Genomic DNA, 122,748 nt, shown 5'->3' on the forward strand with positions numbered 1-122,748 from the left:
TACCTTGTGTCTTTTTTCATACAGTAACCCCTACCTGAGGGGTTTCAAATTCCATCTCCTAGTTTCCGTGAGAGTTCCTTAATCACTGTCTATAAGCTAACTGCTGGGAAGTGAAAGGACATCCAAGGCTTTCCTGCAGCATCTGTTCCAGTCTGGTTCATAGCTCTACAGGAAAGGAGATGAAACAAAGTTCAGTCTTGCACTAGGCTATGAGTTGCTTGAGAGAGGACAACACCCAGTTCCCCTGCTAGCTGACAGGTTTCTTGTTATACATTTTATCTATACTAACAGGCAAAGTAAAAAGTCATACTCTGCATATGTATATCTTTCTCTGAACTTAGGGAATCTTGACTTCTTTGCTGGCATAACTTTGCCAGCAGGTTTTCCCTTGTGCTTAAAAAGCTATACACAGCTGGATGATTCAGATACTCTGCTGGGAAGCTGCAGATAAGAGTCAAATGCTGTAGGGCAATTGATGAAATTCAGCTTGGGTTTTCCCCATCTGGGAGGAAGCTCAAAAGCTTTAAGGTGCAGAACTGAAAGAATAAGGAGCAGAACTAACAAAATCTGTTTTGGTTTTGTTGTGGTTTAAACCCAGCCAGTAACTCAGTACCATGCAGTCACTTGCTCCACCCTCCCTTAGAATTGGAAGGATGTAAAAGCTGTAGGTTGAAAAAAGAATAGTTTAATAACTAAATAAAATAAAATATAGTTATAATAGAAATAATACCAACAATAACAATAATGTTAATAATAGGGAACAAGAAGAGAAGAAATGAAAGCTCAGAAAACACATGAGCAATAAAATTGCTCACCACCCACCAACCAATACCCAGCCCCACTTTAGCAGCAATTGGTCACTTCCGGGTGACTCCCTCTTATTTATATACTGGGGATGATGTGCTGTGGTATGGAATACCCCTTTGGCTAGTTTGGGTCAGATGTCCTGGCTCTGCTTCCTCCCAGCTTCCTGTGCCCCTCCTCACTGGCAGAGCATGAGAAACTGAAAAGTCCTTGACTGGGGTAAGCATTACTTAGTAACAACTAAAACATGGGTATGTTATCAGAATTATTCATAGACTAAAGCTAAAACACCAGCATTGCACCAGCTACTAAGAAGAAAAATAACTGTTACAGCTGAAACCAGGACAGCTATGTAAAGCTACACCTACAGCTCATCACTACAGTCATTTCAGCTCTTCCCACTCTCTGTTCTGTTGCCTTTCATAGCATTTCTGGACTTTTTTGATACATGCAAATGACCTCCTTTACTTTGAGACATGAAGTGGAAAAAATTTAGTGGGATAAGAGGACCAGGACTATCCAAATCAGATCAGAACAAGTACTATTTCTTTTTCTGTTTTAGAAGATGAGTCACCTTTTTCATTGGATGATCAAGTTCAGTTGTAAAACCCTGGCTCATGTTAGAGAAAACTGACTTGAGGACAGCCTTTTTCCTCATCAAAACTGGGGCTCAGGTACCACACAGGAAAATAACATTTAAAAGTGTTTAGCAGCTGGTGAATAAATAAATCAGAACAATCAGGTCTGTAAACGTATTTAAAAACTTGGAAAAGATAATCTCTTCTTAATTACAGATAGTGAAGCTCACTTCTTTGTGATTGTAAATAAAGGTGACATTCGACCTTAAGTCTGAAGGAATATGGCATTGGTAGAAAGCATGTTAGTAATTTATTTTTCTTATTTATTTTTCTTCACTTTTGCTATGACTAGTAAATCAGATCTGCTTTATTCTTGGGCGTGGTTCCTGTTCTTCTATTTTTTTACCAAGTTTTTACTATCTTTGCCAGCCCCTACAAACTTCCTTAGAGACAATTATGAGTTGCAATAAACATAATTTTAGAATTGAAATATAAGTGTGTGTATGCACATAATATGTCTCAGTTTATAATTTTGAATCTCACTTTAATATTTCCTGACTAAGACCAGGCCATTTGTTGGCACTGTAGTAGCAAAGTAGCGAGAATTGTGCAAGCCAAGAGAAGCTTCGTATACTGTAATTTATTCATGCAGTAAGGCTGTCATTAACCACTTTCAGAAGATTTCATTTCAAGAGTTGTTATTGTTGTGTTTCAGGAAAACTTTGGGATGGGGAAATTATTATGGTTTTGCACTCAGTTGTTGAAAGGAATTTGGTCTGCTAATAGCCAAAGAACTAAAAATTAGTATCACAGGAAATGAATTGGATATGATTACTAATCTGTCAGGCAACAGAAGAAATCCATCTCCCATTGATTCTGGTGCATCTATAAATGGACTTTTGCTATTCTAAGTAATGCTGAACAATAACCATTTCAATTGCTCGCTGTGTTGATTACCAGACTAATATATGACTCTGCCAGGCTGGAAGGATCCTACGCCACAACGCTATAATTCAAAAAAGTATTCCAGAAATTGGAGGAAGACTCAAGATGAAAAGAGAATCCCAGGTGCAGGAAAACAGGAAAAATGGTAAAAAGTGGTATCAAAGACATCTCCTGTAACTTAAGAAAAGCAACTGAGAGAACTGTATTTTGTTTTTTAGAATACTGAACAAAACATCCTTTACATTGTAAATAAAACACCAGGCAGTTTATTTTAACAGCTAGAGCAATCAAGAATACAGGCACCCACCTTCATTCAAAGAAAGAGATGACCAAATACTTAAATACGAGGTCATAAGAGTGGGAAGACCAGTGAAAGCTAGGGAAAGAACAGAAGGAAGGACTACATGTGTTCCTAGGGAATCTCAAGATCAATAAAATGTCTGTTATTATTTTCCAAACCTCATTAAAGGGGAGTTTCCCAATGCACTAACAGAGACCATATCTTTCAACAGGCAGTGCCTTATCTTAGATTTAAGCTACATTGCTGTATATTGATTTGTTGACTTTAATCAGGATGTTCTTCTAAGCAATTAAATCTTGTCTGAATATGTAGGAGTTGCTGCTGCCTCTACTAATCTTTAGATTTCAATCATTATTGACATACAAGATTCAACCAGTACTAGACAGAATGTGCGGTGCCTGTTTTAATGGACACTCTGCCCATTTTAAGACATATCCACTCCCACATAAACTCATATCTTTTAGTGTAGTCTCCTCTCTTGAATCATGCCCTGGAGGAACCTATCCTCCTTCTGCTGACTGCAGGAGGAACCTGCACTGACTAGCTTCTGATTCTAGCCCTCAGTTTGATGTTAGTCATGCCGCTTCTTTTCATCCTTAATCAGATTACCCAGAACAAGTCCACATGGACAGTGATGAGGGGGAATCTTTTGTTTCCTTGTCTTCTGTAGATGGAGGAATTGTTATCATTTGCGTCTCCAAGACACCAACAAATCACGAGTACCTTCCCTGGCCAGAGGAGTGAGAGGGAGAAACTGTGACTCACATGCATCTGAGTCACAGTCCTCACAGCAAATATCAGGGTGGTGCTGCTTTCACCATGCTCTTCTCTCAGATATGCACTCGCACTCGCAGCTTCGCTTGCGCCCTGTGTGCGTGAGACTGTTCTCATCAGTGACTGAGGTACCTGCCCTTGTGTACCTGATTCAAAAATTCGGACAACATTCTCTGAGCCTTGGTATAAATGCATAATTATTTATTTTAAAGAGAAAAAATACCCAATAAAGTACCCAATAAGTCCTTCTAAAAGGAAAGTCTGGCTAGGCTCAAGGCACTAAACAAATATTTTTGCATGATAGATATTCTTCTTTCAAATGAGAAAGAGAATGCCAAAGAGGTATTTTATGTAAAAATTGACAGAAAAACCAAGAACAACATAGAGCTGGATATTTCCCAAACTGTTCTTCCCCTTTCTAAGAAGGGAAGCAGGAACGACATAGTGACAGTCTTAGACACCAAATAAAGACCAAACAGATGTTCAGTATAAAGGCAGTGGTCATTTTCGCACTTTCTGCAGTGGCTTGTACTACAGCTAACACAGTTTTCATAATAACTAGAACTCTTGTAATTACCCATAGGACATTATTTTCTTTTCAGGTTGAGGAATTTTAAAAGTAATTTAAAAGCTAGAGGTCGGGCATGAAGCACACTTACACTGCCTTAAAAATTACACTGTTTCTGCAGTAATGTTATAAGCAAAGCTGGGAAGGACTCAGTCTTTGACCAGACCCATTAAGGAGAGAATCATATTTAATGCAGGAGGATGTTCCCATTTGCCACACATCTCAAGGCATTCACACCCTTATGCAGAAACATTTACTTCTAGCTTCTCTAGAGCCAAAGTAACCCTAAGACCTAGGCATGAATCTGGGCTTTGTATGAAGGTTTGGAAGTATGATAAAAGTAATAATTATTAGAGGATCTGCTGCAATTCAAAAGAATGGGAGTGGTTCTGACGAAGTTTGAGTTACTGCTATAGGACATGGATTTATTTCTGCCTCAGAAGACTTATATCTGCATTCTAAGATCTGAGAAGAAAAAAGAAAACGCTTTCATGCAAGCATCTTTGGCAGGAATTTTCTCTGTTTTCATTGAAATTTCAGAATTTACATGAACCTTCCTAACTGGTCAGCCATTACCACCTAGCTTTTATTCTCTCACATTTTGAAATAATCCTGAACCAACATGAACAAGAGGAAGTAAATTTAAAATAATCTGCTAAAATACCAGAGGTTATGTATGATATGTGAAAAAAATGCTGAGTTGAAATGAAATTCTTCATTTCATCAAACAATTTTTTAAATTCCTATATTGTTTCTGATACTATTTAAAAGAAAAAAAAGGAGAAGAAAGCTCAGGTTTACAAGAATTAGTCTTTTACATTATCATATTAACCTTTATTATGCTTGCCTTTTCATCTATACAGTGCAACCATATTTATAGTTAGGTCATCCCTGAAATGTGTATTTATTCAGCTGTGCCTCTCTTTTTGAGCAGTATCAGTTCACGTAAATAAGAATGTGTATTCTGAAAAAGATGTAAAACCGGAATGGATCCATGTGTGGACCATTAGACCCAATAAAAAGTGTATTGAAAACAGGACTGCCAACATGCTGGATTTCCAGAGTCAACTGCAGACAATTCTGTTCTTAAAAAATATCACCTGAGGGATGACGTAAAATGTTCATCTTACTGAAAGCGAATGCAACATCAGCCACTTTCAAAGCCTTGCTGGTGCACAGGAGGTTCTCAGAAATACTAGTGTTGGCTCTGAGTGTGCTGCCTTGTGAAGATGTCACCATGCGCCACTGGGACAGGAGGCTAGCTTAGCCGTGCGGGCAGTGCACCAGCAACCACGAAGCACAGTGCCATACTCGTGGCACTCATCTCACCATGGGGTTTATTGTAGCAGGGTGCTGCCCTGCTGACACAGCTAGCTTGCTCCAGCTCTGGATGCCCATTAGTCAGAGTTGGTTTAGGGTTTTCTGCAGGAGGTGGAGACGAGCCCCTGGTGCTGCACAGGATTGTCACTGATGTGTGCCACCAGAAACATCAGTTTAGGCCATATAAGGATTAGGCTTGGGACAACTATTTGAAAAGCAGGACCTTTGTCAAGCAACTAGTGAGCCAAGATTCAAGACAATCCATATGAGAGGGGAGAGGAAGTTGGCCAGGCCTAGGAAGTCTGTATCAGATCACATTTGTATCCCTCCTAGTTCAATGTCCTATTTCTGACTTCAGGCAGTGCCAGTTATTTCAAAAGAAATTCAGCTGTGAACTATTGCAATTTATCCCCAGGGAAAGACCAGTTTTATATTTATGGCTTGTGTCTTGAGCAGAAGATTTATATCTATTTGAAAAAAAACCTTGATAAACATTTTGGTTTTTTGGACAAGACACTCTCCAGTCCCTGAGGAGAAGCATTTTGAAAAGTCCTGGAAGTGGTAACGGGGTGGGGGGGGGGTGGGGGGGGGGTGCTGCTCAGACAAACTCATTAAGACTTAAGCCTCAGGAGTATGGGAGGAGCTTATGCAAGAGTAAAGTCATGTTAGGCTTTTCAGGCTTAGGCTAGAGAAAGGGTGATTTCCAGGGAGATGTGAAATTCCCATCGCCATGTTAAAGGCAAGTTTCTTTTTCAGACTGCATTACTCTGAATGCTAAGGACTGACAACCACCTCAGTTCCCACTGGTGTGAGATGCTCTGCACTACCCAGTGAACGCCTAGCAGCTTTCAATAAGCTGGTTCACCAGTTCATTTCTCTCTGCCCTGCCGAACCCCATCTGTCCCTGTAAAGCAGCAGACCCATCTATTCCACAGCTGGATGAATGGTGATAACACCTCAGATTAATCCTCTAAACCTGCTTCCTCCTTCAGTAGCACTCAGCGAACTAAAGATTTACTGGACTGTCAGGGGAAAACAAGGCATTCTGGAGACCCTCCTGATCCCATCCTCAACCTCATTAACTTTCTGCTTTCCCAAGTGCTCTGGTGGCTGCATGTTAACGAAGAGCTGTAATTGGTAAATGAAATTGATTACACAACTGTTTGAATGAGGCAAATTGTCCATCTCTAGAGAAAAGGTATAATTTTCTACTGTGCATAAATCAAATTCAGGTCTCTTAAAAGCACTAGGTAAGTAGGGAGAATTTCAAATTGGCTATAAAGTGCTGGACAAAGCACTTGGCAGAAGGAAGGGCATGGACAAAAATGACCTTAGGAGCTCTTTTCTATCTCCAGTTTCTGTGATTCTATGAATTTTAATTCTGTGCTGCACAATTTAATTACCACTTGAAAAAGCTGCAGAAAATTGGATAGCCATTTTTGACTGCAAGCAGGTTTTTTTTCTGTCATCTATTAGCTGTGAAGGTGCTTAATTATTCCTACAGAAATGTGGACATAAAATTGATTCGTGTCCATCTAAAGGACTCTCTACATTAGGGCATATCAGCTAGAAAAAGCCGCCAGAGGTAGTCCTAAAAAAACCCCAAACCTTGCTTCAGTAAAACAATCTGAATCCCACTACTTTGTAAGACTACTCAGTATCTTGTCATTTAATCATCCTAATATCTTCATATGTCTGGTTTTGAATTGCTGCAAAGTAAAAAAATCAAAGGGGAATCAATTCCTTTACCCACTTACTTCATTTTATAATAGCCATTTTCCTAATGCTTAGCTTTGCATTTTCCTTCTTAGAGAATTGTGTTTCTAGGCTATTTTTGGAAATAGGGAATAATTCCTTTTCCTCATGAGATGCCCTTGCAGCAGCATTAATGTCACACCTTCCACTCTCTATTATCCTTAAAGAGATCCTTCAAACCTGCTGTCATTTCTGTTCTGAATATTCTTCATATTATGCAGTTGTTCCTGTAGCTATAGTGACAGTATAGAGACAAAAAGGTCTTGGTGTCTAGGCATATATATTCCTGTATTATTAGCCTGTGTATTCGTAAGTTCATACAGTTTACACTTTATTGCTTGTGCACCCCTTAACATTTCTGTTTGCTGCATCAGAATTTTCTGATTTTTTTGTCATTTTGAATTGGTTTCAGAATTTCAGATATTGCTCCTTGCAGATGCATATGTGGTCAATGTTTGCCTTGTCCATTCCAGTACTTCAAACTTGTTGCGTTCTAGCATGCAAGCCTGAAGTCCACCAACAGAGCTTTCATTCCCAAACCAGCCAACATTTGTGGTATAAGTAACAATTTTCATGATTTAATATTTATTGTGCATAAACATGCATCCTATTCTCATGCTACATCTGGGCAGCTTCCTCCCACAGATTCTCTGTTATTGCAGAAATTAAGGAACTGGTGGTATCTTTGATCTTTCTATGGCAAGAGTTTGAGGGTTTAGTCTGTGCATGTTGTAAGGTAACTGTGTGCTCCATGATATGTAATGAGTACTGCTTAGTGATGGATGTTTAGGGTGCTGTGTTTTTCCATTCTTGCTAAACTAAAAGCCTATCCCTCGTGACAGCTGTGAGATAGGTTTTACAGCCCAGATGATACCCCCAATTATTATCTGTTTTTTTCCAAGTGGAGCTGTTACTCTTTAATGATTAACCTGTGCTGAGTAACAGCTTCTTATATTGTACTTCTGTTGATCATTTTTTCTCTTGTTTACATTGCAGTGATTTATTTATGTAGTGTTTGATATGTTATAAAACCTAAAAGGATCCTAGGCATAAAGTCCCTTCATCTTTCAAGATTCCTAAAAATGCCTAAGGATCGCAGGTGTCTAAGATTTTCATCAGCATTAGTTTAACTCCATTTGACAATTCTAACAGAAATTATTAATTCAGCACGGTTCATTAGTCCACAAAGACCCCACCATTCATTGTAACATGATTTTAGACAAGAGGATTAGAACCTTAAGTAGCTTATATTAGCTCACAGGAAGATAGAGTGAGCAGTTTTTGCAATGAGGCAAAAAATAATAATTTGTGTTCAAATGCTCTTACTTCTGTTGGCCTGATTTATTCCAGCTCCTTGCACGCCAAAGGAAAGCACAATGTTCTGTGAAAGTGCTGAATAATGAATTCTCCCTAAAAACCTGGTGTAACAGACAAACAAACACTTTAACCATGGGAAGGCACAAGCAGAAAACTGTTCAGACTTGCCTAAAACCACACAGGGTGTTAGTGTCAGAGACCAGATTAGGATTTTGCAAGTCACTCACCAGCAATCTCACTTGACTTGGTATCTGGGAGTTACAAAGAAACTTGGCAAGCTTACTGGTGCTCTTATCATTGGCACTGAGGTGGGATCTGTGGACAAGTACATGTCGGATAAAGATACTGCCACAGCTTCCTTTCCCTGCAGTGTGCAGGCGAAGACAAAAAGGATCTGTCAGAAATGTGCAAAAAGACCTTTAGACTGAAGCTGTAACACGCATTGAGACTGTGAAGTTGCGATGGGTGGAGACTGGTTTGCTGAAAAATCACTGTGAGCAGGGAGGTGGCCCTGCAGCATATTACCCCCCCACACACACTCTTGTTTTGTTTCAGGTTTTTGTACAGCAAATGGATCTCCAGGATCTATCTGAAAAGGCAAAGCTTGCCAAGTATCAGCTGCTCTTTTCGCTTTAGGGCAGGGTCCTGAATCCTATTGGTCTAACAAGTTGCCTGGAGCTAACTAATGACCATCATATAAGACTTATCCATACACCTCTTACTCCTGATACCACTCCTGTATTTGGGACATCTTGTCTTAGTTGCCCTTCAGGAAGACACACTGACCTAGGCCTGCTGAACTTCTTACTCAGATAATTAACCCTAACAGGGCAGAACCATGTGAATTGACTCTGTTTTTTTGCAGATGCTTTCCTTAAGGATCATGTGTCAGATAAAATAGTGAAGCAAAGTGTTTCTTAAATAGAGGATCATGCCCTATACCACTAATTCCCGTCCTTTTCTAGTTGCATGCTTCATAAAATCTCTCTCATGTCTGGACTCTGTCTTCTGTCTTGTGTATTTTCCAATCTAAGTCTAAATATGGCATATTAATTTGAATTTTGCCATGCTAACATTTTTAGTAATACTTTTAAATTTAATTTTTATCTTTTTACACCCCTCAGTTCTGGAATGTCCCTTGGAACTATTTCTTTGGAAAGGACTCCTGGAACGAGCTGTTCTCTCACATCACAAGCCTCTAGCAGATATAGCTACTCCATAAATCAATAAAAAAACCCTAACAAGATTAAAGAGGTTTCCCTATCAAAACTGTTAATTAGCATGATTTACCTATTTTTATGGTCTATAGTTGTAATTTGTGATGACTTATATGCATTCCTATATATATTCAAGACAGGAACATTTGTGAGTTTCTGCTATTTTGTACTATTTAATAAAAAGACATCATTTCATAAAATTCCATATGTCAAATACTAAAATATCATGTTAAAAAAATACACTTTTATGGTTTTTACCAGAAGTATATCTTTGAAAAATAAAACCGTTTTAATTGTCCAATATGTTCTTCTATAATTAGCCCTAGAGGTAATAGGAATATTAAAAGGAAGGCATTAAATCTAACTCAATTTCTGTAGCTTGCTGCAGAAACATATATGTTATATTCACAGAATCAAGATTAATCTAAACTCTTTCAGTTAATTATGAGGTAGAATTATTCAGCATCGTCAGTCATAACTGTGAACCATTTCTACATCGGTGCTCAGATACCGTTTGGTGTGCACCACCGGAGGAAGTAGCCTTACATTTTTCTTGGAGGCATAAGGTGGAGGGGAGAGATGAATGGAAAGGGGAAAGATGAATGGCATTTGGTAAGCCACAGTGGAGATAGACTAGAGAGCATCAGAGATAGCAAGTCCTTCAAAGAAGAAATAACAGGTAAGAAGGGAGGGTTTGTCTGGCCCAGTAAAACAGAGATAGTTATATTTACCGGAACTACAAAAGGAGCTAGGCCTGGCATACACATCTACAAAACAGGCATGCTCTTCACTTTGTCCAGTTACCAGAACCACAGACAAAAAGACCCTGTGTCATGGGGCGTCCTCTCCAGCGGCTGGCACTTAGGCCTCCACGCACGTGTGCACACAGAGTAGAGAGCCTCCTACTCACGAAAATAGTCCAGAACAGATTTCACTAATAAGAGGGGGCAGAGTTTGGTGACAACGAATGGGGCACAGCGAGTCAAGTTTACTGAGCAGCAACCTTTTTACATGTGACAGCTGGTTTTATAATCTTTTCTATTGGTTTCCCTAGTTACCAAAGATCCCAAAACACCTTGGTTCCTTTGGTTCCCAGACCTTAGTTTCTCCCCATCCCAAAAATGCTCTTCCTGGCATCTCATAGTATGTCCCATTGCCCTTTAATCCCCTCAGACTGTAAAGTGACCCAGAAGAATATCTCCCATCTACTTATGTGGTCGTACATCCAAACGGTGGGGCTGTTTGTTCCCTTGCGACAGCTCAGGTTTGGGTACTCCCCACACATCATTTTTCCTCTGTGGCCTACATACCTGTGCCTTTCTGTCTCTGTGCACCTGCTTCTCCTTTCTGCCCCTTTCCTTCAAACACAAATCTTTCAAAACAAAGATTAAATCTTAACCATATTTTTCAGAGAACCAGAGATCTCAAAGATGCCAAATCCTGAAATATTTTGTAAAAATGAGCTTGATAACAGAAAGAGACCCTATTAGCCCTTCACTCAGGAAGGATGGAGCATGTGTCCGGCCTTTGTGAGCTGCAAGAAAAACCACACCAGAGATCAAGCGTAAGATATAAACCTATGAGAAAGAAGAATGTGTTAACTTCACTATAAATAGAATCTGAGCAACAGTTAGAGGCTCCTTGATAGGCTGGAACATTTCATGTTGAATGTATGAAGTTAGGAGCTCCAGAGCCAATATTGCTACAGTAAGAATCTTTTTTCCTTGCAACAGGAAATAAGAAACATGAACATTGATAAAGTGGTAAATAGCACATCAACTGGGAACCTCACTACTTGGGAAGCTTGTGGTTACAGAAAGAAAATCACAGGAGCTGCAACTGTAAATGGAATAAAATAAATTTGTGTATGTGTAATACTACTAAAGTAAACCTAGATAAATCTAAGAAAAATATTGAGCACTGAAAAGTAAATTAGCAACTTTGTCTGATAAGATGTTTCATGTGGACTTCAATGTCACATGACAACAGACCAAATAGCATGTCTCTTACTTTATTTGAATCCACCTGAAGCAATTATTGTTTTTAAAACTTTCTGAAATTCTGAAATAGTCACCCTAATACTTCAGAGTTTCCTTTTCAGCTGGTGTAAAATTATGTTTGCGTGTATTTCTGTATTCATTGACATACTGGTTTAATTTATGTATTTTCATTTAATCTATGTATTTTCTCATTTGTTCCATTCACACTCTTTGGAAAGATTGAAGGAAATAATAGAGCATGGAGGGACACTGGGTTCTTGATATGCTATGGTTTTCTCTATAGAAGCAAGTTTTGCCACAGCAAGCAGGATTTCGGTAATGGAGGCATTAAGAATTGAATGCAGGAAGGGTGTGTACAGGTATGCTTTTATGAATTTGATGTCCATGGGACAAGTTCATGTGCAGGATTACACTGGATTCAAAGTATATGGATACTTGCATATCATGGTAATTCATTGCTTCAAAACCCCCACAGATCATTTCCTACCACACAGCTCTGATAAAAACAGCCAAACACGAGTGGAATGTAACAGATGAGTTGTTTTTTAAAGGCTGCTTGCTATAGGTTAAGTTGGAGAACAGCAGTTTCTCATTTACTCCTTTGCAGTGAAGAATTCTTGGGAAAGATATAGATTTAGCAACAGATGAAGTGGTTGGGACGTCTTGGTTTAATGATATTTTGCATGATTTTCTTTTTTTTTTTAATGGGGGAGTTTATTCCAGATCCTTATCCAAACATTTATTTGTTTAAGCAGTTTCCACAGTAATTGGCTGTTGCAAACACCCAGAGTATTATAGGGCTGGCATAATGGGCCAGCTCTTAATTTATAAACATAAATCACAACTTAGATGTCACTTTGCAGTTTCATGTAGGGAACAGTTAGCCAGCTGGAGAATGTTAACAATATGGTAGTTTACTTCATACAGTGGCAATGAAAGTTGTTTTCAAGCTTGACCAAAACCCCAAGACAACATAACAGCAACAAGACTGGTTAAAACAAGCCAATGCTTTTGGTCTTCATTGTTTCCAGTATGAAAAATGGCCTTTGGTGAACTGTACATGACGGAGCTCTCCAAGTTACATACAAACATACACAGATGCTATATAGTTGGCTGTCTTTCCAATGTAAGGTTATTCCCTGCTGTTAATTTTCTGAAGCTGTATGAACATCTTTCCCAAAACTGGCAACAGGCACCAGCTAGAGTTGACTGGAAGACAACAATTTCCATTTTTATTAACATCTTAGAGGCTTCAGCATTTGTTTTATCATGCTGTTTTTGGAAGAAAAAGCACACTGGAATAAGAATTACACTGGAACAAAATCTTCCCCTCTCAGGAAACATGAGAAAGATCAGCCCTACCATTGCAATACATATGGAGAGACAGACAACGCAACTGTGACATTGAGGGAGACTAAGGTCCAGACCCCTGCTTTGTCTCCTTTGGCTACTTGGACGACTGCTGTGAACTCTGGGCTACAAAATCAGCCAGTTGTCCTCTTCAATGGACTTTAAATTATTTATATACTAGCAAAACCAATGTCAACCAAATCAAACAGCCTTTGTGAAAATATTAATTTCCAAACCTATTGAAATATCTTACCTCTACCACCAGAATAATTACAAGTTGCTCACAGGAGAACCATAGAACCCTAGAGAATCCATGAACCCTATATTTGTGCATGTAAAACAAGACGAGCTTTATCCAATGCACTAAAAGCTAGTTAAAAAACCCCTTTTGCACCAGGATGAAGGGCTGTTTTCAAAAACAGATAAACGTTTGCCCAAAGAAGTGGTAAATGCTCTGTTCCTGGCAGTGTTCAAGGCCAGGTTGCAGAGAGCCTTGGGCAACATGTTCTAAAGTGAGCTGTCCCTGCCAGTGGCAGGGGGGTTAGGACTGGATGATCTTAAGGTCCTTTCCAACCCAAACCATTCTGTGATTCTGTGATTCTATGATTCTATGATAGGAACATCCATTATTGACAGAACATTTTTCCCTAAATAATAGTTATATTTCTGAGCTGACAGGTGATTTTGCAGGCAAGCACATATTTAAAATGTTCATCTGGAAAAATGATGTTTGTTATTCTGTTAGATACTAAAATACAGTGACCTGATACAGATACTGGTTTTATAACTCATTATAATCTTGTTACTCACATGTTGATCTCTCCCTATGCAACTTACATAGCAAAATAACCCCCTCCTCCAAAAAACTTTACTTCTTTCATCTCAATTCAACTAAATTATCAGTCTACATGGAATAATTTTAAGATATGTTAAGCAGTACATTAAGTTTCCTATTTTGACAGACCCAACTGTATGATTTCTTTTTCAGTAGCTTGTTACTCTTTTCAACTATGCCTACTGGACTAAGGAGGTACTGTATTTCCCTACTATTGCTTCTGCTTCTCCTCAGAGTATTAGTCACAGCATTCCTACTAAGAAGTTCTATTCTTCAAATTTCATGTCAATTTCTGATTGTTAGCAACCAAGTCAAAATCTAGTATTCGAAGCAGATTATGCTTGTACCACCCTCCTGAACGGGTTTTGCAAAGCTTTTCCTTCATTGTTCGTAGTTGCTGTCATAATTGAGATACCAGAAAATGCCACGTAACCTGTCTTCCATGTAATTCTTATGTGTCTAGCTAACTAAAACGGTCAAAAAAAATCAAATTAAAGCCATCTGTCATTCTGCTGCTGCTCCAAAGTTGTTGTTCTCAGCTGTCTCTCGTCCTCCTACTGCATGTTACATGCTGTTGCTCAAAAGACACCCAGTCAACACCCTATTTTGACACTTAGAGACAAAGGGACATCTGCAAAGCAGACTGGAAATAATAGGTCTGTGGATTTTAGAGAGGTGAATGAAAAGGGATGCACTGGAAAGGACTGGCATAAGGAACACAAATAACGTAGCTTTGTTTATTTTGACCTATAATTCAGGAGCAGAGGGGAAGCAGTAGAGTTAAAAGTCAGTAATTTTAAAACTGATGTTTCAGCCAAAGTCCAATTGAGCAGCCTTTTCTTTGTATCTATTCTGCACAGTTAAAAAGAGTAAAAATCAGTAACAGAGTACTACATTCTTTTCATATTAGAAAATATAACTGAATATACCTCAGAAGTAGCTATCTTGAATAAACATATATTAGACTTGTAAAGCTACTTTAAGGCTTACTAAAGCTTACTAGTCCAGTTATTAATAGAATTGTTCCATTTTTAAAATACTAATGAATATGTATTAAAAAAAAAGTATGTATTGCACATTTTATAGTTGTTGTAACAGAACTCTATATTTAATGGAACTTTAAAAATTACTTGATTCTGGTCCAGAATAATGAACAGTGAGGGTAATGGTCAAGATAATAATGGTTTGCATGCACTGATGTATATGCATGTGTGAATACTGTGTGTGAGGAAACAGAGGATTAGGAACTATTCACTTTTAAAATCTTTTAAAAGATTAAAAATTATGTTAAACAATGGTAAAAAAGTCACTTGATCTCTAGTGTAATTGAGATAAAACAGTCAGCTGCCATAGACTTTAAGCGGTCATCCAGTCCGTTCTTCTACCCTAGGCAGGGTTACGTATAAGCAAACTTCAGCCTCATAACTCACCTGTCAGGTGTTTGTCTAAACTACCCTGTAAGTCTCCAGTGAAAGACTCCACAGCTTCCTGAAGCAAGCTAATCCTTACTTCACTATCTTGCCATTAAAAAGCTTTTTTTGTTTTTTTTCTAATACCCACCCCAATTCTTCTGAGGCAATTCAAACACTTCATGTCTTGTCCTGTTGATAGTGGCTATTATCATGTCTTTCCACATTCTTCCTTTCCCTAGACTAAACAAAGACGACTCTTTCAATCTTTTCTCACAAGTCATGTTTTCTGGACCTCTAATAATTCTTCTTGTTCACCTCTGGGTTCTTGCCAATTGTGTACAGACATTTCTCAAACTTTTATCTGCCCTTGGCTGGATACAGTATCCAAGATGAGGCTTTATTCATATGGTGAAGAAGTATTACTTCCCATACCTTATATAGCACACTCCCATTTACACTGCCTGTACAATGATACCTTTTTTGCATCAGAATAAATCTGCTGACTCACATTCAAATTTCCTTTTGTAGATCTGTCGCCTACTCAGTTGTTTCACACCTTGTATTTGTCCCCTTGACTGTTCCTATTAAGGCACAGAACTTACTTAACTATTCCTCATATCTTTCTTCTCATTAGGGCATTTCTTTGAACTCTGGAATTAAAATAAAAGAGCAATTTCTGAGTTCAAAAGATGAGATGCTACAGTCCAAAAGGGGAATTGTTCATAGGTTTACAATGATGGAAAGATGAGGAAAAAAAATAAATGTTGCCATGTAAATTAGGTGCAGTTTCTCTACTCCACAGTAATCATTAGCAGAGTCTCTAATCTGTTATTATAATGATGACAGTAACATGACCTCTGGTGCAGATTGCTTCATTCTGCCAACATTTGAATTTTGACTTGATAAAAGGAATTAATATCTTCTGACTTATCATTCATAAATAAAAAGGAAAAGGTGTATGATCATTAAGCAAATGAATTAATAGAAGCACTTCAGAGAAAAGTGATTGCATGTATTGGATTTCCAGCCTTCTCTAGAAAATTCAGGAAAAGAATTGTATTTTCTAAATGTCTTGTTAAGTTCTAGAGTAAAAGTTTTTATCCTTTTTAAGTGAAAGAATGTGAATAAATCTGTACGTACAATGAAATATTTCAGTCACAAGTCATCTTCTTTCCTAGGAACGTGAATAGTTCCATGAATAGCAGAGCACCTGAAGCCTGATTTCCTGGAGCTCAAGGTTTTGTGGTTGAGCTCTCCACTGAATAACAAATTCTGACCAAAGCTTCTTTCATGGCTACAGCACTAACATTGCCCTGCTGCTCTGTTCCTGCTCTCACTTCTGATACTGTACTTGAGCATCTGCTCCAAGTTTTTTCTCAAAAAAGACTGCTTTGGATCTCCTTCTGTCCCAGCCACCAATTTATTGAAATTTGCAATTTAGTGTCTCTGAAAACTGAAGTTATCTGTCATATCTAGCTGAAACTGAAAAAGTGTTTTAAGATTCTGAATAGAGAGGACAACAATAAACATCAAAACTGTTTGTTAACATCAGTCTTATTTCCCTAGGAAATCAAACTAGAAAGCCTGCTGCTGTCTATGCACTATCACGTCTTCCCAGAAAATACAAACTGTTCTGTTCAGGCTTTCCAAATAAATGGGGCCAGAAACAAGGTCTTGCTATAAAAGAAACTTTTTGAGGATTTGGGTGTGAGAGAAAACCAAGTACAAGGCTCAGACTGGGTAGAAAGAGTTTGGGTAAAATTCATAGGAACACTAAGTCAAGGGGTAAAATAAAACCTGAAATTTCATAATTAATTGAAACTGGCATCGGTGAAATCCCCTCTTATTATGCAGCAAAAAATTTATAATGTCACTGTCATTTAAATATCAGTGATGATACTGCAGAAGAACAAGCACATTAGTATTCGAGCTAGCCAAAGCTTTCAGATTATCCATTTATATAATTTACATATTTCTGTTACTTTCCTCTCTTCATTTAGAGCTGCTGGGAACTCTCAGGTGTCAAAAGCAAGCTGGAAAAACTGTAGAAAACACATTGAAAATTCATGAGATCTCAGCCTAGATGTTTTCTATAGTCATGTATTTGAAAAGGGAAGCAATACCCTGCTTGGCAATTTTCGGTTCCAATGTATTTTCTTTCTCAAAGCAAACAAAGTCCAGTCCTCTTCTCCTTCCTTACAAACAAAAGAACTGAGATGGTCATAATTATATATATTTCCACTTAAACATTATTTCTGAGGAAAAGGATTTTTTAAAAGAGATAGGAAATATCTCTGATCTGTTTTGAACTTGATCATTAAATTGATAATTTTTCCTACCTTCTTGCTTTTCCAAGGTCCCCTCTGTCTTTCCTTCGGAAATTCCTTGCATTGTTTCAACAGCAGTTCCTAGTTCATTAATTCAGGCTTAGGCATCCAGTTCTTTTAAAACGGGGTTCCCTCAATCATTTTCTGGTCATGCAAGTAACCTTCTCAAACAGCATTTTTTTTTCTCTCAAAAGCAAATCCACCAGTATTATATTTCCCTATCAGAGAACAAATACATGAATTACAAATTCTTCCTTCTCCCCTCATCCCCAACAGCCCATTGATTTCATGCACACTTTCCCAGAAAATCCAGCAGCTTCACATTCTCCCTGCCCCCAAATCCATCAGGTTTCCCATTCCCACAGTCTACTCCTGCCCCTCTGAATACACCATGCTTCTTATTCCCAAGGACTCAATAAACACCCCAGAAGCGAGGTGTCTTCTCTGGCAGCTCTTCCGTGTAACAGCACCAGCATGACAGTGGCAGCAGATGCGATGCCTTGCAAGCCTCTGCTGACAGCAGGATATGTCAAACCAGTCTTTCTGTGGGGCTCTAATTTTTGGCTGGTTAGCAGGCTAGGAAGTGGGAGAATCCGACCTCCTTCTGTAGACAGGAAACAAAAGCCTTCCCCTCCCTTACTCTCTTCAGAGAGAGACAGGCTTAAGACCTTCACATTGTGCAGACAATGTAGGCTGCCCTATCCTCCTTTACTGAGCTGGGGAAAGTAAATGCTTCCTGCTGCTAAATCACCTGCCTTCCCATGGCATGCTGGAAAGATGATTCCTGTGACATACGCTTACCTCTCTTCCTTCCAAACCACAGAAAAGGGACAATTTGGTCTTCGCTTGAAGTGATGAGCAAAGTATAGTGTGTATGTGTGTGTGTGTGTCTGTGTGTGTGAGTGTGTGGTAAAGCTCCTCATACCTTTCAGAGACACTCTGTTTGAAAATATTAGTAATTTCTAATGAGTAATGTTTTGACCATAATTACTGGACTTCCAAGTATTCTATTTATTAAATTGTTTGCTTGCTGGATTTGTGAGGTTCAGCCCCCTAAACATTTATAAATGTTTTTATGTTACTAATGTTATTATATGGAAATCAGTTCAGGCAAGTTCATTCAAGTCAAAGAAAAGAGGTATTAGGAAATTTAACTGCAAAAATCAAGGTTATTGTAATGAAAGGAAAGGTCTTTCATTTACTTGCATGGCAGAAACAAAATGAAGATCATAACTTGCAGTGTTACTTTGGGGAACAACTCTCAGAAGCTGTCTGTTAATACTCCTTCGAAGTAATTAAACTACTTATTATTTGATCATCTAAATGTGGCATATGGGACTCCACAATAAACCCACAGTTCTGTATTCTGTTAATAAACATAACTCAGTTAATATTTTCATCACAGTAACACAAAATGTTTACAACACACAAAATTATTTTACTTAGAGTAGTATTTCAAAATTAAAAAAAAAAAAAAAGATTGCTTATAATAGCTGATCTATTACAAATACCAATCTGCTCTCATCTTTCTCTGCTTTGGAGACACACTCCAGTTCTGATAAACTGACAGACCATAAAATAGTTACAAGGTAATTCTTGCAGACTGAAAACTCCCAAGATTTGGTGTTCCCCTCCCCCTGGCAAGAATTAGAGACTCCCTCTTTCACACAGCAAATCTTTTCCCATGTGTTTGCTGTCAGAGCTGTGTTTTACTAGGCCTTTTACCTTACGAATCCAAATTCTTTCAGTCTATTTTGTTGGAGTCAAATCTATAAGTACAAGCAACAGGAGTAGTAAGAATACACGCTTTTCCTCCTCCTGTCCTCCTCTTTCAAGGCACCTCTGGCCCTTCAATGTCCACAGGTAATTGGTTCATTTCCTTGCCTGCAGTACCATATAGAATAAACAGCCTTATGTTTATAAATTCATATATACCTTGCATATGTATACGAAAAATGCTGTAATTACTGTCTAATCTCTCATCCACGTCACCTCTTCCTCCATGAACCATTTATCTCTATTGCTTCCTTTCTGCTGTCCCAAGGTACAACAAACAGCAAAGAGGTGGGCTGTAGAGGCAATGCAGATGTAGAAAAATGTGTGGTGGGGGGTGTTCTGCCTCAATGGAGGAAGTACAGGACCACCAGCGTTATCCTTAGTTTTACCTTACTTCATAGCTAGAAAACCTTGGGGCTCCTCAGTTGACACCTCCTTGCATCAGTGAGGCTTGAAACTGTACCAGTCCACCTTCTTCATGAGATCCATTTCTTCATGGACATAGCTCAACAGTTTACTTATAGTGATTCCCATATTTTTGCTCTGGAAGAGTACACTCATGTGTTACCACTCCACTGCACATTCATAATTCTCCAACTGCAATCTTAAAGAATCTGATTGTGTACAGATCTATATACCTGCATTATATGTCAATCAAAATCACAGTGTTTGAAATGGGTTTGAAAAGTATCTGTCAAATTAGTCCTGATTAGTCTGATAAAATTAGTCAAATTATCCTGATTTTTTAATGGTGTTAAATGCACAGTAATTATTTGTTCCATTATTTATCTTTGGTATCTTTGGTGAGGCGAAGGTTGAAAACAGCTTCTTCTGCAGCTAATCTAAAGAGAGAGAAAGAAGAGTCCTTCCAAAGAGACTTTCTGAATAAGAGTCAGTAGAGATGTCAAAAGGGGGTATCAAAGGTGACACCTCAGGTAGGAGTTTTACCCTAGTTGATTCTATACTACTCCTAATGTGGAACCAGCCTTCCCTTGAGGCTTCTTTCCATGCTGCTAGCCACCTCTTCAGTAATACTTTCGAAGCAGCCTGACCTGGTGTTGAGACCACATTTCTTTCAGACTGGGTTGCCATGTCAAAGTTGACAGTGGATTTTGCTGTAAGAAACTGCCTTATGTCCCACTTTCTGTATTAAGACCCTTAGAGACAGCAGCTTTAGAGCATCTCATACTTCCATATGACTGTTCTGACACTACAGATCTGCTCTGTGGATGTGTCCTGCTATGTGCAAAACATGCTTTATGAACTGTGAGTGAGCATACTTGCTGTGATGTGAAGATGTTGTCAGGGAAAATCTTCAGTTGCTCTTTTTAAATCTGTGCCAGAGCAGGAGCCTTAAAATGGACCACACAGTTTAATCTGTCTTTGAAATGTTTGCTTTTAGCCCAGTTGTTTCTTATTTGAAAGCACTTTCATTTCTTCTTGTCATTCATCAGCACTTTTGTTTGAACACAGTGTTTAATAGTGCACTATGGCCATCAAACTATGGCATCAGCTTTTTTTCTATTAAAAAAAACCCAGACCTTCTGTGCTGAAACAAATGGTATGATGTATCAACCCTGAGGACACATTTTTAACAGGAGCATTTTGTTTTATGTATTTTTATGTGCTAAAAACGCATGCACTCTGATTTACAACATACATATTTATACATTTATGTAAGTAAATAAACTCAAGTACTAACTTAAAGACCTCTACCGTGAGTGTTTAACGTTAAGTGAACTCCCTACCATATAGACATGGAGTCAGGTCATGGCACTTGGCTTGTGAGAAGAGTCTGGGGCAGTAGTCTGGGACTGTTTTATGATGAGATAAAATCTACATCCTATGCAAAGTGCCTTATTTCTGCTATAAAATATAACATTGAAATAGGTGACTTTGATTAAAGGACCCATTTAAAACATATAATTTATTCATCCTTTCTCTATTCTTCTGGCAAATTGTACACTAGAAAGGAGCAAGAAATCATGAAAATATAATTTTTTTAATTTTTGGGTGAACAGCTTGCAAGGGAAAACCTTACTAGCATTAAAAACAGAAAACAGAAAGGTGGTGGGGGGAGGGGTGTTAAAATATTCTTATTAAAAAAAAAAAAAAAAAAAGACCAAAACTGGTCAGCTAAAAGTTATTCAATTATTATTTTTTTCCACTTAAAAATTCCCTTAATAAAAGTCTGTTTGTGCAAATTGTAGTTAGGGACAGATTCTCCCCTGGTAATTATTGATAAAGTTTTCCCCATTAATTTTTTACTCTAGCTATTCCAATATTAACAGAATCAAAGACTATGCAACTAATGTTCCACTGGCTACATTTTCCCTCTGCTCACTTTCAGAGATTTTTTTTGCAGTGTTATTAATCTCCTGCATTTTGGGACAATGTGGGCTGATTTCTGCTCTGATTTACACACTGCACAACATGGAGTCCATTGGTACTGGTCAGGTTGCATGAGACTGCATGAAGCAGAATTTAGAAGCAGTATATTATTGTATCTTATATATCAATCTGCTTAATGTCCAAAGAATGCTATTTTTGCTCTAAAGCAGTTTTACCTGCCTTCTGCTGACTGGTCCATAGTGCAACAGATCACTGACTCTATCACCATGCCCTCTCTCTTTTTCCGATAATTATTCATAGAGGAATAAACAAAATAGTGCATGTACTCCTCAGTCTTACTACTTTGACTTTTATATAGGCTACCTGTTTTGTGGGATCTCCTCACTCATTACAGATATGCATGAAAATCTGCAAACTGCTTGGCTTTTGCTGTCCTCCACCATTTCCCTATGTCCTGCTTCACATTTGTGGCACAGGTCTTCCATTTACTGCTTTGTTGGCATTATGCTTTCTCAACTGTATCTCCCAAGCATGAATTTCACATAATAGATCCTTAAAGGTGCTTGATCAGATAATGTATATCCATTGTGTTGCTCTCCAAGCCACATATATCTTCACTAAAACACATCTCAGAAGTGAGCCAAGAACCTTACAGAAATAGGCCTGAATACAACTGTTAATAATTGTAAGAACTTCTGTGGATGAGGATCAGGCCACGTTTGCAAACCAGTGCATAGATTGAGAAAATAATAATCTAAAGATATAATTCAGAAAAGATTTAAACCTGTGCTTCATTTTACACGTGTAAGTGGTCTCAAAGAAATCAATGGGATTATTCATGTGCATACAGTTAAATGCATCCATAAATCTTTGTGAAGCTCTGACCCAAGAGTCCAGGCTTACATTTATCTTCAATATGGATTTTAGTACTAGAGGCAATTTCATCAATGACTTAAATATGCTCATACATAGTAGTGTCTCATATTCATGGCTGCATGTATGTGGTTGATCAGGTCCTTAGATAATAAGTGGAGTGACAGAAAAGAGATATTTTTTTTTAGTCTGATCAACTTTAGTATTGTAACCGCCCAACAAGCTTTAAATATGTATCTTTTCTTTCTTTTTAACTCTGAAAAGACAGAAAATACTCCTTAATGCCAAGCTAATCTGTTCCTTCATTCTTCATCCAGCCTGCTGATTCTACCACCCAAGGTGCTTGATTTTATTTTATAATTAGATTACTAATGATAGATTAGTCTCCCCCTTACCCATGTTTGGACTAGATCAGATTTGATTCTTTTATTATGGCTGGTTTAGTATTCCTTTTCCTGTAGGAATTTCCTTCCCTTTACCTTAGCAAATATAATCGACCCTCATGTAACCACTTTATTTTTGACCCTTTGACAATCTTTGATGTATATTCAAGCATCTTCAATTAAATATAACTGGGCTAAAGAGAGGGTTGACATCATATTTTTACAGCTGTATCACAAATTATTCTTCCCCAGGATTTCAAACTGCATTTACTATTCATCACCTCTCATTAAAGATACATCAGAATTTAATTTTTTTTTAATGTTTATTGTGGGTATCCTGAAATTCACACTCATCTGCCCTAAAATTCTAACACTTCCACTGTTTTTATTAACTCTACCTATCTTCAAAGAATTGGATTAGAATGGGTTCTAATCATCTTCCCTTGAAGGACCATTACCTGAATGTTTTGTCTTTCACACTGTGATTCTGTAAGCCAAAAATATAACTTTTCTAATGAGCTTCTTCATTAATACTGATTCTTCATTCTGCCATTGAGTCTTAGCACAGTTTAGCTTTACAGACTTCAGTAAAATTGTGCAGATATGGAAACATTGTGAAGATAGAAAAAAGACTACATCAGATTAAATCATATGGTTTGGAACCATGCTTCTGGATTTCCTTCACAAGTTCCACGAAAAATGGCATGTATTAACTAACAGCATTAGAATTATATTGGTCCAATACCTCTATAAGATCAGAATCAATCCTTATATAATATGGTCAGATAGAAGGAAACGGGAAAAATGCAATCATTCAAATTTACAATTATCTGCCAATTATTGCGTATTCTTTGAGAAAAAGGTAGTAGCTGTAATCTGCATTTAACTAGTTAATAGACTCTTACATGTGTTTGGGCATATACTCTCCACAAAGCTCTAATACCATGACATATTCTTTATTAAGTTTGACATTGGTAGCATTACTTACCACTTTTAGCTGATCCTTCCATCCACCAGTCACATTCTGGGTTTACCCTAGCAAGGAAGCTGCTAGCTATTCTGTCCATGAAGGCTGTGCTTAAACTGCATATGATGTATTGCAGCAGCTTGGGGTTGTTTCAGTTTAAGGTTGATTTAATGTGTTCTAAAATCAGCCCACAGGCTTGCACTTTCCTGATGCCTCCTATCTACATGCACATGACCTACCCAGAAATGGTTTCCTGAGGCACAGACTCCAGTATAAAACAAAACTCTGGATGGTCTGCTGCGTTCCTTGCTGCTTGTTTTGGCTTGCCTGGGACTCAGCCAAGGGTCCCTGTCATGCCCACTCTATTTCAGCGTTTCAACATTCATTTCAGCTACTACACAATCCACATCATTCAGGAGAAGCCATAATAAAAAGGTTGTTGAAGCGCAAGTTTGGATGACAAGCATCCAGAAGAAACAGGCTGGAGACAACTTAGAGAAAGGCTAAGTGGTAGTGGTCCTAGACAGAACAGTGTCATGGTAATGGGATGGTTCAATGCAGATGTGCTGCTTCTGGACCATAAATTGAAACGTTTAAGATGAATATGCCACATGGAGATACACCCATCCTGGTATTAGACTTCTCGAGACCAAGCATATCTGGTACTACTGGCCGTAATCAGACTATGAGAGGGAAAAAGCAGGTGAGCCTAGAAATTGGAAAATGCTTGTCTTCCTACTGAACGTCTCAGATGCCCAAAGTTTTGTTAGTTGTGTTGTAGCATTTCTTTCTGGAAAAAACAAACAAATAAACACATCAAAGAAGAAAGAGAGAGAGAAGTTGATCAAAGTGATAGTGACAAAAGCCTCAAACCTTTATAAATGCACAGTTAAGTCCATCTGCAGTTCAAATCACACTCTTCATCAACACTTTAGCCCACAATACCTAGAAATAAAGTCTGATCACACCCAATTGCAATTCTGCTGTTCCCAATCTCTTACATTGCGCAAATGCATATATTCTCCCTCAGCTGACCACAAAGAAGGGACCTAGTATGCAGCAGCTTCATCATGAAAGCAAAACTATTGTCTGAAAGAAATGCAATGACCTGCATTTGCTGTGCACTGTGAGCACATGCCTAAATAAGAGCTCCTTGCCTATTCTATTTTAGAACACTTTCATGCAGGTTCCCATCTTTACTTGCTCACATCTGACAATACCACTGATAAAACAAAAAACCAAAAAGGCATAACTAACGAAATAGACACCAACATAGCATCCAAATGCAGTAAGCTGAACCTCTTGAAGTACTCATGCACCTGTGACTTTTCATTCAAGAGCAGTGAAGGGTGCTAGATATGACCTCAAATAACCTTCCCTCACAATCCAAGCACTGTCAAGGCTTTGCAGCTAATGCCTACCTTTGCTGTCTGTCCCTTTACGCTCAGCTCAGTGAATGAAACTGGGTTGCATGTGAGTAGTTTTTAGTAGTAATCCATGGCTTCTAGCTTGGAAGAACACATTTATGGTTCATGGAATAGTTCATTAATATAATATTGCACTCCTATGTTTTTAGAAACGTAACTGAATTACTCTAGCTGTTAAGTCCTAAAATTGGTAGTAAAGGAAGGAGGGAAGGAATTTATTAACTTCTTAGGGGAAAAAACTTCCTGGATGAAAGAAAGATTCTGGAAGAGACACTAGAATTTAGAAGACACACTGATTTAGAAGGTACCTTAATGCTTGGTTCTGCTGCAGGTTTTTTTTAGTAGTTTCCATCATTTACTTTCATTGAATCACCCAGAGCATTTACCTTAATTGAATCACCCAGAGCTTCAGGATCACCACAACCAATTTTTTGCCTGTTTGTTACACCTGCTGCTGGTGTGAAAATACAATTTCCATTGCTAACAATCAGCCCATGGTTCAAACTCTGAGAAGTTTTAATCTGTTGAAACAAAATCTCTGAAAACTGTCAAGTAAGACACAATCCAGTTCTTCACTTGGTTAATGCCAAATGCTTGTTTCTGAGAGTAACCAGTAGAATCATGTTAAGAACTGCATTCATCTCACATAACTTCAGACATGTAGGTATGGCATTTAGAGCACCCTGGCTGAAGACTTGCTCTGCATCTGATGGAGATGATACATAAGCAGGCAGCTTATCCCATTTTCCTGAGATGAATAAATTCATTCCTGGAGGTGCTGCTTCTTTAACCACAAGGCGTGCCTAAATATCTAGCATTGACTGGGCTCCTGTAAGACAGCAATGCAAAATAATGTACTATTTATAGCTAGAGAACTTAAAAACCTTGTGAAATGAATCATAACTAGAAAATCAACCCCCAAAATTTTGATGTTCTGTAAAGGAACAGGAAAATTTAGAGGGTTTTTTTCTAGATTTGAAATGCCATGGACATGCTGATCGCTTTGAAAGATAAATGCTGCATCTTCTTCAGTCAGGCTTCTAGAAAACGGTTTGATGACATTTTTTGGCCGATTCTAGTTATAACCATGGGTGCTGGTTGGACAAAAGTCTCCGGTCTTTTCACACTCAGCATTTGAAGACTGCTTAGTCCCAGAAGGATTATTGTTTAGCAAGGTTTGTAGAGTACTCAAGTCAGCCAGACAATGATAACTAGATCTCAAGCTGTGGATTTAGGAATTTTTTCAGTTCCACGAGAACAAGGTTTACAGCATGCAGAAGCTTGCAAGCACTGAAGAAACCACTTCCTATTCTCTGTACAGATTCTATTATGTGATTTTATGATTTTTTTTTTTACTGAGAAAATGTTACATACTGAACTTCTTAAGCTCTTAAGGATACAAATTTTTATATCCATATTATTTTCAACTACTCTTTTTCTCCAAGTGTCTAATAATATTTAGTGTTCCACAGTGGGATGAAAATTTTACTTTTTAATTTGCCAATAAATTTCAGATTGTGACTTTCATTTGTCATAAAAAATTTCTATAGCTTTGAAATACTCCTGAAGTTTCATGTCATTGCTTCTGTAAGCAATTTTCAGATGCTGTAATGAGGCAGATTCCTAAAAATTTTGGACAAAAGCTCACATTGTGAAAACTTTTCTGACTGTCTTATTAGGCTGTAGCTGAAGTTTAATATGATCTGCTTCTCTTTCTAATGCTAGCTGTATCACTGTTTTAAACAACTATTTCATAAAACTATTTACTGCCAATGTGCTATGAATCATTAAGAATGTTGTTTGGAAGATGATTTTCATCTTCTTCATGTTTTGCTGTAGTAAATTTCCACTTTAATACAAGCACTTTAATACAAGCTGACTACATCCTTAAGTGGAAATTCATTACTCTTAATTTGAGTGGAGATATATGCAATCAGCGCTCAGCTTTTACACTTGTTAACTACTAACATTTAATAGGTTCTGGCAACATGTTCAGCCAAGTTCAAGACAGAGCTGAAGGCAGCCGTTTGACTCTTAATGATTAAAAAAAGAGTGGCAGTAGCAGCATGTCACTTCAGACAGCTAGGGACAGAACCTGGAGTTACAGGTACCTGTTGACTTTATTCAGATACTGATTCTGTATGTGACAGGATCCTTCCAGAAGCGTAGACAGATCACTACTTTTGTGGATACTTTTCTAAAGCTCCAAACTGTGAGCAATAGTGTGACTAAATCTCTTTGATGGCATAAAGAAGGAAATCTGGGATAGGGGCACAACAAGAACAGAGAAGTCCATGGCCATATAGGAAGTGATCCACTGAGTTGCTGGTTCTGAATTGTTGGCCACATTCATGTTTTATGGATGCTTGGGCTACCAGCCATGATTGATGTCTACACACAGACCACACGTAGAGTAAGCTGTGACTGCGGGCTTTTAATTTAAAACTTTGACGGCTGAAGTCACAGCCATCATAGATAGCTGCCTTTGTGTTATGGTCTACATTGTTTGGTCTGCCTTTTGCCTGAATGATACCATCCTTTCATTTTACCGTACTGACTGGATTGTAACAGAACACTCATCTTCAACAAGCCCAATAAAGGCTGAGTGCTCCCATTCTTAACCTTAAAGAAAGAGCCTGAATATTGAAGAGGCGGTGAGAAGAGAAATTGGATATGGCAAGTAAGGGCAGTTAAGTTGAGGCCACAGAAACTCTATATTTTTGTAATGTTACCATGTCTTAACAGGGAACAAAGGATAACATAATGGCAAGTAGCTTAAAGCAATAGTGGAGATTTGCATGATTTTTCCAGGCATTTCTGCAATTTCAAAAATAAAATATGAAATATAAGCAAATCTGCAATGGTTAAAAATAGTTTCATGTTTTTATTTGGTTTGGTTTTTTTTTCAACTTGAAAAATCAGTGAAAATTTAGATATTTTGAAACATTTTACCAGTTTTCAGGAGTAGTCTTATCACTGTTATTATTTGTATTGCAACACTAGATATGAGTTCAAATAATGTACCAGACCACACTAGCCCTACTCTAGTCTTACTGTTTCTGTATAATACAAGAGATAACATCACCCAGGAAAAACAGGATACCATAAGGAAGCAATACAGCAATGCTGATCAGTGTGGCGGACAGATCAGTGTTAGCCACTAACTTCCCTGTATCATAGCAAACTAGGGTCTAAAAGCGGAATGTGAAGAAGCAATGTTTTGCTAGAGGTAACTCCAACAACAGGCAGGAAAGTTAGAGGGAAGGGTTAGAGACAACTGACACACAAATTTGATTAATGATTTTTGGAAACTGGCATAAAGTAGAGATGGAAGTGTCAGCACCTACAAGAAAATAAGAGAAGAAAGTCTAAATGAGAATAAGGCACAAAATGTACTGAAAAAAACCCAAAATCAACACCTTACTTAGAAAAACAGGACATGAAAACAAAGAATCAGCCTTCTAAGAACATCTTCCAGGGACTGAGAAGCTCCAAAAAAAAAAAAAAAAACCAAAGCCAAGCTTTCCTGAAACTCGTTCTCCAGAGAAAACCAAGCAGCTTATTACTGCAAGACAATGGGTAAATAAATGACTCAGCAGAGTATGGGCATTATTGGTTGGTACAACACAAAGGCCTGTTTTGCCTTACTAAATGGATTTACAGAGGGGCGCAACTGTCACTTTTGAAAGAAGTTCTGGGAGAGGCATGTGATGGCAACCATTTCTTTAAGTTGTATAGCATCTTCCAGGTGCCCCTAGCAGAAGCAGGCATATGACTGTACAGTCTCTCTAAATGCAGGCTGTGAGATATTTTTTTGATGTCAGGGGGAAAAAAGGAGCACTGGCAACATAACACTACTGAGCTCAGTTTTGCTAAGTGGGCCAACAGGGGGACAGACAACATCAGGGAAAGCTTTACACACAAACATGCATGCAGTTAACTGATACCTTGATGAGTCAAAGAGGTACTTACTAAGCTAAAAGCTGATAAATGTTTTTAAGAAAAATGTGTGATACTACTTAATATTAATTGAAACATCATGATAGCAAGAGAGATGAAGAAATACCTGAAACTTTTCAGATCATAAGTTATTTTCATTCATTCATTTGTTCATCTTTTCTTTAACATAGTCCTCCTGGTTTTGATTATCACTTGATTTAAAGGCCACAAAATCAAAATAGTCTGCAGCTGAAGGTTACTGTGTTTATTAGCTAAGTTTAGACGGAACTTTGTATGAAATTTGTCATGAAACAAAAATGAGTACTATTCAAATGTTTTTAGGAATCACCAGATATATTCAACAAGGTAACTCATCATATTAACTCATTGATACATACACTATAAATAAAATACAAACTATAGGAAAAAAGAAAAGATTAACTTATTAGATAGTAAAACCTAATAACCTTTTCTTTTTTTTAATCTACAGAGACCCAACATGGACATTTCTTCTAACTTTTCGGAAACCAGCCTCATTGCCATAAAAGTTTACGTGAAAATGTGTGTGAGAAAAGGAAGTTCTGTTTCCCTGTGAAGATGGATGGGTCCAGGACAGTGACAAAATGGGGACTGAGGAGGTGCATAGTGTGCAGCAGCAAGAAAAGAGCCTGGATTCCCAGCATAACGTGGGATGGTGTCCTTGGCCTCCAGGCATCTTGACTGACCTCAGCAGATTGCAGACTACAAATAGGACCATTGTACTGTTAGGTTGAATGTTTTCCTATGATATATTGAGATTAAAATGTTACCTTGACTATAAAACATGCATTAATTTGCACAATTGCCAGATTAAATCTCTTCAGTTACAAACTCTTGGTTTCAGGTTTTCATTTCTTCCTGGGGGGGTGTCTGTTTAGGATTAACACTTCTTGGAAAATCTCAATGTGCAGTTTAAGTGTAACCAGTTTTGAGTTCATTGTGTGAAAAAAAAATTTGGCAGCAATATAGCCTGACAACTTTTTATTCTGATACCTACAAGAACACTGAATGTGGAAAAATGGAACTAAGCTTGCTTATATTTCTTAGACGGGTGGTATCTTTTTGTAACCAAACTGGGAAAAATCACTGCCTGAGGGTTATAAAGTTTTGACTGAGAGCTACGTACCTGGTAGTTACAAGAGGAAATGTTATTAAGTTTGAGAGTTTACATAGGAAAGGCCACTAACAAGAGGCATTTCCATTCAGTTGAGTGAAAGATGTGGAGGGTGGTCTGAGGAGAACCTTCTTTGGGTTTGCATGTGTGAGGATCTAGGAGCTGAAAAAGAATTTTCGAACCAGAGTGTTTATTCAGTGAATTAAACATTATAGTCATGCAGTAGCACACATGTTTTATCCAACAAGAAACTTCCTTCTCATGGCAAAATAATCTGCCCATTCTAATAAGTAAAGGAGGGCAGAGAAGGAGATGGGAGGAATCCAGTTGCTCAAACACAGATTCCATAGAAAAGCGTTTCAATAACCTGAAATACTGCAGTGCTTCAGAAATCACCCAAAGCACCAGAAAAAGAGAAAAATGTTTCTTGATCCACTGTAGGAAATGAAACTGGTCATTCAACAAAGGACCAGGCCTAACGTGCCAGAGCTTTGAGATAAAGGACATAATGCTTCAAAGTACCAACTGTAAATAGCAGCTGGCATAATCCACAACAGATCAGTCTATCCTTTCTTGTCTGGAATGGCTGGAAGTGCTTGGTGTTTCCTCCAGCTGCTCCAATTTTTGTTTGTGCTCAGAATGACCCTTAGGACAAGCCAGTCAGCTGGAGACAGTACTTCCACGAACCAGTACTCTTAGTAGCTACAACCTTTGCTCACTTCTCACATCCAGCTGTCAGTGAATAAGCCAGGGTGAAACAGGTAATTATGCACCACAAATGTATAAAGTTTAACAGCATCATATCACCTCTGAATTTGGAACTGCTTAGTGATGCTAGCAGCACTTTTCCATATTCCCTAGGCATGGTGATGTTGGAGTAGCTTTTTAAAGTTTTAAGTAAATGTTTTCTTTCTTTTGTTGGTCAATATAAAAACAGGGCAAGAGTGCAGCCGAAGCTAACAACAAGGTCTTTGTGAGCTCAGCTTACCCTGTACTTGCTTTTCACAACTGAGAAGAGCTGTAAACCTTACCTAGAAAGCTTGCCTAAGAAGAAAGATTTTTAAGAACAGTGTTACTTCATGCTTCCTCAGACAAGGCTGGCTGCAGTTTTCTCTGTGGGATGTAAAATAAGTTTAGTGATTCCCAAACAGATAGGACTACAGTGCTGTGCATTGCATTGTGTGTCTAGTAAGATTTCTCTAAAGTTCAGAGGCTTTATCCTGATGCAGAAGTCAGTGGAAAAATACCACTGATGTTCACAAATGCGAGCACATTCTACCCAAGGAGAAAATGAGTTGCTCTAGTTGTATGTGAAAAATTCCAGCCAGCAGCAAAATGAATACACTCCAAGGACAGTAGCAGCAAATATCAATTCAGTGATTTAAAACTGTAAGGAAACTTGTGTGTCAATCACAACAAATACAAATACATCAGCAATAAAAGGGCAATTGGATAACCACAATTCTGCTAGTTAGAGGTGACAATGATGCACATGAAGTTTCAAGTAATAATATGCTTTAATCACTTCTCTGATTTATTACATTCAGTTTGGATTGTGTGTGTAAGTTAAGTTACAAATATTAACAGCTTTATAAACTCACTTGATGTATATGACCGTAACCTTACTAACTTACTAATTTCCAAGCAGCAAAGTTGATTTACATGAACCTTGGTGCTGATTTAGACTTTTTTAATGAGTTCATATAGCTTTATTCCTGCATTTCTCTGTTTTTTGGCTGCCTGACCACGTTGCGTATACAATAGCTTTCAAGTCCCAATTAAAGGTTTATTGAGAGTACCATGGAAAGGTTTATTAACTTGGAGCTTGATTTTGAAAATGCTAACCACAGGCTACCCAAACTAAATCAGTAGAACTACATCAATTTGAAGCAGTGAAAGATCTGACAAGCAGTGACCCCTTTCTAAAAACTGATCCAATTTTTTTTCCATCGATAGGTCCCTTTGGTTTCTGTTTCTACTTCTTCCTCTAAATATAAATTCTCTGAGGACTGCACAGTAAAGAACTCTGTTGTGTTACAGAGGTTGAACTTCTTTTTATTTTCTTCTTTTTTAATTCAAAGTAGAAAGGATGAAGTCCTAAACTTTATGAGGCCTATAATACATCCTTGCCCTGAAAAATAGCAAGGAATAAAAATAATTAATAATCATCTAATACCAAGCACTTATGTCATGCCTTTCATCTGAGGAAGTCAAACCTCTTTTATAAACAGCAATGAATTAATAGTGGAATGTTTTGCCACAGGCAAAAAAGCAAAACAAGGAACAGTCCCTCTAATTCCCTGCCGCCTCTTCAACTCCACAAAGGCAATAATTCTGTGTGTGAAAATTCCACCACTTTTTAGTGTTTATTTCTTAGCACGTCTGGAAACTTGGATCATGCTGTCCCTCTATGCAAAGTCAGCGTGCAAGGAGCCACGTGGCAGGACCAGTTCAAACAAATGTCAAGCCTCTGTAATTTTCTTTCTCTAGTTTTTCTGCTGTGCCATGGGATAATGGGGAAGGAGATACAAATCACCGATGCATTGATTCATTATGAGTTTACTTCCTTTTTACTTTTAGTTGCACATGTGTGAAACTAACCATTTCATTCTCATGAAAGAATGAGGGGCAATTGAAGGATGTCCAGAGTAGAGCAGTTACTAAAACCGGATGCCTTAAAGATATGACCTGTGAGGAAAGATCAGAAGAGCTGGTAGTATTCATGCTCCTGAGGAGTAAGGGCAATCACTGCAGCAGTCTCCAAGTGTAAAAAGGTTACTGCAAAGAAGAAAGACATAGCCTGTTCTCCCTGGGCATCATAACTAGGAGGAAAAATAATGGACAAATACAGCAAAGGCAAAACACTATCAAAACAATGATGATCTGTACAGCAGCTAAGCCGTGGGATAGACTGCATCTACTGTGAATTCTTCAATATGGGAAGTTCTTCATATAAGACAAACACTTCTTATGTGGTGCTGCTGGCACTGCTCTGAACATACTGTGGTACCCTTGCAAAGACAAATGAGTCAAACCTAGGGAGATGTACTGAACTCCTAATGATGCTTCCTTCTTGTATAGTCACAAAAACAAATCCATCAATTTCATGGAAGTGTGACTGTATTGCTCTTAGCTCAGTGAAAACCAAGTGAGTTTTGCTTACTTACGTCTTCCACATATAATGAGGGAGCTTTAAGAGAATAGGAAAAGCACATTCCTGACATTGCTTATAACCTAAATAGTGCCCCTTTCTGAGCTTGTATGGGTTTGCATATGTTATGCTGAGGCAGACTTTGGAGACAAGTCTTTGCTTCCTGGGTCAATGAGATACTCACTCATCCATAAAAAGCACTGCCTTTGGCTGTCCACATTTTGAGAAGGAAACATGCACTCCTGTCAGTGTTCGGAAATGTCGGGTGGAGGATCCAGACTACAAGTTAACTGGACCTTAGTAGTGCTATTATGGGGTTGCAAGTTTAGGCTGTGGTAGCTCCAGCTTCATGCAGATCGGCTATATATGTTGGGGGTGTTTAGGAGATTCACAGAATTTGGTATCTGGACAGCTGCACCCTAAGCTTAGGGTAACCGTGTTTCATAACAGCCAGATGAAGTTAGACAAACACACAAAGGTATCCCTTGCTGATACCACATTTGTAAGCATGGAATATTTCAGTGGCATTTTCTAGCAGCTTTATTCCTCCTTCTGGCCCTATGCCCAAAACCACTCCTCATGCCATAGAAAGATTTCATTCTGCATCAATAAAATGTGCTTGTTTTTTTTTATTTTCTTCCAAGAGTACCAAAGCCTACTAATCAGTAAGCTTAGTTCATCTATCCTTCAAGCAGTGTACTGAGGTCAGATTTAAAGTACAATATGTCGGGTACAAGACAGCTGTCATTGAAAGCCTTAACATCACCCAGACAACCAGGATCTTGAACTGACTAAAGATAAAAAGACATTTTACCTCTCCTCCAAATCCTCTTTAAGGCTCTTACTCAGCAAAGCATTGAAGCATGCCAGCAAACTTAGGGCTGCATCTGATCCCATTGACTTCACTGAGATTATTCAGGTGTTTAAGACTATGCGCATGGTTGAGTACTTTGCTGACACTTAATTCCTCTTAAGTATTTAAAAATCTTGCAAAATGATGTTCTGACCTGGTGAGAAATGCAGTGTACAAATATCTTTTTTTCCATGACAACAGAACTAAAACCTTCAGAGATAAAGAAATCATGGTGTCGCTGAATATTTTCTCCAAGTTAGTTTCATGGGAGATGGATGGTCCTGTATAAGTAGCTGACTTCCTGGTTTTGTGTTGAAAGAAAAAAAAAAATAAATAAAAAATTAGATTAGTTTTCCTTAATCTCAAATGATATTTTAAATTTTCTGCCTTCTTCCTAAGAGCATTGAAACTTGTTTACTTTAGTTAACCTAAGCTGCTCTGTTAAGCCTGAAGTAAATTATTTGGCTTCTAGTTTGAATATATAACCATTTTAAACACTCAATCAAATTCAATTTTGAATGAACAAGCCTCTCAAAAAGCCAAAATATTTTTTATTTAAAAAAAGTCTCAGCAAAAAACATTTAAAAAAAAATGTATTCAATTTTCTTCACTGGAAACTTCTTATTATGTATTATATTATTTTTGTGTTACTATGTACTATATTTTAAGGAAAAGAATCCCTTGTTTCCCCTATTTTTGTTTGTAATCCTCATTTTAAAATCTAGTAATTTCTTTAATGTTATTTAAATTCTGTATAAACAACTTTTTTTTCCATACATGTAGATATTTACAAAAACAAAGGCTGTCTTTCTATGATTTTCCTTTCGTCAGCATTTGGATGACTTAGAAATAAAACTTTTTTTTTTTTTTTTTTTGTAATTATTATGAGAGTATTACCTGTCACTCATGGACATTCAGATTAAAATTATATTCTTATGACTTTACAATGGCATTTTTCAAACAGTAGAACTACTCAGTCTGCAAAATGCCATTAGTGCTACAGTAGTGCTACAGATACAGGACATGTTTTATCAGTGTTTTGCTCACTTGAATGATCTCATTGAAGTTAGAAGGAACTGCTCATGCAAATAGAATTTCACAGCACTTGGCTTTTATGTGTAAGGCACATATAAAATGCAAAGAACTGGGGAGGTTATTTGAGAAGGAAGGGGAGGACTAGTAGTAACGCTGATACAGTAGAGGTTTTAGGCAATTCCTAAGCATGCAATAGTGAGCATGGCTTTTGTAGTTTTCCTCTAGTGACAATGAATTAGGTAGATAATTTCAGTGTAGATTAACAGATACAGGATTTCTTATGCAGCTTCTTTGACAGGAGAAGGGGTTAACCGAGGTCTAAAAACTAAAGAATTTTTCAATTTTTTGTCCATGCTTGTCAGACTTTTTAAAACCATTGGCTTTCATTTAAAATTGAACAAATATTAGCACATGCTTTAGGAAGTCCAGTTTGTGAGGTGTAGAAGTACATTTTTATCCTTGATCTTTAAAATGCAGTTTTCTATGACATATAAAAAAAAAAAAACTTTTGAAAATTTCTTTAAATTTTGGTAAGCTTTGCTTTTCGATTTTTCATATTCTGATGAAAAGAAAGTTGTGAAAAAATTGATTCATGGAACTATGGAATCATTTGTGTTAGAGGGGACTTAGTTCCAACCTCCTCTCCCACGGGCAGGGACATCTTTAGCTATATCACGTTGTTCAAATCCCCAACCAACCTGATGTTGAAGACTTCCAATGATGGGGCATCCACAGCTTCTCTGGGCAACCTGTTCTGGTGTTTCACCACCCTCATCATAAAAAATCCTTATGTCCAATTTAAATGTACCTTGTTTCAATTTAAAACTATTGTCCCTTGTCCCATCTTTCTTACAAGAACTCTTTAAGTACCAAAAAGCTGCAATGAGGTCTCTCTGGAGTCTTCTTTCTTCCAGGCTGAATAACTGCAACTCTCTCAGACACTCTTTGTAAGACAGGTGTTCCATCCCACTGATCATTTTTGTGGCCCTCCTCTGGAACCTCTTCAAGAGGTCCATATCTTTCCTGTGCTGAGAGGTCCAGAGATGGGCGGGGTGCTTCAGGTAGGGTCTCACGAGAGTGGAGTAGACCAGAATAATCACCTCCCTCAACCTGCTGGACATGCTTCTTTGGGTGCAGTCCAGGGTTAGATTGTCTTTCTGGGCTGCAAGCACACATTCGCAGCTCATGATGAATTTTTCATCCACTAGTATCCCCAAGTCCTTCTCCATAGGGCTGTTCTTAATCCTTTCATCCTCCAACCTGTATTGACATTGGGAATTGCCCCGACCAATGTGAAGGATGTTGCACTTGGCCTTGTTGAACTTTATGATGTTCACATGAGCCCACTCCTCAAGCCTGGTATGGTCCTTCTTGATGACATCCCTCCCCTCACGTGTATCAACTGTACAATTCAGCTACTGCGTATATCTTGCTCTGTCTCATGTGCATGCATACATACACATACATGCACTCAGATACAATACCCAAGGGAATATGTAGAGGTATGAATAGAGACTCATTCTATTTGTCAGTTGGTTTTTAGATTTTGCATCAGGTCCTGTAGATGCACTGCATGCTTCAACTGCATGTAATGTCTTACAGACTTTTTATAGCTTCATGAAATAATCAAGAAACTTCCTCTGGGTACAGGAAGTTACCAGCAGAGTCACTAGCAGCTCTGCTGTGGAGTAAGTTCACAAATGATCCAGAAATGAGAAGGTTAACTGGGAGAAATGTTCAAATGAAATTTTGATAAATGCAAAATAATGTACATGAGAAAAAATGTATTCAGGATTCATAAATCAAGGTAGGGTTTTACTCAATGCGACCATTATTGCAGGCTCCCCACCCCAGGTAGGATACCTGGGTGACTTTGATGCATCAGAGAGCACTTTGTTATGCCACTGTGTATGCATCTGATATACGGTGCACAGTTCAGGTTTCTGCAACTCAGGAATTCCACCGAGAACTAGGACATATCTGGAGAAAGGTGGTTAAAGAAATAAAAGACTGAAAAGACTACAACCAGCTTGGAGAATAGATGTCAGAAAGGAGCTAGGATTGAGATCTACAAAGTAATAAATTATCTGAATAATGTGACTGCGGAATGATCAGTCATTATTTCTTATAGAACAAGACATGGGAATACCAGAGGCAGGACTCAAATGAGAGAAATTCTTGGGGGCTAGACAGATACAAAATAATCTTAGCGATACAGCCTCCAGATCTGGAAGTTTTTGTTTAGATTTGCAAAATAATACAGCACCTCAGAGTACATATTAATGTACACATCCCTGCACTTAAACTGTTTCCCTGCATATTAGACTAGACGGCTCTTTGGTTTCTCCTAGCACATCATATCCCATGTTTCATTAATAATCTAATGTCTATTATCCAAAACACAACTTCTGGACTTAACTGATGCTAGAAGACTGATTAACTAGTTTTAGAGAGAATATATTTTATTTGTTCAGAAATACTCTACATCCTTTTATATATCCAATTTATTTAATCTTTCAAAAATGCCATGAAACCTTGTATGAAAATATCTTATCAGGTAAATCCTCCTTCCTGATTGTATATCTGTCATTGGAGGATTTTTAGAGTAGGTAAAATCATCATTCAATAGAAGGACCAGTAATATATTTTTATGTCAAGATAAAGTTGTGATTCAGAAAATTGTTTTCTCAAAAGATGAAGTTACTATTAACAGTGATACACCAGAAATGAAGTCTACCATTTTGTGGGCTATACATCTGACAGTTAGCAAAAGAAAATTCATTACCATGGCAAACGATTAAGAAAAACAAAAAAAGCCAGGAATATCTCAAACAATTGGACTGAAAACTGAGATACATGAAATCAGTTCAGAAGAAATTGCCTAATATATTACCTGGAAAAAAAACAGCCTCAAAATAATCATGTTCCAGACTGAACCAGAACTGTTTTCTGTGTGATTGTACTTTGATAAGTGACGTGGCTGATGCTCAGGTTACATTCTTTTAAAAGACCTCAGACAAATGTAAAAGTAACATCTAGTAAGAGCAGGAGCGTGGCAAACAGAGCGGGTCAAGGCAGTTTGTGTGGCAGTTCGCACGGGCAACCGAGTGGAATGACGAGCACCCGTCGTATGACCAGAGCCCGGTCTGGGAGCTCTGCTCTGGCTGCCCCGGCGGTGGCCAGCGTAGTCACCCAGACAGAGCAGATGACTAAGGAGGCCATTACCCTGGGAAGCTGGGAATTAGTGACCAAAAAAAAAAAAAAAAAAAAATAACAAAAGAAGGAGGAAAAGGACAACTAAAAGCAAGGGGCTTCCTCCTAAATCTGTTGTCCCCACACAGAACCACTTTGCTGTCCTGCAGGAGGCTAATGAGGAAACGCACTTGCACCAGAGACAGCTGGCTGATGCACAAGTAAAGATCTTTACTGGTGCTGCCACGAAAAAGTGGCAGGTCGTCGTAGTAGGGGACTCTGAAAGGGACAGAAGCATTCGTCTGTTGGCCTGACCTGGTCTCCAGGGGCATGGATCAGGGATGTTACAGAGAGGCTGCCTGCTCTAGTAAGTCCCATGGACTATTACTCACTCCTAGTGATCCATGTGGGTGCTAAGGATATAGATAGTAGTAGACTGGGGAACATAAAGAAAGACTACAGAGCCCTGGGGGAGGTGGTTAGGGGCTCTGTAGCTCAGATTGTCTTTTCGTCAATTCTCCAGGACACAGGGAAGGACCAAAAAAAAGCTAGGAGGATTGGCCAGGTTAATAAATGGTTAAAAGGGTGGTGTCATAGGAGTGTTGCATCCCAAGGGAGGTGCTCAGGAGTGTTGCATCCCAACTAGAAGGACAGAGCAGCAGGAGGGTCAGGAGACCTCCTTGGATGGACAAGGAGCTGCTGAGGAAAATTCAAAGGAAAAAAGAGTCTTATAAAAGTGGAAGCAAGAACAGGTGGCTTGGGAAGAGTACAGGGATGTTGTCCGGAAGCTAGGGACCAGGTTAGGAAGGCTAAGGCCCAGTTAGAATTAAACCTGGCTTGGGATGTTAAGGATAACAGGAAGGGATTCTACAGGTATGTAGTGAATAAAAAACAGACTAGGGAAAACATAGGCCCCCTGAGGAAGCTCTCGAGAGAACTGGCTACACAGGATTTGGAGAAGGCTGAGGTTCTGAATGACTTCTTTGCCTCTGTCTTCACTGTCAAAGGCTCTGACTGCACCACCCAAGTCTTGGAAGGCAGACGCAGTGGCTGTGAGAATGAAGACCTTGGGCCCACTGTAGGAGAGGATCTGGTTCGAGACCATCTTAAAAATCTGATCGTGCACAAGTCCATGGGACCTCATGAAATCCATTCACAGGTCCTGAAGGAGCTGGCGAATGAAGCTGCTAAGCCACTGGCCATCGTATTTGAAAAATCATGGCAGTCAGGTGAAGTTCCCGATGACTGAAAAAAGGGAAATATAACCCCCATTTTCAAGAAGGGGAAAATGGAAGACCCGGGGAATTACAGACCAGTCAGTCTCACCTCTGTGCCTGGTAAAATCTTGCAGTACATTCCCCTGTAAGGCATGCTAAGGCACATGAAAAACAACAAGGTGCTTGGTGACAACCAGCATGGCTTCACTAAGGGGAAATCCTGCCTGACCAATTTGGTGGCCTTCTATGATGGGGCTACAGAACTGATGGACAGGGGCAGAGTAGTTGATGTCATCTGCCTGGACTTGTGCAAAGCGTTTGACACTGTCCCACACAACATCCTTGTCTCTAAATTGGAGAGACATCAATTTGATGGATGGACCACTCGGTGGATAAAGAACTGGCTGGATGGCCACACAAAAACAGTTGTGGTCAATGGCTCAATGTCTGGCTGGAGACCAGTAACGAGTGGTGTCCTTCAGGGATTGGTGTTGGGACCGGTCTTGTTCAACATCTTCATCGCTGACATGGACAGTGGGATTTAGTGTGCCCTCAGCAAGTTTGCCGATGACACCAAGCTGTGTGGTTCAGTTGATACGCTGGAGGGAAGGGATGCCATCCAGAGGGACCTTGACAAGCTTGTGAGGTGGGCTGATGCCAACCTTATGAAGTTCAACCACGACAAGTGCAAGGTCCTACACCTGGGTCGGAGCAATCCCAGGCACAGCTACAGATTGGGCAAAGAAGAGATTCAGAGCAGCCCTGCAGAGAAGGACTTGGGGGTGCTGGTCAATGAGAAAATGAACATGAGCCGGCTCCAGTGTGCGCTCGCAGCCCAGAAAGCCAACCGTATCCTGGGCTGCATCAAAAGGAACATGACCAACAGGTCGAAAGAGGTGATCCTGCCCCTCTACTCTGCTCTTGTGAGACCTCACCTGCAGTATTGTGTGCAGTTCTGGTGTCCTCAACATAAAAAGGACATGGAACTGTTGGAACGAGTCCAAAGGAGGGCCACGAGGATGATCAGGGGACTGGAGCACCTCCCGTATGAAGACAGGCTGAGAAAGTTGGGGCTGTTCAGCCTGGAGAAAAGAAGGCTGCGTGGAGATCTCATAGCAGCCTTCCAGTATGTGAAGGGGGCCTATAGGGATGCTGGGGAGGGACTCTTCGTCAGGGATTGTAGTGACAGGACAAGGGGTAATGGGTTGAAACTTACACAGGGGAATTTTAGATTGGATATAAGGAAGAAGTTCTTTCCTGTTAGGGTGGTGAGGCACTGGAATGGGTTGCCCAAGAAGGTTGTGAGTGCCCCATCCCTGGCAGTGTTCAAAGCAAGGCTGGATGAAGCCTTGGGTGGGACAATTTAGTGTGAGGTGTCTCTGCCCATGGCGGGGGGGTTGGAACTAGATGATCTTGAGGTCCTTTCCAACTCTAACTATTCTGTGATTCTATGATTCTATTGCAGTTTCTGACCTAGAGGTATATGATCTGGTATTTTCAACATCTTCCTACACAAATGGGGCAAACACACAATTTAAGATTGTGTCCAGGAAAACAGCCTTGGCTTGCCTAATGAAACCAGAACAAGATCTCTAGACAAATTGGGATCCAAGGAAGATCATTATGTGCCTGCAAAAATGCTGTTCTAAACAGTTGCAGGCACAAAACTGTGTGTGCAAAAATGGAAGGAAAATTAAGAAGCCTTTGAAAATAAAAAGAAAGATGCTGAGAGTGGCTCAGGCCATTTGATGCTCCTGGCATTGTACAGATTGATTTGAACATGACCCATATTAGTACTGGGAATCTTTGTTGGTGTAAAACCAGCATCTTGCAGCTATGCTAGAAAGAAAAGAGATCTTAAAGAGAGGACAGACATGGGAAGAGATTGGTTGTATGTCACATTCTAGGTTATATGACATGGTTTGGCAGCAATTCCCCAGATGACCTATAAAGTCAGGGTGAGTTACAGCTGACCAAATGAGTTAGGAATAAGAAATAAAGCAACAGAAGAAGCTTATGTAAAAACTGATTCAGATTTCAAGCCAAACCAAGCCCCTTTGTAAAGTGCTTAAAATGTAACTGGAAGTCACAAGAAAATAAAAACACAGCAAGAAGCAATATAAAAATAAAAAGGAATTTGACACTTTTTAATTATATGCATATAATTAGTGTCATAAAGCATTTCCCATGCTCTGGTAATTGTCCAGGGTGTGTCATGGGCATTAACAATTATTCCTTTAGCTTGTGAGAGACATATCAAAATGTAATGTGTCAAATCTAGCAGATATGCCCATTTCACACGTGCAAAATGTACAAAGCCTTGTAAGCACTTGCACAATGATTTATCTTTCCTCATACAAGTAATCTTAAGGAGTTTGAAGGAGTTACTTTAGGGAGTAAAGTTTGGCCTTGTGTGTTTGGATGGGAGAGGAAAGTTTTAAACATCCTGCACATAAGGTAAGATACCAGTGATTGTAGCAATCCTTAGGAAAATAAGTAATTTCAATCTCTTTTCTTAATGTTTTCCAGCTGCACAGCACTAAGACATCGTTACAAAGCTGCACTTGGGTTCCTTTGTTGGTTACTGGAACCTCGGTATACAAATGTACTGGAGACAAACTGGATAAAGTTCAAAGGAAAAAAAAAAAACACAATGTTGATCAAGGGGCTGGAGAAACTGACACATAGTGAAGAGATAAATAGCTTAAGTAAAGTTGACTCAAGCAGAGAGAATGGCTGCCTGAAAACACAAACCTTACCAAACAGAATTAAGCATAATTCAGGATGCTAGAATGGAGGCGAGCATTTCACAGAAACACAATTGAGTTGGGTTTTATATTGCTCAGACTGTGCAATCCAGATATATAAGGTCTTCCAGAGATACACTTTGGGTAAATACCCGTTTCTTTGTAATTATTGAAAAATCTATTCTAACAGCTGACTTTCCAGTAATTTTTTCTCTCTGTTTTACATTTTCCCACTGGCAACATGTTAGCGAAAGAGGACCAAAGTTCTACCTGTACCATATTCCACACCATGTCCAATATCTGAGATGTGATCTAGTAGGTCAGCTGGATCTATTTTTCTTCCCATACTACATTGCACAGCAAGCAATAAGGAAAGAGTAAAATACAAGAAGACTGTAGTCATCACATTCAGTGGATGTCTGATGCTGATATGTGACTTGGTTTATGCAGATCAGTGCTGCATTTGCTCCTGACCATCATCAGAAGCTGCAACACCAGCAAGCAGAGTGACTCCAACTGCTACAGGAAACCACGATTTGATTCTGTTTTGAGGTAAAGGCCTGTAAGATCAATTCACTGCTAAGGATTTTTGAAAACCATCTGCTCCCTGGAGACCTTTGGCCCAGTAATAACTCAGATAGCAGCATGCAACAAAATTAAAGGCAGAAAAGGCAAATCAGGTCTAAAAACCCAAAATATTTTATTAACAGAGGTGTCTGCCTTTTGCATAGGGCGGGTATTGTCAGGCAGTAATTTTACTGTTTTGAAGCACATAAAGCCACTTCTTTAAAATGCAATTAATAAGGAGTAACCCAATGTATCTCCAATACAATATTCTCAACTTCTATTGCCCCATAACCACAATCTTTATCATGGTTAAATGGATCTTTACAGCTCCAGATGAAGTTTGGCTGTTATGTGATAGGTGATAAGGTTAACAGAAAAATCAAAGCCTGAAATGCACCCAGAGAGCACAGGAGTGACACTGGCCAAAATGTTCTTACAGGCACAGACAAGCGATTCAAGCCAATAGGAATTCTTCCCTATGGCTGAATGTCAGGATCGAACTCTTCCCTGGGTAGCAACTTACATAAGTCACTAGCTCAATGGTATGGCAGTTTCATTACAGGCTTTACAGCATTTAGAGTACTTAAGTACTTTCCTACACCCTGCCCCTGTTTTAAGATTTGTTTAATCATTTGTGTCTGTATTTCTAATGGGGATTTCAGTTTCAAAATGGGCTTGAAGCCAGAGATGTAAATGGAGGACACAATATATTGCTTCCTGAAAGATGACATGGGGTAGAAGGGAGCAAAAAGGAAGAGCTCAGAAGAAGAAAGAAGGAGGGGTAACACAAAGAAAAAATGTGTTCTTAAGATTCAGGCTAATTGAACACACCAAAAGAAGAAGATAGATGATCCTCCTGGGCAATTAGCAGACTAAGCAATATTAATAAAAATGTCTCTAAGAGGAGAACTTCAAAGAGATAAAATGGTTCAGGTGGAGGAGCTGAAAATAAGAGCTCTGGAGAGTGATGTGGGAGGGAAGTGAGATGCACAGAGCTGCCATTAAATCCAAATAGCTAGATTTGCAGCATTAGAGCTAAGTAAAGAGAAAAGCGATGCTTGACAGACAGGGTGTCCCTTCTGAATATTACAAGGATGCAATTCAGGAGGTCTTAGCCTTCCTAGAGATGAGCTGTTTCCAACATACTGGGCCAAGTTACAACAACAATGGTAGACTCAGAGACAACACTGGGTCTCCTTGGTACACAGTTGTGCCAGTAGCATTTATGCCTGCCTGCCCACTGACTGCTGGCACAAATGACTCATCGTACAAGAAAAGAAAGGTCAGAGATTCACAGCTAAATTCTGGACTAGTTTTTGTCTGGCCTTTTATTTCTTTCTTTATTTTTCATTTTGAATTCCCTTTGTTTAGAACCATTGGATAGAGGACTGAAAGGAATTTGCCAGGGTCACTAATTCCTAGCTACTGCAGTCCCAGGCTGCATCATAAAATCTTGGTAACAAACCCATAGAACTCTGCCTTAAAAGCAGCTTAGATTACTTTCTCACTTCCCCCTTGGTCTAGCTGAAAGCTGTTGCAAGAATCTCTGTCCTTGAAAACTGAGGAATGCTTATCAAATTTTCACTCTAGATGTATTCCTGTCTAGGTTATACCCATTTGTTCTTGTGCCAATGTTTTCCTTTAGTTTAATCATTCTTCTCCCTCCCTGGTATTTACTTAATTGCTTTTATCTGCTTGATTTAAGAGCTTGTTATGAAGTCGTTTTAACTGTCTTTTAGTTTGTTTCTAACTAGACTGTACAATGCCCCAAGGGGTTTGGCAGGGGCTTTCTGTTGTCATAATTCTCAGATTATTCTTAGTCCCATGAGCCATTCCTCTGTCAGGGATGGTTTCAAGGTAATTAGAAACAGAACTGTCACAGTGTTACTGCTCGGACCAGGATGCTAAACCAAGAATATTCTGTTAACCAAAACCCAGTCCCATTTACATCTGTGAAAAGTCAGAATGCAGGCTCGTTGGGGCCTATGGGGTCCCATCGAAATGATGTGAAGACATTTTTCAATTTAGAGCAACTGAACACCTTCTTGGTCCAAGGAATAACTGGATACTTTTCAAATGGCTAGGGATATTATTAAAATATAACTGGAGTCTAAGTAAAGTGTTAACTTTCAACAGATACTCTCAGAAATAAAATTGATATTATTGATAAATTCCCGCAACTGTTTAAACATTTATACAAATGAACATACACTTAGACCTCTTAGTGTATACAAGAAACCTCCTCTCTCCAATATATTGCCCTTTCTTTACCGACTAGATATTGAACCTGAAAATAAATACCGCCTCTCCTGTTCACATTTTGAAATGTAATTCTTATAGGTAGATGGAGATGAGTATGTCTTCTACACTGTGAGTACCCAAATCAGCAGCAGTTCAATGAAAGTGTTCTGCATGTGGAAAGCATCACACTGATAACGTGTCTGTAAAACTGGTGCTTTGCGTTGAGATGTAAGAGCAGTTCCCTGCACAGTAAGTCCTTGCCTGCCTTCTCTTTGCTGGTACCCTGAAGCCTGCCTTTGCTCAGCTAGGCAGTATAAGCAGGAGAGAGATAGCTGTAAGCTTTCCCATGTACCTGTTTTGCTGTTTCTGAGCCAGCAGACAGCGTATGCGCTTGATTTATTTGATGAATGGAAGTTTAATTATAAAGCAGAGGAAATCACCAAAGCATAAATTTATGGGCTCCCTGAGATCACCCCATATGTTAACAGGAATTAGTGGTAAGAGTTAATGTTGTGGCAGCAGCAAAGATATAATGAAGAAGGTGCATACCTGCAGGCTTTCCATGACTGTTGTGAGGTGGGGGGATAAGGCAGAGGATGTGCCAGCAACCAAAGAAGCTCAATTGGCAATTGCTTGCAAGCAAGTGCCTCCTTGAGTCCAGGATGTTATGACAAGTGAAATATGAAGACTTGGGTAAAAAGTCCAGCATGTTCTGACAGCAGCCTGTCTCACTGTTTGGATATAACATGAAAAACTGAGTCATAAAGGACTGAAGCTATACAGTGCAACTTTGTGCCCATTTTTGGCTACATCTTGAATTACAAAAATTACAATGACTTCTTAGAAAGGAAAGCCTTGCCTTTCTACTAATACGCTGTAATAGTCCTGGAAGGGAGCCAATATGTCAATTTAAGTATCCTCTCAAAGTGCAAGGGACTGTGATATTTCCAAGCCACAATGCCAGTTCGGGCCTTTCTGGAATGTGTGCCAAAGTCTTTCCACCAAGAAGAATGCCTCGCATTAAGCGTGTCATCCCTGGGTTGGCCCTGAGCTCCCTCCCCAGCCCTGGAGTCTCAGCTTTAACCTTCATTCCTGTATCCCATTTCTCAGTCCCACGGATAAAAATGCCGTGGAAACACCCACCATCCTCCTCTTACATGTTAACGTGAAATGAAAAATTCTCATGGTTGGATGTTGACAAAGAATAAGGTAATCCTGGTGGGGAATTTTAATGCCACATTTTTCTCATAAGTGGGATGCTGCTAAGTGTATGCGGATTTTACTCATCACTACATCTTTTAATTTACCGTTATCTAAGGACCTAGCCCTGCAGAGGTGTTCACAACTATTAAAAGGTCCAGATTTGAGGTGCCTTCGTGGAAAGCAGCAGAAGTTTTGTCAGGGTACAACTTGTTTCAGAAAGACTTTCTGAGACAGGTTGCCTCTGTCCACAAGAACGTCTCCAGACATATGTTACTTTCATTAGGTATTTAGATACATCAGGTATTTAGAAATCCAGCTAACCAGCAAGCATTTGCAGTTTAATGGAAATAACAGGGCAGCCAGTTTCTAAGTGCTGATTTCCAGATTTCAGTTTCCCTGAAATTCTGGGTGTCTGTTCTAGTAAGAAGACAAATTTCTGAATGTCTTCATTCACAATTAATTTTAAGTAACTTTCTATAGTACTAGAGTGGGGAAATAAACAAAGCAGTCTAATGATGTAAAAGACAATGACTAAAACAAATAGACTTAAAAAAAAATATGTTTTAATTCATTTTACAATTTAAGGAGGAAGATTTTGAATGTTTTTCATTGAAATTGCTGCAAGATCAGTGATTACAGAAGAGAAGAAAACCTTAATAACTTTTTACCTAGATCTTTCTTTTTAAAACAGACACGGGCAGGAAACTTTTTCATCCTTACATATTAGTGTAAAAGAATAACAAAACAAACAAAAAAAAACAAAAACAAAAACACAAAAAAACCAAAAGCAAACAAACAAAAAAAAAATCCCAAAACAAAAAAAATAAAACCTGACCTCATATTAGGGGAGAAATTCAGATTTTTTCTTGATTAAGGTCAGCCGCATTATTCACTAACTTCAATTTAGGATAATCACCTGAAAAACAGGAGACCTCCATCTGAACTCTTTGCATCTCTCTCACTCCAGAAGGACCTTTTAACTAATGGGCTATGGTTTGTGTTACATATTTTGATTGTTTTGATTGCATTCCTGTTATAGCTGTAGACATAATCACCAGTAAATTTTTTTTAATATAGAAATTGAAGTATTCATTGTATCTCACCATTCTAGGCTTTGGTAATGGTACTGGAAAGAACTGTTTGAAAGTAGAGCATACAGTTCTAGGATCAAAGTTTCTAGCATACTTAGAGAAATAATATCTGTTTCATAAGGCAGTTTCAACAGTCTTGCTGCCAGAACATCACAGATTTGAAAAAACATACAGGATATCACAGGTTAATAGTCATGGGAACTTCACGTTGGTGTGAAATTACTTGATAGTTAGAAGTCTTTTAGGAAAACAGGCCTAATAATCCTAATCTTGTAAAAAGTAGCAGTTTAATGACCCATTTTCCCCTTGGGAAGCACACATACACACTGTGACATACAGTGCTTATTTTCAGCTTAAGTGTACATGTCCTGAAAGTCTGAAAGGTGAGACCCACCACAGTCAACATTGTGATATTTAACCCCATACTTGGCCATCATTTTAGCATAATTCCCACGGGATTATTAGATATGCCTTGTTCTTGAATGGCTTGGGTTTTTTGCTTTGGCTTTAAAAAAATTTTGGAGAGAGGAAGAATTAAGTACTGTGGAGCTCTTATACCATTATAGATACATATCGCAAAGGCTGTAGCTATTTAGGCAAGCTGGGGAAAAACATAGCTCTTGCTTAGTTCCCAAATTTCAAACCTGGAATCCTGGTCAGTTAAGTGCCACCTAGAAATGCTGTGCTGGGAGAAAGGGGTCTTTGTAGATCTAATCAGGCAATTTTGTCCTCAGATCTATTTTTTACAATATGGGGACAAAACCTAATTCCATACTGGGTTTTGCACATACGGCCCAGAAGATCAGATTTCAAGTGTTATGTAAATGATCAACAATTCTAAATCTCATTTAAGCACACACATTCCATGTACACACTGTCACATAGCTCACATTCACAGAACTCACAGCACTTTTACCACCTCTGTTGAAGGAATTGTGAAATCCAGGTAACTTGCATTGGATTTTTCTTTTTGGTTTTGTTAGTCAATATATACATTTTCTTTTACCGTTAACATGGAAATGTTAACATTTCTCCCTACTTAGATCTTTGGAGGGTTCCAGCTTGATTGGTTTTCTTTTTTTAATTAAGAGATACAGTAAAGGAGATCCTTCACTGCTGTATATCCGGACAGTGCCAGTGGTTTAAATAAGCAGTCCTTGAGACTGACTTAGGATACAGTGTTTACAGTATGTGTACTCTTTTAGCTGAATATGCATTAAATGAACACTATTAGATTTCTTCAACTGCTTAATCTCACAGAAAGATAATGAATTAGGCTGAGGAAGAACACATAGATATATATCTAAGAAAGAATACATATATATAATTAAAATGTAATCTGCATGCAATAAGCATATTTATTTAGAATAAATATAATTACTAACAACATAAACACACTATTAAAATATTTTCATATTTTAATTAATAATAATATTTTCATTTATCAATATTCAGATTTACTGTATTTCTACCAAGAAATATTATTATTTGTTGGGGTTTTTTAAGACTTACAAAACCACTGAATTTTGGACAACTTTATGGCTTGGAGAATCATAGAATTATAGAGTGGTTGTAGTTGGAAGTGGGGTTTTAAAGGTCATCTAGTTCCAACCACCTTGCCATGGGACCAGGAACAAGTTTTGTCAAGCTTTCCTCACACATAATTTGTGACCAAGCAATAAAACCAAAAAAATCATGTGCTGTCAATCAGCAGTCTTTGCTTACAGAGGAAAAAGAGTCTTTCTTAATGCTTAACTTAGCTTCTCCTTCTTCCTAAGAGAAAAACTTGTGGGAACTTACCCCTCAAGCATAACACAATACCAGGATTAGGACTCCTATATACGACAGGTTGGGACAGTCTCTTCTTTTCTTTGCAAATGAGAGAAGCAAGTTGCTTGGAGCATCTACAGAGAAACTCAGAGTTCGTTTCCCTCAGATTTTCTTTGTTCTTACAGTATCTTTAACCTCAGGGTGTCATAGACATCTTGTAGTTCCTCCAGAAAGCGTAGAGTTCTCTTCTCAGCTGGTGAAAATCCAGAGCCTGTTTTGGAAGTATCCTGGGTTTTAATCTTTGTTTGGCTTTGGCTACCATGGGAGCTGATCCCATACGACACTGAGAACTGCTATTAAAATTAAAGGTCTTGCTTGTGATTTTACACATGCTACTTTTCTATTACCACAAAACCACTGGTTTAATTGGACTTGTTGCTGATTCACACCTGCAAGGGGCCTTTGTAAGGCCAGAGCAGCAGCTGAATGAAGTGACCTCCATGGAGGACTGGGCCTGTGGTTTGTTTATGAGAAACCGATACGGGGCTGAAAAGCTGGAGTAGTGATTACACAAACCACTCGCCTGCTTCAGCTCCATCTTATGTGCCAACAACAACAGTGTAACACGCTTTCGGAATCAAACCTGCTCATGAAAGCTGGGGATGAATGGAGGCAGCAGTCAATGAGCAGGACTCCTGCCAGCTTCTAGACAGCACAGGCGTTTTGTTCCTTCTTAATTCACTCAGTAGCCAGATTACGTTTGTCTCGGGTATTGGGTGCAATTCAGAGGTGCCGCAGGAAACAAATGGGAACATTTTGAGAGCCTTGGCACCGTCCCCACTGGCAGCAGAAATCATCCACTTGGTGTTATCTCCTTCCTTTGTTCATCCCTATGCCTTTTCCCAACTCCTCCAGCTCCTAATTGAATTTTACCACCAAATTTATTCAGGTATGTTTTCACTTTTAAAATTGCAAAGCTTGCATTTCCTTACCTACATTGATTAATGAACTTAAGACACAGTTATTGTGGGGGGAATTGTTGGGAATGCAGATAGATAGTACAGATAGACAGAATTAACCATATTTATCTTCAACAACTATATATGTATTTGCTTTAATATTGAGAGAGAGATGTATACATATATAAGCTGCCTGTAAGTACAGTCTAGGGAGATGAACATTTTAAAATACAAAAATGCTTGTTGAGGACCATATAACACTTAGCTCTTCATCACTGAAAGATGTGATAGAAATGGAAATGAACCTTTGAAGATCACTGGATAATTTATATGCTATACCACTCACTGTAAAAAGAAGACAGAAGTCATTACAGTCACAATGAAAAGGATTCCAGAGGCCAGCACATTGGTAAAGCAAAGATGATAAAGGCTGGATCCTTACCTGCAATAAATTGATACTCTTTTGATTGAATCAACAGATCTTCATTAACACCATGAGCTTCCCTTGAAGTAATGAAGTGTTTCTTTGCAAAATTTTTCCAAAGCATTTAGAGAAGGAAAAGCTTAAACAGTTTATTATTTAGGGAACACAAACAGAAAGGTGTAAATTTTAACACTATAATTTTTTTTGTAGATCCACTGAAGCAAAAGAAACAGCTGCTTACACCTGCTGTTGATGTAACACAGCTCTCTACAACATCTAATGTCTCCAAGCACTTTCTTGAGGTTTTGTCATTTTGTTTTTCTTAGATAAAGGAAAGAAAACACAATTCTAGAAAGATAAAGGGTAAGGCTTAAAGGAATGGAATGGAAAGATCTGTAGGCTAAGAGGGAGAAAACAAACTAAATTAAGTTTTAAACAAGGACAAAAAAGGCAAATACTAAAACTTGTGAATATATTTTAACTTTAAGAGTAAAACTCCCTAAATTTTGAAACTGATCCCAAATAGAGATAGAAATAAATATATATGGAGAGTTGAATCAGAATTACTACTATTTATAACACTTTAAGAGAGTATATGGTTTTATAAATGTGATATTAAGAAGACTTGTTTTACGTTTTTGCAAAACACTACTCACCATCAAAACAAAATTTGCAAAACACTACTCACCATCTCTCATACACATAAGTAGAACCTAGAGGCAGATAAATTGCACTTATTATGCTTTAAAGACTGTTCAAAATTGAAATATTTGTCCTACATTGAGATGATACAAATCCAAAATATCACTTTTTGATTTATGTTTGTCACTTACCTTTCTGACCAAATAAAAATAATCCCAAGCAAACTGGGAACATATTTCTTTACAGCTTTGTTCAACACAATCTTCCTTCACTCAAGATCTCCTTAGGATTTGTAGGATATGTATTTTAAAGTCTTTCTGTCATCATTTTGTTCCAGTCATGGGTTAAACACTGTTTCCTGAGATACACTTTGCTCCTCTGATGTCCGCGACTGACATTTTAATACCTTGGTGTTAAATGCAATCCATCATGCAATGAGTTTGTCCTGCTTAGGAAACTAGTATTAGGAGATAGGTAACCTGAACTGCAGCTCTCAGGAATAGGGTAGAAGAAAGGAAGAGTCTGATTAATGTGGAACTATCGTAAAAAAACAATTCTGCTTGAAAAATATTTTAGAGTAGCTAATATCAACCCAAAAGGAGTTTCTCACTCCCCCACCCCCTCTCCTCCCCTTGAGTAACCAAAAAGTTTGGGGAAAAATCTAACTTCCTAAAAAGAAATACGGTGGTTTTCATAGAAACTCAAAGTAACCCAAGGCAGGAGTCCAGTTTACACTGTGGACACTTATAAATCACTCTAGTAATGAAGAGGAGACATAACATGAGAAAGAAATTACCTTGGCTTCACTACTTTTATTCATTTTGTTTTTAGCTGGATGTAAAGCAATTTTATTCTCAGTGGGTTTTAAATACTTTGACATTAATTTCAGAGGATAAAGCGCATTTCTGAACTGTGTAAAACCTGATAAAGGGACCATTTTACCTCTCTGCTGGTCACAAAGCAGTTAAAGGATCAGCATACATACTCCATGCTCACAAAACTGGAAGACTTTCATAATCATATCTAATGGAAGAAAAAGGCCAGTTTGCTTCATGTCTTTCCTCCCACAACCCAGACCAAAAGCAAGAACATTTCTCAGCAGAACAGCCACTGCCAGCAAGAGATCACAATGTTTATCCACCTCCCTGGAGGCTGAAGTGTGCTTTTCTGCCCTTGTTATGTTAACCCCTAATACTAAATGTTAGTCTTGCCTGCCCTGTGTATAACATTGGCAGGCACAGGGGAGTTGTTACAAAAAAAAAAAAAAAGATTACTTTGGCTCGTCATAGCAAAACAACAAAGATGGTCCATTTGTGCATACTTTCAGATGCTGCTCTGTGATAGCTAAATGCTTTCTGACTGTGTTGTCACAGTCATATCCATCTGTAATAAAGGAGATCCAGTAATTAATCTGTGCTTGCAAAGTTGTGGATATTTTGTTCGAACATTAGATATGGAATGCCCAGGAGAGGACTCGCCATTATCATTCTGCTCTTACAAGGAGAGGAGGTCAGAACAATCATTGTATAAGCCAGCAAACCCCAACCCTGCTTCAGTAGAAGTTATTAACAAAATAATCAGAGTCAGCTTTCCCGCATAATTTTTACTGCACTATGCCAGAACAGAGTCATCAAAGGGTATTAATCTTTTAATGCAAGCTGGGTGGAAATCTGTTAATCAAAATGCAATTTTTGAGATAAATACATAAATACAATGTAAGTATTGCAGTAATATGTCATTCTCATTGAAGTTTTTCAGTAATTTAGCTTAAAATACTCACACAATATTTTTTGAACACCTCATCCAGATTGATCTTCCAGTTAACTTGCTTTTAAAGCTGACTTTGAAAACTGAATCCTTTCAAGTCCAAATGTTTCGAAACAAAAATAATCTTTTAAGTAGAGATTCAGTGTTTTTTTAAATAGACCTAAACCTACATTTTTTCCTCAGATAGAATGCTAACAACATGCTGGGCTTGTTTTATTTTCATGGAAATAAAAATGCTGTAATTTTTTTGGTTAAAATGCTGTGGCAGAGTGAATATCTAATTTGAGATCTTGGAAATATTCAGTACCAGAATGAACTGTTCATAATAATCTGAAACTAATAGCAAAGAACTATGTTTTCATGTCAGAGTTAGACTCCGGGTGCACTTCTGAGTATAGAGGGTGATAATTCAGTTGTAGCTTTTAACAGCTGGCCTGAGTAGGTGGTAGTGTGAAATAACTGCAAAAGTGATTGTGCCTCAGGCTATTGTAGGAGAAGCAAAGTCATGTCTTATCACTTTCCTCTGCCTGTTGACATGGTTTTGTAGCCTCAGTATACGCAAACAAAGTGCTATCTTTATTTCTCCAAATTCCTTTAACTGCACTTATTCTTGTGCTTTCCAATACTATTTACTTTTCCAACTAGCTATTCCGTCCACTTGCCTTTTTGTTTGTCTCCCACTTCCTAAACACTATCACTCTACTTCACTTTTTTCACACAAAACCCAGAACTGGTCTTATGAATGGGTTGGTGATGTGTTAAGCACTTGGTTGGGACCACAGAACACATGTTATACACACAATCCCATGTGTGCAGAACACAAGGATGTAATATTATCTATAATTTGGGGTCAGTGATAACAGCCTGCACACTGAAAAGCCACTGCAATGGTAGAACAGCACTTCGTAAAAAAGTCACTGTAAATCACGCAATATTGGCATACCCAGCTCATCTCTGTTGGGAGATGAAAAAGAGACATGAACTGAAACAAAATCCCAGGAGATTTTACCTCAAGGCACAAAGTTTATGCAAGCTAAAATTCGTAGGCACAGAGCGTACTATACGGACACCCTAAAACCACAGACCATGCAACCCTACCAGGCATCTGGGCAGTGAGGATTTCTCTATTGGCATGCAGTACAATTTCTTAATGCATTCACACTTAAATGCAAGCCCAATCTTTGAATGGTTTTTATATCTTCCTTTTACAAGAACAGCATGAGTATTCCCTGTTTTCCTGTCCCCATCAATCTGTGCATCTCATAGAGCCATAAAAGAGACCGTGACACAAGCATTAATTGCTAACCAATCTTCTCAACAGTAGGGGGTGTTTTAACAGCACAAGCCGTTTATGTGAGAGCAGGGACATGTCTACTGCCTTTTAATAAGTAACCCAAGCATAATTCCATAGAAGTTTTGAATGTTCTTCATTTTATTAAGCTGATTCAGAATATCATCCCTGGGAAAAACACATTGAAGCATGGAAATTGCCTTAAAGAACTTGAGACAGGGCTGCAACAGAAATGACATGTGGCATTTCTCTCAGTGCAGAGTAAGGCATGTTGCATGGTTATTTTTTTCCAAGTGAAACAATTACAACTTGCTGTAGGTATCACATCACAGGACAAAAGCCTCTGTATGGGGGTAGGACTTAGAACTGTGTTGCATGCTAGGAAATGTGTTGGTTCTTCCTAGGCATTTTTAGGAGGATTTCTGAAACTTGCTCACTTACTTGCTCAGTCATAATCCAGATCTGTTACCTTTTCAGACACAGTATAGCATCCTTTCCTTTCTTAGAATATTTTGAAAAATTAAAGTCTGGTACAGAACAAAGGAGAAGGCTGCAATAACTTAAGGGAATATATAGGGATGGTGTCAAGATAGGGTAAAGAAAACGAGCTAATCACTGAGAATGTGGAGTTTGGTATGGACAAATTTAAACACTTTATTATTTGTTTAACATTCTGGGCCTATCCCAGTATAATCAAGTTTACATAATGAAATCTGGGATTCCTGGAGTTTTGCTTTATTTGGGGTTGCTGGGAACCAAAATATTTGCCGTTATCAGCTGCATTCTGACTACAACACTGACTAGTGCCTTGCTGCAAGAATAATGTCTAACTTCAGAAGAACTAGCCATGAAAAACTATTTTATTTTCTCCCAGGATAAAAATTTAATTTTATTCACTTCATGATGTTTAGGCGAGACCATGATAATTAAGGCAAAGCCAAGATACATACTTAGACTGTAAGTAATGTCAAGAAAACTGTCCTTCATACCTTTAGATTGAAACTACTTGCACACATTTCAAGCCATTATACAACATAATAATGTCTTGCTTTACATTAAAAGCAAAGCCTACAGGAATAGAGTCTGTCTTTAACTAACACTGCTGGCTAATAAGAGAAGCCATTCACGCTGGGGAATTACCTTCAGCAGAAACTTCTCAGCAAGGAGGAAAAGCATTGAATTAAACATTAAATCAAAGACGAAAATCAAACACAGCATGTGTATTAGAGAAAATGCATACAATAACACTGTGACAGTTGTGAAGCCCCATAAAGTTTCCTATTGCTACTTGTGTGACCAAGCCTCCATGACTCATGCCTTAGGCTTTGCCAGTAACGGACAATTGTGTGACCATACCCATCTTTCTGTAATAAACACTCTCTGTTGTCCTCTGCTTAACACGTGGTTTCTTCATTTTCCTTCCTTGCAGGGCATTAACCTCAGTTACTATTCTGGCCCTCACAGTGATTGATTAAGAAATAGTCCAACTACAGAACCGGAATGCACACATGACAGACAACAGAACACGTGAGTAGGGACCTTTTATACAATCACAAGCATGGGTTAAACATTGATGATATTTGGGAAGAGAGATTTGCCATGACCATGTAGCAGAACAGTATTTGGCACGAGCTGATCTAGAGGGCAGAGAGAAGAATGAGTTAGAAACTAAGAACTTAAACATAACTTCAGACATGAACAGCCTGAAGCACAATCAGCCTCAACTGTCAGTAGTACTATTCAATCAAAAGAACATGCTGAATTTTCCCATTCAGCCTCTTATTTTCCCCCTCTCCTATGATGAGAGATCGCATCAAAAGCCTAGGAATGCCATGCCATGAAGTTTTCAGACTCAGAAGAAATGACAATTTAAAAATCTGTCTCTTTGCTTCTTTCCTTATTCCCACTCATACCTTACAGGCTGAATTTTTCCTTCCTCTTCTTCCAATAAAAGTGGTGAAGGACAGATTCTAGGCAAAAAACATTTGTTCATTTCATTGGTTAAAAAAAGCCACACATGGCAATGTACAAAAGGTATTCTCTTTCTTTGAATTGAGATCAAAAAAAGTCCCTGAGGACGGAAAAAAACTCTTCTGCCTGTTAACACAGTTCTTTAGGAGTGGTCTTGACTGTAACTGTAGTGCATGTTTGATCAGCTATCTTCATGGGAGTCTCTCACACTGCATGTAGACCAACACCTACCTTGCCTCAGCTCAGCACTGCATGATGACTGCAGGCTTCGGTCCTTGGAGCCCCACGTTCCAGGGAGCAATCTGTGGTGTGCCTTTGCAAGCTTGCTTTCCATAGAGAGAGCCAAACTCAGCTTGAGAACAGGCTCTTGACTTGTGTGTTTCCACTTAAGCCCATGCCATTTGGTCCTTCAGTACTCTTCCAATTCCAATCTTAACACTTTGAGGTCCTGCTCCTACAGTGCACGGAAGATTGTTGAAATCATTACTGTCATCTAATACTAATAAACTAAGAAATCCTGGGCACCAGGAGCAACAGGCATGGAGAGCCCACATTCATGCTAATAACCTGCCTACAAGAGGGGTACACAGACTATCTGCTGGGATGGGCCTGCAGCAGTCCAGCTGCCCAAACTAACTGGCTACTGGGGACACCATCATTTGAAACTGTGCTGGTTCAAGCCAGGGACTTCCTAATAGTTCACTAGTTCACAGACAACCACAGTGAGCTTAAATTTAATACTATAACAGACACATTAAATGTTTTGTCTAAAGACCATGAAAGAGTATGTAGGCAGCTAGATGGGCACACTGCTTAAATTTGGGAAATAGCCTATTTAAAAAAAGATAGGCCAGGACTGACAGAGAACACAGTTTGTCTCAGAATTGTTTAAACCCCCCTGCCTGTACATCTGCATTAGCTCAAACAGGACTTTCAGTTTTAGGCTGACTGAAAGTTGATCCATGCTATGTCTGCTGCCCTGTTCCTCCTCCAGCAGATGTGATTTCACACTACGCTTTCAGAAAATTAAAATGCAGAAGCTCAGCCAAATGGGCATCAGCATCCATCAGATAAAAAGTTTGAATAAAAATTGCTTTAATTCAAATTAAAATGCCTAGCAAGATCAGAACACACAAATACTAAATACAGCATATAAAAGCTAGTGTTGAGAAATGACCCAACAGCACACTGACTTCAAAAGCTGACTTCTGCTGTTAAACACACCTTGTCAGCTGTATTTTGAATCAAGACTTTTTCTGTTCTAGCAAACATAAACTCAGAACAAAAAGAACAACCTTAACTACATTAATTGCCAAAAAATGTTATTGCCCAATTGTATTTCCATTGTTACACTAGCTTTTATCGCTGCTTGCAAGCGAGTGAGCAAGGCTGGGGAGCATTTTTCATGGAGTGTTTTACTATTGCCTTCCTTTCTTTGTATTGCCTTATTTTCTAATTCTTCCAGTAAGGGAAAATGACAATGAGAAGAACACCTATATTTAACACTGAGGTTAAGAATGTAAACACACAAATCAGGACACATTTTCCTGTGGCTAGAGTACTATCAGGTGTATTGCGTGGAACTGTGCCTTTCACTTCAATGATGCCTTTGTTCCCTGTTTGAATTTAACAGACACAGCTTATGCAATGTCGGCAAACCAACAATGCTCTGAGGCCCTTCACCTTGGAACTGCTTGACTTCATTGTAGATATTCTTATTTTAATTTTCTGTTTGGAAAAAAAAAAAAAATAAAGTCCTCTCCTGTATTTATTCTCTTTAGCCTTGCTTCAGATATTATAGTTCCACTGGACCTCAAGGACACAGAAGCATCAGTCCAGGAGAGAAAACCAGTTTACCTCCCTGCTAGGGAAATTTTAATGTGTACTAGTGTTTTAGTAAGCAGGTCTGCTTACTGTAGATGCTTGTAGTTATCTGTAGTACAATGCCCCCAGTGATCAAGTCCCTTAGTGTCCCAAATTGAGGCATATGGATATCTAAAAGAAACTTCCGGAAAGATTCCGCTGAGGAGCTTTCTTCAAAAGCTAGATCAGACCACTAAGTACATGATATTCTTGAAAGTACTTGTTTTCAAAGGCGATGCAGTCCTGGGAAAGATGGGTTGAAAGAGACTACCCAGAACTTCCCTTGGCCCAGTCCAGGATCAGTCACAGCCTTGTGGGTTCTGATAGATTTCTTTTCCCTGTTGTTGTGGACCTTTCATGAAGCAGGTATCACAGCAGCCTCAGGTAACCAGTTCTGGAGCTTGGGCTCTCCAGTTTTATCTCACATCTGACTTGAACCTATCTTACTGCAAGTTGCCAGTTCTTGTCTCAGTCAGGATGTGAGCTGGTCTCTTCTATGCAGAAGATTTTTATAAGTTTGAAGTATTGAACCATAACACCTGGCTAGTTCTCTCTTCGGTAAACGTTTTGCATTATATGTTATGTTTTAAACTATATTACACTTGAACTTAGTCAGAACTGGATCCTACCTCCCAGCTGATGTCTTACCAGAGTACTTCATGCATTTTGCAGGCTAGGCACCTCTTTCTATGTGGAATTAATATTCCTTGCAAAAGAATGCTTCTGTGATTCCAAATATCTTCTTCATCTAGCATCACTAAAAACTGAAGGTACCTCTTCCCAGTTTCAGCTTAAGTAGTGGAACCAAATTTCTTCATGCAGCTTTAGTTTGACTTTTGTTCTTAGCATTTACGTAAATAAGAAGTTGCTTCTTTAGAGATAGTCATGCGAGTTCTCTTCAACTAATTTTGTAATCATAACAAATGAGTAACAGTGAAAAGTATGCCTGTTGTTACAAAGAAGATCTTTTTTGTTTCACGAAATGATGCCTATCATTGACTAACCTTGTTCTCTGCAGCAATTCTTATTTGTTTCTGCATATTTAAAACTGTCTCTGGAAAAATTAGATACCGTCAGAAAAAGGCAAATATTATATAAGTCCAAAATATGTGCTAAATTGATAAATGATGTAGCACGTAAGTATAGTAGAGAGATTTGTAATGACCCATAACTCTACTGCCAAAACAAATAGCAAATGTAACCCCCTTCTTGTATATTATTTAACATACAGCTTTATATTGATATAGAAGTACAGATCCCTATATTTAATTGAACAAGGAAACTTTGAAATGAAAAATATTTGTAACACGCTTTTTCGGTTGAATACTGCTACGTTGTGTGTGTGAGAAATATTTTACATGAGAAACTACTAGCAATTATACTCAGTAGGCATCAAATAATCTGTTATATATTATTTTAATTAATATTATATTTCCTATATTTAATCTCAGTTTGTTAATTCTCAGTCAAGAAAACAGGTTTAAAGGTGAACTACATAAAAGCTAACTCTGTAAAGTGTATTGCTTTTATGAACAGCTCATAGTAACTGCCCTGCAATTTTTCCATCCTACCTCTTGGCATGTCTACAGCTTTGGGTGCCTGTCTTTTACTATGTCATCTTTGATCTAATGTGTTGTTACAAGCTGTTGTAATTATTTTTAGAATTTAACAGATTATTTTCTTATGAAAGAGGAAAAACTGCTGAATATGACTTTCCAGGAAATGTCTATCGGAATCTAATTTTACTGAATTTGTGAATCTTCTTTGGAAATTCTTTTAATGCTTCTTATTTTTCTAGTTTGAGTGCAAGAGTGTAAGGAAAACACAAATGTGAGCATACATGATGGCTCAAGTTCAGCACTAATGGAAGTGTATGGAAGGCCAATGTCAATGAGGTTTCAGCAATTCTTTTAGCTTTGTAGGTGTACCATTGTTAGTCTTAAATGAATAGTCAAATAATGTTTAAAAAGAATTTTTAAGTAACCTATTCTTTCTTACCACCATATCCACCAATTAAAGAAAACCATGCTCAAATTTATTTTTACTTTTAATAAACATTTACAACACATGACAAGAAAAAATCTTTTCTACAGATGTTGTCAGACCCTTTATTAAATTCTGGAAACCTGAACAGAAGTTGTTTTGACATCTGAAACATGAACAACTTCATGTATTGAAGAGCTTAGACAAAATGTTCAGAGGTAATCTTCTGCTTCCACTTCTTGTTTGTCTTTACTTCAAGTCTACCATCTCAGAATTGGAGGAACATAGGGCTGGAACATCCTTCCATCACAGGTAAGTGTGTTAGTCCATGCATACCAAAACCATCATAGGACAACACAAACTTCCTGAAGCACATTCATGAAGACATTCACCCTTCCATTATGTATTTGGGACTTCAGCCACAAAGTGGTGCTGTTGCAAAAGCTAACGGTTAATGGAGAAAACCAGCTCCTTTTATAATGACCCAAGGCATGCATTAAACCCAACTAAGTTTTCCTCCATTATTTCTTCTCTATAAATATTCAATTTTTAATATCAAAAGCAATGACAGTTGTACCTGTTAATATATAGAGAAAAATGCATGTCTTCAAAATATGCAAAATGTTACATATATTGAAGCCTGAACAAAGTGCCAAAATAATCAGATCAATGTCTAGTAATTATTCCAATCAAAATCCCCAGAATTTAAAGATGATTTTTTTACAGTATGCTTTGAGCAGTATTTCAAATTCTTCAAGACAGAATGGAGACTTGTTCAAAATAAATGCTTTTTTGTCATGTCAAAATGTCATATCCAAGACTGATTCATAAAATAAGGTGACCATTTGGGAGCTTTACTGTTTCCCATCAAAAATTCAGAAACGTATTTAAAGTGTAAAAAAAAAAAAATTCCATCTGCACTAAGGTTTAGCATTAGAAATAAACCCCACCACCCACAGAATAACAGAGACACAAAAATATCTAGGACAAAACCAGTTTCAGAACAACAAAAACATCTTTAGAGGAAAGGCTGGAAAACTGCAAGGACCAAACACGTCTCCATTTTGAATAGCTGCAAAAACACCTTGTCTACAATGCTTTTTACAGTGCACACATATTTGGCAAGATTAAGGTGTCACATCTCAAATTACAAGGCTGCCTCAGACACAAGTATAGGGCAAAACCCTTCAACTTGTACAAGCTGCCTGGCTCTGATGGGTTTGCTTCCCATCAGAGGTAGGCAGCCCCTCTGCCTAGGATATTTGCTTGTAGCCTACTTATTTTCCTTCCTGTTTTCCTGGGCTAGCTGCAAATGCAAAGTTCCTGGGCTAGGGCTGCCTTCAGATGCTTAACCCTTTGCCTGCTTCTGGAGGAACATTCACTAGCCACAGGAAAATTTTCTCTTCCTGACACTGTTTGTCCACTTCAGGAGATTAAAACCTGTGCCACATTTTAGGCATTTCTCAGATCTGACTACAGTGCTGGGGGGTGGGGAGAAGGATGGGATTTGATTCTGATTCTCTCCTCTGAGCTGAAAAAGCTCTAAAAAGGACAGAAGCAGCATTCAGCCAAATGGTTGAAGACAAAAAGGTTCTAGAGTTATTCAGGTTTCAGTGCTTTTTTGATTGGCAAAGCAGCAAGTTTTAGTACAGAGTTCTTAGGAGTCAACAGTGGAAGATGACTCTTTCATTCTCCATTTGGGCAGTTAGAGGGAATAAGCATCTCAGAGATGGATGAGACATACAATTTGTAGAGTTCAGAGCTCCCTAAATAAGATTATTTTATGGTTGGAAAAAAAGTCATATAAAGGACAATTACAACAAACGACACTGACCGTATTTCAATCTGCAGTGGAAAATACTCCAATAAAACTGTGACAACTATCTAGGTGGATTAAAATGTCTCAAAGAAGATGGTACAACACTTTGACAGCACGAGAGGGCTGATCATCCTTACAGGGAGAGCAAAGAGTAAAGATTCCTTGGTTAAATAACAAAAGAAAAAACTTCATGAGCTAGTCAAGCAAGTATTCTTAAGGAAACATTCTGGTGACTCTTAAGATTTGGAGTGTTGTATCTTACATGAACACATTATTATGGTTGTGACTTGCTCGATTATGCTTGAATCAAATAGAAAAGAAGGATGACTTAAGCATGTAAATTTAGAGGGAGACTTAGAGGCATGCAGCTAAATTTATCAGCCATCTCTGTAAGCGATCACTCTAAATAAAAAGTTTGGAAACCAGTCGCTGCTGGTTGCTGATGAACTTTCCATGTTTCTGGCATTCACCATCCTTTACTTAATAGACTAATCTGCAAATCGAAACAGGAGGAATATCTGGAAACAAATTCATCGTAAGGTCTGTTCTTAACAGTGGATATTTCTCCCAACACTTATTTTGTGTCATGGGGGAGAGACATGATTGACAGAAATGCTGACCAAAAAGATAAACTTGTCTAAGATTTTTTAGTAATTAAAAAGAAAAAGTTAAAAAAAAAGAAAAAAAAGGAGCCGGAGGGAGAGAGCAGAGGCTTACGGCATTCTGGTTCTGTGTCTCTGTTTCACCTGTTTTACATGTCCTATAATGACTTCTGAATATGTGTAAGAATAGCAACACATGCTGGCAGTTTGACCAAAGGGTGTGCGTGTGCATGTGTGTGAGTGTGCATGTGGGAGACAGACAGAGTAGGGGGGGGAAGGGTGGGGAGAGTGGATGGTCCATTAGAGTGCAAACACAGAGACACTCCTGCAATAAAATCCTTGTCTTCTGAGAATCGCAGTCTGGAAGAAATGGTTATGATTTAACAAAAGAATTCTCTAAAATGTTCCCTGGTGCTAATACTGTTCTTAATAATATGAAAAAAATTTGCCAGGAAGAGGAATAAAACCGTCGATTGAATTAAAAAAAGAAAATAGTCACATGATGTTTTTTTAGAGCACACAGGGGAAAATATTGCCTTTATGACAGTTTTGTCATTTTCAAAAAAATGCCATATTCTCTGAAATTCCCCAACCAGGCAAGGTTATTATAAATGGTAGGTAAGGAAAGCAGAGCATGGCAATAAAGGGGTTAATCTGCAAAGCACAGAGCCATCTGGCTGAGCTGGTTTGTTATAATCGAGCAGATTATGTTCACGGGACTCAGAGTTTAAGGCTCCTCTCCCATAGAGCAACTCTGCACAGCCCAAGCAGACCAACTTTGGGACTTTGAATGAACATATTTACATCCACCTTTCTCTTCATGTCGACTTTTCTGGAAACATTCACACGGATGCCATGGTTACTCCTACCACGGTAAGGGAAATTTGACGTTTTCTAATAGGGTCCTAAGAGGGCGGGGAGGGGAGGGGGGGAGAGGGGTCCTTTAAAGAAGTATAATGGGGAAGAGGGGGGTTCTTGTAAGCAGTAAATCTGCCCCAAATGTTGCCTTTCCTATTGTGCCTCCTCCTTCCCCCACCCCTACTTGCCCTATAGCTTGCTTTAGTCCTGAGGTTCCTCTCTTCTCCTGCTCTGCACACTGTTGTTCAGGTCCCTGGCAAGAAAACAGCAGAGGAGAAATATGAGGTGTGAAAGGAATCTGATTTAAGAGGCAAAAGCAAAAGAGACTCTTGTTTTTATTTTAAGAGGGAAACCAGCAACTTCAGGTATAACAAAAGGGGCTGGAAATCTTGATTGTGGATTGCAAGAACCAGCCTCAGCATACGTAGCATGCTTGCCCTAAGGGAAAGTTAGAGCCCATGACAAGCAAAGTCAAAATTCTAAATTTCTAGACTTTGCCTGCCTCAGGTAAATAACTTCACCGGAACTTTCTTTTTTGTTTGTGCCAGACACTGGAAACCCTATTAATGACCTTTGAATTAATTCCCATTCTCCTCAAACCCAAACATTAAATTCTCTGGGAGAAACTGGAGATCAAAGGATTGCCTGCACATCTGTGTCTAGGTGAAAAAGATACACTCACTCTGTGCTAGGATGGCAGGAAAACTATTCTTACGTTGCAATTTCCTTCTAGGAATGAAGCACACAACTAATCAACATAGACGCACATATAGAGAGCAAAATAGAAAGCTGTTTCTCATCTAAACAGCTGAAATGCAGCTTAAAGCGTCAGTTACTGGCGAGTCCTTATGGAGACACCAAACTGCTATTAGCAAGAGGGGAAAAAGTCCTTGAATGGTTTAGATAGCTTTCTGATCAGTTCTTAATCCTTCATTAAAATAAACGGGAAAGCTCTGTGTTGATCCTATCTCTTGAACTATAAATATGCAGTATCCGGAGAGATGGATATTTTGGATTGAATAGGGCTGCTATGCGCACATTCTCTGGTTCCTATATTGCAAAACCAGTTATTTAGAGATGACTCTGTGTGTGTGAGAGGGGTTGCTTCCCTCCCCCTCCTCTTTTAAATAGACAGGGATGCATGCTATATGGTCCAGTCAATTGTTACGAGCTACAACCTTTCAGAAAGCACTCTTTGCTCTTAGGCACATGTGATTTGTTGCATGAAGAGTGCAAATGGTATGTAAAGTTTGCTTTTACATTGCGCCTTCAGGAAAATACAAATAGGAGAGACATTCTCGGGCACAGAGAAATACCTGATCTGTGCAAACCTGTAAGTGGAGGAGAGGTTTAAGAAACACCCATAAATGAGATGTAACAAAAAAGAAAAAAATAATAATAAAAAGAGAAAAAAATCACTTTGTGGGAAGGCAAACAAAAGCAGTAGAGAATGGGAGAGAGTTCAGCATGGTTCCAGCTGCTAGTAGTAAAAAGATTGGTCTTAGATACACGTGTCAGTACCAGGAGCTCTGTGTGTGAGCATAGAGGGGGGAGGAAAACTAGACGTGATTGCAGGTGGTAGACGTAAAATATGTAGAGAAAAGAGGATGTACCAGAGAGCCAGGAGGTGCGTGCTTTTGTGCAGAAGAGTGCTCTAATTTGGGACATGCAATACACATAGGTTTAGGATTTTTTTGTCTTTTTCACCATGGAAAGAAGAACTAAATGCTACTAGAAATACAGATATAAGGAGTTTGGAGGTAAAGCGTTATGTACTGAAAATAAACTGCTATGTATTGAGTATTGTGTATTGGGTTAATTAGGACAGATGAGCCATGCAAAGGTGGTCAGCTAAAAAGGGGAACTGCTGCAGGTCAACTGGAAAAAGAGGATCTTTGTGGGTGGAAAAAAGTTTTAGGAGCTCAGAAGGGGAAGTAACACTTGAAAGGGATGGGAAAAGGTGCAGACTGGAGGCTGCATGATGATGTGAAAGGGATATACAAAGATGCTAGGGTGTGCAAGGGGGAGGCAGGGTATGGAGTGGGAGTGGAGGGAGAAAGGTGAAAGCACAGGGCACAAAGGATGTTTGGAGGAGGAAGAAAAATGTGAACTATTGTCTATTTGAAGAAAGGTATGGAAAATAATCAGCTACATGATGCTTGTGGGGGTCATCTAAAGGAGACACCTTTGATTCTGCCAAGAAATAGATATGAGGATGTATTTGCGAGGAAGGTGTGAAAAGCATGAAAAGGAAGGTTTGCATGGTGATAGAAACACACGCCAAGAAGAGGAATGCAGAGGAAAAAAGCTGAGCTGGATGGAGATGGGGTGTGGTGATGGGAAAGGGTATAGGGACCTATAAAGGTATGTGAGGGGGTAGTTGCTTAGAGAAATTTCAGAGGAGGTTGGACGCCTGCTGGAGTGTGCTGCCTGGTTGCAAGGGAGAGACAGAACTGAGGAAAAGCCATGTGAAGGTGCTGTGAGGAAATGCAAGATTGTGGAAACCATAGGGGCAGGGTAAACTGTGACAGGAATATAAAGATGTAGCAGGTCTTGAGGAGCATGAGAATGGGTAAAAAATCAGAAAGGTAGGAGGTATGAGGATGAAATTAAGAGTTAGGTTTTCTGTAAAGATGGCTAGGCATCCAGAGGAAGTATAAGGCAAGAGAGCACAGGATGAGAGGAAATTTAGGGGTTTATTTCTTCATAGGCAGAGAAACTAGTGCAAATATGCAGGAGTGCCTTGGCCAGCAGAAACAGAGGATGCCTTTTTGCCAGGTAGTTGAGATGACACATGAGAAGAACTGGTAATATAGGGGAAGCAGTTGAGGAAAACAATGTAAAGTAAGGAATAATGTGAGGGGTGTAGGAGGAGGAGAATGCATACACAAACAAAAAGGAGTGATTTTCTGTTGAGAGAGGTGTAACAAATGTGCTTATATCTCTGTGGTAGGTACTGGCTAAGTGAAGCAGCAAGAGGGAGTGGAACAAATGTCTTAGCGGAGAAATGACTAGAGATATAAAGGGTGAGAAGAGAAGGAATGGAAGGGATAACTACCTGGAGGGCCCTATAAGCCACATGGTTGTACTAATGTCAAAAGTAAAGTGTGAAGTGTGTGGAGAGGTAAGTGGAGTTAGGAGCTGTAGGGCATGAAGTGGAAGTGAATGAGAATGACAGTTCATGTTACAAGGGGTGAGAAACTTAGCGTAGGTTGTCACATAATAGTGTGTAAGCAAGGAAAGTACCTGCTAGTTTGTGCCTGCTTGTAAGAGCTGTGGAAGGGAAGGTGAAAGGAGTGAAAAGCTGTGTCTGATAAGGGAGATTTGTGCATGAAGCATGCTCTAAGTAAATGAGGGAAGTACAGGAAAGGATTGCAGACCTGGGTGTGGGGCCTGGGAGAAGGGAAACAGCTTATGGGGGAGGGAAGAGTGATGAGGAGTGAGAAAAAGTTTATGACGGCTTAAGCCATCTGTAGTTATCTGCCTCTTAATTTAAGGGAGGCTGCGTAAGTGTGCAAGGGTCTGTACATGCATGCATAGTAGCATGAGAGCAGGTTGGGAGTTAAGTGTAAGGGAGAGCAAGTAGGGGACATAGGTAAATGCATATAGGCAGTGACAATAGCTGCTGGTTTTGTGTGCTCGGACAGATTTGTCCAGTGAGTGTTGTGCTTATGTGACTGGCAGAGTTGTAGAGGCAGGCATGTGATGATAATGATCCAGTGGGTCTGCAGGAAGAAGCTGAAATCCTTAAGGGGCAAGTAAGAGTCCCAGGTTGCCATAAGGGACTGTGTGGAAGTTACAAAAATGTACCCATGAAGATGGCTACAGGAGGCCAGCAGGAGAATCACGTGTCCACTGCATTTGTGGCACAACTCTCTGTGTTGAAATAAGTTATGTAAGGCACACAACAGAGGTGAGTTTCATGAGGACTAAGAAGCAATGTTTGCATTGAGAAGGAGGGTAGGGAAAGATGACTAACTGAGAAAATGGTTTGGTGCGTGGGTAGCAATAGGACTAAACGTGCCCTCAATGTGCTTCCCTTCTGTGTGATGTGCACAGCAGGCAGGCTCTCCTTTAGAGATTTTACAGACTTTTTTTCTAAAGAATGACTGAATAATCCTGAACAAAACCCCAGGATGTCTAACGAAAATATTTATACCAGCTTCATTTGGAGGCATATCAATGTGTCTTATTTTCATGCCTTCAAACTTCACTATACTACTGCAGGTGCAAAATGGCAGAGATATTTCTCCAGGACCCATTACCAGGGCTGTTGGATGAACAACCATAGGATAGAAGTACACATAGGGAGTACAGATGTCAGTCAAAGGAAACAATAAAGAGCTACCTTTCTGCATGGCTTGAAGCAGTGCTGGAGTAATGTGCAGCTGGCTGAAGGTTAAATGCATAGGACACATTATGGGTGTGAGAGAAACACCAAGAATGTCTTTCCCTTCAAAACAATCACCTATATTGACATCTGCTCTTTTAATCTGCTCTACCAATATCTTCAAATTGTCTGGCTTGCCTAGGGGTTTGGTGCCATCTTAAGCACTGTCCTACACTGGGTCAGAAAGTGTTTGTTTACATCCATAGCTAATAAGAAGATTGTGAGCAATTGTGCAAGACTTTCACTGGGAGAAGACAGTCTGATCACACTGAACCTTTAAGCTTGAAGGCTGAAGCCTCTGGGCCCAGACTTTACATACCAACAGTCACATAAAAGTTCATGGATACCAATCTGATTTACTCCATGGATCAATCCCTGCCAAAAAAAAAAAAAAAAAGAGGAAAAAAAAAAAGAAAATAAAATGAGTACTCTGTAAAATATTTAGCTAGTAGGCAGTTAGTACAACTATGGTCTGTGCGGGGAAACCATTGTCATACTTTATACCATTGTTTCCCACTAAGGAGTCCAATTCAAGCTCCCCAGCTGAATAATATTTCCTGATGGTGCTCGAAGCTGGTTGTGGTCAGTGGAAAGCCCCTTTCTCCTACGGTGACAGTGAACTTCCCACAAGCAGGCTGTGGGTGGTGGGGTCATCAAGAGATTGTCCACGAGGGGGAGACAATCAGCCCCAGCCACTGGGATGCAGCTGGGCTCAAAACAGGTCCCAGCCTACCCTGCCCACTGGCACCAGCATGGCCCAGGGTAATGCTCTGGTCTCTGGCAACACAGCTTCCTCCCCACCTAACTGCTGAGAAAATAAATAAAAAGCAAATAGTGGCATTGACTTGCCAGCTGGCCAGGAAAAGAGGTATGGATTGATGGGTACAGTTAGTGTTGGACTGGGGCAGGCAGTGGATCAAAGTATGAGTGATCAATCTGTGTTGGAATGAGAAGAACATGGGGCATTTGTGCCTGCCTGGACTCCTCTGTAGCCATGCCACAGCCAGAGAAATGTGTTTGCTGGAACATCTGGGTGTCCCTGCAGATGTTTGCTGGTGCGGGAACATGTGTGTGCCTCCTCATGGTGACTAGGAGCAGGCAGTGGAAAGAAGATGCGTGTGGGTAGGGATGACAGAGTTGGATGGCAGCTGTTTCTGTGTGGGAGACAACCATCCCTGTTCAAGCATCTGTCGATGGGGGATATGGGGATAAGTTGCTTTCTGGAGGGACAGATGGGAAGTGCATGTGAAGAGAGAAGTGGTGAGGGTGGGTATGGAGTAGTTTCAAGGTTGTGTTCTAGAGGAAATATACAGAGCTAATGTTCCTGACTGTATCATGGCCTTCAAGTCCATAGGGGAAGGGGACTCCTCTGCAGAAAGCCTCAATGAACATTACATTTCCTGAGGAATTAAAAGAAAAACACACCCAAGTATCCAGTACAGTTAAGACTCTCCTTCTTTCCTTTATGTGATACAAGCACCTTGCTGTGTGAGCAAGCTAAGCAAGGTGGCCCTTTCCTTCAGGACAGCAATGATTTGGAAAGATCAGAACACATCATATACTCCTCCCTCTCTTATTTTTCTGTATGTCTCGTTCCTCTCCACCTCTTTGCACACACACAAAAGGGTCTTTCCCAATTTGGCTTCTAAGTTTGTGTTTGAAATTGCCCTCTGCGGAAATGTGTGATAGAGGTATGTTTGCATGAGCACAGTGGTGTGTCCAGGAGGGTTGTGTGTCTGTACATGTTGCAACAAAGTTCATCGGTAGTCATCTGGAGCTCAGAGAAGTCAACATATTGGTTGTGTTTCAATGCACATGGAAAGGATAGGAGGTAATTCCACTTTTCCATCAGGCAGTGCCGGGAAACCAACGTGCATGAGTCATTGCCACTCTGCTTGTACTTTAGAGGGAGTTACTGCCTGCCTAGCCATGTAAATACATATATTCCATAGAACAAACTCCATTTGTGTTATCTATTACAAGCTTGTACCAGAGGAGATGAAAACATTCGTGGAGTATTGCAACCTATGGGGTAAGATTTGCAGCAGTCCTCCAAGATTTTCTGTCTTTCAGCTGCATGTTACCGATAATGGAACCACAGCAATAAATGTCCTTTTTCTCAGCTGCTCTTTCACACTTTCCAGCGATAAATTCCTTTATTTTGGGTTTGTCCCTGCTATAGATTTTACATGCTTTATCTTACATTAGCTGAGTTAGCATGTGAGAAAGTGTTAATCTAGTTAACTTTGAAATATATATTTCTAGGCTATGGCCCTACAAAAATTCATGCACATTTGCCAAAAGTCTAAATCAATATTGTCAGAGGTAACTGGCAGTTAACTGGAGAGTTACAGAAGAAGGAAGCTGCACTCTACATGAATGTTTAAAGGCTCATCTACAGTCAAAAGCAAATTCAGGTTGTGAGTGTGAAATTTAAATCCAGTAACTGCTTCTGAAAAGCTCTGTGGTTAGACAAGTTATAAGTTAGCCTCCTCTCCTGTGGCTTCTGCCTCAGCCAGGAGGTAGACAAGCACACTCACAAGATGAAAGCAGCTTTTGTCCCCTTGAGAGATAGGATTAGGGCAATATTTGGTATCTGCTGCAAACCAAGATCAGATGTTATGACTTTTAACTATTAAATACAGACCTTATAAATGTGATAGAGACATTTAACCAGTTTTCCCAGTATGATCTGTTTGAGGTAAACTTGTAGTACCACTAGATGCTGTGATCTGTGATGAGCTTCGTTTCAGAAATACTAAACGATAATGACAAATCCTATGCCTTAGGGGAATAAAAAATATAATACATAGTCAGCTGAGTGAAAAAGAAAGATTCCTTATATACAAATAGTATAGCAGAAACATTTAAGAAATGCTTTGGAAGAATGTGGAAATGTTTGTGTGTGTCCTCTCTCTACCATTCCCCACACTTCCTTACCTACTCCTAGCATACGAGCAGTAGGCACAAAACCAAGGTAGCTGCAAGGTAGCAGCAAAAATAAAGTCCACTGACACCATCTTAGACTTTGCCCTGCTCTGGATTAGGTAACAAAACCATGGTCATTAAGAGGGATATGTCATTTCATGTGCTGGGGGTCTTTCCTGGATTTGTACAATCGAAAGAAAATATTTGTTCAGTTCATTCTTTTCAGCTCCTGTGATAGGTACAAAATTATTTCCTCCACACATTTCTCAAACAATTTCCATAGTCTTTTACATGATCAAAGTTCCAAATGGATGATGCAGATAAATCTATAACGTAAAAAAGTCTTCCTGAAAGGACAGCTTTTCTTCAGTGTTTATTGATATTTGCATGTTCTCCCACTTAGATCCCCCAACATCTTAAGCAACTTTCCTTTGTTGTTACTGTTTACCAATATATTTTTGAACCTAATGGCCTTAAGGTCTAGAAAAAGCAGGATTTTCAAAACCAGAGTTGACACTTCTTTTCAGAAACAAATGGAAGTTTTAGTATTGATAGTAATAAAAGCACAATTAATCCAATACCATGAGGATCTGAAAGTCCTACAAACTAGAACTCTTTTAAATATTCTTCGCCTTGTAGGTAAGAATATGAATACTCATACTTTACAAATCTCTGTGTTAAAGAAGAGTCATACTTTCTGCTCAGGCCTATGTGGTGAGTACCAGCATTTGCCAAGCACACCTCTCAGTACTTCTGTGTGACACCTGCCCATAAAGCAGCCTACATGAAGCAGGCTTTGCATCATATCCTGGTCCTGCTTTATTTAAAAGGATAGGTTCCTAAAATTCAGCCCCTGAGTGACTATGTATTGGCTGTCTAGAGTGACTGGTATAGTCCAGCTACTTCTGGTAGCAGGTGTGATTTGCAAAAGACAATTTTACAGAGTAAAACTCCCTTTCAGAGAGATGGCAAATATCTCACATTATTCTAACATCTTTAGGAAGTACTGCCTTAATATTTCTTTCCTTGTGGATGGAAACTATGTGTACTTGGAAAAAATGTCGAATCAGCTTAATAATACAAAATCTATTCATGAAGCAAACTAGACAGAGACTTCATCTTTCTGCTGAAAGGTTGCATTTGAATCACTCAAGAACAATGTTTTGATTTTATATTGAAAGAGTGGCAACTACAGGCTCTGAGAAAAGCAAACCAGTCTACCAATGCAAGATGAATTAGTGGGTTTTGGTGTTTTGCCTTTTGTTTGTTTGTTTGTTTGTTTGTTTCATTTTTAACAAAAACAAAAAAAGCTTCATGGAGTTAAATCTTGCCTTGGGAGGCTAAAACTAGTTTTAACATCTGCTAGGATAGGGAGTGGTCTCTCTTGGAAGAGTTTGCATTTTGAGGAAACAGATATGTTTTTAAAGTCCAAGGAAATATTCTGATTTTTCTCCTTTTTTTTTTTTTTTTTTTTTCCGTCTTTTCTCTATTAGGAAATCTTCCTGTTCAGTTTGCTTTCTTTCCCATAGTTTGTTCTCATTTGCTTTATTCCTCTGAAATAAAAGCTGGTGTCTTTTCAGTGTTTGCTGTCCCCAGAACCAGCATTAAGCAAATCTGATCAGTTTAGTTGTTCTTTGGTGAGTTCATTGGTTTATTTTTTCTCTGGTTCAGATTGTGCTTTTCCTGACAGTTTCTGATGACACATTTAACACCAGCACTTCCACTGAACTCAATGGATTTATTTCTGATTTACACAGAAGCAGGAATCCTCACCTAAGCAAAAGTGGAAAGGCATCTGATTGCAGGCCAAATTCTGACCTCAGCTGCACCCAGGCAATTCTCCTGAAATTAATGGGACCATAAACAAATCTTAAATTTGAGTCTTGGTGTTTGTTTTTTTTAAAACCATGGATGCACATTCAAAGCATTTTAGTATGTTGAATCATAAAAGTCAGAGAGGGGAAGAGAATATGCCTATATTAGATGAGCGGTGTATTTGATTGCAAAAACTGTAGCAAATACATTTATTTGCTGGAATTTGCCAGTTCCCTAGAAACAAACCATTCCTCTGTTTGTTCTACTAAATTGCAACTAAGTCCCCCTGGACAATGAAGTTTAAAAATGTGGCAGGCTTCCCCCTTGCTCAAAACTCTGTCTCCTTGTTGACCCATCTGTTAGCTGCTTGAGACACCAGCCATCCACAGACCAGGAAACTGATACTTGCAGCTACAAAGATAAAGCCAGTGAAGTTCGTTGAACTGGAGCAACACAGGGGTTCATACTGTCCCCTCACAGGCGACTCTGAAAGCTGCTGAACTTGGGGGGTCAAGTGGAATTCCTCAGAACTGGAGAATTATACCAAACAAAATCCATCTCCTACTACACTGTAATAGCTCCTAACATGGTCTGTGGTCCTAAGATCCCAACGAGCCAGATAGCATATTCTTCAAAGCTCTGTCATGTCTAATTTTAAATTCATCAAGTGACTGTGTCAACTCAGAATCTTCATAACACCCCCCATGCAACTTTAATGCCACTCATTACTACAGTATTGAGTGCTTTTCCATGTAAAAGTTGTTAGCAACAGCACAATCCTCAGTGGCAGTAGGACAGCTGGCGAGAGTTCTTTTTTAGAGTAGAGGTTTGGTTTCAATTTTATTTTTTTATTAGTTAAATTCTAGTGTTTTTTTCTAATGATGGCATTATTTGAGAAAGAGCTGAAAGTAAAGGGTATCATTGAAAATAACAGAAATATTTTAATAAATAATCCGTTCTTTGTCACTGTCTCTTTTTCAAGAGATAGGTTTAGCAGCATCTCCCAAGATAATTGAGGTATGTCTATAGGCTGGCAGCAACCTGGACAGAGGTCCAGAATGTAACTTTATACACATTGGCATGCCTACACAATGCAGCACCCTGCTCTAGTAGGGTCTCCTGATCCTACAATAAATTGGTAAAACTACATCAGGGTAACTAGCTTTACTTCTGTTTGGATGGCATTGCAAAGCTCTCCAGAAAAAAATTGCTCAAAGACTCTCTGTAGATCAGTGTGAAGACATTCACATGTGTAGAGAGGCTCAGGTGGAGCAGAAAAGGCAGCACTTTATGAGCCAGCACCCTGAACTGCCTGCATAGTGAGCACAGGCTCTGCCATGCAGAAGACAGACACTTGCTCTGCCATGTCCCTGCAAACATGTTAAGGCTCCTCTCACGTGTTCAGACTGTTCTATGGGAACACATGAACTAAGCTACAGCCTATTTCCAGTTTCCTCTGGTCAACATGCTCTTTTAGGATGGCTGGAGTCAGAAATCTTCTTGGTCTTCTAAGGGAAATATGCCAAATCATTGGCAAGAGAAAGATAGAACAGCTTCTTGCTCTTTAAGATATTCAAATGTGTGCACACATGGCTACCATAGCCTTCCTTAGCCAGGTCCATAAAATTGATTATTTTGATTTTTAGTCATAAATATCTCTAGCGACTTGTTTAATTTAATTGCTTTCTGAATTTTCTCCAGATTAATTTTAATACATAGAAATTTACAGATTACAAAGTAGCATCCAAAATGAGTTCCTCGTTACCCAGCAGATTTCCAGTGGTAGATTTCACTTTGGTTTTTTTTTTTTTTGTCTTTTCCCATCCATCAGCTTCTATCATACTCCTGCTGATTTTTCTTGCATAGTCAGTTGCTAGCTCTGGAGATAACTAGCTTAACAGAAGCCTAATTCTGACCCCACTTACATGGAAGAAGCCTAATGGACCCCCAGGGAATAAGTTCATCTTGAGGCAGTGAAAACTTAGCCCAGAGTCAAGACCTGAGAACTCAAAATTTAAACTATAGCAAATAACCAGGGAAATTAGAGTAGTTGTTTCTGCACAAAAAGTTTTCTTAATGTATAAACAGTTTTGTAAATCAGAACTAGCAAATTTTCACCTGAAGTTCTGCTCTGACCTGACTACTGATAGATGGCATCACATGTTGTCTAATCACAAGTCTGATACCCCTCTTGTCTGTTTGCTTGCCGGCTTGTTTTGTTTACTCTTTTTACAAGTATGTGCTGATGTGATGACTCTGGCTGTTTCAGTTTTTCCCATCCATGAACCTCATCCAGATGAATTATCTCAGGGAAAATCTGAAAAATGAAACACAGAATTTTACCTTTGATCTGAGGTAAATAATTGTAGGTGCCATCACCAGCCTTCCACAGGAAGGTGGTCCAGAATAAAGGACTTGAAAAGAATCTCAAAGATCCTTCTAAAAGCCATGAAATATTTTAGTGATTTCATTTCTTCCTTCCTCTTTCTTACTGAAAAGGAACAGATGGGAACAGAAGTAAACTTTGCCATCTGGAAAGACTGAAAGATTAGTATGAAAAGGGCCAGGTGTCAAGTTTTTTCATCACCAGCCCATCCTTGCCAGCTATCAACATCAAAACCCAGTCTCAACAAGGGCTAAATAACAAGAAAGATAAATGATTTTGGAAAGCCATTCCTTTCAGTATTTTTTGCAACCTAATTGTTCAACTATTTTGAATATTATACAGCTATACACAGAAGCACAAAATAATTTAAAGTTTTACCTTTTATATCAGAGGAAATTTTCTGCCTTGGTCTTTCCTACACTACATTTAATGCTGCCGTCTGGATTCCAGTTAAGGTGCATTAGCTGTGTCATCATCTTCTGATGTTATGCTAATTAGAATTTATTTATAGATAATATGGACCTTGTTCTTAGAATAATTTCAAACGAAATACAGCACCCTTAAATCTTTGAGTGGAAAATCAGAAGTCTAAAATCCATCATAGTTCAGTTCAGTTCAGTCTCTGGATGGTGTTAGATCCACTGACTTTTCTGCTTTAGATATTGGGAATCATATGTGCATAAGTGATATATATATATGCATGCGTGTATGTATATATGTCTGCATATATATGTGTGTGTACAACAACTGTACATAGAATAGGACTGAATATGCCCTGTTCCTTGTCTGAGCAGATTTTCTGTTTGGCTTTTCATCTTAATTTCAGTTACGAGAACTCACAATGCTTCGGTTTTAAACTTATGACTTACATTTCCAGTGAAGGACATTTGAGAAAACTATATAACTTCTGCATACGAATGAGATAACACAGATCCTGCAAAATTCAAATAAACAACCTGTGCCAGGCCTGGCCCAGATGAAAGTTCTGGGAAATCACCACCATTAGTGCTGTGAATTCCATTTTTTAAAGCTTTTCTTGTTTCTTTATGTTTTTATCTCCCTACATTTCTTTGAAGTAACATGTTGCATCTCTGTCTCATGTTTTCCACTTGTGTGTAACTACTTCTCATGAAAGAAAACCAACAACAAAACTACTTTATCTCTTAAATTTAAGGACAACCTTCAAATAAAACCCTATCACATAATACCATAACATTCCTTGATTCTTCCCCATCATTTCAAGTTTCACTTTAACTTGGGCAAACTTTAACATGAGCAAAGTCAGAAAGTTTTAATTTGAATTCAAGGTAATTTGAATTCAAGGTAATGTCCAACTAATACATGTAAAATTCTGTTCAGCAGTTACATTTGCAACCAATGCTTTCTTTTTTCAACCATGCAAAATGCATGCACACTGAATTTCTTAGCATATACCCTCAGCCCTGTTTTGCCATCTTTTGCAGAGCAATTTTGTTACTTAGTTGCAAATATAATTCTTCCCAGAAGCTGGAGCTGCATAAACTGGTACTTTTCATAGTTCATAATACAATCCTTTATGCTTCTTCTACACATTGGCTGTGATTGCCTTTCATAAGTTTTTTTCTTGTAGTCCTCAATTTTCTCCTGTGTCTGCATGTTTGTATTGGTTTGTGGTTTGGTAACAGAGTCAGCTGTGGCCTTCTTTTGCTTTCCCTCCAAATCATGCACTTTGTTTTCTTTCTGCTGTGCAGCCTGGCAAATTTTCATAGCTTTTATTTTTTTTCTCTCTCTAAACATCCGGAGTTTGTATATTTATTTTTTTTTGTTGACAACTTTGTGCCCCATCTGAGCATATAAGGTCCACAAGCTCTGCTGAAATTGCTTGTTTGATTGAAAAAGTCTCAAATATGTTGTGTAAAAAAGTTTTGTCCCCATTTTCTTTTTCTTTCTGTGATTCTGATACCTTTCAAAGTTTCTTTACCACAGTCTGATAACTGCTTTGCTCTTCTCTTAATGCCATGGAACAAAGCAAATCTAGGACTTAGGACCAAGCCTCCAAGACATAAAAGACATAATAATATTGCTCATGTTCTTTCTCAATAACATTCCTTATCTTTGCGAGAAGATAATTCTTGTTTGAATCTCTTCTACTTGACTTCAGGAAAGGTTAGGCTCTTTGATGACCTTCAGCATCTCCATCTCCTCATCATCTTTCTGCTCTTCAAACGCTACGTATGCTCCTCTTTTTCTCCTCATGTTTCTCCTGAAAACATGACTCTGACCAAGCGCTTACAATTCACTATACCCTGATGATAGTTAGGCAGAATTCAGACAGAAAAATTAGTTAAGGGAAAAGGCATCTCTGCATCCCTGTATCAGAAAGACAGAAATTGAAACCATCTTTCAATGATTAAAATACATTTTTGCCAAAATTGCTTAGAGGGACAGAAAAAGAATGGCTATATCAGACTTGCAAACTATATCTCCGTCAACATCATCAGATGGTGATTTAGCTGTTTTATTTACTTGCCTTCCATTTCATGAAAGGCTTTTAGAAACTCTGACCCTTGTCTAGACTCTTCTCCTAGAAGTCATTGTTCATACAAATTTAGGATAATGGTTGTCCTCACTACAGAATTAGACTAATTTATCCACAATCAAAATAAAATAATAAATAAATAAATAGATAAGCCACCCTTATTGTAAAGCCTAAAGTGTGAATTTAAAGCAAGATGTGATTTTACCAGCATGTCCATGTGCACATAATCTGATTCTAGTATAAGAGTGCCTGGTTTTGAGTTTAGCATAAATTATTTTCCAGGTAACCATGACTAACGCCAAACAAGTTGGCTGTTGGCACTTACATGAATGAAGCCTGGTTTCTCACAAATTTTGTGTTCTGCCTATGCTCCTTCCCTGAGTTTTACTCCCTTTCATTCTGATTTACTTCAGCTTCCTCCTACTCTCATGCTCTCATTTCCCTGTCATGTAAGCACCTACACAGTGTTTTATCTCTTTTCCATGTTCTCTGACTACTAGCTTGGCAGAGGTCAAAATGTGCTTTTGCTATTTGGGAGCACTGCCTATACCGGTGCACAGCCTAAAAGCTACTTAGCTTGCAATACTTTGAGTGAGACAGTCGCTAACCTGAGTGTCCTCTTCCACCAGATAGAATCATGGAATAGTTAGCATTGAAACGAAACTCACAAAAGCTTTGTATTTTTTGAGAATATTACACTTTTAGTAGATTAGATTAAAATAAGCTTGCAAATTACTGGGAGGGATTAGCAGGTAATGTGATCGTGTAATTTTTTTTTTCTTAATAAAACAGGCTAAAAAGGCACAGAGGGAGTGCACAGGGGGAGTTGCAGGGTAAAACAAGACATATGTATCTAAAGAATATTTCTGTTCCACTAAATATTTTTATGTTTATTTTGTGATCAAGCATAACTTTTAAACTTATTTAGGAGCAACCGGGGGTCCGTCCAGACTGTGTTGGGAAATTCTGTAAAAAGCAGCCAACTCAATTCTCTTTTGTTTTCTGATGGTTACTTGCCCCAGAATAAATCTAAGATGGCTTTATCACTAGTTCACAAACTAGGTCAATCTGTTCCTCTATTTAATTTTGTTTATTGTGTATCACAGTATTGGAAGCACCTGGTCACAGTCTAGACCAAGAGCTTCAGTGCTGGCAGTCCACTTTGTACAGTTATCTTATTTAGTGCCTCTATAAGCCCAGTGAATTAAAAGGTTTACAGTGGTGCTGGATATTGCTCTGGATCTTGGTACTGGAAAAAGAAATGTACTTGTCTGACTTCCTGACCAGTACAACTGTTCAAAAGGGACCACCAGTCCCCAAGAGTTCCTAATGATGCTATTGGAGAAAACTGTGACCAAAGCTTCCAGGCTCTTTCACCCACAACAAGTAGGAACTTGCACTAACACACAGCTTTAAGTTGGTAAATTCCTTTTATCACATGACTGTAGAAGGGCGTGCATCTAAAAAATGAAACTTACTGACTGGGTATGGGTATGTATTTTTTCCTAATTGTGTGCATCCCAAAGAGAAAGGTACTACCTGAGGGTGCAAGGGTGCAGACTGTAACATACTATAGTGTGAGATCTTGTCATAGAACTTCTGCTGTCAAACAAATGCCAGCTAACTATCCTACAGAACTGAGTGTGAGTCTTCAAGTCATGGACTGAAGACACCACTTGATAGACAGTGCTCACCACAGAGGAAGATCTGGATTCTATGAAAAGAATTAGAACAGCTTGCTCATGTGTTCTTAAATCTCTGAGTTCTACTAGTATCAACCCATTAGGAGGCATATTTTCATGTTGAACCCCTGCATTACAAATGTTTTGGGGTAGGAATTTGTCAGGCAGTGGTCTGACAGTGTCATGTCCACACCAACGCGTTTGCATCCAAACCAGTTTGAATGAGTTCTGTGAGAAAGATTTAATGACCTGTAAATAGTAAGGCATTGCTAAAACCTAGCATAGCCTTCTATCATTCACTCAGTCTGTCATTCAGTCATTCATTCTTGTTTCTTTTTGGCCTCCATCTCTAAAGCTCTACAAAGATATTTTTTGTGAACTCATTAGTATGACACTTCTTGCTTTTTAAATATTAAAGTACCATTTATATTGACCTGTGTAGTTTCAGGTTATAGATGATGCATCTACATTAAAAATAAAAAATAAAAAAATAACAAGTACAGTCTGAGAGAATAGAAATATTTTTTCTTGAGCAGAAAAATAAATACCTATCAAAATTGTTTTGCCAGTGTTCAGTATTCCTTTTTTGGTTTTCTTTCCAGAATCATTCCTTCAACTTAATTCACTTTTACAGGAATTTTGGACTTTGAGCCCAGAGTGATTATTGTAAATTTATAAAAAACAGTATCTGCACGGGGACATTTTGAAAGTGGAGTGCCTGTTGAAGAAGCTAGGACAAACCCATTCCATACACTAATGATGCATCTAGTGGCACAGCCTAACATTTAAGCAGTATGTATACAGCCAAAGTAAGGGGTAGGGTCAGGAGCGCTGTCACTTCAGAGAAGCACCAAAAGGGTTGCATACTAGAGCTGTTGACCTTCTCCAAAAGGAGGGCCTGCAGACCTCTAGAGATAGAGAAGTCTGCTGGCAGCAGCTGCGAGGAACCCAAAGATGGGGGAAGGGAGGGTGAAGGGTTGACAAAACAGGCTCCAAAGTGTCTTGCTGTGACTCTGACCAAGTGCTTACAGAAAATTGTCCATGAATGAGTTCCAGCCCAAAAAAAGCAGTCACTTAGTGGAGGTTATTTGGCATGCCTGCCTGAATAACAAATGCACTGAGGTGGGGGCAGGGGTGTCATAATCCACTTAAAACCAGTTCTCAAAGGCTGAAACTCACCCCTTACATGGAGCCAGCAATGGGCACATCCACCACACTGATCACACTGTTCTGTTATTCTGAGAGCTTAGCCTGAGCCCAGCCTCCTTACTAGTCTTCTAACAGAGTGAATTTCAGACAGAGGAAAAAGGGAAATTCATTGAATATATTCCTTTTTTGGACATACTCAGTTCAGCACACCTTAATTTTCTGCATCAATACAGTAATATTTGGGCCATGTGTGATGGTGCCAGCAGTATCCAAATTTGTGCTAATACCCTGAAACATAGCTTGTTATGCATAGTTTGGCAATTCGATGTAGGTAGTCTGCCAAAATGAGACAGGACCCTTATCAGAAGGAGACAGGAAATTCTCAAGCAAATTTGGGAGTTGACTTTTGAATTAGGAGTGTTGACAGGCACAGATCCCTCTGTCTGGCAATTATCAATTCTTCCCCTTACAGCTGCAGAGCAAATCCAAATGTCTTCAGCTTTTGCCTGGGCAGGAGATGTGTTCAAGACTTGGTTCTCCAAAGCCATTCTTAGTTCTGTAGTGCTGGTTACAGCTTCGGTCCAAAAGTGCAAAGGTCACATTCCTATGCTCCACAAGTCTCAGAGCAGCATCTGTTGCTCATGAAAGATTTCCACCCAACATGGAGGAAATTTCAAAGCATTAATGTTGAGGCTGTGACATTGTCAAACACTGGACTACATTTAATCCAGTACCAAAGCACTGCCTAGGTATTAGAGTTGGTGGTGCAAGTCAGTAGGCTGTTTTCGCTTTCAGGCATCTGTAGGGTTTTTTTGGCTTTTTCCCATCCATGCATCACTTGGCTCTGACAGATCAAGCTGTGAGGATACCTAAGTCTTTATGTTAGTATCTTGTATGACTGCTTCAGCATTCAGACACTTGAAGAAGTATGATCAGACACAAGGTAAATGGCAGTTTTTCTTCAAGTGGAAAACTTACCCAATTTTCCACTAAATTATTCTGTCCCTATTGGCAGTTTGTTATTTCCACAGACTTGGCTCATAAATATTGGATGTCTGCCTAGCTGGGAAATTGCATTTCCATTTTCAACACCTGCTATGTGCTAGACTTCTATAAGAGGGCTAGCTAGTTTTCTGCAAGGATGGGATACTTACAGTAAGCATTGTTACCCATGACTATTGTTAAAAAGTGGTTAATGCTCATCCCAGTTTTACTTTTCCTTCAAGACATGTTTGCTATTAATTTTGTAGTAGTGTGCAATTTTGTAATGTGGAATTCTTGCTTGACTTCTGTTGTTCTTATGATGGAATCATGTAACCATATCTCACGCAGACATAAAAGATGCTACACTCTTCCTTATAAACCCAGGCTATGATCTTCTTGGCCAAAGTCTCCTTCCACACCCTGTCTTTCACAGTGTGTCTGTTAGTGGCTATTTAGCAAGATAGATACAAGTATTTGCATTTCATGATGCTGTATGTATAAAGGCTACAGAAAATTCAGCAGATTTACTGAGGTGCTATGTAAACAGAGGACATTTTTTATAATTGTAATTATACACAATTGCATAAACTTATTCATGGAAGATCAGAAACCATCATTACATATTTTGTTTATCAGATCTCAATATTATTTTAGTAAGATAGATTCAGGGCTAAATCTATTCTCTGTCAGGCTGGTAAACCTGGATTTCTGCCCACACACAGCATGAGTACAGAATCAGTATGGTATCTTGGGCTTTTCTTACACAATGATGCATAAATATGTAAATACTGAACTATTTCCTCTCAGGCTTGCCAGAGCACACTATAGTACAGTGTCCACTTAGTGCTATACACCATGGACATATCTTTCCTTGCCTCCTACTTACCTTTATCTTAAGGCTAATACTTGCAAGGGAAACACGGGCATTCCTTCACAGTCTTAGTAGTCTTGTCTCAATAAACACATGCACGCAGGCATGTGTTGTAATATTAACATGGCAGATCAGTAGACCTTGTAACCTAATGCGTCCTAAGATGATGTTTTCATTTTCTATAGCTTAAGAAATTCAGCACACTTACACTGGCTGCTTTGGTTGTTAGGATTTTTTTTAGAATGTACTATTTTTTTGCTTCCTACTGATTTTACAACGACAACGAATGCAGAAATAGACATTTGTGCATAACTTAAAATGTCACAGAATCTCTGTGGGAATTGTGTCATCTATTAAACATAAATTCTGCGACATGAGACACACTTTCCTCTCCTCTTGCAGCAGCCCTAGAGTTCTCAAAAAGAAAAAGATTAAATCAAGAGAATCACACAGACTCATACAGAGATCACCATTCGCTTGCTTACAGACTCTTTCCTGTAAATAAATATTTATCTATCCTGTTCTCAGTAGCTTCCAGTGATGAAAACTGTACATGTTTTCTAAGCAATCATCTGTTGCTGTACTATAACATCTATAGCTCTTAGAAGGACATCCTGTGCCTGCCTGATTCTTCAGCCAAGAAGTGTAGATCTTGCTTCATTGTCATTTAAGAGGGTCAAAAATCCGTTCTGGCAATTTGAGCTCATCATAAGTGGGAGAAACCTGCGCAGCAAGATCTGAATACATGAACTATAACTTCTCTCATGTAAAATACCTTGTCAATGCCATAAACCTATGCCGTTGAACCGTAAGTCAAGAAGATTAGATACAGGCTGCTCAATACAAATCTTGCCATAGTTTATCAAAGACCCATGCCCTTCTAGAGCAGTGTGCCTCATTGGAGGCAAAATAAAATTTTTTGGGGCATGTCAAATGGAAATACAGACTAGTGGGTGAGCAGCTAAGTCCTTAGCTCCCTGTGACAGTTACAAGGCAAATGGTCTTTATTAAACCATTGTGTCTAAAAATGTTAAACACATTGTCCTGTGTTGAGAGGCTTCTGGAAATATCTACATGGTTTATCATGTTTTCCTGGTTCATATCTTTTTTTTTTTTTCCTCATGAAACAGTCCCTTAGAAACACACGTATAAGTACAGGTCTTAGTCTGTAACCAGGTTGTATTAGTAACCAGATTTGGCTGGAAAGATAATATAAGTTTGCTGGACAGGTCATTAAAATCTTCTTCTGCATCTTATGATCTCTTATTCTCAATTATAATGTACAGCATCATCATCTTTTTCATTTCTTAATGCTTCGGTAATATTAGTCTCAAAAGCACTGTGCAAAGCCTTCCCTACTAATTGTCACAGTTGCATCATGTAGGTAAGGCTCCTTGTCCATATGGTACAACTGTTGAAAATAGAGGCACAGAGTTAAAATGACTGACAAGCACAGTGGCAGGAGATTTCTTGTACATTTCTGTACAAGAATGGACTTGTTGCTACAGCCTTCAAGTATGGGTTTAGCTTACAGCTGGTGGTAGAATAAAGATGAAAATGCAATTTCCTGCCTCCTAGACTGAGTGAAATACACCTGGGAATGAACAGGACTAAGGAACATACATAGTTGTCTGGAGTCTTTGAAATGAAGGCTGAGTGGCATAATTTTTGCTGTGGCACTTTCCATAGGAGCACAATTATCTGCTGTATTCATTCCTCCAGACTATGCTAGACGTTATCACTGTTCTAGCTCTTATACTAGTTTCTAAAATTTACACATTAATCAGCAGAGATATGGCACTGAACATTTCCTTGGAACTTCTGCATATTTATTGTCTTGCATGACATATGTATATATCGTTACTGGATGTTGATAAGAACAAACGAGAAGGAAATATTTAACAGACGCAAACAAGCACTATACTTAGCATATGATTTATAAGTTTAAAATGAAGTCCAAATGCTAGGGCTGGTAGCCTTCTATACTGCATATGCAGTATTATGTTCTGCATCACTACTTAAATATGAAAAATTACGTTACTTCCATTTACTCAGGCTATAGTGAATTTCTTCAGTGCTTTATGAATTACTGATCTGTGCTGTCATGCCAAACTAAAAGTAAAAAATAAAAAACCCAAACACCCACAAAAATACTTCAGTCTCTCCACTTTATGAGACTTTTCGAGTCAGAGACTAACATGTGCTCATGCTATCACAGTGTAGTCTGGCCCAAGTCAAGGCAAAACAAAGCATTGCAGAGTACATGAAAGCAAAATAATTCACTGGGAAAGTCCTTTGCAGGTCACTCCTGGAAGGCAAAGGAAGTGATCTCCATTTTCAGGTTTGTCCAAAATAATCACACAGCAGCTTTTCAGACAGTTGGGTCAAGTGGTCTCAGTAGGAGATGAAACCAATAGAAACACTTTCCAGTATTCCTTCTATGACAGCTAAAAATGTTTTTGCATTTGTATTTCTTTTTGGTTTAGTTCGGTTGTTTTTTTTTTTAATGCAGAATAACAGTGAAGGAGACAAAAGAGACTTTTCATATAAAAGTAAAGCATAAACAGAGAAAACATTTCTTCAGAGAAAGCAAAGCAAAGAAAAAGTAATCAGTCTTTTCTTCCCATTCTTACAGTGAAAACATTATGACCCCATAGATCAACCGCAATGAAGTTAACGGAAAGATTCCTCAGGACTTTGGTGGACTTTGGTGGACTTTGGAGTTGTACTGAACTTCTGGTGTTTCATGACAAAGCTGCTGGCATGTGGGCAGGACAGATCCAGTCCTGTCCACCTTATTCCAGAAATAACACAAGTAGTTGATCAGAGACCTATGGGGTCATGGCCTGCTTATCTAATGGAAAAAAACTAGGTAGTCTTTTTTGGTGGTGACAGTTTTCTTCCTCTCTACCCCTCATAATGACTGTAAACTGAAAAGCAGGCATATAAAGCAAGACAATACTGTCAAAGCAGATAGAAATCAAGCTATGCTGGCTGGTGAAGTTATGGTGCTTGGGGAGACATGAAGCATTGCTGAGATGGAGTGTTTACAGAAAAAATCCCACAGCTCATATTTGTATTATGTATTTATAAATTCCTGGAACTCAATTTTATAGAGGTTTTGATTAATGGCTGTACTGCAGCTCAGCTCCAAGCCCATTGAACTTACTGTACTGGAACTCAGCAAGACACACACTAGCCAAATATGAACACTACTACTAGAAAGTGATTTAAAGGCAGTTCATTGCTGTGGAGGCCCTGCTTATTGTACATGTAGGGATCATAGCTAAAGAAGGGCCTCTCAGAAGCCTTCTTCAATTCAGAGTCAGATATGTGTTTGTCCTGGATACCTCCATGGTAGAAGAGGTGAAGAGCAATGAAAATGCTGTGATTTTCCCATTGCTTTTACAATAAAATGGGTGCATCTCTTGTTGGTATGGATTCTCCTAATTATATATTTATGTCACTTCAATCACAGTACCTTCCAGGAGCATGGCCAAATGCTCAATTTTCTGATGCTGGTGGTGTATGCCAAGTGGTATCCCACACTGTGGTATTTGACATTAGTGCTGTTTCTCCCACACTTCAAAGAAGACATCTGTGGTTATGGCTGGCAAATGCCGACTTAACTGTTGATTATCATAATAATATAGTAAAAGCAGTCTCATTCTGTTGAGGTGGGAATCACTTCGTTAAATACAGTCCTTATGGCTATTATGATTTGTGAGGCGAAACTCAATGCTTGCAATCTCTTGGTGTGACAACTGGAGTCAAATGAAGGCAATATAAAAAAAAAAAAAAAACCTGAATGAGAAGATTTTCCAACTTTGATAGAAACTTCTACAGTCACTTGGGTTGCAGCCTTCCCAGATAATGCAGCCTTCAATTGTAAGATGGAATCACTTTAGAAGGTGCAAACGCAGTTGGATCACAGAACTGATATGCGAGAATAGGATCACTGTGTATTTCACCTACCCTCTTATAATTATTTCTTATGAAAAATAAAACAGAGGGTTGATAATTGTTATTGATAATACAAATCTTTATAAACCATAAGGAATGTCTGTATTCCTTTTGAAAACACAGGAGATAGGGCAACTAAATCTCGCTTCTTTCAGAGCATAGCATGACGATGAAGCTGTATATGAAATCCTGGGAAACTGTATTTGCAGGTAAAAATTAATACTGAAGAATTGTTTCTGAGAAAGATTTTCTCCTTTGGTATTTTGGGTTTTCAGTTTTAAAAACACTAAACAGTTGCAATTATGCTGGTTTATTAAATAGTCCTACTCAATTAAAAAAATTTAAAAATGAAGAGGTATAGAGTTCCTGAAATTCATTTAATTACACGTTTGCAGCATAATGGGCTTTACATGAAGACAAGGCTTAGTCTGTTTTTAATGAAAATCGTACTTCTTGTTATGACTACTTGCATTTGGATGAATGTCCTTTATTGTTAAGTCTAAAATATTATACATAGTTAATCAGCATGATCTATTTATGGCAGAATTACATATCTTTGTTTTGTTTGTACTGGTTTTCTTCAGTACTCATCTTCAATCAAGTTTATTTTTACATAGCTCTTGTTACTTTCTTTGAGATTTTCAAGGCATAGTGGCTGTCTTTTCTTACTCAGAGCACTGTTTTGAAAGATAACTGAAGTGACTTGTGTGTTTCTTTTCAAAGAAGACTTTAATTTGTGTCTGCTGAAGTCACAGAATCACAGAATGGTTTGGGTTGGAAGGGACCTTGAAGATCACCTAGTTTCAACCTCCTGCTATGGACAGGGACACCTTTCACTAGAGCTGGTTGCTCAAGCCCCATCCAGCCTGGCCTTGAACACTGTAGATGGGGCATCTACAGTTGCTCTGGGCAGCCTCTGCCAGTGTCTCACCACTCTCAAAGAAAAGAATTTCTTCCTAATGGCTGATCTAAATCTACCCTCTTTCGGTTTAAAGACATTCCTGCTTGTCATGTCACTTCATATCCTTGCAAAAAGTCCCTCTCCAGCATTCAAGTACTTGAGTTCCAGATGGTTCAAAAGCAGCATTTTTCTTGCTGTGTCACATTTGTATCTTAAACTGCTGTGAAGATTTGGTCACAACTAATGGCTGTCAAGCCAGTGATACTTTGATTTGTTATTTCAGAAGTTTTTTTTTATTTGCATGATTTAAGGATGCTAAGTGGGCCAATCACCAGTGGGACACTGCAGCAGAGAGTCAAGCTCCAATAGGCGTGACAGCAAATCATGAATTTGCCAATTTAATAGGAGAATATGGGGGGGGAGGGGGAGAAATGTTACAGTCTAAGTATGTTAACTGGAGAAAAAAAACAACAGTGGTGATTTAAAGAGGAAAGGTGAAGACATCAAGAGTGTGTTCATCTATCTGTAAATCATTAAGATTTTAGATTCAGGTATATTCCCAAGCTTCCCAGGCTTTCAAAGTAAGATTGATGTGATGTAGCGTGGGCATATTTAAAAGTATCAGAAGTTGAAGTTGAGCCTAAGGATTTGGATGCAGAAGACCATTCATGCTGGATAGTTAACTTATACACAAAGTGGTGATTCATGCCATCTTGGATGTAGTCATGCCTGGGAATATCAGGGACCAAAATGGTGGAGGAGCCATGAGTGACGTCACTCTTCAACTCCCAGAGCTAACATTTCTTTGGCACAGTACTTACTTACATGAATGTTATAGAGAGATGACAGCTCCCACTGATATAGCTGTGGGTATCATGCATTTAGAGGATAAACTCTGGTCTCCAGTACCTTGACATACACTATTACTGAAAATACGAAGGATTATGGAATACCAGAGGGATCATGTATTTTCATGCTGACTCATTAAGCAATTTTGAGTCAGTATTCCCAAAGTTTTCCCCAGTGTTCCTCAGCTTTATCAGTCCAATTCCATCTGAACGAAAAGAGACAGACAGGCTCCCGCTGACTTCTTTTGGAGTTGAACTGGTCCTGCAATGTGCTGCATACCCTATATGCAACTATTAGCTTAGAAGCCTAAAAATCGTAGAACCATAGAATCAACTAAGTTGGAAAAGATCTTTAAGATCATCAAGTCCAACCATAAATAGCTAAAAGCATATTAACAAAGTGCATGGATGCTCATGCTCATTAATTGGATTTTTTTTTTTGCATAAATTGTATCCATTTTAAGGTTCATTTTTTTTTGCTGTCAGATTATAAACCAGTCAACAATAGAAAAGTCACCAAAGATTAAGAAAAGCACAGGATAACTATCTTTGGTTGTCATGTAACCTGCATGAAGGGATACCAAGGACAGTCTGTCTTTGTGTCCAGTAAAACTGTGACCACTTAACACTGTTCATTCTTGTAATTGTATGTCCATGTTTTAGGGTGCTACCTTTTTTTTTTCACTAACATACTTTAACAACTAGAAGCCACTTTCATGCTTTCCTGTGTAAATCTAGTGTCAGAAATAGAGGAAAGGACTTTCTGAAAAATATTTCAGTGATACTACATGTTAACCAAGTAATGTATTTTGGTTTTTGAGAACAAAATTGTCAGCAAAAGGTAGTTGTACACAAACTTCATGTGCTAAATCTCTTAGTGGTATGGTTTATCTGTGTAGGGAATATCAATTCTGTATTCCAGGAAAGCTGCGTCTTTGTCAGACAACACAGTAGCAGGACTTGTCCAGATGGTAGATGCAGAGCATAGAGACAAAGCAATCATGTCATTAATATTATATCTTTATTGTATAAAAATATTGAGCCATTCTTCAAAGTAAAAAGTTCTGAGATCTGCAAAGGCACCAAAACACTTTCAGCAGCTGAAAGCGTGAGCGCATTTAGACAAGTTTGAAAATCCTATGCAAGATTCTAGTTTCATCTATTTGTTTCCAGAGATGATGACTCACTGAAAAGAACTGAACACATTTGTGCTGTTTCTTGAACTTACATTTTGGTTAAGTCATCACTGTGAGGTTTCACTATGCGTATGAGGTGCAGATCCCCCAGAAAACTTCACTGATATTATTGTGATCACCACAAATATTTTCTTATAGATAACAAAAATTAATTTCTTTTAAATGGCCTTATATAAAACCAGTAAGAATCTGTGATCAAAAAGTAGTGCATGGATAACTTTTATTAGCAAAATCAGTATCATCATTTACATAAACAAGCCCAAATATGTGATCTACCATACCATCAGCAAAAAAACACTTAGTATCCCTCTGGATGTGAGGGATGAGTGGGTTCACACATTTTCCAAGCACACTTCAGGCTGCCCTCAGACCAGCTGGTCACTGTCTGAATCAGTCATGAGTCTACCAGATCTAGCAATACCATTTACAGCTATATTCATATATACCTTTATTATAGATATTCTGTAGCATGGAAGATAGTGGCAAATATTAAGCTAGCTTTTCCTAGGTTTTATTTTTAGTTTTTGTGACACAGATGAGTGAAATGCACAGTTGAGACAAATATCTAAATATATTTTTGCCCATACATGAATAAATCCAGGAACCTTGGGTACAATAGCTGTCTTCATCTCCCACAGCAGCTCCCACAGCAAATATTGTCTCTCAGATTTTACAGTGCACTCAACAGTATCATTGAGACAAAGCTAATTAGTGCTATCATTCACATTTCACAGGTAGAAAAGTAGCTTTAGAAAGCAACATTCTTCTTATACTTCAAAACCACTAAACGAACTCTAGCTACCCAAGGTCAAAACTACAAAGAAGTTGAAACTAACAAACAAAACACTTCAGCTGTGCCGCTAACAGTCAACTTCAGCAAATACATCTCAGACTAAAACTAACATGTTTTGTCTTTACTAGTATAACATTGTGGCAGCTACATGTTCGTCAGTAATGCTACAGTAAAAAATGAAGTTAATTTTAGCAGCGTAAACAAGTCCTCAATGTCTTTCCCAAACTTATAAGGGCAATTCCCAGGGGAGTTAGAAACTGAACACAGGTTAATGGCCTTAACCACCAGACACTCTTTATGACTGGTTAAAGACTGAGAAGAAATCCTGCAAAATTCTGGGAACTGTCAGCTTTCAGTTGGCCCCAGCAGTACTTACAGTCATGAACATTCAGAAAGACATAAATAATGGTATTCATGATGTTGAAGCCTAGTTCTGATAAGATCATAGATGTTTGTAACATTTTTCTAGAACGGTATGAAAACCCAGATTTTAGATTTATTATATATTCAGTTAGTTATGGTAGATTTTTAATTATTAATGCTATTGCAATAACATCTGGAGACCTTCATCAGGATCTGGCTTCACTGCCCCAAGACTGTGTAAGACACAGCTCTTCTGAGTTATAGTGAATGAGACCCCACAGACTTCATCATGTAAGGGGAGAGGAAGTAGGGACATGCTTCTGGCATCTAGGGCTGGCAAGCAACCAAGATGTTCTGGAATTGTCCGATGGGCACATGTCCAGTCAGGAGAAGGGCTGTAGTATGAGGCTGCAGCTGAAAATAAAATCTTCTCGTAATGCTGCTTTCACATACACACTGTGAGGTGAAATACTCAGCTACAGTGCAGGCACATGACATCTCTCCTGCTCTATGACTTCAGTTAATTCAGCATGCAGGTTCACAGAACAGGAGAAAAGCCACAGCAGTGTTTGATGAAGATAGGAGGTTCGTCCTTTCCCTGCTCAGGAGTGATAGGAGCCTCATACTTAGAGTTCTGACAGAGTTCACGTTCAGGCATGAATTAAGGTGTCAGCTGCCATCCCACAAAGCTCAGAATCCAACAGAAAAGACTGAACACATCGCTTAAGAAAACAAGGCAGGGGAGGCGAAAGGCTGACAAGAGAAGGGGATATGTGTATCTGTGAGATGGGTGCTCAGTTCACAGACATACCCTCAGGCAGTCTATACCAGCAAACACAGCAGTAAGATGTACTTGTAAATATATATTTTCGCTTACTCAAACTGCAAACAGTGATGACAGCTGGGAGAAGAGCAAAGATGAGTAGGTGGGAGGAGAGGAGATAATTTTTGTTTTTAATTTCTCAGGAAGAAATAAATTTGTGAATCTCAGAACTGGTGAAAAAGTGCACTGGCATCAAACCATGAAACAGTTCCTGCATGTCACATGCTGACAATCGGGGGGGGGAGGGGAGGGTGGTTTGGGTTTTGTTGGGGTTTTTTGTTGGGTTTTTTTTTTCACTGAATGATGTAATTTCACAAAGCATTGAAACATTTTCAGTTAAGGGCCAGATCCTCACCACAATGCAAACTAGAGTAATGACACTAGCCATGATGCTATACTACAGAAGATCTGGCCAAATTCAGATGCCTATACTGTCAGGGATAAAGGACTTCCAGGGCTTTTAAATATTTGTAATACTTTGGACAATATTGTTCTTATGACTCCACTGTAACATTATCCTTCAGGTCATTGACCTGTTAGTATCTAGCAAACAGATGAGATTCTCACTTTGTAATGACACCATACATCTCAGTCTTCCCAAATCCCTGCAAAGGTTTTGAATCAGAAAGCTCTAACCAATTTAATTCAGAGTGTGTGGAAGGAAAGCCTATTTACTTCAAACAAACAATTTGTGTTCCTAAACATATTTTTGTTTGTTTATTTCTTTTAGAGTTCAAGTCCAGCAAGCTCTTTTGATCTTTTGAACCCAAATATATTTTCAGATGGTCAACTTGTAAAGGTTTTGACGTTGACTCATGGTTTTTTTTGGCGTATTAATGATTTTTAACTCTTTAGGACTTCCTCAGCTTTTGGGATACATCTTCTCAATTTCAAGTAGAACTTCAAACCCCATTTTGTACTTGTAACTGAAACATGCTCCAGTCATTTAAAGTGGTTTTGGCCTTTTGCAAACCCAAGATTTAGCTTTAAGAAGTTACAACCTGCTGTGCTTATTTGCTCTAGGTATTTAATCTTGTTTCCTTCTCTGTGTACAATTCTACTCAATATAGGTTCCTACACTCCCTTCATCAGCAGACTATGTGACCACACTTTGATTTGGTGGGATTTTTTGAAATTTTCTTGCATTTCAAATGCATATTCTATTCTTCCTTACATTAAAGGTCAGTAATGTAGTATTTTTCTGGGCTGAAACAGGCTGACAAGGTCCTGCAGGCTACACAAAAAAGTTAACATTGAAGTCAACATTTCTATTGAGTGTGAGAGAAGACTTCTCAGCTCTTCATGAAGGGCTTTGAATCAAATGGCCTATAGAAACAAATAAAAATAATGACAAAGAACAGAAATACCCAAGAAGTAATTTGTGCAGGTTCTTATTATTACACAACTCAAGCTGGAATGAAAGTGCTAAATCAAAGCAGAGGGTTTGAAAGCATGGAGGTTCCATGGCATGCTGAGTTCAAAACTGAGATCCTGACACAAAGTTTGGCTTCTTGACCTTTATTTAAACCAGAGAGGCACTTTGCATGCAAATGCAAGACGTGCGCTATTCCTGAACACTGAAAGAAGCAGTGCATAAGAAATCATGTTAGAGGGGATGTCAGACTGCCTCTTTCTCACAATGAGAAAAAATATGAACTGACATCCTAACACCAATTGCTTCTGTACAACTTAAATAACACCATATCAGTTTTGCAGTTTAAGTTACTATGCATCAGCCCAGGAACGGAAGTATAAACCTCAATTATCCCCAGCTAATTAGCTTTATTTTCTGCATTCAAAGTCTGGCCTCCTTTGCCCACCTGGGCTAAAGTTTTCAGGAACTTCTGTGGTGTCAGAAAGTACCTGCTTAAAGACATGGGAAAGAGGCCTATGTTTTGCAGCTATCCCTCCTCCCTCTGGAAGCCATTCCTGCAGGAATGAAGAACAGGGACAGCTTCTTTCTTTGTCAGGCAGTTTTCCACCTGCAAAACAGGAAGAATTGGAGCACAGTTCAGCTTCATGGGAATATCATGAAAGTAAATATTATAAAGATACCAAATCACAAGTTTTATAAATTTGAGGAGAACAGAAGGGGCTGTCTAGAGCCACAATTCCGCCAGTTTCCTCTGCCAACAAAGCTCTCTAATGGGATGACAGCATATGACAAGAAAAGGGATTGAGCTACCAACAGAGTCATGCCCTTTCCCAAACATAAGCTAGCTATACAACACAAGGACTTTGCAGCAGTAGGTCTGTGTCAGCATTTCAGCTGTACAGGGTTTGAGAGAGAGGTTTTTATTTTAAAATCAAAAGGAAAAATTCTGATGTAGATCTTGCCTGGGCCTACAGATGGTTGACTCCACCAGATCAATATCCTTGTAAGCAACAATCACCAGAGGCATGATCATGTGTAGATACAGCTACCTTCCACAAGCAAAACAGACTAAAGGAGTAAAAATCCATTTTTTGAACCAGGACAGCTTCAAAGAGTATTCTCCCCATATGGTTGTGTCGAAGGCAAGCAGAAGTAGTGTGTTTCTGGGGGGGAGATGCTTTTTTGTCATTCAGGCTTGTTTTGCACAAGTTTAATTGTATAAGCTGCAGAGGAGTTTCTCCCAGTCTAAACTAACTTTGAAGAAAGAGGAGAGGCACAGAGAAAATCAGAAGTCCACAGTAAGGGTGTTTGAATTAGCTAGTGAACTGAACAGTCTGGGAAATTTTTAAGTGCATACCCTTCTTACACGGGAACCCGGTGGGAAGGCAAAAAGAAAACAATGCTTATGAAGATGCTAAATGCAATTTATTCCAAGAAAAAAGATCAAAAGAAATATTTGTGCAGGAAGAAATTTTATGTTGTATGCAAAGCATAGAAAAATAATTGGGAAGCCACTGTTAACAAAAAAAAAAAAAATCCTCTTTGGCTTCTAGTCCAGAAAACAGCAGCCAAGAAAAAAAGAAGATAATAAGCTTCTGCCTTGCATTACTTTAAAAATTCACTTGAAAGAAAGCAAGTAGTATAATAATGAACTGAGGCAGAAAGCACTGTTCATTTTACATGTAGAATTTAAGGGAGTTTATAATAGCAACACTTACAAAGGATGATTTGGTTGGGCTTATTGTTATGGAAAGGGAAAAAGTTGTGGTGAGTTAAATGACATTTATAGAATAGGAGGGTCTGATCTAACTGATCCAGATTAGTCCTCCACAGCAGTAAGACCTTAAAATTAGGTCAGAGGGATGAAAGGAGAATTTAGTCTAAACTATTTCATACAAAGGCTGTCTGACATATGGAACATGTTACCCTAAAGAGTAACTAAAGCAAGGAGCATGAATATTTTCAAGAAAGAAAATGACAGGGAACTGCATAAGGAAGTTTCCAACCATGAAAGCTTCAAAAAGAAGAAAATTCCTATTTATTTATGTATTTATTTAGGGTAGTCAATCAGTATCTGCCTTCTGAAGGGAACTGACGATAAACATTATTTCTTTCCACCTACCCCCTTCTTAACTCTGGTGTTTGTGGGATTTAGTTTGTTTTGTTTTCATTGGAAGGGCTGCAGTTTAGTCTTCCCAGAACAGAAAGGACAAAAGCTAATGCAATGTTAATGGCTGTGTACTTTTTTCAATATGTAGTGCTTTAAAAATGTTATTCTTTGTATTCTGATCTACTTTCACTAATAGTTTTATGAGCGTGAAGATTTTTTAGTAGAAAAGGGGCATTTTACTTCTTTTTACATATCAGGACAAACCTCATGTCCTGAAAATGTTCTTATGGTTTAGTCTGGCTAGAATTAGACACTGGCTAACTGTCATAAGAACAAGTCATGAGACAATCTGTGATAGTACAGCTAGTCATATTCTGCTGTCCTTTCATTCCTTGAACAAGTTCTTGTTCAACCTGATGGCTAGGTATTGCAGACACTGTCTCCTGCATTACCCTTTGGCCTAAAGAAGTACAGTGCTTTTTTGATTCCTGTATATTGAGCACCAACCTGTAACGTAATGTTTTAAGACAGATGCAAGGACTCAACTAAGTAGAAAAAGAGAAAAGACAATCAGGCCAAAATTGCAACCTCTCACCTGAGCCCTTTCAGCCTGTAGGAGAAACAAGATTTCACCAGTGGTTAATTCAAAGTGCTGCAGATTTCCCCCACCTAACACAAAGTATACCATTTAGGCAGCTCAGCATAGATAGGCAGGATGGATATTTACCTTCCTGCACATAGTGGAAAGTCAACCCTCAGTGATGCAAGGGACTTAAATCCTTTAACACAACTGTGTAGTTTTGGAACCAGAACTGAAGGCAAATACTGAAAATAAATCCAGACCCTATTGAAGTATGAAAGATCTTTTCAGTTGAAACAAATAAAAGAAAATTGAAATACCATTTTCTTTATACCGTGAAAAAAAGTCTCTTTTCCACCACCAAAAACTGCAGGTTAGGAAGAAGGCAGTGAAACTGCAATATGTTTTTGTGGAACGGTCCTTGCATTTTAAGGTATTTATTATATTTAAGGTATTTATTTCATTAGATTTATTTCATTAAATAAACTAACCCCCTTCCTTTCAGTAATGTTATCTTCTTCATTTCACATAGCTGTAGAGCATCTGAAACAGCAAAACAGATGACTCCAATTTTCACAGCATATACTAATATTTTTTCCAAATTTTAGAGAAAGAAAAGAATTTGGAGAAATTATGATCTTAGTTTCAGCTTGTTCATCAAAAACAAAAAGGAGGGTAAGAAGGTAATGTGGTTTTACCGCCTTGTTCAAAAATTTCCATGTGCTTCCTTCTTTCCTTTTTATTAGAGCTATGACATGGAAAAGGTCTTCTAAACACAGAGTCACGTTTTCTTCTAAGTTGCACCAAGATAAATGTGAAGTAGCAGCACTCTAGTCAATGGAGTTATTTTAATTCTAAACAAGCAACTTAATCAGAAGACACAGCACCGTTTCTTAAATTCCTCCAATTTATTTGGAATCATGTTGATTGTGAGCATTAACACCTGACCTGTTCCCTGTTGGATTTCCTCAGAGTAGCTTACCAGTATTGACATTAGCTGAATAGAAAACTGAGCCAGCTCAGACACTATGCCAGATTATGACCTCAGTTATATGCAACTCATCTTACAGTCGCCTGCTTTCTGCGTGACCAAAAGCAGAATTTGGCCTCGATCTTTACTTTTTAAGAGTTGCATATACACAACTGTCTCCAAGCATAATATCATTTAATAGTTTAAAATCGGAATAAATCTTTGCAATTTTCCTTAATTTCTAGCAGTCCCAAAATATGTGTCTTATCTTTTCTAAATGACTGTTTTTCTTGTAAATCCAGCCTCTGCCCATGTACTTGAGTCCCATAGTCCAGGTGATCTGAATCCCCCAGTCTTGGCCTGCCCAGTTATCTTCTGCTTTCTACTCACCTTTCTCCCAATCAAAGCTATACTGAAAGTTTGAAATCACAAACTGTACCCCCGTATATATGCTAACAAGAATAAGGCCTTTATGACATGGTCAGATAAGACATTTCTGAAGCTCGAGCTGCTTCCAGACCACAGATGTTGGTTTAGGGTGAGATGAGGGGATCATGGGATAGAAAAGATGCATGTGTGCGCTTTTGACTTTTTCTGAGAGGACTCAGGAAATATTTCCCAAGTATGTCTAGGCTTCCTATCGGTACCAGTCACAGGAAACATTGCCTTCCATTTGAAAAGCCCTTTACTACTCATAGCTCAGCAAAGCTCTTTGTGTTCTGTTTATCAAAAAGGCCTGAGAAATTATCCCCTTTACATCCACTTATCCCAAGATATTGACTGACCTCTCACCTTTAATAAACAATTTCCCCATATGTTTGCCTCCCAAAAGTTCCTAAGGATGTGATCACTTTGTTTTGTTTTTGCAATGGGCTTCTTTGCTTATTTTCTAGTAATAGACTGAGTTCAGGTTAGGAAGATGCTGGTCTTTCACAGGTTTCAGTGAACATGCTCCATTTTCTAGCACTGATAATATCGTGTATCATTTTAACGTTGGCCTCTAACTTGGAATCTGTACAGAACACGCTTGCTAGGTTAAACTCACCACGTATTATCTGCACTAGTACCCAGTCAGACAGAAATATAAGAGAGAGTGAGGACTGTGCCGCCCTAAACACGCCTCCCCCCCACACACACATTTACTCCCATGACTATTCAAGTTCAGCTTGCTCAGTGCAACTCTGCCGGCAGCAAGGAGACCAGGGGCTGCTCACCCTATACTCCCTGCTGAAAGGAAGTGAGTGGAGAGGGGGTGTTAAGATGACAGAAGTGCAGAGAGCCCAAGCTTCACCCCACTCTGCTTCCTCGCTAGCCAAAATAGCTGGCTGGGAGCATGGGAGAGTAAACTGCTCCACAAGAAGTAAAAAAAGAGAACAAATAAAAAGGAAGGATGAAGTAATTGACTCTTGTAGCAACGCAAAGGGAGTGACTTTGGTGGTGGAGAGAAGATACGGGGGAACTGTGACTCTGACTCACAATATATTCTGTACTCTGCTCCTGGGGAGATGCAGCTGTGCATCTCCCCTTGTATAGGCTACACTGTAGTTACACTGTCGTCCAAAGTAAGCATCCCTAATTCTCCCACTTCCTGAAGCACAACAGCTTTTGGCTCCTTTTTAATCAGTGATTTCTACTGTGCAAATTGAAGTCTAGGACCAGGCTTTTCCTATGTGCAGAATTAAAAATCTCTCCCTTGATTATTTTGTTAGCTCCTGGGGAAAACTACTGAACTGTTACAGCCGATTTACATTGGCTTGCTCATTGTAAGGCTGATTCCAAGTTATTTTTAATTCCTCAAGGCACCTGAGAACTTCTGCATGGACACCTTTGGCAAAGTTTTCCACATCCTTTTCCCTCCCTTGCTCCCTTTTCCCTCTGCTTGCTTCCCAGTTACTTCTAACTTCACTACAGTAGGGGCAGTTTCCTTTTTCTACTGTTTCAATAGGAAGAAATATGGCATAGAAGTACTTCTAATTTAGGACACCTGACCCAATGGACTTCAGTTGGGGCTAGCAAAGTGTTGGGAAAAAATGGAAAGAAGAGTCTGCTTCAGTGGGTAGAACCAGCCAGAACCTAGACCTCATGAGAGGAAGGTCCGAATACCCACTCTCCCATTATCTTCACATATGACCTTGGGCTCACATAACCTTGGAAAAGTCACATAAACTGTACAGATGTTAGGTTCCAAACTAAAACAACAGCAAAAGCACTTGGTTACCAAAGGCATTCTTAACTATGAAAACAAAATTTTATGCTTACCCTCCATTAGTTCTCCTGCACTCACAACATCTGTGCTTGCAGTGAGGTTGCGAACACCTCATCTTTCATAAAAGGAGTAAACTTCAAGATGCAGCAGCACCTCCATAGCTCATATCTATCATGCAAGTCAATTATCCAGTGATGTAGTGATGTAACTAGCTTTTGTGTTATCAGACGTCAGTAGGAGTCTTTCATGAAACGTATAAAGTGTGCATATGACAAGAGGTGAACAAAAGTCCAATTAAAAAATTACTGTTTCTGCTTCTAGCTCCCTTACCCTGGGAATTATTTTATTCTTGCCCTTTTATAGACACAATTTTTCATAACCAGGGTTCCTTCAGTAAGAAGAAATTTTCTAAAAAGGCATACTAGTTTTTGATCATATAAGGAGAGGAAATGCCAGCTGCTGTACATCTCATTTGTCTCCTTCCCATGCCCAGTTTAAAACCTTACTTTTCTACCAAATATCTGGAAATCATATGCCTGGTGAGAGACAGCATGCGTTAAAGTACTCCCAGTTCTAAAATTCTTCTTTCAAAGATTTTTCGCAAAGTGGAGGGGAAAGCATTGTGTATCAACAGCAAAATGACATCTGTATTGAAAGATAAGAGAAAGTACAGTGGTTTCCAAAAACCAAGTCAGTTTTCAGATGAGTTTTGGACCCGGCAGTTGTGCAGAGCCTGCAACAGGAGAACACAGGGATCATGCTTTGACTTTGGAAGGGAAGGCTAAGCTCTGCAAATTAGCAGACACTTTGGATGCAGTTTAGCAGAGCAGTCAATCATAAGCTTCATGCATGAGCAATCTGCATTTCAGTGGGTCATCTCACGCAAAAATCATACATTCTGCTAGACTGGAAGCAGAATACTCTCACTGTCCTTGAGTATTAACCCCTAAAGGTAGTCAAACTCACAGCAAAGTGTTAACTGAGAGCTAAAATTAGAAAACTTCTGTGTCTCGAAGAGAACTGCATACTGGAAATTTTATCCACATGAACACTGATGAACCAGGGGATTCACAAGCAAAGTTCTACTTCGGGCAAATTTTTACAAGGAAAAAAATGCAGAGTAGCTAGATTTACCGGAACAGTCTTTACCCTCAGGACAGGCCTATATGTAAACAATTTGCTATAAATTAATGTAATTTAGTAGAATTACTTTTTTCTCTAAATGGGCAATGGCTTTTATTCAGATGCAATAGGAAAAAGTGTAAGTCTTTCATGGGCACACATTATATTTTTGAACTTTTCTCCACAAGGAGGGTTCAGGGGTCTCACTGTGCAGCTGGGAGCAGTTCTAGGAGAGCCGTCAGGATTTCACAGCATAAAACTGAGCAAGGCTGTTGATAGAACTGATGTCTCATATCAGGCCAGCTTACCAGCTTATCAGGATAGACAGACTTCAAGGCATATAAACTCTTTTTAATCTAAAGGTTTATATTCTTTTCCAAAGAAGCAAACTTCTAACTTTAAATTTCCCCCCAAACCACTTTTCTGTATTTGTCAAAAATGCAAGACCCTTCTTCTCTGAGAATTGCTTAAAAAATGTAACTTTAAGTTCATTGTAAGCCAACTACACCACCTGTGCAGAGACCATGGAAAAGGTATTAATTATATACTGCCATGCTAATTTCTCACTATGATCCTGATGCAAACAATTCAGTTGCATGCTACATGTAAGCTAAAATAAGGATCAGCCATTAATTGTCTCTGGCCACATGGTCATTCCCCTGCACACCTTACTGTTCAAAAGCATTGTCTGATTCATGCTGAATTCAGTGAGCTCCAATTGGTGGTTTTAAAGTATTTGGATCAGGCCTGGAGTCCTGTTCTTGAGAAGTCTGCATCAGATACTTTGTACCTGCTGGTCTAGCAGGACATTTTTGTTTAGAGGTTTGTGAACCTTTGAGAAATAGGGAGAGGCAATTCAGAAACAAATTTTGTTTCACCAAGTGGTCATGAATGTATTTCTGTACACCTTTAAAGAAACCCAGCTTTTGCAAAGCAAACACATGTGCAGTTTTGGATGAAAATGAAATGAAATGAAATGAAATGAAATGAAATGAAATGAAATGAAATGAAATGAAATGAAATGGGGCTTCCCCAGGATCTTCTTGTGCCACAATCCCCACCTCATGAAGCACACCTGGGGTGGCAGTGCATTGCACGTGGAGGCATAGCAAGGTTCATACTGAGTGCTTGGGAGAAACTCTCAAGCAGTAATGCTGCTCCTTCTAAGCAAATGGTACCTTAGAAATTTGACTGGGCCTTGTAAAGAGTTCCTACGCTCTTCCTGTTCTTGCTCTCAATGCAAACATCTGTATTCAAGGGTCACAGTAGAGCTGGCAGAAAACAAAAGAAATACCTAATTTTGGGTTTTGTTTTGTTTTTTCAAGAGAAACATCTCAGGGTAACTTCAGGAATTTTTACTTCTAACTAAACAAAAGATCATTTCAGTTTAAACTAGCATTCCCTATTACTATATTTCTGTTTCCTTGTGGGTGGGAATTCTCTTTGTACCCATAAGCTAGGTTTAGGAATGCAAGATTTTTCATACTGAGACTCCAATATTTTTTGAAGCTGTAACCTTTGTTTTCTTCTGTTTGCTTGCTATATTGCACTATGTTTCTTAGTTCATAAAAGAAAAAAAGAAATTGGAAGGCATTAAAAAGGATGGAAGAGGAAGTTTCCAGTTTCTAAACCAAAACAAAGTAGAAACCCTTTTGGTTTCAGTGTAAAATCCAGCAAAATAATGATCTTGAAATTCACAGTTTGAAGCAGTTTTCTTCTTGAGTTTCATAACATTGGAAAAAAATACTAATAAAAAAAGTGTTTTAAAAATTTGTCTTTAAGAAAAGGCAGGAAAGGGACAAAATTCTGATAATCTGAGAGGTGCTTCCCTTTCTCCTCCTGCTACTAAATTGAATGAAACCCACCTCAGGCATTTAAAAATAGAATTATGAGAGCAATGTGGACCAGTTCACCTTAACCGTTTACATGGCTTCCGTTGCTCTTTCCAGGAGACACCAAATATAGCCATGCCTTTGATATGCCCAGAGGCCAGGCTCGACCCACCCCCTGAAGTGTGGGGAGGTGAAAGAAGTGAGTTTCATCTGGAAAACTACTCTCAATTTTAATTACAGAGAGCTTAAGCCCTCAAAGCATCTCTCTGACCAAAATAAGAGGAAATGCAACTATTGCCTGACTTTAGTACATAACAATTAATCAGCCCTGGTTGAGCCAAAGTAGGTCCAGGTTGACTTGAAAGGTTAATGGATCTTCAAACTGCTTTAAAAAAAGACTTAGATGGAGTTTCAGGGCTGCAACGAAACATGAAACCAGGCCTCTTTGGTGTGGCTTTGGGCTTGTTACAAACATCTTGCAGAGCTTGAAAACTGCTTTTGATGATCAGCCGAACTTCCCGTTCCTTAGTTTAATCCCATTTTTCCTGATTGCACTCCTTTGCCCCACCCTAAAGTGAATGCTCTCTGTCACCAATCCACTGTGCTGTCATGCCTTTCTGTCAGCTCATAGCAAAGGCTTGCACATCCAAGGCAATTTCCTCAAAGGTCAGTTATACAACCCTTCTATTAAATTTTGCTGCTCTTTCCTGATTTTTTTTTCATATGACAATACCTTCCAGCTTTTGCACAGCTTTCTCAGTTTTTCTGCTGTGCTACAAAATGCAATGGAATGCCTCAGTATTCTCATTTGCTGAATACTGTGCCTTTCCAAGGTTTTAGATCATTCCTGGGGCTGATCAGGTATTGCTCCTTTCTAAATTTCTTTTCCCCTCTGTATATCATGGCTCAATACCACTATTCCCTCAGCACGCTAGCTTGTAATTTCTATTTTAACTTTCATTTTGTAATTTTCTGCCAATATTTTATGTCTCCATCTCCCCAGCAGAGATTGTATTTCTCTTTGCTCACTGCTGTTTGCATCCCCTCCAAATTCAGCTGCAAATTTAATTTGTTTGCTGCATGGCCCTGCCACTTTTAAGAAACAGTAATGAAAAGATTAACTAAACACGCAAAGAGTTTAGCAGCTTAAATTATCCACTACCATGATTTAGTTCTGGTGCTTTCTATTCTTCTGTTTATAAATGACTTCTCAAAGAACAGCAAGAACAACGAAAGGCAATTGCTAAGTATGGGAAAATCTTGGTTTTGTAAAATTAGCCAGGTCTAGTCAAGTCATTGGAATTTATTGATTTAGCTAAGGATATGACCTTTAAAATTCTTACTACTTTGGACAGTTTTCAGAGCTACACAGCACTAATATGTAGACAAACATCAGCTTTTGTGGAAATTGTTTACCGAAATATGGCTTTAATTCTTTGTCATGACTAAGATGCAGCTGACTGCTCATCTCAGATGGCACTGTTTTTATTTCTTTGCATTTTGTGCTTGTCATTTATCTATCACACTTCCATACAGCATTACAGATGGACTTTACTGATGCAGCTAGTACATGAGAACCACAAGGACTTTACTGATACAGCTAGCACATGAGAACCCCAAGTAACAGCAGAATACCTGTGTGACCTTGCAAGCATCATGACTTTTGTCTATTCCAGTTGCTGCTCTTTAAAGCGGTAACAATGGCAGCCCTCCTACTTCGTTGGTATTAGTATAAATGCTTATGGAGTGCTCAAATATCAGTGACATGAGAATGGTAAAAGAAAACAGAAGATAATTTACACTGAGAATATTTATAGAAATATATTTGTTGAGATGCCTCATTACTCTCAAAAGAGACAATCATCTCCCATGCAACATCCAGGCTATCACATTGTAATGCTATTGTGCCTTGTGTGGAGAAAAGGACTCTTTACTTTTGCTCTCTTAGTAGGGCAACAACATCCAGCTCTTTGAGGGAGAAAACAAAGGACATCAGGCTATATATCTGGGACAATAAACACCTCACACCATTCCACAGATGTAGAAAGTAGTGAACAGAGACTTTGACTTGACCAAACTCTTCCATTGAATCAGAGAAATCAGTATACCAGCCTCCCAAAACCTTGTTCTGACCTTCTCAATACAGAGATCAGTTAGTAAACTGGTTAATGCAAAATTGTACCATGGCAGTCAGGGTAGACAGAGACAGGTGTAAACATCATGTCACAAAAATGTCAGTGATGAGAAGAATTAAAACAGAAAAAGGTGTGGCTGTGACTGAGAAAAGCCTGCTTACTGCTGTAGTTGATTATAGACCTGGGGATGTAGCTAGTACGGTTGACATTGTACCAGACATTATTAATAGTGAAGACCCTTGCTGGGACTGCTAGAGGATGCTGGGGAGTGTCAAATGCCTCCAGGGAGGTTTCAAGTGCCCTGAACTCCAGACAATGTTGGTGGCGGGGGAGGAAGGTGCAGGGCCAAAACCTAACACAATTAACTTTGCACAAGGTGTGAGAAGCAGCTGCTGTTCCAACTAGTGAGGTAAGCACGGAGGAACTGCTTCTGACCTTTTTCTCTTGGAAACAGGCAGGTATGTGTAAGGTGATCACTTTTTGATCTCCAGAAAGATTTATCTGTGGAAAGATCAAATATAGACACACATGCCATTGCAATCAGCTGTGTCTGAAATGAACCAATATTGCCATGGTTCTACACAGCACATTTAACTGTTCATACAACATTGTCCCTTGCAGCAGATGTATTATCACAAAACTGTCCCTCAGAAAGTTGTCACCAGTCAGAAAAGCTTTCCTCAATGAGCAACAGGGTCATGATCGCAATAGTAATCACTGTATTGTAGATTGGTTCAAAGTGCAGATGATACTTTTCATACTTGGGTGAACAGCTGTCTTGATGTGCTTTGCTCAGCCAGTCTTTTGAAGGGGAAAAGGAAATGTCAGTGACTCAGAAGACTGAACTCCATTGCCAAAAAAGATTAGGTGTACACCATTCACTTGAGACTACTGGGGCTCAGTGCTCAGATGTGTCTTCTCTTTTAAAAATGGCCTTGAGTAATGCATAGTTAAAAACTGACCTGCTGCAGAGATAAAGAAACTTTGGTGGCCTCAGCCTCATATACTGTGTGTAGCTGCATTCTCTAGCCCATCTGCAAGAGGAATGCATTAGTTTCAAATTCCTTTACTAGCTTACATTTTGGTTGACCCTGAGGATGGGAGGGTTAACACTTAAAGCTGCCGTAACTCAGTCCCACTTGATTTTGTCTCTGAATTCTTCAACTTCTTAGTGGGTCTGGCTCTTGTGGAAACTTTAGCTTCAAAATGTATGTGTTGAAATTTCCATATCTTGAGTAGTGGAAATGTTCAGGAGGGTCTTACCATCTCTAGAGGCATTCAGCACTCCAGAGCAATCTACCTTAATAAATTCTTCTACAGGAACATATTGTCCAAATAATTGATTACTATTATGAAATACAGTGCACATTTTCATATGCAACTATTGTATACTTGCATCTTTCTGAATATTCAAAATGCAGTGATATTTTTCTTGTTTGTACCTTTTCAATATCCTCTTAAGCACAGAGGAGAAGAGCTACATTTCTTCACAACATGGTTATTAGGATGAGGGAATCAACAGGGTGTTCTGCTACTTGTTGCTTTCTGTGAGTTTGTGAAAACAATGGTTAGCAAGCAATGAGAATAATTACACTGTCATCTCTGGCAAAAGCCTGAATAAGCTGTCAGCCACCACAAATGATCATTAGTTACTCAGTCTGAAGAACAAAAGCTGCTCTTAAATTTTTCAGAAAGTGCCAAATACTTCAAGCTGACTTACATAAATCATGTTGGGAATTACAATTCTGAATATGAAATTCACCAGTCACTTTTCCTTCTATTCCAATTCCTCTTAGCAATGATTTAAAAGTAAATGCTTAGGCAGTACCTCACAGAACATCATTATTTTCACATAACTTCATTATTGTCACTAAACATATTAAATGAAGCTTTGTTCTTCAGCTGCTTAGACTGTTCAGAAACTGATTAAAATAAAGCAATATTTTTTTTAATCACCACAAACAAAGCAAAACTAAACAAAGCTTTCCAACATTATGTAAAGTGTTGAGCCTGAAAAAAGCAGAAAGTGCTCTGCCAGAGTCTGTTGGGGATTCATTTTATTAATGAAAGTAATAGGTAAGCTTATTTATTTCTCCTAAATTTAGGCTTCCTGAGACACCTAGATTAGACAGCATTAATGCTCTGTTAACACTGCAATGATAAGCAGGAATAAAACCATTAAAATGTTTGCAATCACTTTTGAAAGCCTAACTCAAAGAGACTAACATATCTTTCCACCTTCATGTCCAGTGCTTTTCTAAATTCCACATAGCAGTGTTTTCTGAGCACATTTAAAGGCTGATTTAAGAGCCATGTGTTTTCACCTCCTTTTTAATTAAATTGAGCAAGAACTCAAGGCATCCCAACATCTAGAAGGACACACAGAGCAGCACAGCACAATAGCAGAGCTGGTCCAAAGCTTCTGAAGTGGACAAGGAAAAAAAGCTCTCTGGAATATGTCAGCAGCCCTAGATGAACCCCCAAGGTACAAAATAGAAAAGGAATTGAGTGATACCGGAGGAAAGAGACATAAAACAGGGTGGATATCCCAGCAAGAAGATTGTGTCAGGCTGCTTATGCCCATCCTAGGTAGCTGCTTACTATTTGTGGCACAGGCACAAAGTGTCTGACATTATGTCCAGCCACTATTGAGTCCCCAATCAAATGATGAGTTTGACATAAACTGAAAGGTCAAAAAGGGATACCTTTTGATGTGAATCCAGAGAAGGCATTGGTTGATTCTTCTGGATCCACATCATCTAAACTGTTCTACAACCATATGGCTTCTAAGTTATGTAGTAGGTACTGCACGGTAAGATGAATATACTGGTTCAGATGGATGTGTTGTTATATCCAACATATACTGAAGACCCATTAAAGTCACATGCTTTCATAGACCTTACTGTCAACTAGCTGTGTGACCTGACAGCCCATGGAAACAGAAACTGGGCTCAGGTACCTGCATTAATACTCTAGCACAATCAGATAGCAGGCAAAAATGAAGTGGAAACAGTCACTGATTATGGTCTTCTCCATCTGTGTCTACTAACATGACTTCAGTTGATACTGGACTAGTGAGCATTCTGCTGGGCCGTGCTTTTATTCTGAAGTCCCCATGAAATGATTGCTTATGCCTATTTGGGACCTAGACCCAGGCACTAAGTATAGTGTTCTAGTCTGTACTTTCTGTAGGAGTGTAAATAGCATTGTGTCCATTTCTAGGACTATTCATCACACTTACTTGACTGTGAACAGTCCACAAAGACAGCTAAAATGACCCTTTACAGAAATTTACATATGGAAAATTTCAAGAACCTTGAAGAACAAGAAATGTTTCTCACAATCACCAGCTAAGTAGAAAAACTTTGGCTTGAATAAAATTTGCTTTTTTACTTGAAATGAATACTTTAGATTTTAAGAATTTTTAATGAAAGAACAGAAAAAATCATGTGAAGGAATAAATTCTTGGGACATTTTTATACCATTCTTCAAAAAGCTAAAGAAGGAGCTATTGCTAATTGTGCTGGAGTAGTTCTACTAAGGTACATACAAGTCTGTGCCCCAGGAGCCTGGAAGTTATGTTGGTTAGCCTTCTTTTAGACAGGATACCTCTGTTGAGATCTTGCCTCTGAATGCAAGTCTCCTCTATAGGTAAGTTACTCACTAGGCCATAGTGACTAAGCTCTTTTTCTGTTTTGTGAATTCCATTGTGTAACTTCTGAAGCATGTCCAGAACACATCAGAATTATTTACTTTGAAAACAGGAAAAAGTAAATATTTTAATATTTTACATTTCACTCACCTTATCAGTTTAGCAACATACAAAAAACAAAAGTAAAAATTGCATATCTTCAATTTAGACAGGCACAAAGTTCTATTATGGCAATGAGCCATTTATAAAAAAATACATAGTCAAGACCTACAAGCCACTCACTTTTCAGATGACTTATACTCAAAATAGAGCCAAAGCCATAAACCAGCTGCAGTTTCCCTGTAATGTCCATTTCTCCTAGCCAGAATAGTTCTTTAGGCATATTCTGAGGTGCTGGACTTCAAAGACAGCCTGACAATTTCAAGTTATGGACTGGAATTTCTCAACTTTCCACTTCTGAATCTCCTAAGTGAACTGTCTTGGAGGGACTCCCTGAAAACTGCAGTCTCATCAAGCATTTACATTTTGTTTCCAAATTTTGCACCCTGAAACAGTTCAGGAAAAGGATAGAAATTGGTTTTTAAACATTTTTTGCTTTTGAAGCAAATAATTAGCTAAGAGGTAATCAACCTACAATTTGAATTTCAGACTAATTTAGCACCCTTCCCTCCAAATCCACAGTAGCTTCAGAAAAATACTTCCAAACATCTTCTTTCTATTAACAGTGTTCCTCCATGGACAAGAAAAATAGCTTATTTGAACTGATCTAATTCTGAGGTCCTTCCTTTTTGTGCACACCATGACCTTAAAGAGAGTCTGCAGGAACTCCAGTCTTATTTTTCCCACCTCATCACCTGCTCCAACTTGTGTATTTTGCTAGTGCCACTTAGTTTTGAAACTAAGCAGACCAGTGATTACATGCAGCTGCATGTTGGCATGAATAACGCTTTCAGCTTTTGAGCTGAGCATTGTCAAAGCTTTGCTCACCATCCTATGAACTTGTGTGTCATACTTCGTGTGGGTTAGCCCTTCTGAGTACTGTAAGGCAATCTGCTGAATGACAGCTGTTTTATAATATTTTTACTGGTTTTAAAAACAAATAATTTATCGAGGGAAGACCAAACTGAACAAGAAGAAGTCTTTTTATACAGCACAGTCTGGGTTCTGACATCCGTCTACGTTAAGTTCGTATTTATTTAGGTATGACAGTAATTGTATGGTAACTGAAAATCTTGGATTTTTTTTTTTTTTCCCCAAAGCATAACATTGCTGCAAGCAGCAGTCTAGATTTAGGTGAACTCATACTGTGACAAACTGAGAATGGAGAAAACACATTTCTTGTCCATAAAAGGACAGATCACACATCCACAGAGGGTAGCTCTGATTTTGCTGCAGTTCCAAACTATGAAGAGGGGACTCTCTGTTCCTAAAAGGAGTTTTACTTAAAGTGGATAGAGGATTGTCCAGTATTTTTTTCATTTTGCTTTGCCTTCTTAAGCAGAAAATGGTGGGTTTTTTTGGTTTTTTTCCTAAAGTGGAAAATTTTCAATTCAAGAGGTCTAATATTTCCACAGTTTCTTCTGAGAAAAAGAGAGAATCCATAGCGTCACCAGTTGAGGGAGGGGATACTTCCCTCTGTGTCCAGTTCTGAGCTCCACAGTGCAGGATAAACATGGACATACAGGAATGAGTCCATAAAGATGATTAAGAACTAGGGCATCTGTCATGTGAGGAGAGCCTGAGAAATCGGGCTATTCAGCCAGAAGAGAAGGCTTCAGGGTGATGCCGTCAAACTATAGAAATACCTGATAGGAGGGAGTAAAAAAGATGGAGCTAGGATCTTCTCTGGGTTGTCTCATGAAAGGATGATAAGAAACAGTGTGTTTTGAAAGGAAGCATTTTTTCCATGATTTGGTATTTTACATTGAAAATTGATTTGATTTAATTTAAATGTAAATGCAAATAGAAAATATACAGTATCCACATGGAAAAATCCCACCTCCTTAAATCGATGCTCACAATTCTCAACTTCACAAACAGGGTGGCAGAAAGATTTAATAAGAAATGACAAATGAGCTTCTAGAAGATGCTCAAAAACTAGAATTACAAGGACACTACAGGAATCCATAGAGGGCAGTGAATGCCAAAGTACAGTACAACAGAGAAGAACTACACTTTTAGGTCCAGTTTTCAAAATCTTGATCTTGACTTCATTTTGATCTTCTTGAACAAGATTCTTCCACTGAGGGGAGAGAAGGGAGGGATGGAATGTGAGGGAGGGAAAATGGATAGACAGAGGGCAGGTGAAAAGAAGGGAAAGCAGGGGAGGGGAAAGGGGGTGTCCTCCACCCGTCCTTGAATATTTCTGAATACTGTCAGGTTTTTTCCACTTTATACAAATGTAACGAAGGAACTTCATTAGAAAACAGCAACAACACAAAAAAAAAAAAAAAAACAACAAAACAACAAAAACCAAAACAAACAAAAAACCCCACCAGCACAAACAAAACAGAAACAGGCCCCAAACCTGCAAGCAACTGGTACAAAATGGCCTGTGGATCCATCTGAATTTCCCGTTTGCATTATTGAGGCTTTCTGAAGCTCAAAATATAAGAAACCACACTTTGCTGCTTGACTGCATCCTTTTCCTTCAAGAATGTATTCTATTATAACACCAGAGAGAGAAAGAGAAAGAAAGAGCTATTGAAACATGATACATATTTCCAAGTCTATGACACTGCTCTTAGGGTAAAGTCAAACACAAGCCATTTGATGAATAGGAATTTGATGGATCCAGATCTCAACACACAAAACTTGGCAACAGGTAACAAAGACAGAACTTCCTCATTTTACATCATTAGATAGTCTGCTACTCTGCATAATCTCTTAATTTTGAAACTAAACCACTCTGTAGAACAGACTTAGTGAACATAACTCTGGACTCTCTCTGCTGCCAGGACCTGGATATACTATCCTAAGATCTACCTAACTCTGCAGAGATAAGACCTAACTGACATATATGCCACTATGCATGGAAAAAGGAAAGGTCATCCTGAAAAGTTCATGCGATACAGATGAAACACTGGAAAAACAAAAAGAAAAGATAAGAAAAGAAAAAAGACAAAAAAGGGTTACACTCATTATAAATATATAAATAGTACCTTCAAAGAAACACACAGCCTATGTACATCTATGAAGTGTAGATATTATTAAAACAAATCTTAATTTTCATGTTTACAGCCTCTAATAAACTTTTCTATTTAATTGTTTTTATATTGACTTTCTGTTTCTCCGCAGATCTTACAGGTGAACAAGGTGATGTCCATCTTGTTTTATGTGATATTTCTTGCTTACCTTCGTGGCACCCATTCTACCAACATGGATCAAAGGAGTTTGCCAGAAGATTCAATAAATTCTCTTATTATTAAACTCATTCAGGCAGACATTTTGAAAAACAAGCTTTCTAAGCAGATGGTAGATATTAAGGAAAACTATCAAAACACACTGCAGAAAACAGACCCTCAGCAAGACATAGATGGAGATGAAAATGTGAAATCAGACTTCCAGCCAGTTATCTCAATGGATACAGACCTCTTAAGGCAGCAGAAACGTTACAGCTCTCCCCGAGTCCTCTTGAGTGACAACACACCACTGGAACCGCCGCCACTGTACCTCATGGAGGATTATATTGGAAATTCTGTGGTGGTGAACAGAACCTCCCGGCGTAAAAGGTACGCGGAGCACAGAAGCCACCGAGGGGAATATTCTGTTTGTGACAGTGAAAGTCTATGGGTCACGGACAAATCATCTGCAATCGACATTAGAGGACACCAGGTAACTGTTCTGGGAGAAATTAAAACAGGCAACTCTCCAGTTAAGCAATACTTTTATGAAACAAGGTGTAAAGAAGCCAAGCCTGTAAAAAACGGCTGCCGTGGCATTGATGACAAGCACTGGAACTCCCAATGCAAGACATCCCAAACTTATGTTAGAGCACTGACTTCAGAGAACAATAAACTGGTAGGCTGGAGATGGATAAGAATAGACACCTCCTGTGTGTGCGCATTGTCAAGGAAAATAGGAAGAACATAGATCTGCATCTCTTTGCTATATAAATTATTACTTTAAATTATATGATATGCATGTAGCATATAAATGTTTATATTGTTTTATATATTATAAGTTGACCTTATTTATTAAACTTCAGCAAATCTACAGTATATAAGCTTTCTCTCTCATAAACAAGAGTAAAGGGTGTGTGCCTCTGCTGTGGGCAACTCTGGGTTTTCTAGGTGATGTGACACTGCTTGTTGGCAGCATATCATAACCTTACTGTAAAATCTGTGTAAAATCAGTATTTTTCATTCAGTATTGTCAAGACAGTGACTGTCGTTTAGTAAACTTGTTAAAAACCAGATCAATGTCAAGGGTTGTATACATACTTATATTCCCAGCTTTATACATTCATGTTGAATTGGATGCAGTGTTGACTCCTTACCACCAAACAGAAATGGACCAAAATACATGCTGTAGCCCACAGATGATGTCATCACTATAGACATCAAGTATCCATAAAATACAATTCCCGTGTATTATGCCTTTTTTGCCAGTGAAATGGTCATTTTCCCTCTGTAAGCATTTCAGAATGACTGCTAATAATCCAGCAACTTTCATTTATGTTTTTGAAGCACATTTGTTTTGCAACTGTTTTTAATGCTGCCAGTTCTTCATAGAAAAAATACGAAAAAAAATCTAAAATATTCATAGCAGAAACTTACTGAAGGCAAGAACCAATCTGAATGGATCTTTAATGTAATACATAAAAAATTATTTCTTCAAAATTCACGATTTATTTTGATCAGCATTTTCATCCTCACTTATCTTCTGCTTGCACTATTGGATCATTCCTCTCTGTCTGTTTTTAAATTAGAAACAAAGCTGGTGGTGTCTGAACCTTAAAAGAGCCCTTGGCTTGGAAACTGTAGTAAAGTATCCTGGCATGAATATCAAAGCCACACACCCTTACAAAGTTGTTCTCTTCATCAATCCATTCTCCATTTTTTGCAGAGGGAAAAACATGTAGAATTGCTCAACAGACCTGGTACCTTTCATAGGGATGTGAAATAATACATCTTTTTCATCATTACAGTGACTAAAATCCAGGTAGCCCATAGCTATAATGAAGTTCTTCAATTATACAGGTGAGTTATTACTTAGAACAGGCTAAGCACTAGCATATATACCTCAAACTCTTCCTAGTATTGTCATATAGGTCCACCGGGGCCAGCAATAATTACAGTACTTGAAGAGACGGTCTATTATACATAAGCTGTATAATGCCCTGGATGGGATCCCACTCCCATAAAAATAAGTAAAAGTCTTGTCATGGCTATCAACAGAATTAAGATTGGACTGCATATATTATCTGTGTCTAGCTAGATCTTAACACACAGTTAGGGCTGAAAAATGCCAGCCATTGGAAAAACATTACAGCTGCAGTGGTCTTAGGTTTTTACACTACAGCTTTCACTCTTGTAGAGTGTTCAGCATCACAAATGACAATGAGATCAGAGCATTCAAAACCAAGGTGGCAGGATGCCCTTGTTCATACAGCTATCACTACTGGAGAACCAACTTCAAATCCGTGACAGGTCATCAGAGGCAGCAAATTGTGTGGTCTCCCCTAATACTTTATAGAGAGTGTTATGCACTGTAAAACCACCAGAGAACCGGAGAGGTCGCTCATGAGGTCAAACACTGGAATAGCAGTGCCCCTGAAAGCCAGGTTGGAGCTTGTAGGTATAATTTTGCAGGGGAGGCCATAAACAAAGGTTTTGAGAACCATCTCAATTTTCAACAGGATGCCAGTGTATTTACCTCACAGGAAATATCACCCCGCAGTACTAAATCCTAACTTTGCTTCAAGCAAAAATAACTTCAGAGGTTCAATAAGAAGGCAATTGTTAAAAGGAGAGAATGCATTATAACAATGAACTTACTATCTAATATATTGGACTAGAATTATGCCAGTGTTCTCCTTCCTTGGCAAACATTACAAAATACCAATAAAATAATCCTCCACAGAGCTTTTGTTAGTTTTACTTGTAGGAAAGTTGAAGTTTTCAACTAAATATTTCTGCTTAGGGAACAAGCATATTTTTGAGAGTCCTGTCTCATTGAATTATTTGCAAGTTAAAGGCCTATTTTTATGCCATCAATTCTCAAATAAAGATAATTTTCAGATGCTGTGAGTAACTGAAAGCAGATACTGTTATAGGTCATTAACTTTAGAGATCTCTGTGCTTCAATTCGAGATAGGTCTTTCTCCATATGAGAAGAGGAAGCAAGAAGACTAACTTAGCTCAGTTAAAACCCATTAATCAGAAACTACTTTGTTTCTACAGTTTGGATGACACACTTGTTTACATCACTGTAAATCCAGAGAAATTCTATTGAAGACAGGAGAGAAAATGTAGGTTTGTAGCAATGTAAACAGCGTCGGAGTTGATCCTAATGCCTTTAGGATCATTTAAAAGGAAGCGATGTTCATTCTTCATAGGTTCAAGGAAAACGATTTGTCATTTCCCACTGTGAATCTGGTAACAGAAACTGGTCTTTGACTCTTAACTTTACCAATGCACCAAGCATTTTACAAGTGGCCAGCAAAAACATATCAGAATAACTACAATGCTTGTCACCTGAAACACATTGAATGAGAAAGAAGCATAGTGCCTAAGGTTATTAGATCGGCTGCCTCTTTCCCACCCCAGTATAACAATGAACGGAAGTGTTACCCTCTGGATCTGATCCAGTTTCCGCTAAATGGAAAAATGGAAAAATTCTCACCTTCCCCAGTGGAAGCTGGATCAGGCCTTGAGCAAAGAAAAACCTGCAGATCTCAACCAGAGAGCACAGCAATCACACACATCAGTGACGCATTCTTGTAAATCCTGTGTACGCATAAGATGCTGTATAATTTTGTAACTGTTTTGTAAACAAAGCCTGTAATAAATTTATTAAGGCCTAATTCTGTTTTCACTGTAACTGGGGATGGTTTTATTGTCAACTTCAGTCATGGCACAATGAATTCAAAGTCCGTATCCAACCTTTTTGTATGTGTGTTAAGTAATTAAGCAAAATTTTCATCTAGCAATGCTAGTTTAATTTAAGTATTCTAAAACCAACTCCCTTTAGGCAGCTCAGATGCTCTGTCAATATTGTTTTGCCAACAGATCATTATAAACACACATTTTATTTAGTTTTCTCCCAAACAACCGAATGCTATTCTGAAATTGCCTGTCTGTGTCAAACTGTATTTTCTCAATTTTTCCCTTAGTTTTTTTACAGTCCATTTAGTAACAGTAAAAAAAGCTCCACTGAGGTTTTGGGAAACCATCTGCATTTATTTTATCACCTTTGAACATGTGTTCAGGAATGAAGTCTGTGCAGCAAGTTTACTGCTACCAAGAGATTTGTGCGGCTGCACCAGGAAGAAACTTTGACTGGACTGTACAGAGCGTGTGCTCAAAACCACTCTGCTCATACTCTGTTGTTTCGATGCTTTAGCAATCCGAATCTTTTGCTTGGCTATACATTGTGTATCTGCAGACAATACCAAACAGGAAACAAGTCTGATTGGGAGTTTCAAAATTAAAAATTTAATGATAATGACCTGTTGTTTCTGACCTTTCGGAAAATGCATTTGTACAACGAAGTAAAGTACATAACCACTCTTTTCATTTAATAGAAACATTGTGGCAAAGTCAATGGGATTCTGTGTTCTCCACACTTGTTACTCGCGTATGTAATTCATCATGAATGTTTGGGGGGGGAGGTGAGGAAGGAGGAGGAGGAGCAGAAGAAAGAGGACTAGAAGAGGATAACAGGCACTACAGCTTGTGTGTAGTAAAAGTCTGTGCTGTGGGTTGGAGCATTTTAAACTGTGGAGGGGTTGTTTTCTGAAACACTTTGCCTGTATTTTGTTACAGCAGATGGCAGAATGGCGAAGCAAGCACAGATGTAGTGTAAGAAAGTCAAGCAATATAACGATAACAAAAACTTTCCTGGGAAAGTCAGCCATTCAGTACCAGTGTACATCTGTGGAGTTCTCTGCAGGTTATTTCAGAACTCAGCAATGACATTCCTACTTTAATTATTCAACTAAACTCTATGGCAAAAAAAAAAAATACTATTTTTATCTGAAACTTATTATATTCACAATCTGGATAATTTTATTTATGGTTTTTTACCCACTAGCTGTTTTGGTACCTCCAATGAGCAGCAAATGGTAACGCTTTCCATGAAGGTCCCCAAATGTAGATTTCTGTGCTGTTTTACTGCTGAGCTTTGAAGCCAGCGGCACCTGAAAGCCATACTTTCACTATGAAACTGGCCTTTTGATGTCATGACCTCATGCTTCCGGACATTTTGATCACGAGATCCTATTTTGGAGTCATTAGCCACACAATTAGATGAGATCATGACCAGGCTGCTCTAAATCACGCTTGAGAAGTGGCTATAAACACAGTGGCCAAGGAGAAAAAAAGAGATTGAGGCAACCCTAAGCCATATTTATATTCACCTTCACAAATCTGCTCTGCTTTCAGTCTTGAGCTGCAGGTTGCATGATAAAGGACTGCATAATTAAGGGTTGCCTCTTGCATGTTGAAGGGTTGAGATGCCAGGTAAACCATTGACAGCCCAGTTTCACAGATCACAGTTTTGCCTGCCCAGAGGTGTGCTTATGTGAATCTGGATGCACCTTTTGTAAAACAGTGCTGTGACTGCTGGACGTTGGTTGTCTCCTTTCTCAAACACAGCATGTTGTTAGTATTTATGTGTGTCACAGGGAGAAGAGAGCATCGATAAACCATCTCCATCATTTGTAAATTACATTGAGACCATTTGACAGAAAACACTAATCTGTCCAGAGGAGGATGTTAAGGAAGAAAGTAGAATGCTCCATTTCTATAAGCAAAAATATTTCCATGGAAGGTGGGAGAAAATGCTGGAAAGAACACCTAGAGGTTCATAGGTGTTGGCTGGCAAACATCTTTCAGAGACTTAGGAAAGCAAGGGAGAGAGATTGTTCAACTGTAACCCGGGATGAAAGGCTTTTTCCTGCTCTGATAAGAATTAATAAAATACCATGAGATCATCTGAAATTCAAAAGGAAAATGAACCTCTATTAATTGGGGTCAATCCCACTGTGTTGATTGGGAATTAACTATGCTCACTGAGCACAGATAAAGTTTTGCTCTCTGTTAGCCCTCTGCAGCCTCTGTTGTCAGCATTTTGGACTATGAACCTGTTAACTGAGGGCAGAATTTGGCCCAGAAGGTATTAAATCCAACTTAATGAATAAGGGAGAGCCTAAATTGAAAGCATTATTCACTACATGAAACAAGCCAAGATTTTAACATTAGCGTCATGAAAATTGCTCATTGCTTTGTCTAGTTCCAGGGATTTAGTTTTTAAAATAAATTTTGGACTGCCTGATATGACCAGTACACACATATTTAGCAGCAATTTACAAAAGAAAAAAAAAACCTGAACAACTGTAAATGAAAGTATGCAGTAAAATACTGTTTCTAGCACTGTAAAAAACTTCTGTTGATTCCCATTTATGTTCTCAGTGTCTGAGAAGGGAATTTGAATACAAATCATGGTTTTGTTTCACAGATGGCATTTTATATAATAAGCAGCTCAGCTTACTGCTTGTAGATGTTTGTGGTGTCCAATCTGTGTGGATAATAGAGCAGAAATATGTCTCTAAAGTTGCTGCAAAAATTTCAAGTCCACATTTGTACAGTAGATAGTTAATCCAAACATGTGAAAATGACAGAATCTGCCTCTCAGGCTCAGAGATTAAACATGTTTTAAAATATTGAATGGCAGCTTTTGTCAAGTTATTACAAATACCTTGAGTCAGATTCACATGTGACACAGCCTGCTGCTCATACAAAGTGTATTTTTTTAAATCTTTGTTATTGCACAAATCTACTAAATGTGATTCCCATTAAGTTCAGAAGATAGAAATTTCCTCATTTCTACACTGCTGACAGAGCATGCACCATAACCCCAGAATATGAGCCAAATCACAGGTCAGAGCATGACCCCTGAATTTATGTCCTGAGGAAAATACTTCCAGGAAGGAACTTTTTCTGTTCTGCAGAGAATGAGAGCTCAGCTGCCACAGTCGCATTGTCCCTGCCATGATACCACAAAGACCTATGTTTAAAGTGCTGAGGAGGTAGAAATTGGCCAACTGAAGTGCTGAAAGGTAGAAAAAAATGAGATGGGTAGGGCAAGAATTATTACATTGGTTCCTTGAAAGTTAGACCCCTTAAACACATAAATAGACTGTACACCACCATGATTTTCCTGACCTCAGGATCTGACTCAGAGGCACATATCCCCTTGGTCAATAATCTTGACTGTCTTGGATTCCTGAGACTTGACATCAGGATATGATACTTGTCCTAGGCTGGGGTAAAGGTGAAAAAAAACAACCTTCTCCCACCATAATCAAATAACAGCAGTTATGCAAATAGGAGTTCTCATGGGAACAGTTTTGCCTCAAACTCCCATGTTTTTTTTTTTCTGTTGGGGTTTTTCCAAACCAATTGAAGATATGGGTTCCTGAGAAAGGCCTACTGTACGTAGTTTTCTCAGAGGGATATGAGAATTCTGGAGAATGGAAGTTAGACAGAAAGAGGAAAGTTCTCCTTTGGTGGAGTTATTCAGTAGTCTATTTTCCCTTCATGTTTCTTCTTACCATGTTGGTGGTTCACTATGAAAATATGTGGTGAGGTCTTCCAGCTTCAGTAGTAGATCCTGCTACAGGAAAAGAAGAGTGGAAAAGAAGAGCACTGGAGTACCACAACTGGATTAAGGAGAGGGGTTCAGCTGTCCCTGTGGCACCTTCTCTTTTCCTAAATGGCACAGAGACTGGGGGGTGCCAGTGGCATGAAAATGGAGAGCAGTAACAACATAGCTGTACAACACTCTTCCCCATTCATGACAGACAGGCAAGGAGAACCTGAGGTCAATTCCATCATCTCACAAGCTGATCCTGGGACAGTTCCTACACCTCTTCCCATAGAATCTTTGAAAAGAAGCATCCACACTGCCATTTTATAAATGAAGTTTAAGAAATATCAAGGCAATCCTGCAATGATTTGGACCTGTTCACACCTTTTTCTTTAGTGAAAGACTAAAGAAGAAGGCAAAAGTCAGTGTAGTTTTCTAAGTAATATTTACTCTTTAACAGTTTCACTTGTATCCAGAATGTACAGAAAAAACTGGTCTGAATAGTTGAGTGTTTAAGTAATCCATATAGTTTTAAGGGGAACCACCACAACTACGACTAATAGATACTTTATTCTGATCTCACACAGGTTTAATATCTATTTTCAGCAGGATTAGTCCCAGATTTTACTGATGCGTTAATGCTTAGAGTTATGCCTGTGACATTTTAAAGCAGGTGGTGAGCTCTGAACTTGATCAGATTATCAATTTCTTTATACTACATGGATGACGCCTGTATAGCTACATGATGAATACCAATCAAATTATTTAGTGATAGATTACAGGGGTCTTACACTTCAGCACCATAGCAGCTTTCAACTATGTCTGCCCTGCATAGAGGGATATTATTTTCAGATCTCAGACTGATTTAATGCAGCTCACTAGGTAAACCCAGGGGCTTTCCATGGCACCAGCTAAATGGCCTCCCCTGAGAACCACCATACATAGCATTCAGAATTAACTTTACTTCTTGCTTCAGGTGTAACTTCGATGGGCCTTGTTTTGCTTGAAAATATTACGAGAAAGAAGTAAAAGATTTGCAGGTAATGGCATTCAGAATTAAATTCTGAATTTTGTAACTACTGTCAACACAAGAAACACTGGAAATTTAAGATAGCATACGCACACTGCAAGATCAGCGAAGATGCTTTTCTTCAGATCCAAAACTGTTTTAAACAACTAAGAAAACAGTCCTGCTGAAAAAGAGGTCTTTTTAATTTAATCTTCTTTTTAATTTACCAGGAACTTCACATTTTGGCTTTCCTAAGCACTTTTCATTAAGCAAATATTAGTACCATTAACAAAACTTACTACATTAGAAACACTCCAGAACTACAACCTAAAATAAACTGAAATTATTCATTCTGGATAAGCATCACATCCTGAATTTTGTAGCCTTTACCAGCCTTCGATAATAACTACATTTGCAAACTAGGACATAAAACTTGACTCTGTGGGCTTGGAAAACTTCTTTGAGTTTTTTCTTTTCATCTGCTTTTCGATAGAACCTTCATAAATGCCAAAGATTTTACAATCCTTAAACATAATCTGAAGTGTCCACTTCTGTCAGCCCTAAGGTCATTCATTATTCCATGAAGTGTTTACTAAATATTTCATTGCCTCAAGCAATGACCTACTCAGTGGAAACAGTGCAGGCTTCCACAAGTGAAGAAATACAGCTCAGGAGGTGTGAATACAGCAAATAACAAAAAAGCTGATACCAAGACATTCACTGGAAAGCCAAAAGTGAAGTTTAATGGGAGACAATAATATAAGAAACAGAAAATGAAGAAAAAACCCACCAAAATATTATAATCTTAAGAAAAAAAGATCAGCTGACTTTTGATAACAACAATAATCATCTTTTATCTTCTTTTAGTTTTCCTCATAGGGTTCATCCATCTGATGAATTTTACAAGGAGTACTGCTCTAAAAAGTCCATTCCCTTTCCATGAAAGTAAAACGTAGTAGCTTGAGGTAAAACTTTGCTGTCAGGCAAAGTTTTGTGCTTAAAACATTTAGCGCATCTCTAATAATCTCTGTGAGAGTGGTTTACAGGTTCATTATTCAAAAAAACACAGTCAGGATTTTCTGAGATCCAGTTCCATAGCTTGGGCTGCATTTAAGTGGATTTAGTTCACTCAACCTGCTTGCATAGGTCTTCATCAAAAATACCCCATAAGCATATGTCCAATTTTAAAGAAAACAGGTATCTTGAAGTTGGTGAGATTAACCGAATGCTTAAAACTAAGTGTATGGTCAAATGTTTTTATGGACCAGCGTAATAATAAGATTCCTTAGTGATTTTATTACTGGAAATAATAGTGGTTCACTAAAAAAGCAAATGCAACATGAATACGAATGAACCAAGTCATTCATATCCCATAAATTTTGCTTGAAATTCCTAAGGAAAAAAAAAATAATAGAGAAGCACAGCAGGTAATCTGTAAACATTTAAGAACCGACTGATCCAAGGTCCATCGTAGTTCTTATAAAGCTCAAAAAATTTCCAGTGGTTCCTGAATTATGTGCTTAATAATTGAACCATGATCAATAAAATGCCATGGATTTATAGGATAAAGAAAAGAACACACCAAATAAAACAGATTTTTTTTTTTTTTAATCATTAGAATTAGCAGAGAAGGTAACATCTGGAGTACAGTAAAGCATTCAGCAGCACTTCACAATTTTTTACTGGAAAAAGTCATTCAAATAGACTTGTATATGAATGCAATCACCTGTATGGGGGCTGGGGAGGAAAGGAATATGAGTTACATGCAAAGATAACTGGAAGTGTGCAGGGGAAAAAGTCTTTCAGTGTGTAACCATGGAACAGCTTTAGACCTGGGGTGAAATTATCAAAACCACCTTAATGATTCAAGTGCCCATGTCACATGTTTGAAGGCAAACTGGACACTTCCCTTCAAATGAGGGGTTTGACAGCAGCATTTTCTAAAAGGTGCTGAGGAAACAAATAAGAAAATGTTTTGGGTAATAGTTTGCAATTACTTTCTCCTTGCCTAGTGACTGTTATACATATAGTCCCTTAGAAGACTGCTACAGCTGTAGATGAATATTCTAGGTGCATGCCCAAAGAAACTTCCCTGATATTTCTCTGAATATATCCTTCTTACCATTAAGGTAAGAAGGATAAGCAAGTTGCTACAATGCAGTCCTATACCCGTCCAAGTTGTTGGTAGATGGCTCCAGCAATTTATGGAAAATTTAAAGCAAATGTACGGAGAGCTGAGAGTCCTCCATCATGAGACTGCTTATCTAGAATTCAGACTAAAAGCATCCTTGCCATAGCAGTAATGTTTCTTCTCCTTACATAGTAAGAGACCTAGGATTAGGGTCACACCAAACAAGAATGAATACCTTTGACTTCTCATACAGTTTTGCTGAATGTATATTGCATACAAAGGGGAAGAAATTAAGCATGTTCTGCTTACAAACGGAGTATCTTATATGCAAAACAGGTCCTATTTTCCATTTCTGTTAGTAGCTGTGCTCAGTGTTGCTTTACATTCGGAGTCCAAAAAAATTATTGCTCCCTCTCTAAGAAGTGATTGGTCCTATAACTTAGGTGGAAGTAAGTGGGACACAGATCAGCAATTTAGCTACCCCAGTTCACATTCACAAGCACCGTTGCAAAGTGCCTAATTAGGCGCTGTGGGGCCAAACATATGCATCCCTCCTCGAGGGAAGTGAGTCAGGTCTAAAGTGGCCTGACAAAGTAAGGTGTCAGTTGAGCAACTTGATTGCCCCTTCCCCCTCTCTTAGTTTCGCACATATGTGAGAGTTTTCACCAAAGTGATAAAGTAAATGTAGAGGTGCTTAAATCTAGATCCACTGCTATCACCACCAGGGAAACCCTGGCAGTCACATCATGGAAACAAGCAGTGGTGTGTCACCATTTGCATTAAAGATAGCTGATGCCAGTCTCCTGTCTTGCTGTCAGCAAGTGCCATGCAGATAATCAGTGCAGACTTCTGTGCCCAGTTCTTGCATAGCCATGGTTCTTGATGGCTGATGGAAGAAGAAACATTGCTCTTTAGAAGAAACATTGCTCTTTAGAAGCAGAAGGGCAAGTACTAGTTAATGGGGCACTTTGGAGAACTCCTCCCTACCCAGTGCAAAAAATCAGCACAGACACTACTTCATTGGCAGCAGATGGAGGAAACAGACAAGGAGACTTTTCAAACATTAAAACCAGAATTTGTTTAAGACCTGGGAGATTCATGGTTCTTATCAGCAGAGGAGACTAGATACTGGGAGAAATGGATGAACAAACATTCTCTTCTCTCTCATGTGATCTGACTAGTACTCTAGATGCTTAAACTGTGGGTGTGATAATGGAAGTACTTGGGCTGTTTCCTTTCTGCATTTTCCTGTGTAGCTTCTTCCTACACTTTTGACTTAAATGCTGTTTAATGTCATCCTTGCTGTCAGGATAGACAAGCATCTTTCACTGTGGAGATCCAGAGGTGTTAAAAGGAAAGGACTAATAACTGTCACTGAAGCTGGTAAACTGTTGTTAAGATAGCAATAACACTTACTTTCACATCTGTCTTCCCTCTACAGTTAGTTTTTGGTTCTGGATGGAAGTATCTGTGTTTCCTGTCTGCCTTGGAGAGGCTGGGCAACTGTCACAACCAATACAGGGAAGTCTACGAGGTTGTATGCCATATAGTTAAAGTTACCATCTGGGACACAAGAAACAGCTGA

General features: G+C 38.7%; 1 protein-coding gene across 1 annotated transcript; it reads left to right on the top strand.

Moving 5' to 3' along the window:
* The first annotated feature begins 63,472 nt into the window (after positions 1 to 63,472).
* NTF3 (neurotrophin 3) lies at positions 63,473 to 114,882 on the top strand. Its single transcript, XM_065672069.1, has 2 exons — positions 63,473 to 63,634; positions 110,509 to 114,882. Exons 1-2 carry the CDS (start codon positions 63,617 to 63,619, stop codon positions 111,301 to 111,303), a joined length of 813 nt encoding a protein of 270 aa, XP_065528141.1. The 5' UTR covers positions 63,473 to 63,616; the 3' UTR covers positions 111,304 to 114,882.
* The last annotated feature ends 7,866 nt before the right edge of the window (positions 114,883 to 122,748 follow it).

Source organism: Lathamus discolor, chromosome 1, assembly GCF_037157495.1.
Source record: "Lathamus discolor isolate bLatDis1 chromosome 1, bLatDis1.hap1, whole genome shotgun sequence".
NCBI classification, from domain to species: Eukaryota; Metazoa; Chordata; class Aves; order Psittaciformes; family Psittacidae; genus Lathamus; species Lathamus discolor.